The sequence below is a fragment of the Leucoraja erinacea genome, chromosome 26 (assembly GCF_028641065.1).
Source record: "Leucoraja erinacea ecotype New England chromosome 26, Leri_hhj_1, whole genome shotgun sequence".
In the NCBI taxonomy this organism is placed as follows: domain Eukaryota; kingdom Metazoa; phylum Chordata; class Chondrichthyes; order Rajiformes; family Rajidae; genus Leucoraja; species Leucoraja erinaceus.
Genome location: NC_073402.1, coordinates 8,490,505 through 8,634,683, shown reverse-complemented (window position 1 = coordinate 8,634,683; position 144,179 = coordinate 8,490,505). Strand labels below are relative to the sequence as shown.

General features: G+C 43.2%; 4 protein-coding genes across 8 annotated transcripts in view; all 4 read right to left on the bottom strand.

The window, feature by feature from the left end:
* LOC129709630 (protein tyrosine phosphatase type IVA 2) overlaps positions 1-44,650 on the bottom strand; it is a 62,569-nt gene extending 17,919 nt beyond the window's left edge. Inside the window, exons 1-2 of one of the 2 annotated variants that reach the window (XM_055656101.1) lie at positions 44,497-44,611; positions 24,411-24,471 (exon numbers count right to left, since the gene is read on the bottom strand). The gene's annotated coding sequence lies outside the window, so the exon portion shown is untranslated. Of the gene's footprint in view, positions 1-24,410; positions 24,472-44,496 lie in introns of both variants that reach the window. The other variant, XM_055656100.1, reaches the window with a different exon arrangement.
* Positions 44,651-78,219: 33,569 nt separating this feature from the next.
* On the bottom strand, positions 78,220-81,226 carry LOC129709629 (U7 snRNA-associated Sm-like protein LSm10). Of its 4 annotated transcripts, none has more exons than XM_055656098.1 (2): positions 81,111-81,226; positions 78,220-79,292 (listed from the first exon to the last, which is right to left on the bottom strand). In XM_055656098.1, exon 2 carries the CDS (start codon positions 79,205-79,207, stop codon positions 78,842-78,844), a length of 366 nt encoding a protein of 121 aa, XP_055512073.1. In that variant the 5' UTR covers positions 79,208-79,292; positions 81,111-81,226; the 3' UTR covers positions 78,220-78,841. The 4 variants fall into 4 exon arrangements, with proteins under 4 accessions (XP_055512073.1, XP_055512071.1, XP_055512074.1 ...); XM_055656096.1 differs by having other exon boundaries at positions 81,107-81,215; XM_055656099.1 differs by having other exon boundaries at positions 78,220-79,230; positions 81,107-81,183.
* Positions 81,227-85,732: 4,506 nt separating this feature from the next.
* Positions 85,733-117,831, bottom strand: oscp1b (organic solute carrier partner 1b). Its single transcript, XM_055656093.1, is given in 11 exon segments — positions 85,733-86,886; positions 87,558-87,621; positions 88,741-88,880; positions 90,465-90,534; positions 92,053-92,181; positions 94,459-94,562; positions 97,887-97,910; positions 97,912-97,968; positions 100,173-100,340; positions 100,921-101,075; positions 117,635-117,831. Coding segments are annotated over 11 exon segments (1,143 nt in total). The 5' UTR covers positions 117,747-117,831; the 3' UTR covers positions 85,733-86,766.
* A 6,736-nt stretch (positions 117,832-124,567) lies between these two features.
* Positions 124,568-134,097, bottom strand: LOC129709628 (cornifelin homolog). The gene is made up of 4 exons (XM_055656094.1): positions 132,684-134,097; positions 130,857-130,977; positions 127,013-127,149; positions 124,568-124,671 (listed from the first exon to the last, which is right to left on the bottom strand). Exons 2-4 carry the CDS (start codon positions 130,960-130,962, stop codon positions 124,579-124,581), a joined length of 336 nt encoding a protein of 111 aa, XP_055512069.1. The 5' UTR covers positions 130,963-130,977; positions 132,684-134,097; the 3' UTR covers positions 124,568-124,578.
* Between the last annotated feature and the right edge of the window lie 10,082 nt (positions 134,098-144,179).

The window sequence follows — 144,179 nt, the reverse complement described above, 5'->3', positions numbered from 1 at the left end:
GTCCCTAACTGAAATTTTTATTTCCTCAATCATCTGAAAGTAATCACACTTTGTTTACAGTCTAGACCTCAATGCTGCTATCCTATTTTAATTATTTATTTGCAGCGGCCAAATTCAACACAAAGTTAACTGTTCAGAAAATTAAAATCTTATCTATATATTCCCAAATAGTTGTGGGGTTTCAAATAAAGATAAAAATTATACATGCTACAATGTCGATTTTCACGTATCATTCTAATATGAACACAGAAAGCCTGTCTGCAGGTACTTAAAAATCATAGCAGGAAACACATTTTTAAATTTCAAAATAATTGAAACAAAAATTTCACACTAGTACGACTTCCCCACCCACTCCAGCACCCGAAAATTCCTCCCAATGGGTCTTGTTCCCCCCACAAAGTTAAAATAGCAACATTATTTCTCAGCTACCCTCCAATCCAATCAGTAGACAAAATCTCTGTTAAGAGAAATAGACACAGTAAACAGAAAGAACCTACGCTCTCATACTTTCAAACACCTCAAATATATTGCTCCCTTGTTATCCTTTCATCTAATGAAAATAGCCTTGAAAGTCTATTGCCATTGCTACAATTTTGGAAATTATAGAAAATATTGGAACTACTTGAGTGTTGTCATAAGAGGTCAGATTCCAGATTCAGGGAAAGTTTCTGCCCAGCTGTTATCAGGCAAATGAACCATCCTAGGCCGATTAGAGGAGCGGTCCTGGAACTACCTCATTGGAGATCCTTGGACTATCTTTAATCGGTTATTTCTGGACTTTATCTTGCACTAAATGATATTCCCTTTATCCTGCATATGTACACTGTGGACGGTTTGACTGTAATCATGCATAGTCTTTCCGTTGACTGGATAGTACGTAACAAAGGGGCTTTTTACGGTATCAATAAACTAAATAAACGTGACAAACTAACTAAAAATTCTTAGATAATTGGTTAGGATATTTGCATTTATTAGTTGAGAAGCCTACTCAGAGGTCAAGTTAAACTAATTAAATTATATTAAACATGAATATAGCATGAGTAGGGCTCAGAAATAGATGACGTTATGGGTGCCAGAGAACTTTCCAAAAACTAAGTATTGGAGATGATGACAAGAATTTGAAATGAAAATAGAAAATCCTGGAAGTATTTAAGGTAGACAAAAATGCTGGAGAAACTCAGCGGGTGAGGCAGCATCTATGGAGTAAATCCTGGAATTATATTAATGTAGTATATTATATTTATATTTATGGAGTAAATCCTGGAAGTACTTGGATGGTCGAGCAGCATCTGTGGGGATTGAGGAAAAAAATATATCATTGGTGACCTCTTATCACACCAGTCAAGTAATTCCATAATTTTCTATAATACAGTGGCTGATGGGCAATTGACAAGATTTTCCACTTGATTCATCTCATCTTAATGCTTCACTGGAGTAGGAGATGTTAACGAAGTAACCGGAAGAACAAATGTCAAATAAACAGCCTACAAAGAAAAGCACACTAACATTTCTCACAGGTCAGTATTTGAGTATTAAAATATTGCTAATAAACATTTGAATGGCAGTGCTGTTGATTTTTAAAAGCTGTCAAAATATATATTAGCTGTTCTACTCATAATGCCACAAAATAGCAACAACTAAGGTGAAGTGTTTTAGCAATGAGAGATTGGAAAGGCTGGTTATTTTCTTTGGAGCAGAGGAGGTGCGGCGGGGGGGGGGGGGGGGGGGGTTCTTGTACAAAAGTATGAGGAAAAAAAAACATAGAGAAGATGAATTGCAAGAACTTCTTCTCCATAACAGAAGTGTGAAAAACTAGAGGACTTGGCTTTAGGGTGAAGAGGGAAAGATTTAGAAGGGATCTGGAGATTTGTCATTTCACATATAGTTGTAATTTGGAACAGATGAGCATTTGAATCGCAAGAGATAGAAGGTTTGAGGCCAAATGCTAGTAAATGGGATTAGTGTAAATATGCAATGGACATTTACTGGACCGAAGGGGATGTTTCACGTTATACAACTTGAACTCCAAACTTCCTAACAACTTTAATTAGCTAGAATTTGCTCTCAGGTGATTTTACAAATTCTTGGTGCATCAAACAAATTTGATATTCTTAAACATGATATTTTTCCAATCAAACGAATAAAGCCTCCATTATTTCTCAAAGAATCATTATGTTATGAACCAAAAAACTAACACTTGAGCTTGAAAGCAAAATGAAATCACTGCTCTGGCAATATAATATTGGAAACTTTTTATTAAAATGTACACGCTGTACTTTGCAAGCTTTGTTGGAGGCAGTTGTGAAATGCCAGACTAACAACTTGCTGTATGTTGGTGCCGAACACAGCACTGCAGGTCTTCATTGGGCTGTTTCTCATGATTCCTACTCACTAACCTCCTACGCTGTAAAGAATCCGACTCCGCATGCATTGAAAATGCAGAAATATAAAGACAAACAACAGATTTTAAGAATCATATCCACAACAGTTCACAACAAAACGATTAATGTAGGGGGACAATGTCCTTTACACTGTCACAGATGTAGTAAAATGCAAAACAGTTACTTGAACATTCGCATTTTAGCATCTGGACAATACTATTTTCCCAGCAGTGAATATTACAGACATTATTTGGCAAAATATATACTATTCAGGAAATTAATACAGGGTGGCACGGAGGCACAGCTGTAAAGCTACTACCTTACAGCGCCAGAAATCTGGGTTCGATCCTGCCTACGGGCGCTGTTTGTACCTGTTCTGACTGTGAGACCTGCATGGGTTTTCTCCAAGATCTTCGGTTTCCTCGCACACTGCATAGACGTACAGGTTTGTAGGTTAAATTGGCTTGGTACAATTGTAATATTAAAGTTAACGTGCGGGGATCGCTGATCGTCGAGGACTCAGTGGGCCGAAGGATCTGTTTCCGCACTGTATCTCTAAACTAAGCTAAGATATTAGGGAAAGTGTTTCATGGTAGCAACATGTAATAAGATCCTGCTATGCTGATAAAACCTTGCATACAGTAAATCATCAACGATCTTTAAAACGGTTGTGTTCTAACAAACTCCCATATTATACATGTTGATGGAGTAGCTGGGGAGTGGTGGTGGGACCCTTCTACAAAACAACGAGCTGCTCAACATTTGGACCTAGTGACACCCGCTGATTGTCCTTTTAGCTGGGTTTGCCGTTTTGGAAATACCAAAGTAACCTACACAAATTACTGCAGTATATTTTATGAATATTATATAGCAGCTATGCTGCTCTGGAGGCAGAAGGAATGAAACGCTTAGATATGGACGTGCTTCTATTCAGATGGGTTATTTTTCATGTATGTGTTAAATATTGGTGGAGCTACACTCAAGACGCAAATGTAAGGCAAACCATCACACTGCTGAATAGAAGGTGGTCAGAAGGCACGTTATTTGCTGTGGAATACCCATAATTTGACCTATGCTTGTCAATAATGTAGTAGGCGACTGTTCAGTTTAAGTCACTAGTCCTTAAGACGTTGCTGGTTGGAAACGCAATAATGCTGTTGAACTTCTTGGATAGGTGTCAAAGTTCTATAGCTGGCGATGGTTATTGCCTAGCACTTGCACGGCACAAGTGGCAATCGCCAGTTCACACCTCAATGTGTTTTAAGTCCAGGTGAATACAGGAATGAGCTTCTCCATTGGCTGTGGAATTACAAATCAAACTATACACCAGCAACAAACAGCAAACAGTTCCACTTCATGACAGATCTATGGCCGTTTGACAGTTGCGTCTATAACTCAGATCAACTCTGTGAGTGCCATGACCCCAACCATAGGGCTATTTTTATGATATCCATTACTGTATTGACCACTTTCACCGGGATTCCCTGAAGACATAAACAGTGCCTGAAAAAGCAGTCACCTTCAGCTCACCTCTGGAATTGTGCTCTGAGGTTTGCATAGACCAAGTGACATGGTGCTGAGTAGTGAGTGTCAAGTCACTACGTTATTGATTTTAAAAAAACTGATGATTGGTTCAATTGGGTGATAGTTAACAAGGCTGAATTTGTCCTGCTTTTGTGGACAGGTGGATTTTACACGGGGGTGGTATTTCTGTGGCTGGTTCTTAAGTACAAGTCTTCAGTTCTGCATCTGGGATATTTTCTGGTCTCGTTGTCATAAGAGTCAGAATCACACCGCACGGAAACAGGCCCTTCGGCCCAACTCATCAATGTTGACTAAGATACGCTGACCAAAATCTTGCCCTTCATCTTAAACATATGTGCTCTTCCTTTCGATGACCCCACACTGGGTAAAAAGACTCTACATTCACCCTATCTCTTTCGCTCATGATTTTATACACCTCGACAAGATCACCCACCGTGCACTTCCGGGAATAAGTTCTCGCCCAATAGCCCAGCTCCTCAAGCCCTGGGGACATCTCCTAGATCTATTCTGCACCTTTTGCAGTTTAATGACATCCTTCCTATAGCAGGGTGACCAAAAGTGATCACCATACCCCATGCAGCCTCACCAATCAGAACATCCCCAACTTCTATACTCAATACCCTGACCGATGGAGGCCAATGTACCAAAGCCTTCTTGACCACCCTACACTCATGTGACACCACTTTCACAGAACAATGTACCTGTACACCTGGATCCTTTTGCTCTACAACATTCCCCAGGGCCTCACCATTCATTATGAAAGTACTGTCCTGGTTTGAATTCCCATAATTCAACACCTCACACATCTGCATTAAATTCCATTCGCCACTCCTCAGCCCACTTGTCCAGCTGACCAAGATTTTTGATAACCATCTTCACTATCTGTGATAGCACCCACTTTAGTGTCATCAGCAAACTTACTAATCGAGACTTGTACATTCTCATCAAACTGTTGATGTAAACCACGAACGGCAATGGGCCTAGCACTGATCCTTTAGGTGCACCACTCATCACAGAGCTCCAGTCTGAGAAACACCCTATAGTACATAACAGGAGAAAAAAAAAGTTCAGTGTGTGTATATACACACACATACCCAATAAACAAACAAATATAGTGCAAAAATAATAATAATCTGTTGCAGTTCAGAGCTATTTGTTGTCGGGTTTAATAGCCTGATGGCTGAAGAAGTTATTCGTGAACCTGGATGTTACAGACTTCAGGCTCCTGTACCTTCTTCCCAATGGCAATGGTGAAATGAGGGTGTGGCCAGGATGGTGTGGGTCTCTCTAATGATGTTGTCTGTCTTTTTGAGGCAGCGACTTCGATAAATCCCTTCGATGGTGGGGAGGTAAGAGCCGGTGATAGACTGGGCAGTGGTCACAACTTTTTGTAGTCTTTTCCGCTCCTGGATATTCAAGTTGCCGAACCAGGCCATGATGCAACCAGTCAGTATGCTCTCTACTGTACACCTGTAGAAGTTCAAGAGAATCCTCTTTGACTTACCGAATCTCCGTAATCTTCTCAGGAAGTAGAGGTGCTGATGTGCTTTTTTTATATAATTGCATCAGTGTGCTGGGTCCAGGAAAGATCTTCAGAAATATGCACGCCCAGGAATTTGAAGTTTTTGACTCTCTCCACCATCGTCCCGTTGATATAAACAGGATTGTGGGTCCTCATCCTTCCTCTTAAAGTCCACAATCAGTTCCTTGGTTTTACTGATGTTGAGAGCCAGGTTATTGTGCTGGCACCATTTGGTCAATCGGTCGATCTCACTTCTATACTCTGACTCATCTCCCTCTGTAACTCGTCCAACAACAATGGTGTCGTCAGCAAACGTGATGAAGGAGATCGCACTAGGTCCGGCCGCACAGTCATGAGTGTAGAGTGAGTAGAGCAGGTGGCTGAGCACGCAGCCTTCAGGTGCTCCCCTACTGATTTTTAATGAGGGTGAAGTATTTCTGCCAATTCAAACAGGCGGTGGTCTGTGGATGAGGAAATCGAGGATCCAGATGCAGAGGGATGCACGGAGACCCAGTTCCGTGAGATTGGTAACCAGCTTGGAGGGGATATTGATCGTCGAGCTGTTGTCTATAAACAGCAGCCTGACGTAAGTGTTTTTATTGTCCAGGTGGTCCAATGCAGAGTGGAGAGCCAGTGAGATCGCATCCTCCGTTGCCCTGTCGTGGCGGTAGGCGAACTGTAGTGGGTCGAGGTTCTTGCTGAGGTAGGAGTTGATATGCACCATAACCAACCTCTCAAAGCACTTCATCACCACCGATGTTAGTGCCACTGGTCAATAGTCGTTGAGGCACTTAACAGTCCCAAATTCCCTAGGTTTTAAGTTGTTCTCCACAGCAAAAACAGAGATATACTCATGGAGGACCTTGCTCATCTTCTGTGACCGGTATCGAAGGGGCCCTATTCTCTCTTTTAGTTATCCTTTCCCTTAATGTATATAAAATCTCTTTAGATTGTCCTTTATATTATCTGCATGAGCCACTTTTGTCCCACTTTTCCCTTTCTGATTGTCTTTGTCATATCCAGCTAATTATTCATCAAACTGGCTGAAAATTGACCTCCATTGGTGGGGAACACAGTGATACATTATCTACTGAGCACTTCTAGCTGAAGAGCATTCCAATGTTACAGCCTTATCTTTTGTACACACTTGCAGAATTTCAGCGTAGTTATGGATGGGGATGTTCTAAGAATCTCCATCCTCTTAGAAGTTTGGTAGTTAATTGATTAATCAAGTGGCACAGTAATCTTGTTGCCTCAGCTACACTTCACCCAGTTCACTTACAACATATGAAGCTATCTACATGGAGTTTGGATGTTCCGCGTGGGTTTCTGAGGTGGCTCTGGTTTCCTATCCAAAGACACGTTAGTCAGTTGCTTTATTGGCCATTGTAAATTACCCCGAGGTGGATGGATGGTAGGAGAACCAGGGTGGAGTGAATGGGTATATTGAAGAGAAAAGGTTACAGGGAACCCTCTGGGATAACAAGATTGATGGGATTGTTCTGAGACACAACACAGGCTTGATAGGCTAAATGGCCTCCGCTATGAGATATAATAAAAGTTAAGCAACACAATGATGGAGGATAAAGCATCGGAAAGCTCAAATTGTGATCAGGTAATTGAAGTGGGGTTCAAAATCTGCAATATACACGTGTACACAAATGTGGAAGCACAAATTTATTAACGGAGAATTGATTAACGAATGGTCGCCAATCCATTCCAGGAAGTATTCACGTTTTATACATAAAATGATGTGGGCGACAGCTTGCAGACACTGAAGGGGTACTGGACCTTCATGAAGTTTCTGTATCAACATTTCCTGCCGATCGTGACATCCCGTGCATGAGCAACTTGTGACCAGGCCACATGTCAATGTAAACTGAAGCCAACGTTGCAACACTCGCACATTTTGAACTAGCACATCAGTTACACTGATATTTGTTTCTAAGGTCATAAATGTGTTCCAATACCTCATAAATCAATGATAACTTCACCAGAAAACATGACCAGAAAGGTCAGGAGTAAAAAGAGGATTTTGACCTTTCCCCAACCATTTAGTACAGGCAGACAAACAGCTTTTAAGCAAACAGATGCAACATAAAAGATTCTCCTTTTAAACAGCAAAGGCAACACCCTCTGGATATCTCAACCTTCTGCGAAGGAAGGACATTTGAAAGTTACGATTCCAAGGCAACTGCTGCTGGAAGATTATCAACTCTAATAAAGACACCCAGTTCGAGAAATAATTCAGGCTGGCACAGTCCAAAGTCAGGACCCTGCCCTGGGACTCTGTTTGTGGAGCAGCAGCAGCAGTATCTCTAAGAGGGAAGGTTCCTATCACACAGGATGGGTCTGGAACCTCTCAAAAAGTTTGCTTGCAGAACTATGTAAAGGAAAAGAAAGTGACATGATCATATAATAGAAATTGAAGAAGAAAATGGAGTGACATGGCTTGCGTTGTTATTTTTGGTACATGTACTGCATTATGGTCTCAAAATAATCCCAGTTCTGTGAATAAAATATTCAAAGAAAAATTAAGGCATTTTCTAAAATGATTTCTGAAACTAGGGTTTTCAAAATTCAGGGGAAGAAATAATTTTTAGACCATGTTCTAAATCAGCTGAGCCTTCGCATCACAAGTTGCAGGGCAAAGCCCCAGCATTGATCTGAAAGGTTAAGCCTATTTATCGCTAAGTAGGTGATGTCTGACGTGAATATTTCCAGGACTGGTTTTATTTCAGATTGGCAGCTGCTCAAGTGCTTTGTTTTTGAACAGGTTACTTACTACATCCTGTTCAGTGGTAATGCTTCCACCCAGTAATTTCATTAAAGATTTATGCAATATAAATATAGCAATTGATCCAGGTACATCAAGGCAAATAGAGTCTCTTTAATCACTCTTTCAGATTTTATATCAACTGCTTCAAACTCTAGAAAATACACATTTCTGCACATTTCCTCAATACAACCGTAACCTCCTGCACCATTTTTGTACATTACCATTGCACCCCAACCCTTTCATGGCCTGAACTATGTGTAATTCCCAAACTGCACTCACTGGGGAAAGCAAAATGTTTGCTCAATTGTCTAATCTCTATAGACTCGGAAATTGTGTGCTGGGTCCCACCAACATGCTTGCAGAGCACCGGGAGACCACCGAGATTGGCTGACCCAACATAGCTCTGGGTGAGCTGCTGAGGATTTTCTTAAGCCTCTCTGGCAGAGGTCCTGGGGTTGCACGTGGGGTGGGGTGGAGTGGGTGTGAAGGAAACAGAGGCAGGAGTTGCTTCAACCAAAGAGTTATTCTTATGACGTGTTCAATGAAAGCAATGTGTGTCAACAACCATCCACAGCAACGAGGAAACAAATACTGTGCATGTGCCCAAGATTTTGTTAGCATCCCACTGGGTATTTGAGAGATTCAATCTGTTTTTAACCCGCATAGGTAGAGTTAGAAGAGGACCCGTGACAACAATATACTCCCTTGGGCACAAAATCACTACTGCAGTGGAAATGGCAATCTGTCATTTTAATCAACAAAGAGAATCAAGACATTTTATCAATGCTGTGATGGCCCAGCTCTTCCAACTTTTCCCCTGTTCCGTCATTACTACCATCATTTCATTAGATGCTATGAAGTAGAGGGTGAAGAAGGGTCCTGAGCTGAACACCACCTATCTATGTTCTCCAAGGATGCTGCCCCACCCCACTGAGTTAAACCAGCATTTTATGTGACTTTCCATGAACATTTTCTATTACCATCACAAACATAAAAATGGCAAGCAATCGTAAACCCCAGGAGGCTTTATTTAAAACAAAATACCGCAATTTTCATTTTGGGGGTTGGGACAGGGGGAAGGTTTCTGTTTTTTTTTAATTGCCATTTTCATTGTGGGGGGAGGGATAGGAGGGAGGTGAGGAGTGGGGAAGCAGGGGGGTAGAGGGGGGTAGGGAGGGAGAGGGGTGAAAATGGGGGAGGAGGGGGGGGGGACAGAGGGAGAGGAGAGCAATGGGGAAGATGAGGAGGGAGAGTGTGGGGGGTGGGATGGGGGGGGGGGAAAGGTGAGGAGTGGGGTAGCAGGGGGATAGACAGGGGTAGGGAGGGGAGAGAGGTTATGGAGGGAGTGACGGAGGGTATGGGAAAGGAGAGGGAGAGGTGAGGGAGTGGGGGAGGGGAGGAGGAGAGGGGAAAGAAGAGGGAGGGTGAAGAGGAGTGGGAGGGAGAGCTGGGGGATGAGGGGGAATGGAGGAGGATAGAGGTAGGAAGAGGGATGGCAAGGCGCAGTTGGGGGAGGGTTGCCGTGACTCGCGTCACAATGGGGATCTCTGGCTTGACGACGCGAACCCGTCAGCCGCGCCTGCGCAGTTGGGGGCTATGGGTGAGCGGTGGAATATTGCGTTGGGGAAATGGGACCCAACGGGTCCCACTTAGTCTAGTAAAGGGTTAAGAAAAACTAGGGATGCTAAAATTCAAGTGACTCTCAGTTAATTACTTGGGATCAAAAGGTATTTTTATTGTCATGCATACCAATCAAGGTACAGTGATACTCGATTTACCATACAGCCATACTAAAAAAAAGTAACAAGAAACAAAACTACTTAAAAGTTACCATAAACATCCACCACAGCAAACTCCCCACATTCTTCTGTGATGGAAGGCAATACAGACTAATCTTCTTCACTGGTGCTTATTATCAGGTCATCAGCTTCTTCCTGAGATTCATTCCTACTGTTTTATATCCAAACATGGAAACAAATTGAAGAGCATTTCAAATGACCTTTTTGCTGCTTTGGATCACTGTTGCACCGTATGCATCTATATTCCTTCAATGTCTCCAAAGTAGGACAAGATGTTCCACAGAAGGCTAGATAATATTCAGCCCTGTTCAAAATTTGCTTTATTCCACAATAGACCAAAATACAGAACATCAAATATAAGCCACTTGTAAAAATTATGTTAACTTCTCCCTGAAAAACTTTACAAAATTACTTGTTTCAAAACTATGACTGATCTGGACACATTACAGTTGTTCTTGTCCTGATTTTTCTGAAATCTCTGCCTTGATAGATTTGATGACTGTTTTGATATCTTTCTGAAAACACACATTGCCTTTAATTAATCGACACACGAACAAGAACATGAGCCCCTCACGACTGCTTCGCCATCCAATTAAATCATGGCTGATATACCCTTTTCAACTTCTATTTTGTGGCACTTCAACATGGACCCCAATTCAAAGATCTTACAATCTATCCTTTGCAACCTAGAGAATTCCAGAGATTTACCATCCTAGAGTCATACAGCATGGTCACAGGCCCTTCGTCCCAATTTGTCCTTGCCAATCAAGATAGCATATCTACACTAATTCCACTGGCCTGCATTTGTACTTGTCTAAATGGCTTTTAAATGCTGTTATAGTACCTCCTCTGGCATCTTGTTCCATAGACCCACCAGCCTTGAAGCAAGTTGCCCCTCGGATTCTTATTAAATCTTTAACCTCTCACCTTCAACCTATGTCCTCTGGTTCTTGATTCCCCTACTAGGTAAAATACACTGTGCTTCTACCCTATCTATTCCCTTCATGATCTTAAACACATCTATAAAATTAAACTGCATCCTCCTGCACTCCAAGGAATAAAGTTCTTGCCTGCCTAACCTCTGCCTATAGCTCAGGCACTCAGATGCTAGCAACATCTTTGAAAATCTTCTCTGCACTCTTTCCAGTTTAATAACTTCTTTCCTACAGCAGGGTGACCAAAACTGAACACAATACTCCAAATGTGGCCTCACCAATGTCTTGTACAACTGTAACATAACATACCAACTTCTATACCCAATACCCTGATGAAGGCCAATGTATTAAAAGTCTGCCAGGCCACGCTATCTACCTGTGATGTCACTTTCATGGAACTATGTACTTGCTCTCATAGATCCCTCCGTTCTACTACAATCCGCAGAGCCTTGCCATTCACCGTGGAAAGTGAAAGTAATTTCCAAAATGGAACACCTTACACTTTTCCACTCCCCACTTGCCGAACTGATCAAGTTCCATCTATAATTTTTGATAACCAACTTTGCTGTCTATGATAGTATCCACTTTAGTGTAATCTGCAAACTTACTAATCATGCCTTGCACATTCTCGTCCATATCATTGATATAAAAAACAAACAGCATTGGGTCCAGCACCCTTTGCTACCTTCTTCTGGACTGCCTCCAAAGCATGCAAATTAGATAAGGGAACCAAATTCCACATGTGCTCTCACCAACACACTGTACAATTGTAAAATTATTTCCTTAATTTAAACTCTTGCAATAAAGGCCAATTCCCCTTCTCAATTACTTTCTGCACCTGCACATGAACTTGGTGTTCATGCACAAGAACATGTAGTTCTCTACATGCCCAAAACATCTGAGTCTCTCTCCATTTGAACAATTCTGCCCTTTGATCCCTCCTACTGAAGAGGATTACCTTATTTTCCCACGTTAAACTCATTTTGTCAAGTTTTTGCCCCCTTGCACAACTTATTCATATCCAGCAACAAGGAACTGTAGATGCTGGCTTACAAAAGTGACTCAGTGGGTCAGGCAGCATCTTTGGAGATCTAAGCCGCAAATTATTTTTAATATGCAAAAAAATCTTGGGTTGAATTGTGAGTCCATTGATAAACAATGATCATATTTATGCTCATAACACATAGACAGCAGAGTGTCAAAATAAATGCATATTTTTCACACTGGAACAATGTTACTAGCAAAAGGATCAGTTACTGGTTGACACGGAACACAAATGTAGTAACGTTATGTAAAACCTGTATAATACTGGCCTGGCCAGAACGGAATTTACATGTTCCCATTGATGTGATGTTCCAAAAGGATGTAGGAAAGATTTACTGGACTAGTTCCAGAGATGTGGGATTACAGGTACCAGGTTAGACGGCACAATCTGATGTTGTTTGCCTTGGAGAAAGCACTGAAAGTACAATATACAAGTACAAGTTTATGACTAAGAAAAAAAAGTGGAAACACTTTTCATTGGCCGATTTAAAAACTAAAAGCACATATTTATATGCAGATGTGAGGCAATTTTTTTTTTTAAAGTGTGTACAGCAGATAGGATACTATTAGGATACTGGAACTTGCTATTACAACAGTGGGAACAATCACAGGGCTTTCAAGAGGAGACTGAATAAACAATTCAGGAAAATTAATTTGCAGGTTTGGTGCATAGGAACAGTGGAATTCAACTGCTGGAGTTTTCTACAAGACTCAATGGGCTGAATGGCCTAATTCTGTGACATTATAAATCTATATTATTTTAATTATCAGTCCATGACTGAGTATTGTCCAGATCCTACTGCATGCAGGCATAGAGAGCCTGAATGCATGGTCTTTAACAGCAAACGTCTAAAGCTTCTTTCCCAATATTAAATTTTATATATTAATAAAACGTGTATTCTCGAATCTACAGTGGGTAATTTACAACTAGCTCACCTGGACTATCGCTCTTCCACAGAAACATTCACGTTACACAGTGGCGAGACAACCTACTTAAAAGTCTGCTGCTGCTGCTACTGTAAAACTGTGTTTTACTGGGACTAGTTTGTTAATTACTGGTGAATGTACAATGGACTAACTAACCCACAGACGCCAGTCATGCAGAACAATTCAATGGGACAAAAATAGCAAAATTACAGGCTAAATTGAGGTCATCGCCAACACAAATATAGCCTGGACTGATGTAGACAAAAATTAAGCGCATCTAAAGAATTGTCTGGGCACTCACTGCGGACTGATGGAATCTGCCAGCAGCAATATTTCAGCCAGTTTATTACAATAATAGTAATTTGCTGTGACTGCACTGAATGTTAATTCTAAATGAGAATTAAGTTAAAATAAAATGGATTCCCGAAAATATAGAATGGTGAAAAGGGTGCCACAGTATGAAAAGGCAGAACTACTCTAAATTCAGAAATAATTGCTGAATTTAAAGGAGTAAACTTGGCACCTCATGTTAATTGGATTTACCCCTTTTCTAATGTATTAAAGAGCAATGAACATCAAGGCATTGTTTCTGCGCATCCCTCTGCAATTGGATCCTCAACTTCCTCATCCACAGACCATAGCTTGTTCGAATTGGCAGAAATACTTCACCCTCATTAACAATCAGCACGGGAGCACCTCAAGGCTGTGTGCTCAGCTCCCTGCTCGACTCACTCTATACTCATGATTGTGTAGCCGGACATAGTGCGAACTGCATTATCAAGTTTGCCGACGACACCACCATTGTGGGACAAATTACAGATGGTGATGAGTCAGAGTATAGAAGTGAGATCGACCGATTGACCAAATGGTGCCAGCACACCAACCTGGCTCTCAATATCAGTAAAACCAAAGAACTGATTGTGGACTTTAAGAGGAAGGATGAGGACCCACAATCCTGTTTATATCAATCGGACGATGATGGAGAGTCAAAAACATCAAATTCCTGTGTGCATATTTCCAAAGATCTTTCTTGGACCCAGCACACTGATGCAATTATAACAAAAGCATATCAGCGCCTCTACTTCCTGAGAAGATTACGGAGATTCTCCGTAGAGGATTCTCCTGAACTTCTACAGGTGTACAGTAGAGAGCATATTGACTGGTTGCATCATGGCCTGGTTCAGCAACTTGAACGTCCAGAAGCGGAAAAGACTACAAAAAGTTGTGACCACTGCCCAGTCCATCACCGGCTCTGACCTCCCAACCATCGAAGAGATTTATTGGAGTCGCTACATTGAAAAGGCAGCCAACATCATCAGAGACCCACAGCACCCTGACCTCACACTCATTTTATCACTGCCATCGGGAAGAAAGTATAGGAGCCTGAAAATTGTAATGTCCAGGTTCAGGAACAGCTTCTTCCCAACCGCCATCAGGCTATTTAACACTACAACCCCATATAAGCTCTGACCTACAATAGACTATTATTATTATTGCACTATTTGGTTTGTTTTTTTGAGTATGTGTGGATATATATATTGTGAGTATGTGTGTATATATATACACACACACACACACACACAAACACTGAACTTTTCTTTTCTCTCCCTCTCTCTCGTTTATCATATACTGTGTTTACATATTCTGTTGTGCTGCAGCAAGTAAGAATTTCATTGTTCTATCTGGGACACATGACAATAAAACACTCTTGACATTTCACATGAAAGCTGCATTAATTCTTTTATCAACACTTTTAAAAATGATTACATTGGCCTGACAGAGGTCAGAGCCGGTGATGGACAGGGCAGTGGTCATAACGTTTTGCAGTCTTTTAGGCTCCTGGACGTTCAAATTGCTGCACCAGGCCATGATGTAACTAAGTCAATATGTTCTCCATTGTACACCTGTTGAAGTTCAGGGGAATCCTCTTTGACATATCGAATCTCCAAAATCCTCTCAGGAAGTAGATGCGCCCATGTCGGTACTGAAGTCATAATCAGGTTACTTTTATTCTTCTTCTTTATACAGGTAGTACCAATAATGGAATTTGTTCCTCAGAAGGCTGTAGATGATTGGCCAATTGAAATTTTCAAGACACGAATTGTACATTCAAGAGTCAAGAGTGTTTAATTGTCATAAACATTGATAACTGAACAATGAAATTCTTGCTTGCAGCAGGGCAAGACCTGTAAACACAATGCACATAAATACATTATAAGCAAAAATTAAATATGGATATCAGGGAATTGTGCCGGTGAGAGGTAAATCAAATTGAGCAACTGAAAACTGGTTCCAGAGGACATATTACCCACTCTAGTGCCAAACTCTAAATTATTAAGGGCAAGGTAGGTAGATGAACATAGGTAGAATATAAATATAGAATACTATATTTATATAAACTCAGAGTTGAACATAATTGTTTTACTCCACTTATGCCAAATGTGAGTGTACAAACCACCCCAATTGTTTCCATTCTACCCATATCCTGAAGTAGGAATTACTATCTATCTTTCTGGCATACTTGCAAAAACGAATGTAGAAAGACACAAGCACAGATGGGAGTAGAGAAAACAGTTCATGGCAGAATTAATTGAAAACTATTGGTTGTACCTGTAGCATGGGGTCTGATCCTGGACTAGAAACAGTAACCGTGAGTTTAAATCCCTCTAGGATACATTATAAAGTATGTTAAATCTGATAACTTGTGGACTGGCATAAACAAATGACCATGTTAGCTGCAATGATGTGGTAAAAGTTCCTTTACTCATGTTTGAAAGGAGAAACTCATCCACCTCTGATCCATGCAACCTCGTGCACCGGGCCAAATTTTGCCTTACTAATGTCACCCACAATCGCAAGAAAAATAGCAGAGAGAAGAGAATGAAAAGCTCTTTTTGTCAAATATAACTCAATGGAAAAATGCAGTACAATGACACTCAAAGTTATGAGAAGCATAACGCAACATTAGCTAGCTGGATATGTAGTTTAAGTAAGGCAGACAACAATTGCACCAACTGCCACCTGATCACCAAAGAGAACTTAAATTACGAATGATAGACACAAAATGATGGAGCAACTCAGCGGGACAGGCAGCATCTTTGGAGAGAAGGAATGGGTGACGTTTCGGGTTGAGTCTGAAGAAAGGTCTCGAGCCGAAACGTTGCTCATTCCTTTTCTATAGAGATGCTGCCTGTCCCGCTAAGTTGTAATAGCAACGCATTTGAAAAGCAGTAACAGGATCAGTCCAAGTCAGCATGGATTTACAAAGGGGAAATCATGCTCGACAAATCTGGAATTTTTTGAGGATGTAACAAGTAAAATGGACAAGGGAGAGCCAGTGGATGTCGTGTACCTGCACTTTCAGAAAACCTTAGATAAGGTCCCACACAAATTTAGTGGGCAAAATTAGAGCTAGTGGGCAAAATTAGAGCACAAGGTATTGGGGGTAGGTTATTGACATGGATAGAAAATTAGTTGGCAGACAGGAAACAAAGAGCAGGGATTAAAGGGCCCCTTTCAGAATGGCAGGCAGTGACTATAGGGGTGCCGCAAGGCTCAGTGCTGGGACCGCAGCTATTTACAATATACAATAACGATTTAGATGAAGGAATTAAAAGTAACATTAGCAAATTTGCAGATGACAAAGCTGGGTGGAAGTGTGAACTGTGAAGAGGATGCTATGAGGATGCAGGGTGATTGGGACAAGTTGGGTGAGTGGGCAGATGCATGGCAGATATAGTTTAATGAGAGGTTATCCACTTTGGTGGCAAGAACGGGAAGGCAGATTATTATCTGAATGGCATCAGATTAGGAAAAGGGGAAGTACAACAAGACCTGGGTGTCCGAGTACATCAGTCACTGAAAGTAAGCATGCAGGTACAACAGGCAGTGAAGAAAGCTTATGGCATGTTGGCCTTCATAAAAAGAGTAGTCGAGTATAGGAGCAATGGGGTCCTTCTGCAGTTGTACAGGGCCCTGGTGAGATCACACCTGCAGTATTGTGTGCAGTTTTGGACTGCTAATTTGAGGAAGGATATTCTTGCTATTGAGGGAGTGCAGCGTAGGTTCACAAGGTTAATTTCTAGGATGGCGGGACTGTCATATGATGAAAGAATGGAGCGACTGGGCATGTATTCACTGGAATTTAGTAGGATGAGAGGGGATCTTATAGAAACATATAAAATTATTAAGGCAGGAAACGCGGTCCCGATTTGGGGAAGTCCAGAACCAGGGGCCACAGTTTAAGAATAAGGAATTGGCCATTGAGAATTGAGACGAGGAAAATCTTTTTCACACAGAGAGTTGTGCATTTGTGCAATTCTCTGCCTCAGAAGGCAGTGGAGGCCGATTCACTGGATGCATTCAAAAGAGAGTTAGATAGAGCTCTTAGGGCTAGCCGGATCAAGGGGTATGGGGAGAAGGCAGGGAGGGACTGGGGGTACTGATTGTGGATGATCAGCACATTGAATGGCGGTGCTGGCTTGAAGGGCCGAATGGCCTACTCCTGCATGTATTGTCTATGTATCTAGTTACATTCGAAATTGTTGTATGTCTAAATTTGATCCAAACATTTTGATGAAGGCAACTGCCACATTTGCTAACAGCAGCATCCCTTTTAATAGTGCGAGTCATGTTCACTCAGCTCTGCAGGTGGCTGTGCTGCTGATGACAAGTGAATGCTAGACTTGGAGCAGCTGGCACAGCAGCAGGCATGAAAAAAAGGTTCGTCAAAAAACACAACCACAACTGTTAAAAAGCTTGTGCTTTTGGCAAACTGCTGTTTGTGTTTTACTCCCATTTCTGCAATACAAACTTAGATCCAAGTTTATCGTCTAATCCAAAAGTCAATTACTAAGTGCCAACAGACTAACGAGTTTTAATAAACTGAAATTAAAAAAGAAAATGCTGGAAGCACTCGGCAATCAAAGACAGGATCAAGAAGCACAACAATCCTCTCGTTCTGAAACAGAGCATACCCAGAGATGCTGTCTGACTTGCTGAGTTGCATTGCTAAATGCATTTCAGCAATGTGTCTCCAGCAATGTGTCTGATCCTGAGATGCTGCCTGACTTGCTGAACATTCTCAGCGTTCTATTTTTATGGCAGATTTTTAACATTCACAGTATTTTGTTTATGACAGAAAAATGCAGTCGAAACAGAATGCACTTTGTCCATTCACCAAACACAAGGTGCTTTCTGTCACACTTTTCAAACCCATCAAGTATTTTGGGTTTTTTGAATTTTAATAAAAGTATTTGTACACCTCTTATGGATTGTACCATTTGAAGCAAACACTGGGAATTACTTGCAAGCAGACATCCACTCTAACAAGTCACAGATTGTAAAAAAAAAACAAAATAAAGATTGAAGAATGGTCCCCAGTCCTAAATTGTTAAATATTAAAGTCTAGTCATAAAATCAGCTAGTTCCTAAAATCATAATTAGTTCCTCAGCTAAATGTGAGGAACTAATTATGTATTGTAGCAGAATGTACATTTGGGCCATCATTCTTTATAAAGTTTGCTTCTATTATCACTTCATCACAAATTAGATGTTTTTCCACAGTAAGGCAGAAGAAGGTCTCACTAAATAAAGTCTACACAAGTGTAATTTTCAAACATATACATAATGGTTCAACTACATGCTATAACTTTACCATTGAAAAGATGCGATGAACAGAATGAGGGACACAACCTCCTGCAATGCGGGGCCAGCAGAAAGTTGATGTTCAAAGGGATCCAAGTGTCCTTGCACCAATTTCACTGAATGCTAATGTGCAGGTGGAGCAACAATTAGGAATGCATATGGTATGTTGGCCTTAATTACAAGAGGATTTCAATATTGAACTAAAGATGTAATACTGCAATGATACAGGGTCCTGATAAGATTGCAGCTAGAGGGGTGTGTAAAGTTCTGGCCTATGAATGAATATTCTATTGGGGAGTCCAGTGAGGATTTCTTGGACTGGGGTTTCTGTGGAGGCAGGTTTGACCTTCAATGAAAGATTAAGACTAAGCATGAATTCTGGAGTACAGTGTATTTAGAAACATGAGGGGCAACCTCATTGAGATCAACAAAATTCTTACAGGAATCAACAGAGTGACTACTTCCTCTTGCTGAGAAATCTGGAATTACAGTCCCGGGATAAGTGATTGGGAATTTAGGATTGAGATGAAGAGAACTATCTTCAGTCAAAGAGTGGCGAATCTTTGACATAATCTACCTAATAGCTGAACCACTGCAGTTTATATCACTGCAGTTTGTTCAAAACATATTAAGGACATTGTGGAATATGGGAAAAAGTCAGGAAAACTAATTCCTAGGTCACAAATTAATGCAGGCATGATTTTGAATAACAATGGAGCCAACTTGAAAAGCCAGATGTTCTACATCTGCTGTCAAATCTAAAGTCACAAATGAGACAATTTGAAGTAAATTAGGAGAGGTAAAGAGGGTCAATTTAACGAGGCAGGCATAATTTGGAAAAGTCTTAAAAAAAAGGGTATAAAGTGATAGCATACATGGAAAGAATATGCATCAGATTCCAATTGCTCACAGCTGCAAAATAAAAAAGGGTGGAGAATGAATACTGAAAAGAAAATTAGGAATGTAAAGCATTGGCAGTTAAACCAAAATCAATTGTAAAGCCCAATGTGTTATAAATAAGTAAATGTGAATGATGAAGGGAAAGAGGAAGATTTATTAGACATCAAAAAGTAAACTTTGAGGCAATAGACATGTTTACATTGAAATTAATACTTTTCCACTGTCTTCACAGAATAGTGGGCATCAATTGAGAAAAAAGGCGCAACACTGAATATCAAAAGCACAAATATTGAATATTAATCTTATTCGGTAATCTTGCAAAATGCAAAAAAACTGCCAGCTTTGGATAAAATGTATCCCAGGATTTTCTGGGAAACAAGGGAGGAACAAGAGAAGACTCTAATCATCATCCACTACAGATGATGGTTGTGCTGGCAAACTGCAATTGTTTAAAAGGATAGTGCTAAGGAATTACATGCACATTAGCCGAACAACAGTGGAAAGTTGTTGGACACAATCTTGAGCAACAAGTTTAATTTATATGAAAGGCTATTCAGGGAAGGATCGTGAGTATAGAACATTCAGTGCAGTCAAAATGTGTAGGAAAGAGCTGCAGACGTTGTTTTAAATCGAAGATAGATACAAAATGGTGGAGTAACTCAGCGGGACAGGCAGCATCTCTGGAGAGAAGGAATGGGTGACTTTTCAACTGGTCGAGACCCTTCTTCAGACTGAAGAAGGATCTCAACCCGAAACGTCATCCATTCCTTCTCTCCTGAGATGCTGCCTGTCCTGCTGAGTTACTCCACCATTTTGTGCCTATCTTCAATGTGGATTTTAGTTAGGTTTTTGACTAAATCCAACCAGGTCTAATGATCATGAAAGTTAAAGTTGGATTCACAGAATCCTAGAAATGTACGGTATAGAAACAAGCCCTTACAGCCCACCTGGACCACGCCAACCATGATTCCTAGCTATGTTAATGCCATTTACCAGTGTTAGACTCACATCCTGCTGGTCCTTTCCCTATCCAGTACCTGTTCAAATGTCTTTTAAACATAAGCCTCCATTGATAGCCCATTTGAGATATTCAACATCCTGTGTACCTTTAATCTCATTTAAATGTCTCCCTTATTTTAAACACGTGACAAGGAAAAGGGTTCTGACTTGACCATCTGCCTGCATTTGGAATCTTGGAATCTTTATTGTCATTCAGACCTTTCGGTCTGAACGAAATTTCATTGCCTTGCAGTCATACATATAATAAAATAACAAAACACACAATATCTCTCTAAACATTTCCTATCCATGTAGCTTTAAATGTTCTAATTGTACCTACCCCTACCACTTCCTCTGGCGGCTTGCTTTATATACCTACCACCTTCTGTGTGAATAACTTGCCCTTCAGTTCCCCGTTAAATCTTTCTCCTCTCACTTTAAACCTATGCCTTCAAGTTTTAGACTTCCCAACCATGGGAGAAAAAAGACTGTGACAATCTATTTTGTCTATGCCCCTCTTGGTTTTATGAATCACTTTAGTAACTACCAGGGCTTTTTAGCTCTAGGAAAAATATTCCCAGCCTATCCAGTCTCTCCTTGTAACTTAAGCCCAACATTCCCAGCAACATCCTTGTGAATCTTTTCTGCACCATCACCAGTTTAATCACATCCTTGCTATCCTATAACAACCAGAACTGCACATAATATTCCAGATGTGGTCTCACCAACGTCTTGTACAGCTGTAACATGAAGTCCTAACTCTTCTGGTTAATGCAAATACTCTTGTACTTAATATTGCCATACCTATAGGTGTGTTGCTATGGATCATCTCCTTATTTTTCTTATGGAACTCCCATGGTGTGCAAGATGCGGAAGGAAGCTTGCTAAATCTCCTCTGTGGAATTTCATGAATGATGGCTATTCAAGGAGGAATGAGAGTTTGGATTGTCCGATTTAATTCCCCTAAGGGTCTGTGCCCTTTCTGCTAACCGACACAATTGAAATTGTTAAAGAGATATTATTTTTGGAAATTGGAAACTTGTTGTTGCTCACATGCGGTCATGTTAGAACTACATAAAATAATGACACTGTAGCTAGAGTACTGTGCATAGATCAGGTCACCACCCAGGAAAGATATGATATGACTAGAGTGTTTAAAGGAGATTAACAAGGATATTGCCAGAACTGGAAGCATTTAGATAACTGGAGACAGGTTAGGTTGGGATTGTAATACTGTGGAACAAATAAGATTGAAGTGAGATTTAACCAGTATTTAAAATAATGAGCAACCTTGGCAGGGTGAAGAGAGTGAGACTATTTCCCACAGCAGAGGCTTCAATACTCAGGGGACAGAAAGTCAAGTAGTAGTATTACGTGCTGGCTTTGACACAGAGCAAATGACTTCCTTTCGATGGTGCAACTTTATGTTCTCCAAGAAAATTATAGTAAAGAAATCATATTTTAAGCAAATCATGAAAACTTAGATAAAAGTTTTTGCTCTTAACTTTAAGGACTGTTTTTTGGCTCCTAACTCAAAGCAGTCGTCCAAGCGACTGGACACACGATACAGCACATGCTTCTGTGAGTCATTTCCCATTATGCTAACCAGGCTACTGAAGTAGATCCATGATATAATTTCCTAACAGTATCACATCCATTCTTTTCCAAGGTCACAGCTTGTAAAATTGCATTTCCAGCAGGAAACTTCACACAGTACATTTAATTTCAACAATTAAATATTCATCAAAGAGATGCAGCTGTACAAGTCCATAAGGTCATCAATTTGGGGATAAATTAATCCCGGTAAGTGTGTACTTTGTCCTTCAATTTGACTTTCAACTAGAGAATTTTCAAGAAACCAATAAGCAGCTGCCAAATGACTCAGTCGTAGTTTCCAACTCTCAGCTATTCCGAGTATTTGGAAAGAGACCAGGTTCAATCCCTGTATGCTGTGACCTACTGCTCCAGCTGACTTCGCCAAAATTCAGGCCGCAGAGAGTCAGATTCCCTGAATTAGGGACGCCCAGGTCTGCTACATCTGTCACTGCTATCCCTTACATTTACCACTGCTAGAGTACCCGGTGCGACAGGCAGCTGAGACTGGGATCAGGTTTGGTCGTGAAACAGTGACTGCAAAGAGGCAAAGACAAAGAAAATAGAATACACACTCTGGGAGCTTCTGATATATCCATTTCTGTCGTGAATATCACCAGTCTGATATTTTTTGTTATTCATGTAGCTGATACCACAGATTTGGAAGCTTGCTCGAAGGGTTGTTGCAATTTATTGCCAGAGTGACCTTTCGCAGAAGGGATGATAATTTAAAGATGCATCAGGCACTAATCAAATTGTTGGCCATCTATAGATATCCATATACCAGCCAATGTTATGTGTCTGGACCGATCTTTACACCTGAATTGGTTATCTATTAAAGATAATCATTTCAAATGTAACGATGAGTCCTGTTGGATAAGCTAACTGGATCATAGAGCAGATTCTGTTCTTTCTTAATTTAGACCAAGAGATCCCCTCGTTGAAACAGCATTTTATGGGATTTAACGGTAGATGTAGAGTTTATGATACATTTGGTAGGGGTGCTTAGAACCAGGAGACATTTTTAGTTTAATTTAGTTTAGAGATACAGCGTGGAAACATGCCCTTCGGCCCACCGAGTCTGCACTGACCAGTGATCTCCGCACATTAACACAACCCTACACACACACACTAGGGACAATATACATCAAGCCAATTAACCTACAAACCTGTACATCTTGGGAATGCAAGAGGAAACCAAAGATCTTGGAGAAAACCCATGTAGGTCACGGGGAGAACGTACAAACTCCGTTCAGACGAGTATCAGTAATCAGCGGGTGAGGCAGCATCTATGGAACGAAGGAATATGTGACGTTTCGCGTCGAGACCCTTCTTCAGACATGCTTTTTCAAATGGAAGTAAATCCTATTTCTAAGAATCTTCTCCAATAATTTCCCTGCCATTCTTGCATGGATGACGGGCAGAAATTTTCCAGATTTGATCCCTATTGCCCTCCTTATACAAAGGAACAACATTAATAATTCTATATCACTAGGAGACTTTCAAAGGATAACTTAATGTGATGCAGAAGTAACAAAAGGGTACAGTTCAACTTGCAAAAATAAACTCAATTTGTAAAACAGAACTTAGCAACACTAAATGTGAGCACCATTAAGATATTGGCAGGAAATTCTTTAAAAAATTGGCATTAAAGTATAAAAAAGATATATATTTTTGTCTCAATGTAGAAGATGCAATGCATAAAGACTGGTTCAAAAAACAATTCATAATATTGGGTAGTGTCAACATAGAGTTATGTAGTGAAAATTATGTTTAACATAATTTGTTTATAGAAACAGGGAACTCCAGCTGCTAGTTTACAAAAAAAAAGCAACAAAATGCTGGAGTAACTTAGCAGGTCAGGCAGCATCTCTAGAGAACATGGATAGACGACGTTTCAGGTAGGGAACTTTCTGCAGAAGGATTATGGTGGTGGAATGAAAGCTGGAAGAGAGAAAAGGGCAGGACAAAGACTGGTGAGCAAGGGGGGATTTTGATAGGCAGCTGGTTGGTCAAAGGCCAGAGGTGAAAAGACAGAGGGTGCGAGACAAAGGATTGAAGAGTTGTGAATTGTGAAGTTAGAGAATGGAAGGAGAGGGGAGAAAAGGGTGTTAGTCCAGGTGGGAGGTAGGGGAGCGAAAAGAACAAGCGCAGACCCGGTGACTGTTTTGCTGGACACGGTCCACCAAGGCCTTTGGGGCTCCTCCATTGGCAGAGTTTGGCCATAAGCAAACTGGTGACAGAGGGTTTGGGACCTGTTTGCCCATTCTCACACCAGGACTGGAGGAGGCACAAATGCAACTCTCGGCCCAATGCAGCCCCAGAAAAAGTCTCACTGACCTGATGACTCCGAGTTAAGGATGACAGATGGCACCAGCTGGGCGAGATTAAAAAAATCAGTCTGTGGGAGAGAAAACCGTAGTCAAGGCTTTACCTTGAGTATTTGAATCTTTCACAAAAAATACAATTGACAGGAGGCCTTAATAATAAAGAATGAGAAGTGATACATTTGTAGTGCAACATTGTCTGTTTCTGTGTGCAACAGTATTGTGCCAGTTTTAATGTGCTGCTGTGCAGAATCATTACAATTCATTGCACCTTCGGGTGTTCAGCCTCCTAGCTACATTCGTAGCTACACACTTGAGCCAGTTCTCAAAAGGCATTCAGCTGCAGAGTGGTGTTGCAACTTAATGAATAGAAACTGCAATGATGAGAAGTGGATGGGAGAAGTCTCTCTGGGGTCAGGGGGATCTGCACAAGGTGAGGAATATTGGCAGCACAAGGCATGTTCCTTGTGCAAGGGACCACAGAGTTACAACTGTGTGTTCCTGCTTGCAGGTTGACAGGGAGAACTGACCCGCTAAGGGCCTGTCCCACTTACGAGATGTGACATGTCGTGGGGTGAAGACTGTTTGGTGGTGAGTAGTCTCCCAGAGAGTCGTACCTTTTCCTGGTCGCCGCTAGATTTTCAACATGTTGAAAAATTTCCGCAACCTGCTGCAACTATGACGGGTGCCGGAAAGTCGCTGTAAAAATCGTGTAATGTGGGACAGGTCCTTAAAAGAGTAATATTGCACAGGACTAACCGAAGAATGGCTGCAAGAGAAAAAGGACACAAAGTGCTGGAGTAACAACGGGTCAGGCAGCATCTCTGGAGAACATAGAAAGGTGACGTTTTGGGTCTGGGCCCTTCTTCAGTCTTATCAAGGGTCTTGACCCAAAACGTTACCCGTCTACATTCTACGGAGATGCTGCCTGACTTGTTGAGTTATTCCAGTGTTTTGTGCACTTTCTAGTAAACCAGCATCTGCAGTTCTTTGTTTCTACACTAAGAAGGCCTACACTTTGAAGAATGCCATGCAGACTAATCCACAAGTCTTCTCTCTGAATTTGTAGAGCAGAGGGGTTTAGGAGTACAAGTACACAGTATCCTGAAAGTGGTATTACAGGTAATGGAGTAAGAGTAATGGAGCAGGCTTTTGGTACACTGGCATTCATCAGTTAAGGGACCGGGTACAGAAGTTGGGAAATTTATATTATAGTTGGTGAGGCCATTCTTGGAGCATTTTGTTCAGTTTTGATCATCCTGCAACAGGAAAGATGTCATTAAGGGGAGAGAGAAAAGATGGAGAGAGAGAGAGAAAAGATGATTTTTGAGGTACTGTCAGGATTTGTGGGCCTACATAATAGAAAGAGGTGGAGCAGGCTAGAGTTGTATTCCTCTGAGTTTAGGGAACTGAGGGCATAGGTGTTTGTTAGATGTTTAAAGAGCATGAAGGACATGGACGGGTGAATCCAGAGTGTCTTTTTACCAGGGTAGGGAAATAAGGAACTGTAGGGCATAGGTTTAAGGTGAGAGGGAAAGAAACCAAGGGTCAGCCTTTTCACTAGAGTGTGGTGGGTATATAAATGATATGCCAGAAGAAGTATTTGAGGCAGGTATACTAACAAGATTTAAAAGGCAGGTATATGGGTAGCAAAGATTAAGAGGGATATGGGCCAGGCGCAGGTAAATGGGAGTAGCTTTGATGGGGCATCTTGGTTTGTATGGATGAGCTGGGCCTAGTGTCATGTTTTTGTGCTACAAGTCATAGGAGCAGAATTAGGTCACTTGGTCCATCGAGTCTACTTCCCCATTCAATCATGGCTTATCGATCTTTCCCTCTCAACCCCATAACCTTTTGACGCTTACTAATCAAGTAACTGTCAATCTCCGCCTTTAAAATTCCCAATGACTTGACCTGCACAGCCATCAGTAACAATTAATTCCACATATTCACCACCTTCTGACTAAAGAAATTCCTCTTCATCACCTTTCTAAAGATATGTCCTTTTATTCTGAGGCTATGGCCTCTGGTCCTAGCCTCTCCCACTAGTGGAAACATAGACTCTCTCCAGATATATTCAGAAGTAGACTTCTTTTCAATGAGGTCACCCCTCATCCTTCAAAACCCCAGCGTGTGCCGGCCCAGTGCTGGCAAACGCTCTTCATATGTTAACCCAATCATCCCCCGGATCATTTTCAGTAACCTCTTCTGGACCCTCTGGAACATCAGCATATCCTGCCACAGATATGGGGCCCAAAACAGCTCACAATACTCCAAATACAGTCTGACCTGTGCCTTATAAAGCTTCAGCATTACACCCTTATTTGTATATTTTAGACCTCTCAAAATAAGTACCAACATTGCATTTGCCTTTCTCACTACCGATTCAACGTGCAAATTAACTTTTTGGGAATCCTGCACCAGCACGCCCAAGACACTCAATGACTAATTCAAATGAAACATAACTACTTAGCATTGGAAATTCTAAATAGATCATTTGCAGCAGGTAACATTCTTTTTCATACAAAATTTTGGGCAGTGCAATATTGTTACTTTTAATTTTGAGAAATGTTACACTAATAAAGGTGGTGGAAACAAAATTCTTGCTGAAGAGTCAGGAGTCAAATTACAGTACAGGTGCTACAACTTTGGCAGCAGCGATTCTCTACTCCAGATTTTCAACCGCACAGCACCAATTTATTTGGGAGTAGTTCAAACTTTTTAGATTTATCTTGAGCGAATTAAAATTCTCTTTGCTATAAGTTATACCCTCGCCCTTGCTAGATCTCACTTATTGGCAAAGTTAGCAACAAGTACACTGGAAAAAAAACTGGACAATTATGGAATTGAACGTTTGGAGAAGCAATTAAGAAACATAAAGAAAAACGGATGTTTGCAATTGATGCTGAGAACTAGCTTGGTGTCCATAATCTGAATGGCTGAATGATCACAATGACCCAGTTCTCCTTGATGTGTCTACTTTAATTCACCCTGCCAAGTAAACGGTCTACCCAAACGGCTTCTATATGCTACAGTCAGCACAACTATATGGAATTCTTTACAGACACACAACAAACAGACATCACTATTTCATACTTGTTGTTTATAGATTATACTTACAATCATTCAAATTTTGCTTTGCACCGAAGACCACATTATTTCAGAGAATTCAGAAATAGACTTCTGAAAATAGTTTTGCAATTTGCTAAAAAATAAACTACCAACTTGCAACTACCAATGTTCAAGGTGGAAACTAGAAGTTGTCACTTGCGACTATCACATGCAGCCTCGCCTCACACACCTATAACTATGTCCAAACAATTAAATTAAGTGCGAGTAAAACAAGTTTAAAGGGAGCACAGGAAACAGGGTCCCATTGAGTGAGAAGGACTCTGACAAGCCAGATGCCCAGCCATTGGCATGTCTGAATAGTCTTGAGCTTCTATTTTCAATATTCCTGAGGGAATAGATATGTATTTTTTATCTGCACTCCCTTTCCACATGTTGGGTGCCAATTTCCACATTCCAGTTGAATTTATACAGTTGACTGAAAAACGTAATAATACTGTACAATATCAAAGTAAAACAATTAAAACTATTGTGGGATAATAATAGGAATAACATACAGCCAACAACTCTGGCACCAGAGTTCTGAGCATGCTAGCTAATCAGAGTTTTAATGTTTATCCATTGCCTTAATCATCCGGTGTTCACTATTCTTTGTTGCCGTGGAAGACTGCAACCTTCACGTGGTCCGCCCTGTTTCAACTAATGCAATCAACCCGGCGTGCACGTTCAAATGAGATCAAATAGAACAAGTTGTCCAACAACTTTAGGCTGTGCACGCCATATGCAAGAAGACGACTATTCCTTGTACACTTTGAATATAACAATGTGATAAACATCATGAGTGGTGAGTAACTATACAATACAGCCAAAATTGTGGGTATTATTACTGGTGAGATAAAGTCCCCAAAATCCATGGTAAATATGGAATAATGCTGAATTTAAATCAGAGAACAAAATAAAAGCCTGGCTAAATTTTGAAACTCAACTCTAAAAGATCTAATTACTATTTTTATCTAGAATTTTACTTATGATCTGCTCAGATATCTATTCTAATTTCTCTCAGCAGATAAGCCGGCAGAGAAATTTACCAAAAATTCAATTTATTAATCTTTCAAAGTAGTGCAAGGTTCAACTGGAACAACTACAAGAATTATACCAAAGTAATTTTCTAAGTTATATAAATAGCAGCAAGAATGCCAACTTTTTAAATAAACTATCGGGACATTGAATTCTTTTTGTGCATACATGCGTCTAATATTTGACACATGGTCACAATTACAGTAAACCAAATTATAATTGGAAAGTATGCAAAAAACTGCAAGTAAAAGGAAGTCAAACTTCCTTCAATAAGTGTCACAAGTCTCTGTGTTTGCACATGTTACTGGAATATTACCAGTTCGAATAAAACCGTTTTAACATTATAATTGAATATTTAACCCCACGCAGAAAACGAGCAGCCCAAACATCGTGCACTTCAAATACCCAAAGATCTCAGGACGTTATTTTTAGCACCAAGGAAGCAAGAATTCCCTTCAAATTTAAAGGATAAAGTAGATTATTGACCAAGAAGAGGTTTTCAATAAAAATGGAAAGCACACTTTAATTCTAGGTTCATCTCAGTTTGTTTATACTTTATAGGAGTTCTTCTGAAAAAAATAGGTGCATAGACTTTATCTGCTTCTATCAAAACCTCCCTTCCAAATAAATGAGGGGCTTTAATACAATACAACAAAGAAAATCCTTCTGAGAAATGACAACCATCCACTGCAGGAGTCTGAAACGATTTAATATGAATCAAATAGAATTCATTTTCACTAAAGCAGACATTTTTATTTGAGTGGGATCCTAAAATGTTGAACAATTATTATTTTCAGCTGCTGTTCTGTCAGACACGAGGATTTGAAAATATCCAGAGTGAAAAATTAATTATAAATATCTTCTCCAAATTTCTAGTCACCAACCAACATCCACAGAGCATTTCAATCACAAAACAACTACATTCTTGAAGAATTAGCAATCAGTCATTATCATTTTTTTTTTTTACTTACGTTTCAAAATGTTCTTTACTTTAGAGATGCATCAAGGAAGCATGCCCTTTAGCCCATTGTTTCCACGCTGACCATTTTGTCTCACTTTCCCATCCACTCCCTACACATGAGGCAACTTAGAGGTCAATTAACGTACAAGCCAGCATGTCTTTTGGGATCAAGCCTCTTCTTTCAGGTAACTGAGCCAGCACTACCTGGCTTTGCCAGAAAACACACATTCCTGTCACCAAGTGTGCGAAAATTATTGGATAACTTGTAACTTGGCTATCTTATTGGGCCAATCCAGCATAGCAAGACGCCATACCAGTATGCCCAGGACTCCATTCTCCACATATATCAAAATAAATTCCCACAACTGGATCTCTAAACTCCTAGTGTTGGGTCTTGTATAAAAAAAGTCACTTCAACAAAGAATCTCACAGATAATGATGCTTTAAAAAGAAGCCACACAAGACTTATGGATCATACGTGAATACTTATTTCCCCACCCTCCCATTGTAGTTGACAGCAAAATATTGACAGCAAAATATTATGCGAAATCCAGTGTAGGCGAGGTCAATGAAAATAATTCAGAAATCACCCCATATACACAGAAAATTAATTTTCACAGGGATTTTTCAATCTGTTTTTTGTGAGACGTGAACATCGTTACAGAGGCCAGCATTTACTTTCAGTCGCTAATTTTCCCATTAATTGAGTGGCTTGCCGGGTTATTTCCGAAAGCATTAATGAGTGGTCAAACCAATTGGCAGCCTGGGGTTACAGATGTGGCAGAACAGCGGAAAGCAGCAAATACTGCAGACGATGCTGATGTTGCTTTATGGCTCGAGCAACTTGGGTTCAATTTAAATTCATCACAAAATCAATAGATCAGGTCCTTGGATATGTCCAGAAATCTATTCACTATGGTTTTTCTCTAATTTTAATACCTATAATTTTTTTTTCTTGACAAACTCCTTCAAATTTTTTGGCTTCTCCACAACTTCCAGGAATTTGTGCCATCTCCCCCGTACCGCATGTCGCACAAACAGTCAACTTAAGTGTTCACACTATTGATTATTAAACACAGAACAAACTCAAGATAGAGAACTAACCACAATAGACACTCCGCCCTACATACCGTTTGCATATTCATAGCTACTGACTCAACAGTCTACACACAATCATGAAATAAGGGTGTTTGAAATAGATTTAATTAGGTAGTTTTATTATAGCTCAGTTCTTACACCATTGTTGTTTGTTTTGAATAGAGTAAAAATTGAAAGCACGCAAGATTACTCAAAATCCAAATTAACAATCCCAGTTGTTATCAGGCAACTGAGAGCGGTCCCAAGCTACAACCAACCTCATTGGTGACCAACAGACTATCCATAATCGGACTTTACTGGACTTTATCTTGCACAAAATGTTATCCTGTATGTGTACACTGTGGACGGCTCAATTGTAATCATGCATAGTCTTCCCGCTGACTGGATGGTACTGTACCTCGGTACACGCGACAATAAACTAAATTAAACTAAATTAGATAATTTTGTGTATTTTTATTGGAAAGATAAGTTTCACTAGCATGTTATACTATTGATGTTTATTTCTAACCTGAAACTCGAGTACACATTCAAATACTTGGTACAAACGGAGATTTATACCTTGGATAATAGGCATATGTATTCATGTGTATTTTATAACATGATTCTGAATGATTTTATTATGCCAGATCACGTTGCAGCTTTAGCAATTTTTGCAATGGTCTTCAGTAAAGACGACTAACAAGCAAACTTGATAGTTTCAAATTTGGTATTTTGTAGTCACTGGAGAAATGGAATTATATTTTATCATGAAAACAGACATGCTAATCCAACATTTATAGATTGTCTTTCTGTCTAAATTGAGCTTCCAGTTGCAGGTCATTACAACACCCCCACTCATTGCCACACTGACTCGTCTGCCCTTGGCCTTCTCCACTGCCATGGTGAAGCCAAATACAAATCACACTGCATATTTTGCTTGGGCAGCCAATAACCCAATAGTATGAACAACTATTTTTCTATTCTTCACCCATACCCTCGATGTTCCTTTTCCATTTTCACCTAGGTTCTTTGTTCTTTTCCACATCTTTCCTCCCACCACACCCAAATCACCCAGACTCATTCCCTTCCCTCACTTGGTTCCATTTCTCTATCAACCACAATATTTATATCGCTCTATAAACAATCAGAAGAGATCTATCTGCAACAAATCTACACAGATTGAATTATTTTACAAACTTGGAGAGATACTTATTTTACAGACTGACAGGTTTTCCCAAGTATGCACATATTTACAATGGATTCAGGTCAATTTGAGCAGCCTATTTATTAGAGTATTTGAAGGACAATAAACAATTATGTTATTTACATGCAATATTTTCATTATTGGCATGCAAAGTTAGTATACTCCTGAGAAAAAAAAATTAAATCTTGAATTAGCTATTCTCAAGGAAAAACCTATGAATTCAGTTTACTTACGGACCTAAATTAGGAAGTTGGCCACTGCCCTTCAAGCCAAGAATCAAGAGTGTTAATTATCATATGTACCCACAACAGAACAATGAAATTCTTACTTGCAGCAGCATAGCAGGCCAGTAAACACAATGCACATAGATAACATACACCACACATTAAATAAATAACCCCAATATTAGCACACAAATAACCCCAAAGTCCTCACTGAAACCAAAGATAGTCCATAGTTGAGGTTAGTGTTGTGTGATGCTCAAGAGTGTAATGGTTATGGGGAAGCGGCTATTCCTGAAACCGGTGGCCATGCTTTTCAGACTGTCTTTGGTTGCAGCAAGGACTTCAGAGGGAGGGGGGGGGGGGGGGTTTTATGCACCAGCATTCTGGTTATTTATTGCATTTGTGTTGTATATTATCTGTGTACTGTATTTACAGGTTTATGGTCGAAATATGTTCCTTCTTCCCAATGTCAGCATTAAAATGAGAGCATGGCCAAGAAGATGTGGGTCTTTGTACATTACCCTGCCATTTGATCCGATCATGGCTGATCTGCCCCAGGCCTCACCTCCTCTCCCTGTGACAGATCTCCACAGTGCTCAGGACGCGATCTTTCAAATATTTACTTACTTCGTTCTTTAAATGATCCAGCACCCTCCAGCAGGGAATTCTGGAGATTCACCTCTTTGAATCAAAATGTAAAAAGTAGAGAGATGACAAATTTCCTAACTTTTTCCTAGTATTCTTAGATTACATGAAAAATTATATTTGAAGTATTCACATTAAATATTAGAATAGTGGGTTGTGCATTAGTATTCCATCAAAAGCTAATCAAATGTATCAAATCTTGACTCCTCCACCCAGCTCCAACACTTACAAGTCATAAAGGCATATACTTTGGTACTAAGTATAACTAGTCTAAACTAATCAAACCATACAGGACAGGAGGTACACAGGCCAAAAATAAAATCATTATTTTGCTCATAGATGTTTTCCTTTCAATTATATTGGTAATTAGCAAAACTGGATATGCAAAAGCTCTAAAAACTTCCATTTGTAATAGTCAAGAGTGAAGTTTGAAATGGCTTCCTCAATATGCAAAAGAAAATACTGAATCAAACTACAAAAGAGTATACACATTTCACAAACAACAGAATCTGGATAGTTACTATCGCATGTAAGGATCCCAAGTATATTGGAACAGTTAAAAAGATGGAGGTTTCCAAAGTAAACTACTAAGCTTTTCCCAACCGTAACTGTGCTAACTGTAGCTGTAGATCACAAATTTAAAATCAGTCCACACCTGTTGTGACATACCAGTCAATCAGTAGTTACTGGAAATGATGCATCAATCGTCAAGATTATTAGATAGGCGCCAAAATATATTTGGTTTCAAAAGGCTCTGTTTGAGAACTTAGTGTTCTAATTGAACAAAACCTGGTCAGAAATGTCATTGCGAAAGAAGAGCAGCACCCTCGACTATATGCTTATTACATTCTTGTCAGTATTCTGTTGGAAACTAGATGATCCTTTTCATCGAGTAGTTTATTCTCTGTCCCACACTGGCTAACTTCACAGGTAGGAAACATCTTCTTGAGAAAATCTTTTGTATATCTGCTCAGAGTGTAAAGCCTTTATGTCAGTATCACTGTGCCACGTTGGATGTCAGCAGGGTGAACCATTAAAGATTATTGCCAGCACAGCAGCAGACAGCATGTGGTCTGATTAACATCAGCAGTTTGCTTTCTGCTTTTATTGTGACGTTCTGTCAAGAATTAAATCATTTTCAATACCCATTGCCTATAAAACATGAAAACAACTTTCTAGCCTCATTAGAAAATGGACAATTACAAGTCCCCAGATGTACTTTGCTGAGGGAAAAAAAAATGTAGACTATTTTACAGACATGAACTCTGCTTTAAATTGTTAAATTTACACGCTGAAAAATAAATTACGGGTTTCAATGAAAAGTTATAACAAAAATACATTTTATTAGAAAAATCATTGTTTAAGGTGATAAACAAGGATTTTCATTGTATTTTTTAAGCCACCAATATCTTACTCAACATATAATTATATCAAAACTTTAAAAATCATTTAATCCACAGGAAATTAGAAATTATTGCTCTAATTCGAAGTGTACAGCTTGGATAACAACCAAATGAAGGAGTTCTGGACCAAACTCGCCATCAGTCTCATCAGTGTTACGTTTTGACCGCAACCTTACAACCTGGTACAACAAACAAGCATCATACTTTCCCAATCAAGGGCCACCACCTCCTTCAGGATATCATTCAAAGGGACTCAAAGAAGAGACCAATAACACCGGCCCATGTCGAGAAAGGTACATTTCTACACCCAAAATATGACAACAGTGAGCCACTTAATGCAGGACTAAGATTATTCCTTTGGGCAGGTACTGGAAAAAGGCTGGATGACACTGAAAAATAATTTAGTGTCAATGAGTCAGTCACAGAACATGGAAACGGGCCCTTTGGACAAGTCTGTGCAGACCTATCTACACTAATCCTCATTTTCCTCTTGCATCCTTATCAACCCCTCCTCCCTATACTTGAACCAATTTACAGCAGCCAATAAATCTACCAAACATCCATGGCATGTGGGTGGAAACTGGGGCACTTGGAGGATGATGTCCAAATTCCACCAAGAGAGCACCCAAGGTCAGATTGAACATATTGCTGGAGCTGTGTTACTCACGGTAGACACAAAATGCTAGAGTAAATGCTGGAGCAAAGGAATGGGTGATGTTTTGGGTCGAGATGCTTCTTCAAACTGATTCTTCAGTCTGAAAAAGGATCGCGACCCGAAACCTTCTCTCTAGAGATGCTGTCTGTCCCGCTGAATTACTCCAGCATTGTGTCTACCTTCGATTTAAATCAGCATTGCAGTTTTTCCCACACACACTGTGTTATCCACCATGTATCTGTGCCATTCTTATGTGCTGTTCCTTTCACAACTTATGCATAATTTATACATACACAGGGATTTTTGGCCCTGGTTGATCAAAATGTCTGGTGCATACATAATGCAAAACTCTGCGTAACTATGCCAACAGCTTACAATCCCTCCCGAGGGGTTCAATTTTTGCAGACATCTATAAGTTGATTTTTTACATCAGAAAATACACAATCATATGATATTTTAACTGCACCTCCACCGTATTGTAACGAATGGTACCAAAAACACAAGACTGATGTGAGGGAATCATTTCTAGATATGGAGAGTGGGAAGAGACCAATTTCGTAAGAACAAACATATTTAGGCACAATGGACTTCTGAATTGAATATCATAGGAAATTGTTTGTATATAAGGGAGATCACATCGATGTTGGTAACACAGGACAGCTTGTATAGATTTACTTGGGCATGGTGATCACAAGTAAATTTTGCGGGTAAGATGCTGAAACCTATTCTCAAGGAAGTGGTAACAGGACTGTAAATTTTAAGTAGTTCACTAGCTTCTAAAGACTTCTAAAGTCTGAAGAAGGGTCTCGATCTGAAACGTTGCCTTTTTCCTTTGCTCCATGATGCTGCCTCACCCGCTGAGTATCTCCAACATTTTTGTCTAGCTTTTAATCAAAATTCCTTTATAACCAATTTAACCCATGTAATACAAATAGTATTCCCTAATTCATCGATCACTTTATATCCAATTTGTGGTATGGAAACATGATTTATAGCAGAACTCCATACTTGTGATTGATGGAGTGCAGTGTTCGATCACTAGATGGTGGGTTTTGCTAACAAGATCTTAAGCAAACAGCACCACTGAGATGGTGCTGAATCAATGTAAGGGTAAGAAAGAGTGGTCAAAAAAAGGCACAAGGTACTGGAGCAAATCAGCAGATCAGGCAGCACCCCTGGAAAACATGGATTGGTGACGTTTTGGGTCAGGACCCTTCTTCAGACATTATAGAGATAGAGCGGTGCCTGGTTGAGTGATGCTGCAACAATGAGTGGTCTCGCTCAACGTCAACAAGGCCAAAGAAATAATCGTTGACTTCAGAAAGGAGAAGTCGGGAGAATTAGCAACATTTTTGTAGAAAGCATTCTTAACCCGCACGATAGTAAATCTTTGAATTCTTTATCCATGAGGGCAGAGAGACCTTGGTCATTGAGCATGTTCAAGAATTATTAGACTTTTGATATTAAGGGAATCAAAAGATATGGAGTTACGGCAGGGAAAGATCAGTCACAACTTCCTTAAAGGGTGAGCAGGCATGACAAATCTATTCCCAACTTTTGCTTCTATTTCTAGGGAACTATCCTTGGATTCCATATCTTCACAACAACTTTAGATTTTGTATGTAATCACCAGGTCTCAAAAATGGAAACTAACCTCTTTTTAACAACCTGCATTAAAATATACTTTAATTCAAATAGATATTCCTGGATCCCATACACATCAGTCATGGAGCAGATCAACTCCAGCCTCCTAGATATCCCTCGTCTACTGCTATCTCTCTGGACCTACACTCACCCCCATTATCTGGCCAATAGGGACAACTACGGCTGAATCCTATTAATTGACTATGGCTTCAATATTATAATTCCAACTAGACAGATCTCCAAACCCCTGGATCTGGCACTCTCAGCAATCCCCTCTCCAACTGAATCTTATTCCATGATTATTCTCAACACTAGCTGTGACCTCAGCCCTTTACTACAGTCCCTATACACTCTCATATGTGCAGCAAAATTCTGCTCAAATTCCATTTGCAAGTTTGTAGATGACAAATCAGTTGTCGGCCAGTCCCCGGACAACGAAGAGACAAACTACAGGACAGAGATAAAGAACCTAGTAACATGGCATTGAGACAACCTCTCCACCAATGTTGGCAAAATGACAGAGTTAGTCACTGACTCCAGAAATTGGGTGGAGTATATGCTCTATAATCAATGGTGCTGAAGTGGAAATGGTCAAGACATTCAAATTCCTAGGTGTAAATATCACCAACATCTTGGTCCAATCATATTGACGCTATGGCCAAGAAAACACACCAGCTTCTTCAGAAAACTAAGGAATTTTGCCTTGTCTCATATGACTCTTACCAATTTCTAAAAATGCACCACAGAAAGCAGGCTATCAGGATATATCATAGCTTGATTTAATCTACCCAAGACCACAAGAATTTACAGTTGTGGACATAGTTCACCATGCAAACCAGCCTCTCGCACATTGAATCTATGTACATTTCAAATTGCTCGGAACAGCAGTCCACAAAATCACACTCCGGTCATGCTCTCTTTTCCTCTCTCTCGTTGGGCACAAAATACAAAAGCATGAAGAACACATATTACCAGATTCACAAAAAGCATCTTCCCTGCTGTTATCGACTCTTTCATAAGTGAACAATGTGTTCCTGCTCCCAATCTAACTCATTGCTGCCCTTGCATTTTTTTGTTAGATGCACTGACAAAACTAACACTAACTTACTCTCCAGTATAACACAATATTCTGTACTCCATTTTCTTTCTCGTTTTACATTACCTGGTGTACACATGTATGGTATGATTTGCCTATACACCACGCAAAACAAAGTTTTTCCCTGAATCTCAGCACACATGAATAATGCGAGTTGATCGTCATCATACGGGACAGTGATGCAGTTTTTTAAAGCAGTGAAGTGACCTTGAAGTTTCCAAAGCTAAGCTTTGCTGTTTGGGAATTTCCAAACATATGTCATGTGTTAGATATTTAAACATTTTAGCCAAAGACTTTAGCTTGGGTATCCAAAGCTTCTGACAGGGGCACTGTGCTGCTCTTATACAAGTGAACATAAGATGCTCGTCCAGCAGATCTACTTCAGAAGATAGGCACAAAAAGCTGAAGTATCTCAATGAGTCAGGCAGCATCTCTGGAGAAAAGGAATAGGTGACATTTCGGGTCGAGAAGGGCCCCCGACCGGAAACGTCACCTATTCCTTTTCTCCAGAGATGCTGCCTGATCCTCTGAGTTACTCCAGCTTTTTATATCTATCTTAGGTTTAAAGCGGCATGTGCAGTTCCTTCTAGACAAAGATGCACTTCAGTTCTCTTACTTTTTATCTTTAGCCGTTTTAAAATGAATAGCTTGCCCTCTGACTTTTGTTCAATGACTCGGAAACTTCCAAAGTACTGCGAGTTGAACACTTGCCTGAACATCTCTGGTGGATTAAATGGTCAGCCTCTAGAGAAGGAGACTGTGAGAAAAGAAGGCAGATGGAAAGTTCCAATAGTATGTAGTCAACAACACCGATGTGACATCTTCAAAACCCACGTTGTTCTGTTACAAATCGCCATTCACTGTGGGCACACATTTTTAAATGGTGGAAAAGTGTCACTAAATGACATGGATTATCTTGCTGGGACTGTACAGTTCCAGTGGCAATATTCTCCCAGGAAAAAATTAAACTTAAGTGACTACTTTTTTGTTATTATATTCCAAATTCATCACATATTCCATTCAGTTCTGTCTCGGTTCACACTAGCTGTGTAGATCAATTGTACTTAAGTTTGGAACCACAAAATCCTTTATTGCTGTAAAATTTGAAAAACAAATTATGATTTGAAATTTCATCTGACCAGGTTACTGAAATCTAAACAATAAAATGTCCACATGAAGAGTGAAAGCTCTTTGGTTGGATAGTTCTACCCAACAGACAGAATGGATAAAAATGGAGAAGGAGGATTGCCATCCTTGTAATATAGGAACGATCCTCATCTCCCCAATATAAGAAGAACCCGGAAGATCTGGATGAGGGAATTGAAGGCAATATCTCCAAGTTTGCGGATGACACTAAGCTGGGGGGCAGTGTTAGGTGTGAGGAGGATGCTAGGAGACTGCAAGGTGACTTGGATAGGCTGGGTGAGTGGGCAAATGTTTGGCAGAAGCAGTTTAATGTGGGTAAATGTGAGGTTATCCATTTTGGTGGCAAAAACGGGGGAAACCCAGATTTATTATCTAACCGTCTCTTATGCAGATAAGACCTGGGTGTCATGGTACACCAATTGAAGGTAGGCATGCAGTGCAGCGGCAGTTAAGAAGCGAATCGCATGTTGGCTATCATAGCAAGAGATTTGAGTATAGGAAAGGGAGGTTCTACTGCAGTACAATTAGGGTCTTGGTGAACACCACACCTGGAGTATTGCGTCTTTTGATCTCCAAATCTGAGGAAAAAACATTATTGCCATAGAGGAGTGCAAAGAGTAACACCAGACTGATTCCTGGAATGTCAGGACTGTCTTATGAAGAAAGACTGGATAGACTTGGTTTATACTCTCTAGAGTTTAGGAGATTGAGATATCATATTTATATAATAAAATTCTAAATATAGGGTTACCAGGCTAGAGTAGGAACTTATTGTTCCCGAGTTGGGGAAGTCCAGGACAAGGGGTCAATTAAGGATAAGGGGGAAATCCTTTAAAACCGAGATGAGGAAAACTTTTTTCACACAGAGAGTGGTGAATCTCTGGAACTCTCTGCCACAGAGGGTAGTTGAGGCCAGTTCATTGGCTATATTTAAGAGGGAGTTAGATGTGGCCCTTGTGGCCAAGGGGATCAGAGGGTATGGAGAGAGGGAAGGTACGGGATACTGAGTTGGATGATAAGCCATGATCATATTAAATGGCGGTCAGGCTCGAAGGGCCCAAAAGGCCTACTCCTGCACCTCCTTAGTTTCTATGTTTCTAAAACTTTATAGATATGGTACAATAAGATATTTTTGAATAAAATTATCTTTACAATTAAGAAATCTATCACTGTTAATGCCAATAGCGAATAACCCTTTATTTAAACCATCTCTTATCGATAAGACATATAACCATTGGGAAAGTCTCGGAATTAGAAGGATCGGGGATATGTACGAAATGGGAAACACACTATCATTCCAACAACTACAATTAAAAATTAAATTGAAAAACAACCAATATTTTAAATATCTTCAGATTTGCAATTTCGTGAAAAAAACACATATACAAGGATATCAAAAGTACTTTTTTATTGGAAGAAGCAATGAATATTGAAGCGCTTCAAAAAAATTTGCATATTATATAATAGGATTCTAAATATAGATCTACCATCGACAGAGGTACTTATAGAAGAGTGGGAACGGGAACTAATGATAAAAATTACGAAGGTTAAATGAGAAAAATACCTGATATATATTCACAAATGTTCAATTAATGTAAGACATAATCTAATTCAATTTAAAATTGTACATAGATTATATTATTCAAAAACAAGATTGAACAAATTTTATCCAAATATATCCGCAACTTGTGATAAATGTCTAGCCCAAAAGGCAACTATAACACACTCCTTAGTTTCCTGCATAAAACTTTACTCGTTTTCTCGTTTTCTTTCTTCACACACTATATATTTCACATCTTTCTATCCTTTACTATCTAACTTATTTTTCTTATTCTAATCTTTTTTCAATGTAACAAAAAAAAAAGAAGTTGTACATAACATGTATTATGAAAATATATATTAGGCACTTTGGTGCCATATTGACTGTATTTACTTCTAATAAAATAAAATATTTTAAAAAGAGTGAAGCAGAAAAAATCTTCTTTTCAAGGAGCCACCATGTCCATGAGAAAAGTAAGCTACTGCATGATGGATCTTAATAATTAAATGTGAGCCTGCTATTATGGATTAATTTTGTATAATTCATACCGTCTTACAACTACTTTTCAAATAACTCTTGAATTTGTAACAGATCTGAAAATATACTTCACACTTGACATTAATCTATAAATCTGTAATGCCCCACTGAGATCCAAGTGTTAGGAACACATAAGTACGTCAGAAGAAGGGTCACGACCCAAAACGTCACCCATTACTTCTCTCCCGAGATGCTGCCTGTCCCGCTGAGTTACTCCAGTTGCTGCCTGTCCCGCTGAGTTACTCCAGTTACTGAGTTACTACTTTGAATCTACCTTCGATTTAAACCAGCATCTACAGTTCTTTCCTACGCATAAATGTGAAATATGTACAACACTGATCAAATTGGTGAATTGAATGTAATAAAAGCAGTTTATTGTGCTGAATGTATCCTATATTTTAGAAAAGTAAATAAAATATTGTAGCTTATTCTGTATTTATCTTGAGTAGCCATATTATAACAGTTTCCTCCCTATCCAGATTTGGGAAAAGATTTTTTAAAGAATCAAAGACTTTGAACGTCAATAATATTTGAGTGGCTGATTATCTGTCCCAAGAGCACATTTACTTACTATTCTTGGGAGACAACAAAATGAAATTGTTTGATAAACTTACAATATCAACAAACATCAGTTTTCTTATAACTATACTATTCCATATTAACATTCTGCTGGTTGATCAAAATTGGCATAGAATGAAAAATATTAATGTTAGCAATGTAATCTTGGAATACAGATTATGCCTCCACCACACTTCCAAAAGCATTTGGTTGTCTGCATATGAAAACAAAAAATTACTGCAGGTGGTAGAAACCAGAAATAAGAGCAAAAATTGTGGAAACACTAAGGTCAGACAATATCTGTGAATATAGAAAAAAAGTTAAGATTTAAGGTTGAAGACCCTTCATCGGAACGGACAAAAATCTTTAACGTTATATATAAGCTATTTCTACCCGTTTCTCTATTCACAGATGCTGCCCGAGTTGCTGAATGCTTCCAAAATGTTCTGTTTTTATTATTTGTTGTCTGCATAGTAACTGGGGAGTTCCAAGGATGTGAAAGTTATAAATGTGTACTTTTTACTTAAACTATTCTTTATGGTCATGCTCCATAAAGTACTATTTTACAGTCACCCAAAACTGATCATTATGTTTTTTACTTTTAATCTCAGGAGACACCATTCCTTGTAGTTCCTGAAGGAACCTCCGTTGAGCAGTAATTTCTGTTTTTAATTCTCAGCAATTCTTATTCCCACCCCTGCCATCTTTGTCTCTAAAGAAGTTCATTTCGAGCACAACACTTCTCGAAGAAGCTACCTAATATCTCGTGGGCATGTCTCATTTCAAATTCCAGACAATAATTGCTACCAGGATAAAAGATTATAACCCTAATATCTGGCAAGAATTGGTATTACATTCCACTTGTCAGAAACAGTCGGTTGCAGTTTTGAGTTCCTGATCTATACCATGAAATACATTCAACCAGTGAATTGCAGTTTGCAGAATGACCAAAGACATACATTTAAAGTACTGAAAGCATGAAGTGTGAATTTATATGACACTTGGTTTTATAGACATTTACGTTTCACAAGAACATTTCTCCAGAGATGCTGCCTGTCCCGCTGAGTTTCTCAAGCTTTTTGTGTACATCTTCGGTTTAAACCAGCATCTGCAGTTCCTTCTTACACACAGTAATCACAAGCACCTTTAAACGTATTAAATTTCAGTAGCCAAACCATATTGAAGTATCAATTTAAGCCACTTTCATAGCTAAAAATACTTTAATCTGCATACTGCCAAAACAGCAGTTTCAGAGCAAAGTTCAGGAAATAACACCAAGCACTATATCTTTGAAATATTTAAGAATGAATAGCAGATGCTGGAAAATCGAAGGTGGACAAAAATGCTGGAGAAACCCAGCGTGTGATGCAGCATCTATGGAGCCAAGGAAATAGGCAACGATTCGGATCGAGACCCTTCTTCAGACTGGAGAAGGGTCTTGACCCGAAACGTTGCCTATTTCCTTCGCTCCATAGATGCTGCCTCACGCGCTGAGTTTCTCCAGCATTTTTGTATAACTTTGAAATAAGTAGCTAACTAAATTTTGTAAAATTTAAAAATATCATGGTACCTTAAAAACTCATTTTAATGAGAAAGATCATTCAAACTACACTTCCACATCTTAACTATCCCTCTATTCTTGTTATTCTGCCCTTTCTCTTAAATGCTGCCAGTACAAGAGTTCACCTAGACACAGTAAATGATAGGCCATTATATTCTCCCTACTTCAAATATTGTGGAAATACTCTTCGTGTTAGTAATATATTTATTTGGCATTTATGACACAGGAACTCACCAACGACACACATGCCCTCCCAGGATCAGGGAATAACAGTGATCTGATGACTAACCACGTCTTTCCATCACTCTTAATCACATTGTTTTAATTCCACACATGCTATAAAAACAATGATTAAGTTGTAACTGGAACAGTGTATCTCCTTCAAGCCACAATACTGTATCAGGTTTATGAAGATCCTAAAGGGAGCAAGGAAAAGATTGTATGGAATATCGCCTAGGTTGTGGATTACAGCTACAAAGTTGGACTGGTAAAGGAGTGGTTTTTGGACCAGAAATTATGATAAGAGGTGTAAAGGGTCAGATTTAGTTAGGGCAAACAGTGAGAAGCTCTTCCCATATTGGGTTGGTTCAAAGACTGCTGAAGCACAGTATTAAGTAACAGGTATGAGGGGGTATGTTATGATAGAAAGCAGAGTGGAAAGTTTGGGACAAAGGTGAAGGGGAACTTATCTTGTGTAAAGAAAGGTTATATGTAAATCTGACTATAAGAGCGGTAGTATCAAAGACTATCGGGGCTTTAAATGTGGAATAAGATATGCAATTCAGGAAAATGTGTACATATGCAGAGGGAAATAAACGTGACTGAATTACCCTTCAAACAGTTGGCAGTTACAATTCAACCATTCTATACATTTACCATTTTAATGAAACAGATAGACAGGAAAGCCAGAGTCAATGTGTGCATCCGCCTTGTTTTGCCTTCTGACCCACCATACTTCATTTCTCTCCCACAAAGCTTTATCCAGACATGTGCTTAAGGATTGTTGAATTGTCTAACCTTGTGGTAGTTGTCTAATAATCAGTTTGTCCAAAAATGGCTTAGACAGGCTGGAAAAGTTCCGTACTAAATAGTTTTCGGGAAGAGACCCGAAGTGGTCAGTTCCGCCCAACATGCTATTATATATTTCCAGCCTTCTACTCCATGCTCCTAATCAAGTCAAAGTGCTGAACTTTGCTCTATCACAGCTCCATCCCACGCCACACACAAAATTCAAACACCCACAAGATTCAACCAAACAGTAGCCCGCATCCTTTTCCTCCTCCACGGCCAAGCCGCAGCCTGCATTAACTCCATTAGTAACCCGGAAACAATGCAGGAGTCACTCCCCGATCTGTCCTGGCATTTCACTCCCATCTCCAACCTGTTCTGATGTGGCCGGTGCCTGCTCTGCTCGGCCCTACCCCACCACCGCCCGACACTGTTCTAAGCCGCCGTCTTCTTCCTCTCCCTCCTGCATTGATCCAGGCCCGGGACCAGCTCGATCCCCAGGACCCGTCTCCCCGGCCGGCCGGCTAGCGATCAGCCGGCGCCCAACAGCCCCAGCCCCGCCGCTCGCTTCAGAGGCTTCGGGCCGGCGCCCATACACGGCACAGCCAGGCCTGCCCGCTCCCGAAGAGAAATGGCGGTGCCGCTTTCACTCCAATCCTGTTCAATCACTGCAATGTCGGCTCGGCATACTTACAGCGACCAGCCCGTTCATTGAAAACTACTAAAAGGCGTGTGGTTCCGAGCAGCGATTCCAACACACACCGCCTCGTACGTAGCGTCACACGGTCTCAGGGCGACTGGCGGGTCCAAATCTCCGAGAGTCCACGACTTGATCCGAGGATTGCCGAGCGTTGCCGAGTGACGCCGGGCCTTTCCGTGTGATCCCGAGCGTTGCCGAACGGCACCGAACAACACAGAGCGTTTCCGAACGATGCCGAACGAAGCCTTGCGTTGCCAAGCGTCTTGGATTCTATGGGGCAATGCTTCCCATCTCGAGTGCTGCCAAACCATCACTCTCTTATTTTACACAGTGGTGAATCTGTGGAACTCTCTGCCACAGAAGGTAGTTGAGGCCAGTTCATTGGCTATATTTAAGAGGGAGTTAGATGTGGCCCTTGTGGCTAAAGGGATCAGGGGGTATGGCGAGAAGGCAGGTATGGGATACTGAGTTGGATGATCAGCCATGATCATATTGAATGGCGGTGCAGTCTCGAAGGGACGAATGGCCTACTCCTGCACTTAATTTCTATGTTTCTAACGAACAACGAACTTGCCATATTAATTCACATCCCAAGCACCGCGGGGACCTAGCACCGGCCTCCGCCGTCGTCCAGTGCATCAGCCGCAGGGAAATGGCGCCAGTCACTGGCTGCAGGGAGAGACAGGCTCGATCACCCCTCATGTTCATTGAACGTGGACTTCTGGCCCACTGCCATGTTTCAACATAGAAAAATATGTGCAGGAGTAGGCCATTCGGCCCTTCGAGCCAGCACCGCCATTCAATATGATCATGGCTGACCATCCAAAATAAGTACCCCGTTCCTGCTTTCTCCCCACCTCCCCTAATTAGCCCTAAGAGCTAAATTTAACTCTTCTCTTGAAAATATCCAGTGAATTGGCCTCCACTGACTTCTGCGGCAGAGAATTCCACGGATTCACAACACTCTGGGTGAAAAAAAAATGTCCTCACCTCAATACCTGCATCTAGCCTGTCCAATCCTTTAAGATTCTTATATGTTTCTATAAGATCCCCTCATTCTTCTAAATTCCAGTGAATATAGGCCCAGTCGACCCATTCTTTCATCATTTGTCAAATCCGCCATCCCGGGAATTAACCTGCTGAACCTACGTTGCACTCCCTCAATAGTAATAATGTCCTCCCTCAAATTAGGAGACCAAAATTGCACACAATACTCCAGGTGCAGGCCCTGTACAACTGCAGTAGGGCCTTCTTGCTCCAAAACCCAACATGCCAATGGCTTTCTTCACTACCTGCTTTACCTGCCTGACATCTTTCAGTGACTGATGTACAAGCACACCCAGGTCTCATTGCACCTCCCCTTTTCCTAATCTGACACCATTCAGATAATAATCTGCCTTTCTGTTCTTGCCACCAGAGTGGATTCTATCCACATTATACTGCATCAGCCATGCACCTGCCCTCTCACCCAACCTATCCAAGTTGCCCTGTAGCCTCATAGCATCCTCATCACAGCCCACACTGCCATCTAGCTTTATGTCATCCGCAAACTTGGAGATGTCACATTTAATACTCTCGTCTAAATCGTTAATATATATTGTAAATAATGAGTCCTAGCACCGAGCCTTGCGGCACCCCACTAGTCACTTCCAGCCAATCTGAAAAGGACCCGATAATTCTCACTTTTTGCTTCCTGTCTGCCAACCAGTTCTCTATCTATGTCAATACCAAAGAAAGATCAAAGGTGATAAGAGCTCAAAGAAAATGTATATATCATTGTTAGCTAGGAGAAGGTGACAACAAACTATGCAGAGATAACATTTAATCGGGGACAGTCAAACTGGTCGGCAAACTAGGAAAGGAAAGGGAAAGCAAGGTTTCTCAAAGTTAGAGAAGTCAATATTTATACCACTGGGGTGTAAACTGCCCAAGCAAAAAAATCGTTCCATCCCATATCTAGGAGAGAAAGGTCAGTGTGGGGAGGGGGAGTTAAAATATTTCGCAATCTGAAACGTCACCCATGCCTTCTACCCAGAGATGCTGCCTGTCCCGTTTAGTTACCCCAGCATTTTGTGTCTATCTTCGGTGTAAACCAGTTCTTTCGAATACAACAGCCAAAAAAAAGCTGGGGGGCTCAACAGGTCAGGCAACATCTCTGGAGTACATGGGTAGGCAATATTTCAGGTTGGGACATTCTGCAGACTGATTGTAGTAGAGGGGAGAAAGCTGGAAAATCTCAGCTACTACAATATCTGAATAAGGGTCCCAACCTGAAATGTCATCTGTCCATTCCCTCCAGAGATGCCCACTTGAGCCGCTGAGTTTCTGCCACACTCTATTTTTTGCTCAAGATTCGAGAGTCGAGAGTGTTTTATTGTCATATGTCCCAGATAGAACAATGAAATTCTTACTTGCAGCAGCACAACAGAATATGTCAACATAGTAGACTGTCAATAATATAACAAATGAGGAAAAAAGGTTCAGTGTGTGCACATACACACACACATGCATAGGTACTCTTAAAAACAAACAATAATAGTGCAATAATAATAATAATAGTCTATGTAGTTCAGAGCTAATTTGAGGTTGTAGTGTTTAATAGCCTAATGGCTGTAGGGAAGATGCTATTCCTGAACCTGAACGTTATCGTTTTCAAATTCCTGTACCTTCTTCCGATGGCAGGGGTGTAATTAATGTATGGCCAGGGTGGTATGGGTCTCTGATGATGCTGGGTGCCTTTTTAAGGCAGTGATTACGGTAAATATCTTCTCTGGTGGGGAGCTCAGAACCCGTGATGGACTGGGCAGTGTTCACAACTTTTTGCAGTCTTGCAGTCTTCTTCACTCCTGCGCATTCAAGTTGCCGAACCTGGCCGTGATGCATCCAGTCAATATGCTCTCTACTGTACATCTTACGAGGTTCAAGAGAATCCTCCCTGACATACCGAATCTCCATAATCTTCCTAGGAAGTTGATGTGCTTTCTTTATAATTGCATCAGTGTGCTGGCTTCAGGAAAAATCTTCAGAAGTATGCATGCCCAGGAATTTGAAGCTTTTGACTCTCTCCACCAACGTCCCATCGATATAGACAGGTTTATGGGTCCTCTTCCTTCGTCTTCCAAAGTCCATAATCAGTTCCTAGGTCTTACTGACATTGAGAGCCAGGTTGTTGTGCTGGCACCATTTGGTCAGTCGATCTATCTCACTTCCGCACTCTGACTCATCACCAGATTCTCTGATACTCTGATTCCAACTTGGCAGTTCCTCATGTCTCCAATTTGTTGGAGGAAGTCAACGGGTCGAGCAGCATCTGTGATGGAAAAGCAACTGTTGAGAATTTGGGTGGAAGCTCTGCAACAGGATAGAATGCAGCATCTACACTTTCACGTGTCTCCATTATGCTTGCTCCAAGCATGCCTGCTATTGGGACACCATTCCCTTCTCCCAGTGCTTGAAATTTAAATTGGCTCCTAACTTTTACTCTCCATCCCATTCCCACGTGGATCTTTCTGTGTCCTGCCACAATATGAGCCCAACATATACTTCCACAATTTAGTGTAAACGGTATAGGCAGATGTTTTTTTAGCTGGCTACCAGGCTCCTGCACATCATTAGGAATGTACCCATGGTGCAACATGAATACCTGTTTCCATTCTGTCAGTGCAAATGCTGACGTTATGGGTTGAAGTTTCATGCCATAGATATGTGCAGTAATATTGGCTGTCACATCTATGGACAACAGTATGTAGGATGGTTGAACTGTGGAACACGTTATCTGAGTAGGTCGTGGAGGCAGGGTTCTACAGGGTGCTGGTAAATGAGCTTAGTATAGATAAGCACTTGAAGATTGGCATGGATATGGTGGGCGGCAAGTTCTGCCTTTGCTAAATGAGCTATGAAATGCTGCCTGACCTGCTATGTTCAGCACTTTCTGCTAAATGTTATACTTACAGTATCTGCAGAATTTTTAATATTCATTTTTTAACTTCCTATCTGTGTCACTTTTAGATTTTATTTCATACTGTAAACTTGGATGATTGCAATTAGCTTTCTTTGACACTTTGTGCTCAGACCACACTGGCTATCTTTGATTTTTCTTTTTTATCACAAAAGCTCAATTCTTGAGACTATACCAACAACTAACATTAGGCCAACTGATCTGTAATTACAATTTAATTTTCTCTACTTTCAACTAGGTGTCACATTGAAAACCATCCACTATTCTGATATATATATATATATAGACAACAGCGTTGTCTAATTGGAGGTGAACAAGCATTCCACGGTAACTTTAATGTTTGGTTTCATCCTGAACAAGGATGCTTGTCATAGTACGTTATTCTTTGCCACCTGCTCTGGCAGTTAGCCCAGGTCTTAATTCAGGTTGTTCTAAAAATCCAGGTGAGAAAAAAATACATTCTTTGTTCTTGTTTTTAAGTCCCACAGAACAGCACCTGTTTGTAAGGACATTTGCAAAGGACCTGACTCATTTATTCACCCTTTGGGCTTCTGTGATAGCACCTCTGTTTTTTTTTTCCAGTCCTTTGATATGAGGTTTCTAGTCTGCAAACAACCTCATCTATCTAATATCATAATCAAAGGCCCAATATGTTTTGATCACCCCCCTGAAGATTTTCTTCAGCATTCACTTTTGAATAATAACCAAAGAGTCAAATGTCACTTGCTGCATTTCACTCCTTATAGTGTGAGGTCAGTGTGAGTTAATTTGTGAAGCGCAAGGAATTACCTTTTTATCTAAAAAATGAAATGTGGTATATTAAGGGGTGAGTATTACCCTTTCAACAAAACAGTGAAGTAACAATAAATAAATCACATTTAAAAACAATTAACATAGTGGGGAAATTAAGATGGAAACAAAGATGGCGCAGCAGTAGAGTCGCTGCCTTACAGCGCTTGCAGCACCTCAGACCAGGGTTCAACCCCAGGTGCTGTCTGTATGGAGTTTGTACATTCTCCCCATGACCGCGTGGGTTTTCTCAGAAATCTTTGGTTTCCTCCCACACTCCAAAGACATGTTGGTAAATTGGCTTGGTAAATGTAAAAATTGTCCCTAGTGTGTTGAGGATAATGTTACTATGTTGGGATAGCTGGTCGGCGTGAACTTGGTGGGCCGAAGGGCCTGCTTCTGCGCAGTATCTCTAAACTAAACTAAAATGCTGGAGTAACTCAGCAGGACAGGCAACATCTCTGGAGAATTGGAATGCATGACGTTTCAGGTCGAGACCTTTCTTCAGACTGGAATGATGAGCTATTTTAATATTTTTCTACGGAAGGTGCAATGAGCAAAAAATCATTTAAGATTGGCTGATTCCCAATTGAATTAATTTTTTTAATTGCCATGCGTCGTAGCCCAGCTGTTGATCTTTGTTTGAGTTGCCATGTTGATTAAAGTCTGCTTTGAAGCCAGAAGGTAAATTAGTATGTGGAGCGCATTATCCTGATAAACTCAGCGGGACAGGCACCATCTCTGGAGAGAAGGAATGGGTGACGTTTCGTGTCGAGACGTCTGAAGAAGGGTCTTTGGTGATCCCCCAACCATTCCCCATATTAATTTCTTGCCTCCAGGGGCAGTCCAATCTTTGCTATTTCATTTATTTTTATATACTTGCAGGAGGTTTGAAAATCCTCTCTAAATTATTTCTTGCCAGGTTACTTTAAATCTTCTAATTTATCATGACTTGTTTTTTGGTTATATATTGTTCCTCCCCAATCTAGCATGTTGATTTTAGTTCTTATAATATCGTGTGGTTAGCCATTGATAACACACTTTTCCTCTGGAGGTTTTATTTCTCAGTGAAATTTACATTTGCTGATAATTGTGTTTCTTTAAGGGATTGTTGTTTATTTTATGGTAAAGCTTTTAATTTATTTTGCCAATCTGATTTAGCCAATTTAGCTACATTCTATAGAAACAAGGAACTGCAAATGCTGGTTTACAAAAAAGTACACAAAGTGCTGGAGTAACTCCGAGGGTCAGGCAGCATCACTGGAGAACGTGGAAATGTAACGTTTCAGAATGTCCCATCCCAAAATGTCACCTATCCATGTTCTTAAGAAATTCTGCCTGACCCGCTGAATTACTCCAGCACTTTGTGTTCATTTTTAACCACATTCTACTTTTAATTAAGTTCAAGACTCTGGGTTCCAACTGAACTGAGTCCTTTTGAAACTAAATTTAAAATGTTATTGTGATATGCCCTTTAAAATGATACTATTCACATAATATTTATTTTTCTTGACTTTACTTCCAAACTCTATTAATTCATGCATGGCTGCAGTATTTTTTTTATCTGCCATTTTCCATCAGGTTGTTTTAGCTTTCATAGAGTGTTTACCACATTACCAACATTGTTTCATTTGTAACCTGCACATAAACAACACAAACTCAGCAAACCAAGACTACAAGTTTGAAAATGATGTGTGAATAACCCTGAAAAAATAGATTTTGTGCATAAACTTGCATCGTTTAGCACTTTTTATGTTTAAGTTCATAGCAAGATTGGCAATTTTAAATAGCCTGATTAAAATTTCAGGTTTATAATATTTGCTTTTCTTTATCAGTTTTAACCACGCGGCAGTCTCAATAATGTGGGAAATGTTAGAATATGGGTCAAATAGAGCTTAATGATTATTCACCATGGTAATATCTGCCAAATGTGGTTGATAGGTAAAACAGCTTCACACGCTCCATTCCTGTGGTTGCAGTTGTAAATAAACTATTTGTATTGTGGAAACTTACAAGAAGCCTCAGGGTTGCAGCTAGAAGTGTTTGCGCATGTATTAGATACTCAGTGCTCTGTCGTGCTTCCTGCACGAGGACATTAAATCTACCACATTGCTCACATGCCTACACTCACCCGATTGCAAGATCACATTGCATAAAATTTTGCATTAATACTACATTTTCCTGTAAATAGCCAATTGTTTTGATTTGTGAAATAAAAACTACCCTGGTTGAGGAACTCAGTGGGTCAGGCAGCATCACTGGAAGGAAATGGGCCAGTATGGAGAGGTCCTGACCCAAAATATTGTCTGTCTATTTACTTAAAAAAGTTTTCACTGTACCTTGTGACAATTGTGAAGTAACAGCAAAACTTCAATGTTCCTACATGGTCGTCTGCAACCCAATGGTCTGAACATTAAATTGCTATCTCCATCCACCTACTACCCACACATTTCACCACCAGATCCCATCCGCCCTTCATCTCTGCTTTGTTGTTCCCATTATCACCTTGCTTACGTATCAAATTCTAGCCTTTGTGTAGCCTGTAGCTTTTATGTTCCCGCTTATCACCCTCAAACCTTTGTATTAACCATCACCCTCCCCTACCTGGCTACATCTGCCTATTTTTTATTTGTCTGCCTTCAACAAAATCACCCATCTGTCTCTGTATATTTAGACCCATCTGCCTATTATCCTTCATGCCTCTTTGATGCACCCATCACCAACTAGCCCCTATATCACCCCCCCCCCCCATCTCTATACCAACCATCTTCTATCTTCATCTGACATCCATCAGTCTGAAGAAGGGTCTCGACCCGGAACGTCAACCATTCCTCTCCAGAGATGCTGCTCTCGCATTTTGTGTATATCTTCCATTTCACTCTCATCCCTGATGCAGGGTCTCGACTCCCCCCCCCTCCATCCCACAGATGCTGCTCGACCCACTGAGTTCTTCTCATAGTTTGTCTTTTGCTCCAGATTCCAGCACCTGCAGTCTCTTGTCTCACAATTTCTGAGTATCTTGTCCCTTATTCATGAACGGAACACTTGGGTTTTTAAACCATAAGCTTATTCTGTCGCCATTAAAGATTTCTATAAATGAACACCAAGGTCCTTTTCAAACTTTTCAAACTTGAGTTTGAAACTTATAATTCTTCTTTATTTTTTCTGTTCTTAATTTTAGTTCAGTTGGGAATGTTTTCTATTTTTAGCATTGTTGAACAGCATGTGTGAAGTGTATTTGTTAAAAACTCAGCCAAACCATGGGCCTTTTTTAAGCTCTTTCAAAGAATGGAAATGTTTAAGCATGTAGCTTGTAGAATCAATGCACACATTTTACATTTGTCTACAATATAATGAAGGTGTTGCTGCAGAGAAGGAGTTACCGTACCTACTTGCATAATTTCCACCATGCTTATTACTCCATTCTTCCCATGTTTTTGCTGCTAGTTTGCCATTTACTTTAGGGTATTTGTGAAAAGTAATTAATGTCGCTGCACTTGCAGTGCATTGCAAAACATTTTCAAAATCAGCCAACTATTTACTGGAAAGTTGGTATTTGTATGGATGGTTCTCACTGCAAAACTGCTCACCAAGGGGTCCATCCACTTAATTCAGCGAGGCCCTGATTGCCCAAAAAAGTAAACAGTCATGCTGCTCTTCCTCATGCTTTCTTTTCATTTTAAATTCTGTTGGTGATATCTGTACTGTTCCAGAGATAGACAAGAGGAAGACAGTTCTCTCTCTTTTCCCCTCCTTCTCTGTCTCTTGCCCTCAACCTCTCTCCATGTCTCTCTGATATCTCCTCTCTCTGTCTCTCTTCCTCTCTTTGTTAGTCTCTCTCTTTCCCTCTTTCACTTTGACTTGCATCCTTACTGTCTCCCTCTCCTCTTGTTGCTTGCTTTCTTTCTTGCACATTGTTTCACATCTTCTCTGTTGTCTATCCCTTTCCAAATCCTTTACTCTCTCCCCCTCTCTTTCTTGCTCTCTCTCACCTCTTCCCTGACTCCTTTAACAGGGAAGGGAGATCTTAATTATATAGGCAAATGGCAGACAGCATCTGGAGTACCGTGTACAGTATTGGAATATTTTAAGAAACAAACTTTCACACAGGAGAGTATAAATGTGTTGGAAGCAGTTCAGAAAAGGTTTACTGGAATGCTCAAAGCATAAAGTGCTGGAGTAACCCAATGGGTCAGGCAGCATCTGTAGAGGGTGGATAGGGGAACTGCAAGAGATGCTGATTTACAAAAAATGATACAAAATGCTTGAGTAATTCAGCCCCCCCCCAGACAGCATTTCCTGACAGAACCAATGTTCTCCAGAGATGGCCTCATCCCAGGCTTTACTCCATCACTTTGTTCCTCCCAGGTCATTGATCATTGTTACTGTGAGGGGGGTGGTGTCTCAGGTCTGGTGTATGGCACCATCTACCATTTTGAAGGTCAGGTTGGAGTTAACAATGATGTCACTTATAGGGCTGGGACATGCTGACTTGGGAACAAATCTCTGGAGATTTAGGGCATGGGTGATGTTTTGGGTTGGACCCTTTCTTAAGAACTCTTCTTTTATCAGGGAGCTGCCTGTACTCCGAGGCTGTAACTTGTTTGCTGGATGATAGCAAATTGCAAAAGTAGTTTGGTGCCTAATGCTCACATATATTGACTTTGAACACTTCATCCCAGAGGATCTTCATCCATTTCCATCCAGAAAAATTCTATCTCATTCCAAGGGCAAATGCATTTAATGTTTTCAAGTAGACCCAGGGCTGATCTGGCATCATGCAGGGGCCATCCTCAAGCAGGGGAGAAATCTACTATTTCCTACTGGAAATCTACCCAGTCTACCTCTTGCCTGGGCCACATGTCTCAGGTCTGGTGGTGTACTACCATTTTGCCATGTCACTTATTGACATGCTGACTTGGGAACAAAGCTGATTTAGGGCATCACGATAATGTTAAATGTGCAAAGACTGTCCTTGCTGTTTCCACTCTACTTGGCCTGTCTCATTTCCCTGTGTATCCAGTGAAGACGGATGACAGGCTGGGATTTTTCTTTGGATTAGGAGGCTTTGGGGAGATTTTCCTGTCGTTATCAAGGACCTATTTTTCTTAACACAGCTTCATGTTGAGGAATGGCTGAAGTATCTTTGAGAATGAAATCAAATACGGATTGGGTGACCAGTCTGCAACACTTGCATGCAGCGTAAGAGAATCATTGTGAAGTTTGGAACTTTAATTCATCAACGCATTCCCTGTGGGCTCCAACACTATTCCAAACAAAGCTAAACATAAACCTGAGGTCAGTACCTCATATTCTGTCCAGGCACATGCCCAAGCCTCGGGAAAACATTGAATACAATAATTTCAGAGAACTAGATTTTCCTATTTGCGCCTGATCTGGCCAGTCCTGATACAAGGGCAAAATCTAAAATAATTGCCGATGCTGGAAATCTGAAAGAAGAACAGAACATGGCGGAAACATTCAGCCGTTCAGGCAGCATCTGTGGAAAAAGAAATAAGAGTTGACTTTTTCCTTGTCAACTCAGGTGAATGATCCTTCATCAAGACAGGTAAGGAGACAAAATGGTAGCACAGTGGTGCAGCGGTAGGGTTCGATACGACTACGGGTGCTTGTCTGTACGGAGTTTGTACATTCTCCCTGTGACCCGCGTGGGTTTTCTAGGAGATCTTCTGTTTCCTCCTACTCCAAAGATGTACAGGTTTGTGGATTAATTGGCTTGGTATAAATGTCAATTGTCCCTAGTGTGTGTGGGGTAGCGTTAATGTGCGGGGATCCCTACTCGGCGTGTACTCGGTGGGCCAAAGGGTCTGTTTCTGCGCTGTATCTCTAAACTAAAAGAAGCTCATGAAGCTGTAGGGAGAGTGAGGGAGGGGGGTGTCCCCTATAGGGTAAGACTGGGGTGACCATGGAGGCAAGCTGTAAACAAAATGGTCTTGTCAGTAAGTGAGCACAATATACTAGGAGTTGTGATCAGGAAAACATGCCTGCCAGGTGAGGCTGCAAACATTCTCCACTCCCAGCAGAGAAATAAAGAACAAAAAAGGGAGAAAAGCAATAAAGAAGTGGAGCCAGTATCACTGAAGGATGGTTGTTACAAACAGAAATTGAGTTAGCTGCAGTTTTCAATATTACAATAAGTCTGTGTGAAAGTTTGTTTCTTAATAAAGCAGATAGCAACAAACGTTGAAGGTAGACCATGGCAATCTTTAATTGATTCGTCAGATGGGAGTGGTAATCTACATTCAGCACAAACATTGCTCAGTGCTTCTCGTGCTCCCACTCACAGAACAAAGGCGAGTTAGCACAATTATACATTTTTCTTATCAGTAAAACACTCCTACCAAGTCTGAATATGGCATGACTGAAATATTCTGTTACCTTTCACAATATAGGAAAGCTGGGTCCAAATCGAGCTCCTCCAATGACAAGTTATTACTTATCTCTGGAGCGTCAGCTACTTTTTTCAATCTTGGCTTCTTTAGGGCCTTGAAGAAGCACATGTTATTACTACAGGCTGCCATTGAAAAGACAACCTGTCCTCCATATAATTTACAATGTAATTCAGACTTGGCACTGAGCCATTGTTTTGTTCTACTAGACCATGCTTTTGTAGAAGAACGACTCCATTTTAGATTTGACTACCTGTATTAGATTTGACTATTAGCTCTTTCACCTGAAGGCTGTGACCTGCCCAGATGGGAGATATTGTGCTGCTCCTTGAGTTTGCGTTGGGCCTGAACGTACGATTACCCAGCTAATACACTCATTTTGTTTTTCTCTCTTACAGAGACTGTTTAACCTGGTGTGTTTCCAGCAATCTCTTCTATTTCAAGTTCTCAGCATCTTCTTGTAATGCACAATTCCAGCATTATTTTGTAGAAACATGGAAAAATGTGACTTTCAGCCCTTTGAGTCTACTAACCATTCAATGTGATCTTGGATGACCATCTGTACCCGCCTTCCATTCTCTCTGTATCTTTTGACCCCCTTTAGCATTAAGAAGTATGTCTACCTGCTTCTTGAATATATTTACGGCCGATCTTCACTGTGGTGGAAAATTCCACAGGTTCGTCACCTAGTGGATAAAGAAATGTAACCTCATCTCCTTCATGGTATTCCAATATCTCTCTAGCCGTCAGAAACATCCTAATGGATCTGGTTTATCTACTCCAGTGGGAACTATGAGATCCCCTCACTTTCCAACAAACTCCAATAAATTCAGGCCCAATAAACCCAGACACAAAATGCTGGAGTAACTCAGCGGGACAGGCAGCACCGCTGGAGAGAAGGCATGGGCGACGTTTTGGGTCGAGACCGTTCTTTAGACTGATGTCTGTATTGCTGTCCCGGGAATCAGTCCATTAAACCTTCCTCACGATCACTCCATGGCAAGAACATGCTTCCTCAGATAAGGAGACCAAAACCGCACACACAAAGCCGAATAATGTTTAGATCATAGAGTCCTGCAGCACGGAACAGGCTCTTTACCCCAACTCATCCATGCCGACCAAGATGCCCCATCTAAGCTAGTCCCATTTGTTCGTGTTTAGTCCATATCCCTCTAAAACTTTCCTATCAATGAACCTGTCCCAGTGTCTTATAAATGTGGTTATAGAATCTGCCTCAACTACCTCCTCTTGCAGTTCATTTCATATACCCACATCCATTAGTGTGAAAATGCTGCCCCTTGGGTTCCTATTAAATCTTTTCCCTATATCCTCTGGTTTTTGATTCCTCCTACTCTGGGTAAAAGACTGTGCATTCACTATATTTGTTCCCCTCATGATTTTATACACCTCTCTAAGATCACCTCGGGTATGTTTCAGGTCAGTACGCTTCTTCATACTGAAACATCACCTATCCATTCCTTCCACAGATGCCGCCTGACCCGTTGAGTTACTCCCGCACTTTGTACTTTGCTCAAGATTGTAGTAGTTCTTTTTGGCTCTAATCAATGAATGTCAGTTTCGATAAAGAAATCTATCTTGTCCACAGTCACCTTTGAAAAGAACATTTTCTTCTATAATGTTCAATGTGTTGAAATGCCATCATAATTGTAATGTATGATTATTTGACTGCAGACGTGATTGATATGCAGTAAACAAGTCTGTAGTCAATTGTCGACACAATCAGTGGGTCTAGAGAAAAGGAATGGATGACATTTTAGGTCGAGACCCTTCTTCGGACTGAGAGTCAGTTAAGAGGGAAGCTAGAGATATGAAAGGGAAAGGTGTGAAAACGACAGGTCAAAGCATACGATGATCAAGGGAATGTAGAATGGTTCATTGTTGGCAAATATGAGATGCTGTTCATCCAATTTGTGTTTGGCCTCACTCTGACAGTAGAGGAGGTCCAGGACAGAAATGTCTGTTTGGGAATAGGAGGGGGAGTTAAAGTGTTGAGCAACCGGGAGATCGCATAGGCAGACTGAGGCAGACTGAGCGAAGGTGTTGGCAAAACAATCGTTGCGTGTATGCTTGGAACTTTTCTTGACACAGGTGATGGAGTATTTTACAGACTGTAGCATAGATGCCATTGTATACACTCTGCCTGGTGAAATGGAGGAAAATTTGTACTCGGAGCCAATTGTTTTCTGCAGCTGAACTGAAATTAATATTTTTGAAAGTAATTACAAGGCTCAGTAGTGTATAGATCAGTGTTAGGCACTTTATGCTTCTTTTAATTAGAGAATGGAAGATTGGAGTTTGGATTTTCATAATTGCTCCCTTCCCAATAAGCCAAATTAAAAAAAAATGAATTCAGGAGTTTTTTTAATTCTTAGTACAAACATTATACCTTAGTGTCATTGTGGTATAATATCAAACACTATTTCTCAACAAAAGGTATAATATGAAAAATTTGAAATAAAAATCTCAAAAAGTTACTTGAAATGTATGGATAACATTATTTCCTCTTCTAATCTTTCACATTTCATTTGTTCATTGTGCTTTTAACATACATTCACCACCTTCTTTCAACAGCTTGAGCACTTCTGCAGACAAATATCTAGTGAAACTTTCTATAAAATTGTCAGTTTCTTAAACTAATTCAATCCAGTCCAGTCCCAGATCTATATTTTGCACTCTCCATCTTCTCCTTTGCTCTATTGTACTTGAATTTGACTTGATTGTATTCATGTATAGTATTATCTGATCTGATCGGGTAGCATACAAAACAAAACTTTTCACTGTACCTTGGTACACATGACAATAACCAACGTGAACATACACCCAACACAATTAATCCTCAATATTTCTGTAAAATGAATTACAGTGCTTTAAGAAAGCATTGGGTCAGGTTGGGGGGAACACAGTGCTTTAAAAAAATGCCTCGGTCCTTGTTCATGGTAACTAGGGAAATAAAAATTAAATTAACACAAAACACATTCATAATAACTGCTGCTTGAAATGGGTTAACTCTACGTGAAACATAGAAATATAGAAAATAGGTGCAGGAGAAGGCCATTTGGCCCTTCGAGCCTGCTAGATTCAAACGCACCTGGTTACTGTCCTGTATTGTCCTGTCCAACTTACATTTTCTTTTGTTCCTCCCAATCCTGAGGTTAAAATTTATTTAATTTCTAACTCTTCCATTCTGATGAATTATTAACTATGTCTCTTTCTCCCCAGAAGCAGCTTGACCTGCTGAATAATTTCAATGTTTCCTGTTTTCATTTCAGATTCCCAGCAACTTTAGCAATGTTACCTTTTTACACTTAAAATTATTTATGCACAGTATACTTGTGTGAGCAATCCTGCTCAAGCAACTGGCCGCATTGGTAAGCCCCAGAGACAGTGACGATGAGCAAAACACAAAGTGGTGATGTATCTCAGTGGATCGCCTATCCATTGCCTCCACAGAGGCTGCCTGACCCATTGAGCTCCTCCACCACTTTGTGTGTTGCTCAAGATTCCAGCATCAACAATTCCAGTGACCATGAACGGTATATGAACTATTGGATTTGAACTAATGTTATCGAGATTACGTTTACTGTCAATGTTAGGGCGTTGCACATTGGCTGTGGAACAAGGCACCAGAGTTTCACCTACTTGCATGTTATAATAACTCTCAGCCCTAAATAATTATGAGAAGGGCAACTTTTTTCAAGTTGGATCAGGTATTAATATTGTTAGGTTACCCAATGATATATTGTTACCCAGAGAAGTTTTTATTCAAATTATATAGCAACCAGTAAAAATTATAACGTTTCTAATTAATATTGAGAGCATTTGCTTTCATCACTGTCTCCATACCATGTTATTGTCGGTAATGTGTTAGTACCTAGATCAAGTAATTACATCAAATTCCACATTATTACCCTGTCTGGAGGTTTAGTCTGTGCATGTATTTGAACGAGTCAATAACCTGGTGTGGTCCAAACGACACTGTGATCTCTGCTGTTTGGGTTAGTGTGCACCTGGTCTGAACGGAACAGATCTTATAGATCTTATAGATACAGACTTTCTTCCTTGTGTTAACAATCACTCAGAGGGACAGGCAGCATCTCTGGGAAGAAGGAATGGGTGATGTTTCGGATCGAGACCCTTCTATAGTCTGAGAGCCAGGGGAAGGGGAGACATAGAGATATGGTAGGGTAAGGTATGAAAACAACACATCAAAGGGGACAATGCTCAAGGAAGATGTAGAATGGTTCATTGTTAGCTGAGGGGAAGGGGACGACGAGGCAAACAATCAGTAAAATGTAATCAAGAGGACAGTGAAACTAGTCGGAGTCGTAGAGCTGGAGAGCAGGAGGGATCACAGAGGGGGAGCAGCGAGAGAGGGTGTTGCAGAATTAAGCTTTGAAAGCAAGAAATAAGCCTAGAAGCTTGTTAGGAATATTAGATGCAGTAGAAATATTGTTAACTCTGAACTTTCGGCTCGGTAATGACTAGGTTAGGCTTGCAACACTGAGGTGCTGGTTTCAATGCAGAGAATAACTTGAGAGGTAGCAGGAGAAGCACTGCCTATATGTACTCCTAGCCTGTGAGTGCTGAGGACGATATCTGCCCATCTCAGCCACACAGCCAAAGTGTACCCAGTCATCTCCTGGTGGGTGTCGCATTTGCCACTGCTTCTTATCCTGAACACATCCAACAATGTTTTGATAATGTATTAACTCTCAGAATCCATCACTCTGTTTACTTGTATACGACACAAAGTGCTGGAGTAACTCAACGGGTCAGGCAGCATCTGTGGAAAGAAATGGAGAATGGACGTTTCGGATCGGGATCCTTCTTCAGTTTCTGCTATTCTACTCTTGGTGACTTCAGCTGCCTTTAGCTGCCCAACTACTAAGCTCCAGAATTCACTCCTTAACCTTCCTGTCTCTCTCTCTTTAACGATCTTTAAAACCTACTACCACTTTGACCAAGTTTTCGGTCACCGTTCTTAATACCTCTTTATGTTGTTTAATAATGTTGCTTTGCAGTTCACCACAATAGTATCAAGCTGTAAGATGCAGTCAGAGATAGAACGCACTATTCACTGCCAGAGAACATTATAATTACACAGACAGCCTGAAGATATATTGCTTCTGCAATAATACAAAGTGTGTCAAGGAAGAAATATCAATCAAGCTATATCACTATTTTCACAATGTTATATAAGAAGAATTCTTATCTATAAATACATTAGCCTGAAATGTGCGACTGGGCCCAACTCTGGTCGCTGAGGCACACAGTTATAGTTTAAGCCCTATTGTAAAGTCCTTAATGCCAAAAAACAGAAAGGATGGGATTGTGTCAGAGGCCAAAATCCAAGAAGCCTGGAATAGAAACCTAAATAACATTGAGCCTGTCAATTCTCATTGTAACCCGGCTGGACACAATGCAGGTGACTAATCTGCATGCAGAACATGGTTTGCTAGTTTAGATATTATGATGAAACTTTCTTCCTTGCTTTAACAATCACTTTATTTTCTTGTAACCTTTGGGCTTCTGAGAATTAAGGAAACCTAACTGGTGGAAACAACCAGTAAGGTCAGGAGCAAAAGTAATGAGCATGGGCAGTGGGTGAGGGTAGTGATTAGGGGCAGTGTGCACGGGTAGGGAGCACAGGTAGTGAGTGCAAGGAGTGAGCAAAGACATTGAGTGCAGGTAGTGAACAAGGGCAGAGCACGGGTAGGGAGTGCAGCAGTGAGTAGTGGGTAGTGGGCATGGGTAGAGGGCATGGGTAGTGGGAATGGGTAGTGAGTGCATGTAGTGGGAATGGGTAGAGGGCATGGGCAGTGAGTGCAGGTAGGGCGCACAGGTAGTGAGTACGGGTAGGGGGCATGGGAATAAAGCACGGGCAGGGAGGTATTGATTTGAGGGTGATTCTGCCCAATAAACTACTAGTGTGTTGAGGAAGGAGTGACACGTTTACAGGAGTGACACGTTTTCAAATTCTACTTCATTAGTTGGCTAAATGTTTTTACGTACTCTTGAGTTTTTTTTCAACAATGGCAATGAGATCTTTTACAACCATCTAAGAGGGTGCATCTCATGCAATAGACAGCAGTGCAGTGCTCCCTCAATGTTGTGTCCAAGTCTTAGTCCTGAGACTTAAATGCACAACGTTCTGATTCAAGTCTACACTTGGCTACAGCTGATAATCTCAGAACTCCGTCATCAAGTTCGCTGATGACACCACTGTTGTGGGACGTATCACTGACAGGGACGAGTCAGAATACAGAAGTGAATTCGACCAACTGACCAAATGGTGCCAGCACAATAACCTGGCCCTCAACACCAGCAAAACTAAGGACCTGATTGTGGACTTTGGAAGGGGTAGGATGGAGACCCACAGTCCCATTTATATCAACGGGTCGATAGTGGAGAGAGTCAAGAGCTTCAAATTCCTGGGCGTGCATATTTCTGAAGATCTCTCCTGGTCCGAGAACACTGATGCAATTATTAAGAAAGCACATCAGCGCCTCTACTTCCTGAGAAGATTACAGAGAGTCGGTATGTCAAGGAGAACTCTCTCTAACTTCTACAGGTGCACAGTAGAGAGCATACTGACCGGTTGCATCGTGGTTTGGTTCAGCAACTTGAGCGCACAAAAAGTAGTAAACACTGCCCAGTCCATCATCGGCTCTGACCTCCCTACCATCGAGGGGATCCCGGCCACAAACTCATCTCCACACACTCATCTCCCCACTACCTTCAGGTAGAAGGTACAGGAGCCTGAAGACTGGAACGACCAGGTTCAGGAATAGCTACTTCCCCACAGCCATCAGGCTATTAAACTCAAACAAAACTCTGAACAATTAACAAATCTGTTTATTTGCACTTTATCTGCTGATTTATTGATGTGTATATATTTATATAATGCTGTATGAACACACTGATATGATTTGTTCTGTATTTATGCCTACTATATTCCGTTGTGCTGATGCAAAGCAAGAATTTCATTGTCCTATCTGGGACATATGACAATAAACTTTCTTGACTCTTGATGTAGACAAAAATGCTGGAGAAACTCAGCGGGTGAGGCAGCATCCATGGAGCGAAGGAATAGGTGACGTTTCGGGTCGAGACCCTTTCTTCAGACTAAACTCAGATCATTTGAAATATGATTATATTTCCATCAGTTTAATGCTAACTACACATGAATTTCAATTCCCATTGCACTTCCCTGTTCTGGTTCTGGTGTGTGTTGTGTTGTTCATGTCATTTTCAACGTTTATTACTTTGTCTGCCACCTTGTGGTTAAATGCACAAGTACACAGAGGTGGTGAGATTCATTTCTCAAGTCGAATTTAGTGTCTCGACCCGAAACGTCACCCATTCATTCTCTCCATTGTGTTCTGTTGCTGAGGTAGGATTAGCTTTGTACAGGGTACACAAAAATGCTGGAGAAACTCAGCGGGTGCAGCAGCATCTATGGAGCGAAGGAAATAGGCAAGATTTCGTGCCGAAACCCTTCTTCAGACCAAGGGCTGGGGAAGGGAGGAGACAGCAAGGGCTAACAAAATAGGGAGAATTCAATGTTCATGCCCGCAGGAAGACTCCCCAAGCGGAATTGAGGTGCTGTTCAGAATTTCCGGTGGGCTCTGGGGAGGGGACAGCAAGGAGGTCGGATGGGGACAAAATAGGGGAGAATTCAATGTTCGGATGTTCGCCGATCGCCCAGCCTGCAGGTCTCCCCGAGCGTAGATCATGACATGAGAGCAGCGGTGCTGTTCCTCCAGGTGATTCTGTCGCACCTGGCTCTGGCCATGGAATGGAGTCGAAGGGGGTGGGGACAGGGGGGGGTAGACAAGTGGTCGGATGGGTAAACGGAAGGGGGATTTGAGGGAGTGCTGAGCCAGGCCTTGGGGGAGATAGATGTGGCGAGTTGGTCACGTATGGCGAAACTGCGGAGGATTACCGTAGTGACGGGTGGGGTGAAAGGCGAAACGATCGCCCAGCCTCCGCTTGGTCTCACCGATGTAGATCAGCTGACATCTAGAGCAGCGGATGCAATAGATGAGGTTCTAGGAGATGCAGGGGAACCTGTTCGAACCTGGAATGACATTTAAGATGCTTAACGGTCCTTGAATGGAGTCGAGGGTAGGTGGGGGATAAGTAGGGACAAGTGTCCTGCAGGAAGCTTGGTGGGAAGATGTGGAGTCCAGATGGCCATGGGAGTCAGTAGGTTTATAGTGGATGTCGGTCAGAAGTCTATCACCTGCGATGGAGATAGTGAGGTCAAGGAATGAGTGCCGGATGGAAGTTAGTGGTGAAGTGGATGAAGTCAGTGAGTTGTGTGTGGGTGCAGGAGGTGGCCCCAAAGCAGTCGTCGATGTAGCGGAGGTAGAGGTCGGGGATGGGGCCCTGGTACGTACTGAACAAGGATTGTTCGACGTACCCGACAAAGAGGCAGGTGTAGCTGGGGCCCATGCGTGTGCCCTTAGCTACGCCTTGTATTTGGAGGAAATGGGAGGAGTCAAACGTGAAGTTATTGAGGGTGAGGACCAGCTCCGCTAGGCGGAGGAGAGTATTCTTAAATAATTCTTATAATAATTCTTAAATAATTAGCTTTGCACAGGTCGGTTCAAGATCCTGATGGTTGTAGAAAAGTAGCTGTTCCTGAACCTGGTGGTGTGGGACCTCAGGTTTTTGTATCTCCTGCCCGACGGTAGCAGCGTGAAGAGGGAATAGTCCAGATGGTGGGGATTCTTGATGTAGTACCTCATGTAGATGCATTAAATGGTGGGGAGGGCTGTGCCCAGTCCATCATGGATACAGCCCTCTCCACCATCTTAGGCAGCCCCTCCCGTCCTTGCTTCCAGTCTGGTTCTGATGTGAATGATAAAGCCAATGTTGGACTCTTCCATGCAGAGGCTGGAGTTCATGTTTAGTTTTTTTTTTGTTTAGAGATACGGCGCGGAAACAGGCCCTTCGGCCCACGCCGACCAGCGATCCCCGCACATTAACACAATCCTACACACCGAGGGACAATTTTTACATTTACCAAGCCAATTAACCAACAAACCTGTTTGTCTTTGGGGTATGGGAGGAAACTGAAGATCTCGGAGAAACAAACTCCGTACAGACAGCACCCATAGTCAGGATTGAACCCGGGTCTCTGGCGCTACATTTGCTGTAAGGCAGCAACTCTACTGCTGCGCCACCATGAGTAGTTTTGTGGATGATGTACTCCTTCACGCAGGAATAATGAAAGCAGTGTGCTGATTTTATAGGATTACGACAAAAATTATGCCAGAAGTTCAGTCTGACCGAGGAAGTCCAAAGATGTGAAAATTTATCAATTTTATTGGAAAATTTGAAACTATGGCTGTCCTTCAGGAATTATCTGCAACATTAAAAGCAGGGAGACATTCTGCCAAAAAATAAGAAAAATTTGAATATTTGCCTGCTAGCATCTGGTTTCATTTCCCTTCCCACCTATGTTCTAGACACCTCAGACACTCTCCGCCGCCTCTGCGCATTCCACTCTCTAGGCCCTCACCCCCTCATCTTCACCATGGATGTCCAGTCACTCTACACCATCCCCCACCAGGATGGCCTCAAAGCCCTCCGGTTCTTCCTCGACCAGAGGAGCAACCTATACCCGGCCACTGATACCCTCCTCCGCCTAGTGGAGTTGGTCCTCACCCTCAACAACTTTACATTTGACTCCTCCCATTTCCTCCAAACACAAGGCGTAGCTATGGGCACACGCATGGGCCCCAGCTAGGCCTGCCTCTTTGTCGGGTACGTTGAACAATCCTTGTTCAATACGTACCGGGGCCCCATCCCCGACCTCTACCACCATTACATTGACGACTGTTTTGGGGCCACCTCCTGCACCCACACACAACTGACTGACTTCATCCACTTCACCACCAACTTCCATCCGGCACTCCAATACACCTGGACCATTTCCGACACTTCCCTACCATTCCTTGACCTCACCATCTCCATCGCAGGGGACAGACTTCTGACCGACATACACTACAAACCAACTGACTCACATGGCTATCTGGACTACACGTCTTCCCACCCTGCCCCCTGTAAAGACTCCATCCCCTACTCCCAATTCCTCCGCCTACGCCGCATCTGCTCCCAGGATGAGACGTTCCACACCAGGGCATCGGAAATGTCCTCGTTCTTCAGGGAACGGGGATTCCCCTCCGCCACCATAGATGAGGCTCGCACCAGGGTCTCATCCATACCCCGCAACACTGCTCTCTCTCCCCATCCCCGCACTCACAACAAGGGCAGAGTCCCCCTAGTCCTCACCTTTCACCCCACCAGCCGGCAAATACAACAAATAATCCTCCGCCATTTCCGCCACCTCCAACGTGACCCCACCACTCGCCACATCTTCCCATCTCCCCCCATGTCTGCCTTCCGCAAAGACCGCTCCCTCCGCAACTCCCTTGTCAATTCTTCCCTTCCCTCCCGTACCACCCCCACCCCGGGCACTTTCCGTTGCAACCGCAAGAAATGCAACACCTGTCCCTTCACCTCCCCCCTCGACTCCATTTAAGGACCCAAGCAGTCGTTCCAGGTGCGACAAAAGTTCACCTGTATCTCTTCCAACCTCATCTACTGCATCCGCTGCTCTGGATGTCAGCTGATTTACATCGGGGAGACTAAGCGGAGGTTGGGCGATCGTTTCGCCGAACACCTCCGCTCAGTCCACAATTTTTTTTTTTTTAATTTCAAAATAGACTTTATTCATTGATAAATATATACAATTCCTGAACCATTCAAACAAACAAAATTCATCCGACATTTTCGGAGACTATACAAGTTTTTTCAGTACAATTTTTTACATTTTTCAAATTTCACCAAACAGTCCCCCACCCGTGCCACTCTGTGGCCCCTGTCCAAGTAATAAATATATACAGTGTTTACAGTGCGAAAATCCCATTTGACATTTTCACTTCCACAAATAATGTCCCCCACCCGTGCCACTCATGTGGCCCCCTGGCGTGGGATACCTTCCCTTAATTTAATTTGAGGGGCGTCTCCACCATACCGTGCCCCCCATGTCCAGCAGCGGAAGGACCCTAGACTGTGGCCCTCCCCCACCGAGCCTTGGCGTTGGCTGCACCAAGCTTCAGCGAGTCCCTTAGCACGTACTCCTGCAGTCTGCAGTGGGCCAGTCGGCAACATTCCCTGACGGACATCTCGCTCTGCTGGGTGGTGAGCAACGCTCGGGCAGACCAAAGAGCGTCTTTGACCGAGTTGATGACCCTCCAGCAGCACTCGATGTCAGTCTCTGAATGTGTCCCTGGGAACAGTCCGTAAATCACAGAGTCCTCTGTGACGGAGCTGTTCGGGATAAATCGTTCCAGGGACCCTTGCATACCTCTCCAGACTCTTTTTGCAAACCCACACTCTGCAAAGAGGTGGGCAACCGTCTCCTCTCCACCGCAACCGTCCCGGGGGCAGCGTGAGCTGGTGGTGAGGTTCCGACGGTGCAGGAAGGATCTAACTGAGAGGGCTCCCCTCACCGCCAGCCAAGCCAGGTCTTGGTGCTTGTTGGTGAGTTCTGGCGATGAGGCATTTTGCCAGACAAGCTGGGCAGTCTGCTCTGGGAACCACGCCACCGGATCCATCGAGTCCTTTCCCTGCAGTGCCTGCAGGACATTCCGTGCTGACCACTGCCCGATGGACTTGTGGTCAAAGGTGTTGGTCCGGAAGAAGCTTTCCACAGACGACAGATGGGGCGGCAATGTCCAGCTGACTGGCACATTGCGTGGCATCTGCGCCAGGCCCATCCTTCGCAACACCGGGGACAGGTAGAACCTCAGCAGGTAGTGACACTTAGTGCCCACGTGCCTTGGCTCTACACTCCGCCTGATGCAGCCACACACAAAGGTGGCCATCAGGGTGAGGGCGACGTTGGGCACGCTTTTACCCCCGTTGTCTGCCGACTTGTACATTGTGACCCGTCGCACCCGGTCCATCCTCGACCCCCAGATGAACTGGAAGACGGCCCGGGTGATCCCCGTGGCGTAGGAGGGAGGGACAGGCCACACTTGTGCCAAGTACAGCAACCCCGAGAGCACCTCACACCTGATGACCAAATTTTTTCCGGTTATGGAGAGGGAGCGTTGCCTCCACAGCTCCAGCTTCCTCCCCACCTTGGCTATCCGCTCCAGCCAATTCTTGTTACTCGCCTCAGCCCCCCCGAACCAGATCCCCAGCACCTTCAAGAAGTCAGGCTTGATGGTGAAGGGGATGGAAGATCGGTCGGGCCAGTTGCCAAAGAGCATGGCCTCGCTCTTCCTGCGGTTCACCCTGGCTCCCGTGGCCGACTCAAACTGGTCGCAGATGCTGATCAATCTGCGAACCGACCTTGGATCCGAGCAGAAGACGGCGACATCGTCCCCCTCCCATTCCCAATCAGACCTCTCTGTCCTGGGTCTACTCCATTGCCAGAGTGAGCAAACCCCGGAAATTGGAGGACCAGCACCTCATATTCCGCCTGGGTTGCTTGCGTCCGGATGGCATGAACGTTGAATTCTCCCAGTTTTGCTAGCCCTTGCTGTCTCCTCCCCTTCCTTAACCCTCGAGCTGTCTCCTCCCATCCCCCCGCCCTCGGGCTCCGCCTCCTCCCTTTTTCCTTCCTTCTCCCCCCCAGCCCCCATCAGTCTGAAGAAGGGTTTCGGCCCAAAATGTCGCCTATTTCCTTCGCTCCATAGATGCTGCTGCACCCGCTGAGTTTCTCCAGCACTTTTGTCTACCTATATTTCAATGTAGTGATTGATATGCTCACCACCTCCAGCTTTCACATACTTCGGTTAGACATTTGTACTGTTGATAATTGGAAGATCCATTATCATCATTATTATTATTATCCATTATCAGACTTGACATCCATAACTTGAAAATGACTTGTTAAATTATGTTTTTGGTTGGAATATCTTGAAAAATGAGATGTTATTAATTGTAACTGAGAGAATGACAGCATCGTATCCAGTTGTGGAGTGACCTGGAACGCACCAGATTATTGAAGGGGGTCTCAGATGGATTTCTGTATCCTATTCATTTTTCCGTCAAAGACAGTGAGATTTGCTGAGGTTCATTTTCTGTCAAACTCACTCATCAAGCTGTCTGTCACATCATGGGTCGGTCAATGGGTGGGGGTGCAAATAATAGACAAGTTCAACATACTGAAGAAGGGTTTCGGCCCGAAACGTTGCCTATTTCCTTCGCTCCATGGATGCTGCTGCACCCGCTGAGTTTTTCCAGCACTTTTGTCTATCTTCGATTTTCCAGCATCTGTAGTTCCTTCTTAAATAGTTCAACTTACTTCCTTTTTAGGGTAAGTTTGTTCAACACCAGCAAGCAGTGAACACCAGTAAGGACCAGCTGATGGCCAGATGTGGAACACTAAGATTGGTGGCAGCACTCCTGCAATGGTGATCAGGCGAGGAGTGTTCTAATAAAGCCATGCACTATTGAAGCTCAAAATCTGTTAAATAAATAGGAACTATTGGAGATATAAATCAGGTTAGACAACACTTGTGGTGGATGAAGCCGAGTTAATGCTGGGGGCAGAGGACATTTCATCAGAATTGTATGGGATTAGTAATGCAATCACAGAGACGATATGGGGGAAGGTCGGGAAAACGGGAAAATGTGTGACATGTTAAGAGGCAGAGAGATTAAAGGAGAAAATGAGTGATGTTGCAAGAAACAGGCAAGGAAAAGTGACATCAAGTACATATAAGTGAGAATTACAGAATCAATACCAGTCTGGAAAACGAGGTTTAACTAAAACATTGAATGTATAATATTGTGCAATATCTAATAGGAATGTGAAAAGTTATTCCTCGAGTTATTATAAGCATGGGCCAGTGTAGAAGGCTGAGGACATAAAGCTTTTTGTGAGGGTGGGATGGAGAATTAAAAAGATCAGGTACTTAGAAATTTAATTTGGACTTCCTGATTTACATGACCAGCAAATACATTATTTGAAATTGAAAGTATAAACAATCCGGTTTAGTCTGTTGGGAGTAAAAGGGCAGGTGTTGTATCTCTTGTGCTTGCATGGAAAGCTCTCAAGGAGGACGGATGGGAATGATTGAGGAGTGATTTTTGCACATTATTCTTTATCAGCCAGGATTAAGTACAGTATAGAAGTTGGGAGGTCATGTTGCAGTTGTATTAGAAGTTGGTGAGGACACATTTAGAGTATTGTGTTCAGTTCTGGGCACCACGTTATAGGAAAGATGTTGTCAAAATAGAAAGGGTACAGAGAAGAATTACGAGGATGTTGCCAGGACTAGAGGGTCTGAGTTATACGCAGAGGTTAAGTAGGCTGGGTGTCTATTCCTTGGAGCGCAGGAGGATGAGGGGTGATCTTATAGAGGTGTATAAGATCACGAGAGGAATAGATTGATTAGATGCACAGTGTGCCAGCCCAGAGTAGGTGAATCAAGGACCAGAGGACATAGGTTCAAGGTGAAGGGGAAAAGGTTTAATAGGAAACTGAGGGGTAACTTTTTCACACAAAGGATGGTGGATATATGGAACAAGCTGCCAAAGGAAGTAGTGGAGGCAGGTACTATCCCAACATTTAAGAAGCAGTTAGACAGGTACATGGATAGGGCAATTTGAGATATGGATCAAATGCTGGCAGGTGGGACTAGTGTAGCTGCGACATGTTGACCGGTGTGGGCAAGTTGGGCCGAAGGGCCTGTTTCCACGCTGTATCACTCTATGAGTGCATCAGGAAGCTGCTGAGGGATGCCTTTGGAAGATGCATTGGTGGGATTATTCTGAAGAGACAGATTTGGTAAAGGATTGATACTGAATACAATGGGTGGAATGTGAAGACACAGGGAGTGCTAGATTTCGGGGAAGGCGATGAACATAATTGTGGGCCCTGTTGATCACAGCAAAGGGAAATCCATAGTTCAGGAAAATGGAGGGGATATTGGAAGCACCAGTACGTAAGGCGATCACGTCAGAGCAGATTAAATAGATTGAAAGATAGTAGGCCCCCCTCGGTCATGACTGACCATGGGTGATGCATCCTAGTTTGCAGGTGATGTGTGGTCAGGTGCAAGCCTGGGCGATGTCATATGGAAGACAGGCTGTTGCCCATGCAGCACGTACCCCCCTCTCCACGTCGCTGATCGATCCAAAGGAACAGCAGGGCCGTTACAGTTTGGCACCAGCGCCGTCGCAGGAGCTGCCAGAGCGAGGTTGTAGACAACGACGAACTGCCTTAGGGGCTCCGATTCCAGATTTTCTTGAGGTTTACTCCAGGAGCCTTTTCCATGACTGGATATGGCCACAAGGCAGTAGAGGTTTTAAATCAGAGTTTTCCCTTTCCTAGATGGACTGCCTTCCCAGGCTGACGATCCCCATCTGCCCGAGACTCATGGGGGTGGGAGCGTCTACCTTCCCGTGCATGTCTATAGCACCTGCCCACTGCCCATATTAAAAGATGCAACATGGAAACTGAATCTACATGACCATCAATCACCTGTTCACACTAGTTCTAGGTTATCCCATTTTTCCATCCACATCCTACACGTTATGGGCTATTTACAGAGGGCGATTAACCCACAAACATTTAGATTTGGTCACGTGACCTCTGCTCCCATCTGCAGTGTTTCCTACACTGTTGTTGTTGCCTGCAGCATCCATGACAATCCTCATGCCTTATCTCTCGAATCAGAAAGTGGGCAATTTACAAATGTCAGTCAACTTTATTCCAACAGCCAATATTTAGATAAAATATTAAAAGGAAATTAAAATAAGTTTTAATGCAGATGTTATTTTTCTCAGCAGGTTCCAGAAAGTTAATGTAGATGGTTTATGCATGCAACCAATAATATAGCTACCTCAATACCACTAACCACGGCTTAGTTACCAATTATAATAACACCTTCTTCTCCTTCTGCGCAGTACAGTAACAGACTGGAGACAGTGATTGCTGATGTGTGTTTAACCCTGTGTTCTCATTAAAGACTAGTGTAAAGTACAAGTGTGTTTGATCACTCATTTACATAGTGTCAGTCGGAAAAGACTCGCGTCTCCTGTTTCCCGGGTTTTATTTCTTTTTCTGAGTTTTATTTCTTTCTCTGAGTTTTGCTTCACCGACCATGGCATCCTCGTGCCGAAAGCCCGCGCCCCTCATCTTCGATTCTGACATCGCAGAGCGCTGGGCTACCTTCGAGTTGGATTTCAGCCACTACATCAACATCGCACATCGGAACGAGCCCGATGCAGTCAAAGCCTCTCTACTTCTCAACCTTGCCGGCCCCGATGCCATGAGGAGAGCAAGAACCTTCACCTACGACCTGCCGGTCTTGGGTCCCAATGATCAGGTACAGATACCTCTAGAGACTGCTGACGACCCGGTATGCCTGCTGCGCAAGTTCAGGGAGATTTGCGACCTGCCCTCGAACCGTATTTTAGAGAGGGCGCGTTTTTTCACCAGAAAGCAGCTGCCGGAGGAACCTGTTGAATGTTTCACAGCTGACTTGCGATACCTAGCCCAAATGTGCCGTTTCGGTGCAATGACAAACCAGCTTACCAGGGACATTTTAGTTACGGGGATACTCGATCAGAGGTTAAGATCGGAGCTCCTCAGGAAACAAGATCTGACTCTGAGCGAAGCCATGCACGCCTGCAGAATGGCTGAGGTCGTTGACCTGCAGGTCGGTCTGCGGGGCTCGGACACGAAATAGATCAATCTGACCGGGTTTAACAAACCGCGTCCTTGGATGGATAACACAAAATTTGTGCCACGGGCCAGCTACGGTTCTGGCGGGGTGCCCCCCAGTAAGTGCCCCAATTGCAAATACAGACATCAAAAGCAGTCACCGTGCCCAGCTTACGACAAATCCTGCAACTTTTGTAAGATGTTAAATCATTTCTCTGCAGCTTGCCGCTCCCGTGGGAAAGTCCCACAGGCTTCTAGACCTAACTTAAACATGCTGATGCAAATTGATAACCAGTATGGTTCCCAGTCCTCGCTAGACATGGCCCACGATTCTGATCCAATTAATTCTCAAGGGGAAGCGAGTGTGTTCTCACTCCTCCACGCACCTGGCCGATTACCCGATCCGACTGTCCTGGTTACTGCCAACAATTGCAGTTTCCATGCTAAGCTCGACCAAGGTCAACGTAATGTCAACAAGCCTGTTCAGGAAGATTAGAAACAATGAGCTCCTAACTGCAGACCGGTCCACTCTGCATGCTTACGGGGGCGAGGTGCTGAGACCGATGGGAAAGGCCACCTTCAATTGCGTGCTGAAGAAAACATCGCGGGCCCTTACGTTCTATGTCTTGAACTCTGACTGTGTGACTCTGTTGGGCAACCAGGCATGCCAGGACCTGGGACTGGTGTCGTTCGACCGAACGGTCCACAAAGTGCTGATTTCGCTGGATCCACTATCGGAATACCCTGACCTGTTTAACGATGAGCTGGGCAAGCTGCCCATCACCTACAGAATTGCCATTGACCCGAAGGTGGCGGCCGTGGTCCGCGCACCGCATAGAGTGTCCCACGCCATGAAAGACAAAGTTGAGTCGATGTTGAACGACATGGTCGCCATGGGAGTGTTGGAGGCAGTCAGCGAGCCCACCGAGTGGGTCTCCACCATGGTTGCCACCCTGAAAAAGGACAGAAACGAGATACGGGTGTACATTAACCCGAAGGATTTAAACCTCGCAATCAGGTGCCTCCACTACCCCATGAGGACCGTGGAGGACGTTGCAGCCCAAGTCGGACAGGCCACTGTCTTCTCAGTCCTCGACACGAAGAGTTCCTTTTGGCAAATACCACTGGACAAGGGCTCCTCCGACGTGACGACTGACGACGTGCTCGACACCGTTTGGCAGATTTAGTTTCTGCGGATGCCATTCGGCATCAATTCCGCGAGCGAGGTGTTCCAGAGGGCGATGGAACAGTTGTTCTCCGGCCTGCCGTGCGCCATCATCGTGGATGACATCCTGGTTTATGGAAAGGACGTTGCTGAGCATGACATGAACCTCCGCCGCGTCCTGGATCGGGCTCGGCAAATCAACCTGAAACTGAACTCTAAAAAGTGCAGGTTCCGGGTCTCGGAAGTCACGTACGTCGGGCATGTTTTCACTTCGGAAGGACTAAAACCCGACCCATTGAAGGCTGCCGCAATCACTGAGACGCTGGTCCCCATCGACGTGCTCGGTCTGCAACGGTTCCTGGGTATGGTGAACTACCTAGGGAAGTTTATACCCAATCTCAGCGAGCTGAGCTCGTCCCTGCGGCAACTGACCAGAAAGGACACCGCTTGGTCCTGGTTCCCGCAACACCAGCAGGCGTTCGACTGTCTGAAGTCCAAGTTGATCAGCACCCTGACACTAAGGTTTTTCGACCTAAGGCGCCCGATTACCGTCACCTGCGGCGCCTCCAGGTTCGGGCTTGGAGCGGCCTGCCTACAGTCCTCTGATGATGGATCGTTGTATCCTGTCTCGTACGCCTCCCGCACCATGACCGACACCGAACAACGGTATGCCCAGATCGAGAAAGAGCTGCTCGCGGTTGTGTTCGCCTGCTCTAAATTTAAGGACTTGCTTTATGGCAGCCGTTTTACGGTCGTGACCATTTTAAACAAGCCGATCCATGTCGCTCCTGCCAGGCTGCAGCGGATGATGTTGCAGCTACAGCGCTTTGACTTTAAACTGGTCTACAAGAAGGGCACGGAGATGCACGTTGCTGACACTCTCTCTCGCGCCCCACGGGCTTCCTGCGATCGCCACCCCTACGAACAAGAGGATCTACTTGTGCTCGGCGTTAACTTTGTCCCCACAAAGCAGCTCCAGTGCCTGGCCGAGCACACTGCGGCGGATCCCGCTCTGCAGCGACTTTCTTCCGTGATCAAACGTGGCTGGCCAAGCAAGCGCGCCAGTGCACCGGCTGAGGCTCAACCTTTCTTCCTGGCCCGCGACGAGCTGGTGATCCAGTATGGCATCATAGTTATGGGCCATGAGGTCATGGTCCCTTCCTCCCTGTACGACCAGTACTTTAACATGGCCCACAGTGGGCACCCTGGGGCTGACGCAACGATTGCCCACGCTCAGTGCTAATTCTACTGGCCTGGCATGGCCAAGTACATCCGAGACCGCATCTCGTCCTGCTCTACCTGCAACAACCTTGCGCCCCACCAGCAACGTTAGCCACTTTTACAGCAACCGGCGCCTGCCATGGCCTGGACTTCGCTGGCCGCTGACATCTTCGAATGGCGTGGCAAGCATTATCTCGTCCTGGCCGACTCATACTCGAGCTGGTTCGAGGTGGACCTTCTTACTTCCCTCACCTCCGATATGGTTATCCACAAGCTGCAAAGACATTTCTCCACTTTCGGCTCCCCGGTCCGTTTGCAGACCGACAACGGCAGGCAGTTCACAAGCAACGAGTTCAAGGCATTCGCCAGCAAATGGAACTTCCACTATTTCACCAGTAGCCCGGAGTACTCACAGAGCAACGGTCTTGCGGAGCGGGCGGTCCGAAGTGCAAAACTTTTAATGGAGCAATCGCGCCTGACAAACTCCGATTTTTACCTAGACCTCCTGAACCTCAGAAATATCTTTTAGAAATGTTTGAATGCTGCACTGACTGGCTGACATTTTAAATTTCGTTGTACATGGTTCATGTTACAATGACAATAAAGAAACTATTCTATTCTATCTCCAGAGACCCGACCATGGGTTCACCTGCTCAGCGCCTGATGTCCACCGATCCCGATTGCTCAACACAAGCTGCTGCCTCAAATGTTGGAGCCTGCCTCCGTCCAGAAGCGCATACAGGAAAGACATGACGTCCAACGGCGATCCCACGACAGGTCGTGCAAACCTCTTAAGCCTATGCTGCCAGGTCAGGTCATTCGGCTGCAGACTGCCAGCAGCTTTTCCCGTCTCGCAACAGTGGCTGGCGTGGTCGAGTCTCCCCGCTCCTACCTGGTTGACTTTGAAGGAACTGTTTATCGCAGGAGCCGTCAGCATCTGCTTGCCGTGAACGAGCCGAGACTACCGCCCGAGGGTCCATAGGCTCCGCCGCTGCTGTTCTAGCCACCGACAGCCGTCCCGGTTGCTGACCCCTGCATGCCTGAGACCCCTCGCGTGCCGCGATCTCCTCCGCATGGGTCGCCCTGTGCCGGCCGCGTTTCAACCCCTCCTGCATGTCGATCCCCCCTACCGTTCTCGGTCTCCCCTGCGGCCTCGCCGTCTCCAGCTCCTGCTGATTCCTCTGTTCTTTCCGGTGAAGGGGGGGAAGCATGGTCCGTACGCGCTCGGGTCGGGTTGTTAAGCCGCCTGTTCGTTACGGCGATTTTGTTTAACTCTGTTGCCATGGTTCCGTGCCATGCTTGGTTTTCTAAGGGGAAGGATGTAGATGGTTTATGCATGCAACCAATAATATAGCTACCTCAATACCACTAACCACGCCTTAGTTACCAATTATAATAATGCCTTCTTCTCCTTCTGCGCAGTACAGTAACAGACTGGAGACAGTGACTGCAGATGTGTGTTTAACCCTGTGTTCTCATTGAAGACTAGTGTAAAGTACAAGTGTGTTTGATCACTCATTTACAGTTAATAAAGGTAAAAAATGCTGGAAATTCTCAGCAGGTCAGGCAGCATCTACAGAAAGAGAAAGAGTTGAAGTTTCAAGTGTCAACATGAGTGGGAGAGGGAAGGCATAGTCATTTTCACTAGCAAAGAAAATGGGGGAGGGAGGGGTGGACTAAACCTCATAGGGTGAGGCCAATGAGTTAATGTGGCAGATGGAAGATGAGGTGCGGTTACTCAAGCTTTCACTGTAACTGTGCAGGAGTTTGCAGGCAGAAAGCTAGTGGAAGGAGGAATTCATGTGGCAGGCAAAAGAAGCTCTGGGTCACACAGACAGATTACCTACTATGCATTTGGTGTGTCCAGTGCAGAGAATGCCACATGTTAACACTGAATGCAATAGATTGGATTTAGAAGAGTGCACTTGTTTTTTTGGATAAAAATGATGACCATGTCAGGAGAGGCTAGACGCTCAAGTACTGTGACAGAGAGAGGGCCATTCAGCCCGTTATGTGCTAATTCCCAACAGATCTGTCCCACTCCTGATTTCCCTCTAACTTATTCTCTCAGAGGGCTGCTTCACCCAGGTTTAGGTCCCTGGTGGGATGGGATGGGATGAAAAGACAGAAGCTTTGGTTCTATGGTTGTGCGAAAAAGTGGCAGAAACAGGGTGTGTTTGGTGGTACCGGAGAGTGGACCAGAGAGGCATATAGAAAGTGAACCCTTTGAAATGCTGAAAAGAAGAAAATTTGTGGAATTTTGTGGATCTGGTGGTATTTCCTTTGCAATTAGCTCTCTTTCTCGCTCTACAGATGCTGCCTAAATAGCGGATTTTCTAGCATTTTTTGTTTTTATTTCAGATTTTCAGCAACTGCAGATTTTTTGTTTGATTACCAGAAGGCTCATAATTAATTTAAACATTCTCCAGAATAATCCCATGTTAGGTATGCCAGTTGACTATATACAGACACTGACATATCAGGGGATTTATTTACAACTGAACCGACAAGAGGATATATGAATGTTCTGTTTATATGACAAAGTGTATAAGTGATGAGAACTTTCATAATAAATGGATGATTTTAAGAGGGAGAGTTAACTATCTATGAAGAGATTTGCAAAAAGAAAACTGCCATTCCATCACCAGTGAAACATCTGACTTAATTTGCTTATTTTCCTTCTAAACTTCTAGCTACATCAGTGAGCACTCCACGCTGTTCATAACTAGCTTATGATATTAACACTGTGTAAAAAAAAACATAATTTGCTTTGAATTTCATTCATAAAGAAAATGTAAATTACAAAATCAAATCAGAAAAACTGAAAAATTTGGAAAATCTGGAAAATCTCACCGGGCAGAATCTGACAAAGAACAGTTTTGATCATTCAGTTTAATTGTCATTTTATCAGCACAAGTATGAGTTTTGATCAACTACCATTATGCTTTGCCAGTGCTGACCAGTCCTGAAAATTCCAGTCATTGTATGCACTGGCAGCTTCAGCCTAATGTCCCTCAATTGTTTTCCCTTATTTCTGAACACAATCATACTGACTCTTGAATTACAATACATTGAACAGGACAGCACACAAACAGGCCCTTCAGCCCATCACGTGTGTGAATGATTTCCAAGCGTAAGCTCTGTCAGCAGTATATGGACAGTTATTTAAGTTTTGGATTTACTTGGTCAGACTGCCATTTGCCACTATTTGTTGTCAGTGGCGAAAAATTTGCAAACAATGCCATGGTTCCCAGCAAACTGTACATGTCCTTGTTCTGTTGAACACAGGCCGGAGAGAGAACAGAGAGAGCACCTGATCCTTGTGCTTGCCATTGGCATATAATATTGTCAGTATGTGATTGATATGTACAAGGAATCCTGCTCAGGCGAGCAACTGCAAGAGACAGAAATTGCTTGCAATGACAGCACTGACAACGTCAAGTGTGCCATAAGATTACCTCTTCCATGTTTCCATTATTTATTGGGAATCAATACAGATATACATTGTCAATTCAAAATAAAGGACATGCATTTTAATTTCATCACAGAGATACCACCAAAACATTTTAAGTAGAATGAATTATTTTGGATTTATTGTCAAATGCAGCAGGGACTCTCCACTAGTCAATCTCCCACAGTGAAGTTGCTACAGACGGGAGTCATTCGGGATACCAGTTCTTCCAGTAATGTGCACATGAACCATAAAACCACATTGGATTTGCCAGTCAGAATGTATAATGCAGAGTGTACAATGCAATACACTTTCGGCATTGCTTGGGATCGCAGACTCACGGATTGTGCGATGAGATTTTACCCAATTATTTTTAAATCCATGGATGAAGGTACTGCCAACTGATTAGTTTGGAGGTGTGGTTGTCCTCATCAATGTTACTGCACCCCGTTGTCTTGATTCCACTCCCACCCGAATCCCATACATCATTTTGTCTTGCTTTTCCACCCTGGCTCCCTTCTACAACAGCCCTCTCTCTAATTCCGTACATAAGCCAGCCCTAATCCCCTCCTTCCCCGGTGAAGCTCCTACCACATATGTCTGCTTGGCTGGGCTCAGCACATTATTATCTTTTGGATGGAAATTCTTTTCTTCCTCGATCTTTCGCCCCAAAATTCCGCACTCGGTGAATTTTCTGCAGTTGACTGTGGATGGTATCGATGATGCTGATCTCATCTGGAATGTGAACGTAACGTACGTTTCTGCCAGTGACGAAGAAGTCATCCAGTTGCAAGGCCTTGCCTGCCCTGTCAGTGTACAGCACTTCTGAAAGACGGACATTCATGAAGGCGTCGACATTAATAATCCGTCCTCTGACGGAGCTCTCGTCTCTCAGCTCCACAGTGGTGACATGGCCATGTATACCCTGGAGAAGGATGATGAGGCTGTTCTCAGAAATTGTTCGCTCTTTAATGGAGTGGCTCACCGACATGATGGCTCAGGTTCTGCAATTAACTTAAAGAAATTGAAAGATCAAGTCCAACTACCAAACCTCTGTGACAGAACAGCATCAGAGTCTGAAAGAAAAAACACAAGAAACACAAACGTAGCTGGATTGTAATGGTCCACCAAATAGAGACAAGGGGCTGTTTTGTTTCTCCGTTTCAATCAGGGCACTGCCTCCCGATAGGGATTTACAGATAGGCAGCACTAAATCCACAAATTTGCACGCAAGTCTGAGGAGCCAACATACCAATAACCAGTGGAAAGCAAAAAAAAACTGCAGATACTGGAACTCAGAAAAAAATGCTGGATATATTAGGTCAGGCACCATCCGTAAAAAAGAACCAAAAATGTTTTAAGTCAGAAACTCTTCTTCAGAATAATATCTTTGTAGTCTCACAATCCTCATTAAAGTTAATGGACTTGAAAATCTGGTCTGCTGTCTGATCTGCAGTTCTTCTCCCCCCAATAATTTCTGTTTTTGTTTCAGATTTCCAGCATCTGCATTTTTTTTCATTTTTAATTTGTGTTCTCATCAAAGCCTTGAAGTTTTTTTATTCACGGAACAGGACGTAATCAGGAATTATGATGGCAGAGCCTGACTGCTAGGTATAACTCTGCAAGTACAACAATAACACGTTCTTCCTTGCCTAGAATGTTATCGTGACCATCTACAGACCATTTGTGAGGATGGCTTTACATGCTTGATTAGTCTAGGAAGTGATCAAATCCAGTATCAAGGACAATGCAAGGTGGTAGATCTGTTTTTTTTATTTTGATACTTTTTATTACAATTTTAATACTTTGCCATTTCAGAGGACATTAAGAGCCAACTAGTCATAGTTTGGAGACAGGTCCATAGTCCATGCTGGCCATCAATTACCTGCCTCCATTAATTCTATTTTCCTGCACTTCCTACCTATACCTTAGCATTTCAAATGCTCATATGAATACTTCTGAAATGTTCGAAGAGTATCTGTCTCCACTATCTGCTCTGGCAGTGGGTTTCACAGTCTAACCATCCCCGGGTGAAACATAATCTTCCTCAGAACCCCTCTGAATCAGTTTGGAATATTGTGCAAACAAGGAACTGCTGGTTTACAAAGGAAAGTTGCAAAATCTCAGAACTCAGTAGGTCAGGCACCATCTCTGGAGAACATGCATAGGTGATATGGATCAGTACCTTTCTTCAGACTGATCATTGTATATAGTTCTGGTCTCCCCATTACAGGAAGAACGTGGGGGCTATTGAGAAGGTGTAGAAGAGGTTTGAAGGTATTAGTTTTAAGTAGAGAGTGGACAAATATGGATTGTTTTCTCTGGAACATCAGAATTTGTGGGAAGACCTGATTAAAGTCTATAAAGTTAAGAGAGGCATAGATCGGGTAGACAGTCAGATTATTTTTCTGAGGATAGAAAGACTGGAGGGCAGAGCTATAAGGTGAGCGGGACAAAGTTTAAAGGAGATGTGCGAAGCAAGTTTTTTTTAGAGGGTGGTGGGTGGCTGGAACGTGCTGGCAGGGGTGGTGGAGGCAGGCATGATAGTGACGTCCAAGAGGATATTTCGACAGGCATGTGGATATGCAGGGAATCGATCATGTGCAGGCAGAGGAGTGCAGTTTAACTGGGCATCACGGACATTATGGGCCGAAGCGCCTGTTCCTGTGCTGTACTGTGTCCGGTTGCCTCCACCCCAGGGGGGCGCGGCGTAGCGCCGGCATCCAGGGACCCGAGCCCCAGGTCTCGGCCTCAAGCTTGGCAGCGCCGACCCCGGGAACAGAACCGGCCGCGCCCTACAATTAACTCCCACCACACTGAGCAAAGGATCGGCTGAGCAGCCCACGCCGCTGCCTGGACGCCATAGGTTCACTTACTGTGAAACACTTACTTACAGCAGCGCCGGGCAGGTGGGCCGCCGACAGCAGGCCGCGTCTCCTTGGTTACAGCAGCGCCCCCGGGCGGCAGAGAGCGGCCCTGCACCCGGACGCGGCTCGGCTCAAGATTATAGAGCGGACTTGGCCAAAGATCTTATAGCGAACTTGGCTGGGCTGGGCTGGGCTCGGCAGCCTTGAGTCAAGGTGCTTAAGAAGGAACTGCAGATGCTGGAAAATCGAAGGTACACAAAAAGGCTGGAGAAACTCAGAGGGTGCAGCAGCATCTATGGAGCGAAGGAAATAGGCAACGTTTCAGGCCAAAACCATTTTCAGCCCAAAACGTTGCCTAGTTCATTTCCTTCGCTTCATAGATGCTGCTGCACCCTCTGAGTTTCTCCAGCCTTTTTGTGTACCTTGGGACAAGGTGCTGCAGGTTCACCCGGATACAGGTACAGAGAGGGACGCTGGTTAAAGCCCGAGTGTTATCAAGAACTGTGTTGGAAGGAGCTGCAGACATTGGTTAACACCTTAAGATAGATAGAAAATGCTTGAGTAACTCAGCGGGACAGGCGAAGGAATAGGTGACGTTTCGGGTCGAGATCCTTCTTCAGACTGAGAGTCAGTGGAGGGTGAACTTAGGGAGAGGGGAGATACGGAGATAAGGTTACTAAACCGGTTGCTAAACACTTTAACGACCCCTCCCATTCACACACTGACCTTTCTGTCCTGGGCCTCCTCCATTGCCAGAGTGAGGCCCAGCGCAAATTGGAGGAACAGAACCTCATATTTCGCTTGGGCAGCTTACATCACAGCGGTATGAACATTGACTTCTCTAACTTCAAGTAACCCTTGCTTTCCCTGTCTCTCCACCTCTCCTGTACCCAGTTCTCCGACCAGTCCGACTGTCCCTGATTACATTTTTTCTCGATTTGCTTTGTTGCTACCTTCCCCTAGCTAACAATGATCTATAGGGAGGTTTCACGGCAGTCGGACCATGACCCATACTGTTACTATGCTACTCCAAATGGAGTACACACGATGAACCGCAGGTAGGCACTTACCATTGTTTCCAGCGTAGCGGGCCCGTTAAAACCCGCCGAAAATGTCAATTTTTGTGCTGTAAATAATTATGGAAATCGGGATAAGCGTGTGAGACATTTAGCCTACTTCAGAATTCCAAAAGTGAGGAGAAATGACGGTAGATAGAAGTGAGAGCTGAAGGGACAACAACAGACAGAGTGCTTAGCGAACATTGGCTGTTTGCTCACTGCATTTCATCAACTAAGGCATTATTTGTGTTTTTTCTTGATTCCTTTGGCATCTAAAAAGTTTCAAAAGTGATAAATCTGGCTGTAAATTTTTTAAAGCGTCCATGGTTCTCAAGTGGGCTTTTACATACAAAATGAAAACGCATCTGAAGAAAAATTTACAGCCAGATTTATCACTTCTGAGACTTTTTAGATACCAAAGGAATCAAGAAAAAACACAAATAATGCCTTATTGTTGATGAAATGCAGTGAGCAAACGCGATAATTCCCAATATTTTCAATTCCGATATCTGCACGGCCAATGTTTACCAAGCACTTTCGCTTCTATTTACCTACATTTCGCTTCACTTTTGGAATTATAAAGTTGGGGACATGTCTATCACACGTACCCCGAATTTCTTTCAACGCAAAAATTCAACATTTTGGCGTTTTTTTAACAGATAGGAAAGTACGCGTTTCTTGCATTAATAATATATCGGAAGTTACGGATGTCCTCCAGATGGATTGAGCGGCTCCGTGCGTCAAGCCCTATGACCCAGTGACTTTACGTGCAACCCCCCTATTCTACATTTTTCTTTAACTTCACCCGCTTTGGTCTCTTCCTTCTCACATCACATTTCCTTATCTGTGTATGTCCCCTTCCCGACTCTCAGTCTGAAGAAGGTTGTCTACCCAAAACGTCACTTCTGTTGTCATATATTGTCTCCCAGACCCGCTGAATTCCGCCAGTACTTTGTGTTCTGCTCAGTATTCCAGTATCTACACTTCCTTGCGTCACCAGTAACTCGCAGGTTCTCCCTGTTTAAATCGTGGGATTAGATGCAACTCACATCCCACTGTCACCTCTCCAGTTCTGTTTGGGACTCCACATCCGTATATAATGTGCCATTTCGGTAACTTCAGGGGACTGTTTGACTTTTAAAGCGTTTATATTTACTCTTATGAACACTATTTATTTTGTGGCCAATTTGGATCATAAACATGGCTGGATCATGAATGCTTCAGTTTCTTTAACACATACTTGTTTTTTATTGGTTCTTAATCAAGGATTAACATCTTTTATGACCATCTCTTGTATCTTTCAAGCAAACTATATTCCTCAGCATTCACGTTCCGTTAATATTCAAGAATTTCTGGAGGTCAAAGTGAAATGTTTCTGATTTCTTGGATAATTTGTAAACACCTTGTAAACATAATTGTTTAGAGCTCAGTAGTAGCAGACATAAGATAAAGGGAAATCTGGAAAGTAGAGAGGAGACTATGGTTTGGCCAGGTTTGGAGAGGTTTTCTGTTATTTGACTGGAACTCTGGGACCCGTGATGGCTCAGAAGGATCAGAGCTGGGGAGCTTGGTGGTTTATGACATATATAAACGATTTGGTTGAAAATGATTGGTAATTTTGCAGTTGACACAAGAATTAGCAGTTATGTATCGTGAGGAAGGTTGTTAAAAAATTCAGTGCAATGTAGGCCAGTAGAAAATATGGGCAGAGAAATGGCAGATTAAGTTTAATCTGGAGAAATATAAGGTGTTAACATTAAATGCAACAGGAAACTACACGTGACTAGCAGGACACCCGAGGAACATTGATGTAGAGAGATCGAGGGATCTTGAGGTACAAATCCAGAGCTCCCTAAAAATGGCAACACAAGTGGATAGGGTAGTAAAGGCATATGTCAAACACATCTTCAATTGGTCAGGGTGTTCAGTATAAAAACTGAAAAATCATATTGCATTTGTATAAAACTTTACAGTATCATACGCAATTCAGGCTACCACATTACAGGAGAGATGTAGAGGCTTTGGAGAGGAAGCAAAAGAGGTTCATCAGAATGTTGCCTAGATTAGAGAGTATGAGCTACAAGGAGAGGTGGGACAAACTTGGATTGCTTTTTCTGCAACTTCAGAGGCTGAGGGGCAACTAAATAGATGTAAATAAAATGCATGAGAGGCATAGATGAAGCAGAAAGACAATGTATTTTTCCCCAGGGTGGAAATATCAAAGACTTGAGGGTGTAGTTTCAGGGTGAGTACTGGAGATTAATGAGGCAAGGTTTTATTTCACTTAGAGTGGTAGGTCCAGGAATACGTTGCCGAGGAAGTGGTGAAGGCAGATATGATAGCAGCTTAAGAAGCTTTTAGGCAAACACATGCAGGGATGGAGGGAAATTGATCATAGGTGGGCAGAGGGGAGTTTAAATTGACATCCTGTTTGGCATAGATATCATGGACAAAAAGGCCACTACTTTTCATTAGCCATTTCCCAGCTAATTTGAAATGCTGACACAAAGGCTGAAAGATATGTAGAAACCGCTAAAGGAAGCAAGCTATGGTAAGATACAAGCACCTTGGGTTGCCAGGTCCACAATGATCAGTCCATATCTGCATGAGAAAGGCACGGACAACATTCAATCATTGGGTAATGTGACAAAACAATATACACTCCATAAATGTGCCAAGGAACGAGCATCCGCAACAGAGCGCAAACACCCACCCTTGACATCAAACTTTATCACTGTCAGTAACCTGAGGTAGAGGATCATCCATGTCCAGGAACTCAACAGGATCAGCCCCATGTATCTATTGGCTACAAAAACAGATCAGGGATTGGGTATTCTACTGAAAGGGATTTGTAACTGGTAGTGCTGTTGCATCACAGTGTCAGTGAGCAGGGTTCGATCATGACCTCGAGTGCAGTATGTGTGGACTTTGCACATTCTCTCTGTAACCGCGTGGGTTTCCACCAGATGATCTGCATTCCCTCCACATTCCAAAGACGTGTGAGTTTATGGGGAAATTGGCCTCTGTAAATTGCCCATAGTATGTAGGGGTGGGGTGAGAAAATGGGATAACATCACACGTGTGACCCGAAACGTCACCCATTCCTTCTCTCCAGAGATGCTGCCTGTCCATCTGAGTTACTCCAGCATTTTGTGTCCACCTCTGATTTTAACCAGCATCTGCAGTTCTTTACTACACAAATGTTCTTAATTTGTTAGATTACCATCTTGCTTCAAGTTACACTATCATTGGACATTACATAACCCTAGCAAATGCAGGCAATACTCAGCTATTCAAGCAGCATTAGTGGAAAGAAACAATGTTTTAGTTCAACGATCTTGCACCTGCTGCCTGACAGGCTGAGTATTTACAGCATCTTCTGCTTTTATTTCAGATTTCCAGCATTGCTTTTGCAACCCTTTATCTATCATGGACCTTGCCTTTTCACTATTTCCTTCCCCCCTCCTCCTTTCTTTGTATTTTAAAACCAGTTTTATTTCCAACATACATTATGCTAAATTGTCATTGCTGTTTTAATAGTAGACCAGGATTATTCAGAAAACATCATATAATAATAAAACTATCACTCAGTTCAAATGTAATTTTTTAATAAAGTTCTTACTATTTAAAGCAATATTAATAAAAACATTTAATGGTAGATATTAATAGCTGGGCTCAGGGACCAGAAATCCTCTGCCTCTTAACATTTAGAATAGAACCAAAAGCAAAATACAATGTGCTGGAGGAACATAGTAAGTCAGACAGCCTCTGTGGAGGGAATAGATTGGTGACATTTTAGGTGGGGAACCTTCTTCAGACTCTATTCACAGATGCAGCTTAACCCAGTGCCAAGTTACTCCAGCACTTTGTGTTTTGCTTAAGTATCCAGCATTCACAGTTCCTTGTGTCTCCAGAATAGAATCAAAGTTTGTCATGTACAAATCTGAGCTGCTTGAGAAAACTGCTGGGATTTTCACAGAACTACTTGGACATTTTCATGGTATGACCCAGTGATCAATCTGCCACACACAAAGACTCTGTCAGAAGCAACAATCTCAGTGTAATACATTCTATTGCATGAAATACTTTGCCCCCAGTACCACATACACACACACATACACTGCACACTGACGCCAGCTTGATCGTGTTGTAACCTGCACTGAGTGGGTTCAACGGCACAGCACACAAACCAACCATTCACATCACCTTTTACCCTAGTCTAGCCACTCTCCCACAATGGATGGTTAAGGACCAGTAATGACCAAGAGCAACTTGAATTTCACTGATGTGGACTCTGGAAAGAAATAAACACAGTTGTCACTCCAGAAATTCATTTCTCTCCGACTTGCCACTTCATTTACTGAACCTACCATTTGTCTTAACATCCTCATGCCAGGTTCTGAGGGTGAAAAGCAGTGGCGATTACAATTACAGTTAGACTCATTTAACAGTGAACCTGTCCAAAGGTGCACAAAACCATACAGAACAGGAGTTCAGCTCTTGGTACAGAAAGTAGTTGAGCTGTAAATAACAAATGTTCAGAGTTTTGAAAGCCGTTCGATGTTGTGCTGAAGGAAAGTCGCAGGTAAGAGCCTGCATTGTCTCAGCTGCTGACGGGCAGGAGGTCACAGGTTGTCCATCATGGCCAGGAGGTCATCGCCTTTACTGCAGTCGTGCCTGGGCTGCTGCTCCTGCACACAAAACTCCCCCATAATCCGCACCAACTCTTCTTGCTGCTGCTGGTCCTGGAGAGGAGGAGAGCACACAGTCTGATCAGCGGGCTGCCGGTTGGCGAGAGGGAATCAATTACGGCTGAATGTGTGAATGCGGTGCACACTGCGTGGTATAGTTGGAGTGGAGCTTGTGGCTTTCTTTCTGAATCGCCAACAGGGAAAATGTAAAACCACCTCCACTGTTAGGATAGAGCACACTATAGCTGGAATCCTCGCTCATAATTGTCATGTAGTGAGTTCTGCTGAAGACCATGCATCTCCAACACAGGGCAAGGCAGAATATGTTTGAATGAATGTTAGAAATTGCAGGAGGAGTAATCTCCTTCAGCCTGTTCCACAGATCAGAGTTGTTCTGATCTTTAAACCTCGCTCCACTTTTCTGCTCAATATTCATAATTCTAGTTTCCATGGCTGTCCATGAGTTAATTTAATCTCAACGCTGACTATGCCCAACGTCTCGGCATCCATAGTCCTCTGGAAGTATATTTCAAATAAAGTAATCTTCCCCCAACCCCGAATGAACAAATAGGATCATGTGCTCATTTACATGAGCTACTATCGAGGCATTGTAGTTCATGGGCATACACGATTTAACATCTTAGGAGTGAGGAAGTCGGAAGGATAATCTCAGATCCATGCATTAAACAGTAACATTGCTGCAAATAACCAGGTCATTCGCTCACCTTGATGGCTTGTATGTTGACAACCCCCTCAGAGAGCTCTGGAGGCCTTATGGTTGCTGCTTGGCTGTAACACAAAAACAGGTCAAGACAAAAGGCTGTGGTTTCTTTAGAGCTTAAGAAAGTGAACAGGTGTGTTGTATTTCTGCAATGCTCCTCTTTTAGAAAGCCACTCGTACAAGATATTATCATAGAATCATGGGATTTAATGCACGGCACCCATGTCTGTGCCAACCAAAAGAAGGCACTACATAAATAAGACGCACTTCCTGGAGCTCAGTTTACAAGCTTGTAGCAAATTATACCACTCATCCTTCCAACAGTGCATTCAAAACCCCAGTATTTTTCAGGTGAAAATTGTTTTTTCAAGAAGTTAAGATACAGCTACATACAGTAGGACTTTGGTTATGCTGCATTTACAGTATTGTGCAAAGTTGTGGTCATCCCATTACGGGAAGGATGTGAAAGTTTTGGGGAGGATGCAGAAAAGATTTACCAAATGCCTGAATTAGAGAGGTTTAGCTATGGATAAACTTGGATTGTTTCTCTGGAACATACAGAGGTTGAGAAGTTTATAAAATTATGAGAAGCAGTGACAGTCAGAACCTTGTTCCCCCCAAGGAGGAAACGTCAAAGACTTTAGGGTTTAAAGGAGATGTGCGGAGCAGGTTTTTTTACAGAGGGTGGTAGGTGGTGGAATCAGATGATAGTAGTGTTTAAGAGGCTTTTAGATAAGCACTTAGATATGCAGGAAGTGGAGAGATAATGATCATGTCTGGGCAGATAACATTAGTTTCTCTTGGCTTTATGTTAGGCATAGACATTGTGAAGGGTTTATTTCTCTGCTGTACGTTTCTATGATCAATGGTCAATTTGCTTATAATTTTGCTGTTGAATAGCAAATTGCTATGCTGATTATCAACCTTGCTACTAAAGAGAATAGTTTATTTTTATTCTGAATTTTTTTTGTATAAACCTCGGTTAATTCTTTTGCTCAAAGAACCCCAGCCCTGCCAGACTCTTCCCATTGCAAAATGTTCTTGTTGTGGATGTGGGGAAGACATGGGTGTGTTTATGGGTGGATGCATGTTGTCAAGAGTGAATGTTTGAACAAGTGGGTGCCTCTGTAGTTATGAATCCTGCTCATTTGAAAGAAACAATGTGAACGTTGGCATGGTCAACTTACTCTTCCTCCTCATCTGTGCCAAACAGATTTAGGCGAAATCCTGACTCGTTGCCTGCTGATTTCTTGACATCAAGACCTCCCATTAGGCGCGCAAGAAGATTTAGCTCCTCCTTTGCCAATGGATTAGGTGCAGCATTCTCCTAGAGTGAAGGCCAGGAGCCAATCAAGTCCACAGAAATATCCAAAAAGTAAAATAACAGATACAGATTAGCACTGCCCAGGGCTAATACATAAAATGCTGCAAATACTTAGTGACAGGCAGTATCTGGGGAGAGAAGAAATGTGAACCGTTCAGGTCAGTAGCTTTCCATAATTTGGAAAAGTTGGGAATGAAATAAAACTTAAAGTTGTACAGTGAGTGGGGAACTGGATGGTTGAATACGCCTGTCTACGTCGTATCTGTGCCTAAGATGAGGCGAGAGCAAGCGTAGGCTCGGCAATATTTTCGCTGGACACCTCCACCCAGTCTGCCTAAACCTGAATATTGACTTCTCTAACTTCAAGTAACCCTTGCATTCCCTCTCTCTCCATCCGCCTTCCCCCCCTTCCCAGTTCTCCAACCAGTCCCCGATTACATTTTATCTGTGTTGCTTTGTTGTTACCTTCTCCCAGCTAACAATGATGTATTCTACATTTGATCTCCATCCCCTTTGTCTAATTTTCACACCTTACACTTCCTTATCTCTGTATCTCCCTCTCCCCGACTCAGTCTGAAGAAGGGTCTAGACCCGAGACGTCACGTATTCTACTCTCCAGAGATGTTGTCTATCACTCTGAGTAACTCCAGCATTTTGTGTCTGTCTTTGGTTTAAAGCAGCATCTGCAGTTCCTTCTTACAATTATGGTAGTCATTGTTGCCAGCCACTTTCCACATGATGTTAGGGGTAAGACTGTCAATGTAGTTCAAGAATATGAGACTGTTGTGATTGTTGCAACTGCTCCTTCTCTTCTCCTCCTTCACTTGCCTCTGTCCTTATCCCTTCTGTTCCCCTCCCTCCTTCCTCCCACACCGCAATGCAGCCACAATTAAATAAGAGTCATGAAAAGCATTTTAATTCCCCTTCTTGTTCCCATAACAATCTTTCTACCCTCCGCAACTACACTACCAGAGTGTGGCGAGAGGCAAACTGGAAGAACACACCCTCATATTCCGCTTGTGTAGCCAACAACCCAACAGCACAAAAGGTAACTTCTCCAATTTCATGTAACCCATCTTTTCATCTGACTGCTTTTTACCCTTCCCTCCACCCACTGTGCACACTTTTCTCCCTCTGCTCCCGTCAACCAGTTCTATTCCCCTCTTCCTTCCACCTATTTCCCAACCCTCCTCAGTTCAAGGCCTCAATTTCCTTTTATTCCCTCTTCACCATTACAACCCCCCTCAGGTTCCCTTCCTTCCACTATTCACCCTCCAGTTTATTTTATCAAGATTCCAGCATCTACAATCTCACTCATCCCCATATTAATTGGCTGCAGATAACATGCAGGAAATACACTAACAGATTCAAATAAGGTTGAGGTAAAAAGTATTAAATACAAATCTGGAATTGAATGGAAGGTCAGCCAGCATCGGAAAAACAACAATATTTTTTATTCTATATAATTTGTAAACAAGGCATGCAAAAATAAAAATTAATAAAAACAATTGGGAAGAACAGGTAGAATCAAAGAGAAGCTAGCTGAAGAGGCAAATGCCAGGCTTGAGCGGCTATAACGGCACTTACCTTTGCACGGACAGATGAACTCTTCATTGTTCCCATCATGTGGGTTTCCACCTGCCGGGAAACACTGTACCTGTGGCCATTTAGACAAGGTACAAACAGTCATAGACAGGCACTTCATGGAACATCAACAGTAACAAAAGGAGGTTTTAATAAACAATATATTCAGAAGCAATGGTTGTATGGTGTGTGGCCACCACCCAACTCCTTGAGACAACCATTGGACAAATAATCCTGGACCAACTGACTGTGAATTGTAGGTAATACATTGCTATTTCTACCTGCGTTATTTTCTTGTGTACAAGAATCAGATACAAATAGCATGAAATACCAGTATAATTATATTACAAAATACTGTAGGTCTTACAAAATAGTTTCATGAACAGACAACACAGAGGCATCAATTATCAACCCAGTTATTCCCTTAATCGTTGCTATCCACAGAGACAATTGTTTCTAATTTGTTTTGGATTTTAAGAATGTCCACAAAAATTTGCATCTGGTAGATCATGGCGCAGGGCATTTCTATGAATATCTCTACTTTCCTAATCCAGACGAGACCAAGCAGAGTTGTGTAGAAAGGAACTGCAGATGCTGGTTTACACTGAAGATAGACACAAAATGTTGGAGTCATTCAGCAGGACCAGCAGCATCTCTGGAGAGGGTCGACATCCTTCTTCGACGATGACTTTCTTAGATAATCTATACTATTTTCTCCACTGAAACTGTCAATTCATGTCTCGATACATATTCTAATTCTGCAAAAAAATTTAACACACATCTTTTAAGAACTCAGCTAGTGGCCCCTCTGTGCCTGTGTGCAAGTCATAAGGATCTTTGCATTTCACCCCCATGCACATTTTCAAAGCAAAGTTAGCCAGGGTCCTTTGTACTAATCTTCCCCTGAAATATGCATTTGGGAGATGTAGCATGAGTCACCTATCCCTTGTGTAACCCAAGCATAAGCCTGGTTCCCTCTAACCACCCTATCTGAACTGTCTTTCTATAATTCTCCTGTTGCAAGGGGTTCCAGCTCCAACCCTTGCAGCAAATTCATCCTTCTTCTCCTGGGCTATGACTCAATGAAAAACCCTTTCCATGCAGAGGATAAAACAGCACACATCTCAGAATCCTGCACTTTCATGGGACTTGCACTCATTGATACAGATCAGAATGTCCTGGGTTGTTTGTTTCATAGATGTCTCCATACTGCGCATCATGTTCACACCAGAACATTTGCTTGACTCGAGGCTGGGTATCACATCTAATCTCCTCCTCATTCAATATGCAGAGGAATAGATTATCGGTTAGTATTTATGCTGTATTTTAATTTTAATTAACAGAAGCATGGGGCAATTTAAATGGTGACAGAAACTAACTGTTTAGCATTAACAATTAGGAACATCCACTATGACTTGGAGACGTATGTCCCAGGGTCTTCTGGTCTGTGGAGCTTAGTGTCAAATTGTCATTGCTCACCAAAAAACTAAAAATGATCAATGGATCGTTTTCAGGGAGATGGCGATAGTTGGCTCAGCTTATACATTCCTGCGTTTGTGCCCAACAGATCCTAATGACATGGCATACTTACATGTTGGTGCCGAGCTTAATGACACGGTCACCAAAGAGGTTTAAGGATCCTTCTGCCAATGCACTTGTATAATTGCCAACGGTTTGGAACTTTCTCTGCTTCACCTCTTCTCCATTATAGTTAAACATTCTAGGACAAAATGACACAAACCAAAAGTCAATGTTGTCACATCGTAAAAATATTGCAATTAATTTCGTGCTCAACGTTAGAATTCCTAATGGTCTCTATTATTAGTCAGTGATGAATGTATATATTCTAATTGGATTATGTAGGAGTGGTTTAATATTAAGTTTGAGTATACTTACAACCTGAATTTATGAAATACAAAATGTACATCTAATGCAAGTCACACGATTTTTACAACACAAAACTTCCAAGAAGCTAAACTTTTTGAAACATTGCTGTGATAAAAATCTGCAAATGCTCAATCTCCACAAATCTGCAAATGCTCAAACTCCATGAGGTGTAAAACACTGAAAATAATCAACTCTTTTTGTCTTGCAATCATGCAAGGTTCCTATTCTCTTTTCTCATCATTGTTGCTGATCTGTCTGACAACTGCGATGACATCGGAAAACTTGAAATCGAGTTGACATTGTACTTGACTTCACAGTCATGTGTGTGCAGGGAGTCGAGCAGAGGACTGAGCACACAGCAGGAGGAGGAGCACCAGCGGAGCACCAGTGTAAAGGATATGGGTGGCCAAATAACCAATATTTATGAAATTCCACAAAGAAGATTTGTGAACATGCTTGCATATCTTGCAAATGAAAAGCAAAATGAACAAGTTCCCTGAGAAAAGTGAGACAAATCATGCCACAAATCTATGAACATGACAGTATTGAGCACAAGAATATTGTATTACATTGTTCAAGAGTTGGGATGTTATATACATTGTAGGATGTGGTATATTGTATACATTCCTGGTTGCCATACTATAGGAAGGATGCGAGTAAGTTGGAACGGGTGAGTAAAGATTGAGAACTACATTGCTGGGTCTGGATGGCTTGAATTACAAGTAGAGACTGGATAGCAGGGGCTGTTTTCTTAGTGAAGGACGCAGTTACTTTACAATAGTTTATAAACCCATGAAGGCATGGATAAGGTGAATAGTTGCAGTGTTTTTCACAGGGGAGGGGTTGCGAAAGCTAGGAGGCATAGGTTTATGGAGAGCAGGGAGAGATGGTGGGTATATAGAACGAGAAGTGTAGAGGTAGGTATACTTACAACATTTAAAATACATTTGGACAGGCACATGGATTTGAAAGTTTAGAGCAATATGATCTAACTGCGGGAAAATGCGATTAGCTCAGATTGACACCTTGATCGGCGCAGACAAGTTAGGTTGAAGATAAACACAAAAGCTGGAGTAATTAATCTCTGGAGAGAAGGAATAGGTGACGTTTCGGGTCGAGACCCTTCTTCAGGCTTAGGCAGAGTTACGTTGAAGGGTCTATTTTCATGCTGAATGACTCCGTGGCAGGAGACGTCTCATCCAGGAAACTATTAAGGTTTGACGTCAGTCTAGTACAAGCATTTAGCAAAATAATAGACACAAGAAACTGCAGCTTCTGGAATCTTGAACAAAACAAAGTGCAGGACACTTCTTCAGATATCAGTCTGACGAAGGTTTTGAACCGAAATGTCGTCCGTCCATTCCCTTCATTGATGCTGCCTGACCTGCAGAGTTACACCAGCAAAATAGGTTTTGGCAAAATAATGGAATTGATCACCAGCTAAAGGTTTATGGATAATCCAGTTAATTTCCTTTACTACTCATCAGTGCCTTTTCTATTTATTACTGATCTAAAAGAGGGAGAGAAGACATCAATAACCCTGGAGCAGTCTTCTCACCAGATGCCCCGACTCTGAAATAAGTTCTTCAATTACTATTCATGGGTACCCAACTTTCAAATTTTTGTTTACAATAATTCAATCTGCTTCTGCTGGAATGTCCACGGGTCATTTAGAACTTCAGTGTACTGTGGAAAGTGTTGTAATGTTGGTGGGATCACCGCCTTACAGAGACGATGAGTTGAATCATTTTAGCAACAATTTCAATTAAATGAGTTAATTGAGCTTTATTGTGTTAATGTGTTTATGTGGATGGAATTCCTGCTTTGTGATTACTGCATGTTTCACAGAACTTTCATTAGACATAACGATTTAGCGTGGGGAAAAATGCCAAAAAACAAACTGAGCAATTGCTTGGTTACATTTTAGAAGATCGCACAGAGCCAACACAATTATATTTAGAAAATAGCAAGGAATAAGAGGACATAATTTTTGAAGCAAATAACTTTCTTTCTGCTGCAATGGAGCAAGGCAAGATGGTGGCCACGTGGTCAGGAAATCATCATGAGAAATCCTAAGGTACAGACACGTGTGAATAAACCAATGTGTTACCTTATCAGCCCTGGGACGTGTGTTCCACAAGGTACAGGCCCAGTAACTGGCAGCACAAATCGGCCATTAGAATTCTGAACCTTATCCTTCAGAAATATGGAGACCTAATGAGATAAATTAAACACATTAAATAATAAATAATACCATGTGCTACCATTATACATTTCCTTTCATGATTCATGTTGCCGATGAGCATTCATGATTACGTAGCAACCACCATCCTCGGGTACCCAATCCCTATTTAATGGTAAAAGGAAAATCAGCATATTAAAAGATTTCATTTTAAGAAAACGAAAATGAAAAATATTGATTTATTTGGGATCTAAATTGTAGTTTCTAGTTTCATTGCAATTCTTCACAAGGGAGTTGAATGAGTTTGCGAGTTGAGAATGATTATGATTCATAATATTTTTTAGTTACTCCCAGTCGCTCAGAACTTGTTCAATTGATCCAAGGGGTTGAAGTTTGAGATGGTACACAAAAAAGCTGGAGAAACTCAGCGGGTGCAGCAGCATCTATGGAGCGAAGGAAATAGGCAACGTTTCGGGCCGAAACCCTTCTTCAGACTTCAGTTTGAGATGGTTGGCCCAAGAGGAACGTTTCTGAAAAGTTCCCTTAATTAGTTGTGTCATCCCTTTTCTATTCGTTTTTTTCCCCAAATTGAATACAAAAGCAAACATCACAAATTTTGCACCTTTGGCCAAAATTAAAATAAAATCACTTTATCTTTACAAATATTGCTCTTACAATTGTAGGAACTACAAAATGAGAAATAATGGGATTTATATGAGTGACTTTTTAGATAGTGCCTAGTAGAATCGATAAAAGAGAATCAATGGTACTTTATTGTTAAATGTACCTAGGTACAGTGAAAGTCAATGAAGGAATACGTTTATTAGCCAAGTATTTACATACAAGGAATTTGCCTTGGTGCTCTGCCCGCAAGTGATAACATGACATACAATGACAGTTAGGAATGACACATAAACCATTAAACATTAATAATAAAACATTATCGATTAAACATGTGAATTAAATAAAATACCAGAGGAAAAGGAGGCAACAGATTTTTGGTTACTGAGTAGAGCTACTACTTGTGGAAAAAAGCTGTTTTTATGTCTGACGGAGGCAGCTTTGACAGTTCGGAGTCGTCTTCCAGAGGGAAGTGATTCAAAGAGTTTGTGGCCAGGGTGAGAGGGGTCAGAGATGATCTTACCCGCTCGCTTCCTGGCCTTTGCAGTGTACAGTTTGTCAATGGAGGGAAGGTTGCAGCCAATAACCTTCTCAGCTGATCGGACGATTCGCTGAAGCCTCCAGGTGTCGTGCTTGGTGGCCGAGCCAAACCAGACCATGATGGAGAGGGTGATGACAGACTCTACGATGGCCGTATAGAATTGGACCATCATTGCCTGTGGCACATTGTGCTTTCTCAGCTGCCGTAGGAAGTACATCCTCTGTTGTGCCCTTTTGACTGTGGAGTCGATGGTAGCCCCCCTCTTAAGGTCCCTGGAGATGATGGTTCCCAGGAACCATCCTTAGATGTGACTGTGGTGTTGTTGATGGTGAGTGGGGTGAGGGGAGGGGGAGCTCTTCTGAAGTCTTCAATCAATTCCACTGTCTTGAAAGCGTTGAGCTCTAGGTTGTTGCAATGGCACCAGGTTGCAAGCTGTGTCACTTCCTGTCTAGGCAGATTCCACCCCATTAGTACAATCAGGGTAGTGTCGTCCGCAAACTTGAGAAGCTTGACAGAGGAATGCATGCAATTCAGTAAAATCTTACTATACAGAAGCACACTCATACCCAAGCACAAGAGTGTAAACGAGAATATACTGAGATAGTACCCAAGAGTCGTCATGTTTCCGCCACCAACTTGTATCTTTCAAGTTTCTCGAAAATATAGTCTTAACCTGGCGGATAAGATGTAGAAACAAAGAACTGCCGATGCTGGTTTATACCAAAGATAGACACAAAGTGCTGGAGTAACTCAGCGGGTCAGGCAGCATCTCTGGAGTTGTTTTGGGTCAGGACCCTTCTTCATACTGAAAGTAGAGGGTGTGGGGGGGGCAGGTGATTTCTATGCTGAAAATCATGAGATTCTTACACACAACTAGGGCACAAGGGATCAGAGGTAACAGACTGTTTAAGAAAGAACTGCAGATGCTGGAAAAATCGAAGGTAGACAAAAATGCTGTAGAAACTCAGCGGATGAGGCAGCATCTATGGAGCAAAGGAATAAGTGATGTTTCAGGTCGAGACTCTTCTTCAGACTGGGGTAATAGACTGATATGGTTTGAGGATTGGCTTAAAAACAGAAGAGAGAAAAGGAATGTGTAATTTTCAGGCTGTGTAACTGACTAGTTGGATCTGGCAAGGAGTCAGTAATCTTATCAATGATTTAGATGCAGGGTCCAGTATAAAATATCCAAGTTTACTGATGAAACTAGGTGATAGTCTGAGTTGTGAGCAGTGAAGACTTTAAAGGGATCGAGACAGTCTAGAAAATAAGATTGGGTTATTGAATATAATGTGGAAAGGTATGAAGTCATAATTTGGGGAAATAAGAGGAAATCAGGATACTTTTGAAACGGTAAGCGAGAGACAAGTGTTGGTGTCCAGAGGGACCTGTGTGTACTCCGAAACAAACTGCTATACAATTAAGATGCAGGTATAGAAAATAATTAGAAAACAAACGATATTGCAAGAAGTCTGAAGAAGGATTTCGGCCCGAAACGTCGCCTATTTTCTTCGCTCCATAGATGCTGTTGCACCCGCTGAGTTTCTCCAGCAATTTTTTGTGTACCTTCGATCTTCCAGCATCTGCAGTTCCTTCTTGAACAAGATATTGCAAGAGATCGTGCTACAATTATAAAAAGGTCCTGATTTGACTGCATTGGACAATTGTGTGAAGGTCTGGTCTTCTTATTTAAGGAAAGACTTACTTGTGATAGCGGATTGCATTAGAGCTTCACCAGACTGATTCTTGGTATTGCGCAGATAGGGGTGGGCTGGACACTGGTCTGTCACAGACGTAGAGATGGGCCAATACTATCCCAAGTTTAGAACAATGAGAGAACTTATCAGATTGCTTAAGGGCTTGCCTGGTTATATGTAGGGGTGTCGTTTCCCTTGGCTGGTATATTTAGAAACAAATGTCAAAGCAGAAGATTGGTCACAGAAATGTTGTCACCTTGAAGACAGAGAATCATTTTTGGGTCTCAAACTATGAGGCTATGTAATTAAGTGTATTCAAGGCAGTTTCATAGATTTTTAGGTATGAGACAATTAAGATATACAAGGTTCATATAGGACAGTGATATTGAGGAAAAAAGTCGGCCATGATCCTACCAAATGAAGAGAATATGGGAGGGACTAAACAAGCTACTCCTCATCTATTGCTCATGTCATCATGGAACTGGAAGACTACTTACCCTGATATGCAAGTCCTGAAAGAAAAATGAGCAGGGTTTGCCTGATGAGTTGAAACTCCCCAACAGGTAGGCAGCTGTACAACTGTCAATTAAAGAAAGGCAGAAATATATTAATTAAATGCCAAACTAGCAAATTCCAAGATGCAATGAGAGTGTAATTCTTATGCATCCAGAGCATTATCTCAACACAGCATCGTGTTATGTTTGTGCATGACCTTTTTTTATAGGTCATACTCTATCTCGTGAAACCACTGAGCATGTCATATGCCTACTTCACCAACCTATCTGTATTGCCACTTTCAGGGAATTATGGATTTGAACCCCAAAGTCCCTTTGTTCATCAACATTCCACAGAACCCTACCATTTCCTATATATATGTTGTTCCCTGATTTGACTTCCTAAAATGCATCACCTTGCACTTGTTGGGATTTGGAATCCCATCAGCCAATGCTCCACTCAACATTCCATCCAATCTACACCCTTATACAACATACCTCTCTATCGACAACACCACCAATTTCCAAAGATAGACACAAAATGCAAGAGTAACTGCATCACAGGAGAAGATGGATAAAGGGGCTGTCCCACTGTGGCAACCTAATCCGCGAGTTTTGATGAGTTTGCCCTCGACTCATACTCGCAGCATGGTCGACACGAGGTCCTAGGAGGTCTTTGTAACTCTCCTTCATGCTCGAGAGTAGTCCCGGCGTATTTTTCAACATGCTGAAAAATGCCTGCCAGTAAAAAAAGGTCGCCATGGCAAAAAATATATATATATATATATGTTTTTACCTTGTAGGTTTAGTCGAGGTAGGTCATAGTAGGTCGGCATGTTATTCGTAGGTAATCGAGGTTAGTTGAAGGTAGTCATAGATAGTCTTCAACATAGTTGAAGGGAGGTCGAAGGAGATCGAAGGAGGTCGTCTTCATTCTCCACTATTCGGTGTTCAATTTTCCCAAAGTTAGTCTTCAACATAGTCGAAGGAGGTCAAAGGAGGTCTTCAACATAGTCGAAGGAGGTCAAAGGAGGTCTTCTACATAGTCGAAGGAGGTCTTTAACATGATACTTACTCAAACTCTTCTAAACTCACCAATTAGGTCGCCACAGTGGGACAGGCCCTTAAGTAACATTTCAGGTCAGGACCCTTCGTCAGACAACATTCTTACTCATCCATTTTCTACAGAGATGCTGCCTGACCCACTGAGTTACTTTAGCATTTTGTGTCTATGTTTGGTACAAACCAGCATCTGCAATTCCTTTTTATTACCACCAATTTCCTTTTATTGCAAGTAGCACGTCAACTGGCAATTTAGAAAAAAATTACACTTTCACTTTTCATCTGTACAATTCAGAATACAACTTATGAAAGGTTATCAGTCCAAAACCTTCACTATGTTCTTCACTCCATAGATTTTGCCAAACATGCTGTTAATTTCAGAATCATTTTGCCTTTTTATTTTAGATTTCTAGTTTTATTCAGAGGGACCTAGTGTTCTCCATTATACAGTATAATGTTGCTTACGTCTCCATTACAAACATTAGAGGAGCTAGATAACAGGTTAAGAGCAACAGATCCAAATTAGAAATGTTTAAGATGCTGGAAAAATCAACGTAGGCAAAGATGCTGGGGAAACTCAACAGGTGAGTCAGCATCTATGGAGAGAAGAAATAGGTGACGTTTCGGGTCGAGACCCTTCTTCAGACTGAAATGTAAATTCAAATTAGTGATGTAAACATTTATTCTAACTTTCAGTGTCATACACTCTTCTGATCTGAAAATGCAAAAATAACACCGTGTTGTTGTTTTACATGCTCAACTGAACCTTAAATCCACTCTCTCCTGCCATTCTCTCCCACCATCACTGAGAAACTAGTGGACTTTGTCATCATTTTGCTAACACATCCCTTCAGCTGCCCCTCCCACAAGCTCTTGCCATTCAAGCCACATTTCATCCAATGTTCCTTCTGCACTTGTATTAGATTCTAATTTCCCCTGCATATCCCTCTCATATCTGGAACCTAATCACATTGAATAATGGCCAATAATTCTCTACATACCAAGGTAGGTGACATTGTAGTCTTCTTTTTCTCATGTACCCTCCTACTGAATTATTCCTCAAATCAACTACTATCTCCTAGATAATATTGACTGTTTACTGAAAGATGTCACCAGACCACCGCTGTATAAGCTTCTTGTTCATGTTCAAGAAGAAATTGATTTGTGGTTGAATATTTGCTTTGTGTTGGTAAAAATCACAGCATTAAGTGTAAAAACAACACCCACCTCGAGCAGTTGTCGGAATGTCTCATCTACTTGGTTTAAAATGCTTGGAGAATCACGTACAAAGTCCTTGACTGCATCCATATGATTGAACGTGACCAAGATGAGGTCTTTTGGCCGTGGGCAGAGGAGCACTTGGTATTTGAATGCCATCGTCATCAAGTCATAGAGCTGGGGCATATGGAAAAAGATAAAAATACCCAATGCACACAGGGAAAAATATAATTTTCTTTCACCCACCAATAATGATCTTTGTTTCTTTCTGCCCCTTCCTCACCCCAGTCTGCCCCTGAGTTGTTACCATGTGTTCTATTTGACCCGAAGCCTATGATCCCAACCCTACATCAACTGAGGTGGGGAAGTAAGTTGCTGGCTCACAATGTGAACCAACTAATCAGTCCACAGGAGCTCGCAAACAGTAAGAGTCCCATTTATTGTTCGTGCATAATTTTAAGAAACTACATTTAGCTACAGATGGTTGCTGCCCACATCTATTAACCCAAGATATGTGAAAGGGTGAAGTTGGGCCATTGAGTTGGGAGTGTGACTGGCCAAATAAGAAACATTAACATCAGAGCATAGGCCACAGTCGTGGACTGTCAATTTTAAGGGTCTAGCTCAGACCAGTAGCAGATGTAAAAAGCATTTTCTATTTTTTGATTAAAACCAGAATCTAATTTTATGTTTTTGTTAGTAGTTAAATTACTTGCATATTGATAAAACAGTCAATTCATTAGAAGGATTTATTCACCTTGTCCATGCTAGCCTGGTTTAGCCTCATAATGGAGGCATGAGCCAATCGATCAAACACAGTTCTGAGGGCTTTCTTAGAATACAGCTCCTGAGGTTTGAACAGTTCTTCCATGAATTTTTTATTAAACATTGTACTGACAATGTCGTTCATTACTGGAAAAAAGCAGAAAAAAAATTACAATCATAAGCATCTTCTTCGCCAGCCTAGCAGGTAAATAGCATATCATGGGCAGAACTGAACAGTTGAGCAGGAAAAATGTGATTACGCTGGAGTACATAAAATTTATGGAGGATGAAAAATCTAAGGTATGCGGAAGGATTGAATCAAAAAAGGATGTTTTCTTTGGAATAGAACCCAAGCAGTGAATTAATTCAAGTGCATAAAATGATGAGGTGCCTGGATAGAGTAAGCAGGAATGATCTATTCCTATTAGTTAGAGCTGAAAAATGAACTCAGATTTATTGTACCAGAAAGCAGACAAGGATAGGAGTCGGAAACTCAGTACCTTTAGGGTTGGATGAACAACTATACTCAACATCTCCCGGATTTATCTCCACAATTTTTATATTTGTAATCTCCTTTCTTTCATGATCTCCTTTCCTTTCTATTAGCTTACAGTTTCTCTTATCTCTTTCTTTCACTATTTCTTTTCTTTAAAAAAAAAACTTAAAAAATTGAAGCTATGTAAGAACTCTGTAACCAGTTTGTCGTTTATTATCACTTGTACATATGCTTTCAATAAAAAAATAATAAAAAAAACTCAGTACCTCCAGAGACAGAAACCCTTGGCACATTTAACAACTCTTGGACATGTGCTGGAATTGCCCTGAACCGCAGGGTTACAGTCCTAGTGACAGAGATGGAATTTGGCTGAACATCTCTTTTTCAACCAGCACAGACATGATGGGCAAGTGGCCTCTAAAGCTATAGATTTTCATAGATTTCTAAGCAAACATGTGGCCTTCACTCTGTCTATGGATTCACTACCAAGTCTAGGGTGGTGCAGAGACATCCTGAGTTGAGATAGGAAGGGAAACATGGAAGTAGTTTTTTTTAATTTATAGCATTTAAAGTGGATATAAAATCTATAAAAACAATGATTTTTTTTAATTGGAATTTTTTTGATCAGAGAAAGTTACAAACTGTTCAAAAACACTTGGCAGCAGAGACTGTGAAGCCATGCTTTCGGATGGTTAGACCCATAGGACTGCCAGTAGCAAGTATAGCCAGGGGAGTGGGGCAGCTAGGGTGGAAACAGCATGTCAGGGATGGGCAGTGACTTCTATTCTTTCCATGAGGCAATCTGTGGACGATACAAATGGTATTCACCTTCTAACCCCCATGTTTAACTCGCCTGTCTTTTTGCAAATCTCACATATCTCTTAACCATTTTACTTTATACAGGTGCACAACCTTTTATCCGAAGATCCAAATAACGAAAAGCTCCGAATAGCGGACATTTTTTTCGGTCCTTGAAGACGTTCACCGAGGGCGGCCCGCAGGTTGAACTGGCACTGGTTGAAGTGCACATTGTCAGATTTTAATTACCTTTAGGCCATTTTTATAAATTTTGGTTTCACCATGTAGAAATTACAGCCTGGAGTCGATACCCAAAACACCCGACTCGTTGATTTCTTGTGTATCTGACTCCCACCCCTTGGTATAATAATTCTAAATCTGCTGTGATGACATTACACAAGATGGCATTTCATTAGATGTACAGTAAATACCAGCGGAAGAACTGACATACTTTACATACCTTTGTTAACTCACTTTAGTTGTCTCTATTCATTGTTGTTAATTAAAATAATTTGAGGAAACTTGTTTTGGGGATTAAGGGGATGCAGCCCACCCTGTTAGTTTAGGTTAGACGTTGTTTACTATACTTTTATCTAAATGAGCCTATTCTTTTCCTTCATTACCCAACACCTTACTAACCTTTTAACCTAGAATATTGTTTCAAGCATCCCACTGAAAGTAGAAATTATGGTTTGTATTGACGAAAAATTACCAAATTCTTTGACGCTTTGCCAAGACTAGTGATTACTGCTGTTGAGAACTAATTCATCATCACTTACGATTTCTTTTGCAGTAAATCATGAAAATTCATAATCTGTATTCATTTGATGGCATTTGTTTACGTTTTGTTTCTCGTCATTCTGCCGCCAGATGGCAGCACAGATGTGATTTCTCATTCTCGGGTGGAAATAAAGTGTACGGTATGTTTAAAAAGCAGGATTTTTTCCGATTTACGTGGTGTCTGAAATTTATGTTGGGGTTGGAGCTGGAGTCGGGACTCCAGCAGCACCAAAATTGCATTGACTCCGACTCGACGACGATGACTCCACAGCCCTGATTTTTTTCAAGGCACCATAATGTTTGGGGCACAGCAATGTCATGTAAATGAGAGGAGTCATGTTTAGTATTTTGTTGCATATCCTTTGCATGCAATGACTGCTTGAAGTCTGCGATTCATTGACATCACCAGTGCTGGATATCTTCTCTCGTGATGCTCTGCCAGGCCTGTATTGCAACCATCTTTAGCTTATGCTTGTTTTGGGGGCTAGTGCCCTTCAGTTTTCTCTTTAGCATATAAAAAAAAGGCATGCTGAATTGGGTTCAGATCGGGTGATTGACTTGGCCACTCAAGAATTTACAATTTTTTAGCTTTGAAAAACTCCTTTGTTGCTTTAACAGTATGTTTGGGATCATTGTCTTGCTGTAGAATGAACCGCCGGCCAATGAGTTTTGAAGCATTTGATTCAACTTGAGCAGATATGATGTGTCTATACACTTCAGAATTCATTATGCTACTACCATCAGCAGTTGTTTCATCAATGAAGATAAGTGAACCAGTACCTCAGCAACCATACATGCCCAAGCCATAACACCGTGTTTCACAAATGAGGTGGTATGCTTTGGATCTTCGGCAGTTCCCTTTCTCCTCCATACTTTGCTCTTACCATCACTCGGATACAAGTTAATCTTCGTCTCATCTGTCCACAAGACTTTTTTCCAGAATTGTGGTTGCTCTTTTAAGTACTTCTCGGCAAACTGTAAACTGGCCATCCTCTTTATGCGGCCAACCAGTGGTTTGCGTCTTGCAGTGTAGCCTCTGTATTTCTGTTCATGAAGTCTTCTGTGGACAGTGGTCATTGACAAATCCACACCTGACTCCTGAAGAGTGTTTCTGATCTGTCGGATAGGTGTTTGGGTTTTTTTCTTTATTTTTGAGAGAATTTTTCTATCATCAGCTGTGGAGGTCTTCCTTGGCCTGCCAGTCCCATTGCGATTAGTAAGCTCACCAGTGCTCTCTTTCTTCTTAATGATGTTCCAAACAGTTGGTTTTGGTAAGCCTAAGGTTTAGCTGATGTCTCTAACAGTTTTATTCTTGTTTCTCAGTCTCATAATGGCTTCTTTGACATTCATTCGCACAACTTTGGTCCTCATGTTGATAAACAGCAATAAAAGTTTCCAAAGGTGATGGAAGACTAGCTGCTGAGAGCTCTCTTATACTTGCATTAAGGAGGCAATTAAACATATCTGAGCAATTACAAACGGCTGTGAAGCCATGTGTCCCAAACATTATGGTGCCCTGAAATGGGGGGACTATATATAAGCACAGCTGTAATGTCTACATGGTGAAAACAAAATTTATAAAAATACCCTTTGATAAAATTTGACATTGTGCACTTTAACCACCTGTTTTTTTTCTATTACAAATCTCAAATTGTGGAAATAAATAAATTATGGGTCTTTGTCCCAAATATTATGACAAGGTGTAAAATTAACTTGTTACATAGTATGTTGTTTGATAAAACTGATCAAAATGCAAAACAAACTCATCTTCTACACTACCCACATATTAGTATGTGTGAATTAAAACCCAATCATACGAACTATTACAAAACTGCCCAAATTGAGAGCTTTAACTGTTCTGTATGATGGTTTCATGTTAGGTTTTTGGTTCACTCATCCCGTTCCACCCAGGTACTTTTCCCTGCAATGGTCGGTGGGGATGCTGCAAGTCGGCTGCCCTGCCAGCAACGTGTTCGTTATTTAGACTTTTTATTTTTTAGTGTGTCCAAATATTTGCTTTAATGTCTCTCGGTATGTCTTGTGTAGGGGAGGGAAGAGGGGGACCACTTTTGGTCGCCTCCTCAACGGTGAGGCGACTTTTTCCATGTTGCCTCCCTCGCGGCCTAACAGCATGGATTGGAGCGGCCTTTCCCGGAGTCGGGCCCCAAGAGCTTCAGCAGCGGGCGCAGCGTGGACTTTTCCATCACGGAGCGGGCGAACCCTTTGCGGGGGTCACCAGAGAGGAGTGCTCCGATCGCTGGCCTGGTGACTTTGACATCATGGGGCGGTGGACTTACCATCCGGAGTCTGGGATCCCTTGCCGGGGGTCGCCGGAGAAGAGCTCCGACCGTCGGCCTGCGGCCTATAACATCCTGAAGCCGCGGTCTCCAGTAAGAAAGTGCCAATTAGGGCACCAGGCCGTGGAGTGTGTTCAACCGTCCTAATGTCAAAGTGTGGATCATCCCGATGAGAGGGCCTGTACATTGGGCCGTCCGTAGCGGTGACTACGGAGGGTTCATGGCCCCGACCACGGGTGAACCAAGGAGAAGGATTGGCTGAACTTTGTGCCTTCCACCACAGTGAAGAATGCTGTGGTGGATGTTTGCGTTAAATCTTATTGTGCATTGTGTGTTCTTTTTAAGTGTATCGCTGCTGGCAAATTAATTTCACTACACCTTTGGGTGCATGTGACGAATAAAATTGACTTTAAAAAAAAATGTAAGACATGTAACACCCTGCCCCTATACTTCCTCCCTCACCTCCATCCACCGACTCCAGTAGTCTTCCAAGTGAGACATAGATCCACAAGCGTTTACTCTAACCTCATCTACTGCATCCGGTATTCCCAATGTGGCCTCCTGTACATCACCAAGACCAAGTGTAGACTCGGCAACAGTCTCATCGAACACTTGTGCTCAATCCACCAAGGCCTACTGGATCCTCCGGTTGCAAAGCACTTTAACTCTTTGTCCTATTCCCATTTTAACCTATATCACCTGGGCCTACTCCAATGCCAGAGTGAGGCTACACACAAACAGGAGAAGCAACTCATCATATTCCACTTGGATATCTTACAACCCAATGGCATGAACATGGTCTTCTCCAAATTTCTCATGGTCTTCTCCAATTTTCTGTAACTATAAAACCCTCTCCTTTCTTCTCCTCTAAAACCTCTCCCCTTTTCCCGATCCCCACTCCTGTGTCCCACCTGGACTCGCACCCATTTCTCCCCTACATTCCTTCTTCTAGCATCACAATTCACAACTCTTCAATCCTTTTGTCTCACACATTGTCTTTTCATCTCTGGCCTATGTCCACCATCCGCCTATCAACATCCTCCCTCATCTGTATCAACCTATTACCTGCCAGGCTTTGTTATGTCCCTCCTCTCTTCCAGCTTTCTTTCCCCTCACTACATTCAGGCTGAGGAAGGGTCCCGATCAGAAACGTCATCTATCTATGTTCTTCAGAAATGCTGCCTGACCTGCTGAGTTACACAATTTGTGTCTTTTTTAGTTTCATGTTAAGTTTTGTATGTCAGGATCTAAAACCTCCAGAAGGTATTGAAAATACATCACTCTTTGTAGGTGAATACAAAAGTGATCAAGCTGGTTTTCTAAGTAACTGTTGGTGTAGATTTTGCATTGAGAATAAGAAGTTAAAATCTTTCAACATTATTATAAAGTACCCACATGCACAAATCCAACAGTGATCAACTTATCCAGCTCTCTCTTTATTTATGTTATAAAAGTGTATTGCCAATGAAATCCATTCAAAGACAATGATTGTGGTTCTTACAAACTATTTACCTATTTGTGACCAGCAAGACAAAAGAGTTGGTGACCCAAGAAGATTCTCATACAGAGCTGCTGTAGAGATGGTCGACAGCTTCAATTCCTAGGCATCCTTATCGAGGCAACCTCCAGCTGCCTTCATACTGATGGAGTGATTAAGAAAGCGCATCAATATATTTACTTTCTCAGGCATCCGAGAAGACTCAGCATGTCCATGCGAATTCTCTTGAATATCTACAGATTATGCAATAGACAGTATTCTGACAGGCTGCATTTCAGCCTGGTATGTCAACTACTCAGCTCTTGATTGCCTGAACCTGCAGAGAGTTGTGAACAGTCCAGTCCATCACAGGCTCATCATTTTCTTCAATCCAGTTCATATTTATGGCAGTTGCATCAGAGAGGCGGGAAGTATTGCCAAGCATTTGGCCATCCCCTTTTCTCTCTTCTACCTTCTGGGAGAAGATACAGGAAACTGAAAGCACCTGAAGTCCAGACTTAAAAACAGCTCCTTCACTGCTATCGGACTCCTGAACCAATCATCTTTGCAGTGCTGTATTTGAGACGGTACTTATCAGTACAATGTACCGGCACCTCTCAAAAGTTAACTGTCATTATTTTGTTTTCCAGCCGTGTAACACATATGTTTATTAAAGATCCATACTGGCACCTTTTAATCTACAAAAAAGGACTTCCTTTCTCACACACCATTCCTAGAGATACTGTCATGTACTCTTACTCTCAACTCTACCTCATTTAGTTATTTCACTATTGTAATTTAAGTTTATTTTACGGTACTTCAGACTGTTCTACAAGATTATACCATTCTGCTGGTTTGCACTCATCATTATATTTATTGTTGAATTTATGATTACTGTATGTATACTGTTCGCTCTGTGAGCTCCATGTGAATAAGAAATTTCAATGCACTCAGTGCGTGTCACAATAAACTAATCTGAATTGGATGGAAGTAGGTCATAATGACCTCTTTGACAATGAAAATGCAATTTTACAAGAGGGGATATTCCATTAATGTAGAGATATTTGAATACAAATGAAAACAAAATGTTTACACCTCATAGGGCCAGCAGTCTGCATTGGAGGAGTGGGTTTGATTAGCATTCTTCACATTAATTCTTCACTGCTACTGACCAGATTCCTGAAAATCATGTTTAATAAATGCACAGGCTCTCATATTTTTACATCTTCTCCCAAACTGGCTCCTACAAGGAGACTCCAATCTATTTGCTCAGTTTCTCAAGCTTTGCTGTCCCTGTTCACATGACGAGATTCTATACAGCAAATGCTTCCAAAATGTTTTCCTTAAACGTGGTTTTCACTGCCCCGAGAAAAAACAAATGCAGATTGAATGATGGATTGCAGAACACTTCCATTCAGTTACGATGGTGGCCCATAACTTCTCTATTCTCATCTCTTGCAGATTGGAAGATGTCACTTAAATTCTCCAAGACATTTCAACTTCAACCTTTCCACCTTCAACCTCTTCATACTGACCAATTACTGTAAAAATCATGTTTAATAAACCTAAGAAATGCCATCTAATTTTCGGAATATGAAAGATAAAAATGTGAATTTAACAATTTCCAATCAACTAGCTTTTGCAGTTTTATCAGAACTAGCCAGTTCTGATGAGAGATTAACAGATAATACATTTGCCTGATCAATCATTCTTTTATTTCAGAAGCAACAAAATGACTAAAGGTCCCAACCTGAAATGTTGCATGTTCATTCCCCCCACAGATGCTGCATGATCCATTGAGAAGAGAGTGGGGAGAGATGGTTGGAGGTGAAACTGGGTGATGGTGAAAAAAAATGTTTGGAACAAAAGTTGTTCTTTTTCTCCTGGATCTCTGGTGAGAGTGCTTCCTCTTTCTCATAGTATTCAGTCTCCCTGTGTCTTGAAATGTTTAGTTTCACTATAGAGCCACGCACTGTAGGCCTGCGTCCTTATTCATAACACCAGACAATATAGTGCTATTTGGGTCATGCTAAATTTGTGCCTGTCTTACGAGTCCCCTTTCCAGATGACCCTGAGGTGTTATTCCATCACCATGGGTCCCACTGTAAAACTGCACCCATGTCTTGACTGATGATGGAAGAGCAGATGGGCCTGGACTTCCATTTGCAGAAACTTCCTGGTGTGATTAATGGCTTAGTTCTATTTTATTAAAACCAAATTGAGGAGGGGGTGGGAATAGGAAAATAACAACTGTCTGCCTTCTCCAATTGGTTGAAGAAAAGGCAAACATCCAGGGCTGAAGGGTTTATTCTGCACATCTACGAGCCTATGTAGAGTATGTAGAACTACAGCTATAGAGAACAAAGTTACAATACCTCGTTTCCTGTCTCCCTCTTGCCAGTCATCTACAAGATGTATGAAAAGAACAGTAAATGACAATATTTTTGAAATGCACAATCATTTTATAAACTATAGTTGCCTGATGACAATATATTATTGTACGAAGCAAGGTTCATTTAGATTTTCAATATGAATAAGTTGGTGATGACTTTGGCCTAGACAGTAGCACCCAGATCCTACATAACAAACTGCTTTCTATTTCACATTATTAAAAAACTGTTGACACCCCCTCACACTTGAGCTCACTGAACCTGCAGGCGGCTTGTTGGTGTAAGATACTGCGGTATCTCTCTGTGGTTAGCAACGGAGTCCTATGCTAGAGTACTGGGGTGACAACACAGTATGTGTTGTAAAATTGCATTGAGGAATTCATCAAAAATGCATGACGATTTAAAAGTTATGTCAAGCTACAATGCAAAAAAGCCCCAGCAGAAATCTAATGATCTATTTTATCCTTCCAGGATGCATCTGGAGAGAATCAACTGAACCATGTAATAATACAGATAAGCATAATGTTTAAATCCTATACCATCTCTCAAACGCCTAGCCTTTATTGAGTCCATAAACTTAATCTTATTTAGAGATTTTTTTCATATGTTTGTGCCGTGTTATGAAACCCCCCAATCACCGTGAAGTTTTGTATACTAAACATATCCAAATCCTGCAGCTAGCTTAACCCTCTGGGTGGCCCAATAAACATACTTGATTTGATTTTCAAATGTCTTCTTAAATCTTTCACTTTCATTATACCTTAACTTTGTACCTAAATGCCTCTAACATCTTGCCCTCATTTGATTCTTACACTCATGCTTTAGAAAAGTTATAAATATGGTTTAAATAGTTTGGTACAGGTGCACAACCTTTTATCCGAAAGCCTCGGGACCAGACACTTGTCGGATTTCGGACATTTTCGGATTTCCGAATCGAAGAATTTTAGCATAGATTAGGTAGGTAGCGCGGGCGGCTTGAAAAGTCTGGAGCGACTGCCTCCTCCCCGGAGACCGGGGAATCATTGTAAATCATTGCATAAATGTTAGTCAGTTAGTTTGGAGGGATTTTATGTGGTGGTGGTGGTGGTGGGTGGGTGAACTGGGAAACTTTAATTCTTAGTCCCCTATCTGGTCGGCGACTCCCAACATCGCGGAGCTGGGGGCTCCGTCCGGCCGCGGGCAGCGCCGGTTGTAGCTCCGACCCCGGCAACTCGACCCCTGGCTGCGCGGCACTCCAAATCCAGCGCCGCCCGCAGCCCCCAGCTCCGCGAACGTTGGGAGAAGGCGGCCTCAGCGCCCTGGAGCTTACCGCACAGCGACCCGGTAAGGCATTGCCCGCTTCCCGCACAGCGACCCGGTAAGGCATTGCCCGCTTCCCGCTGGTATCCCAGCGCTGTGACGCCGCCGACTCCCAACATTTGTGGAGCCTCGCAGCCAGGGGTAGAGTTGCCGGGGTCAGAGCTACAACCGGCGCCACCCGCAGCCCCAGCTGGGAGTTGGCCACAGCGCTGCGGAGCTTACTGCACGGCGACCTGGGAAGGCATTGACCGCTCCCCACCTCTCCGACCAGGTAGGGGACTAAGAATTAAAGTTTACCCCTTCAACCCCCCCCCCCCCCCCCCCCTTCACATAAAAGTCCTCCAAACTAACTGACTAACATTTATGCAATGATTTACAGATGTTTAAGTGTCTCCTCGGTCTCCGGGGAGGAGGCAGCCGCTACAGTAGTACAGACCTGGGTTGACCGTGGGTCGTTTCGGGTCAAGTTTGGCGCCAAACGCAAGCTTTGGTGCGCAGATGACATCCTGGAAAAAATGGCCGGTTTTCGGAGTTTTTCGGTTTCCAGAACACCGGATAAAAGGTTGTGCACCTGTACAAGAACTGAGATTACAGCCACGTGCAAAGATTGAACAGAATGGGTCCTTTACTTTTGGAGGCCAAAAAATGATTATGTTGGACTATTAAGAGTAGATGTGGGGGAAATGTCACTACCTTAATGTGATGTTAATCCCTTTCTGTTTTAGATGGAGCAATGAGATCAATATTCTTATTATAATCTAAACAAAAGCAAGACTATAGATCTAAAACATGATGCAGACATTTGATAGATCCGATAGAATTTGGAGAAAATGGATGTATGAATCTCAAGTATGAATCCTTGATGGTGTACCTGATGGTGTACCTGGCTGCATACTTAAAACCTGCCCGACCAACTGGCTAAAGTTTTCGTAGACATCTTCAACCTCTCAATGGTATAGTCCAAGGTCCCCACCTGCTTTGAAAGGACATCTATAATACCAGTGCCCATAAAGAACAAGGAGGTGCCTTAATTACCATCAACCGATGGCACTTAAATCCATTATGATGAAATGCTGTGAGATTCTTTACAGAGCATATCAACTTCTGCCAGAGTGAAGGGCAGAGACCCACCACAAAATTCCTTTGCCACAACAGATAATAGCAGCTGCGATCTCGTTGGCTCTCTAGTCTGGTCTATTTGGACATTAGGAACACGCTGTTGTTTGTCAACTACAGTTTGGCATTCAACAGCATAATCCCCTCTGAACAAATCAGTGATCCGGTCGTTGCTCGTCCAAATGCCATTGAATCCTCGACTTCCTCATTGGCAGACCTCAATCAGTACAAATTGACAACAGCACTTGCTCCTCGATAACCATAATCACAAGGGCACCTTAAGGCTGGGTGCTCAGTCCCCTGCTCTACCCTCTCTATCCACACAAAATGTGCAGCCAGACACAGCTCCAACACCATCTTTAAATTTGCCAACAATAATAGCATCGTTGAATGAATAACGGGTAATAATGAGTCAGAGTGCAGGAGGCAGTTTGTAAATCTGATTGAATGATACCAGAACACCAATAAAGGGAAGCAATGTTATCAAGACCAAGGCAATGATGTTTGACTTCAGGAACGGAAAGCCGAGGATCCACAAACCTGTCTTTCCAACAGTGGAGAAAGTCAACAGTTTCTGGGCGTGCATATCTCTGAAGATCTGTCCTGGGCTGATCACATTAATACAATCACAAAGAAAGCTCATCAACATCTGTACTTCCTCAGACATTTCGGAGATTGAACCACACTGCACACCCTGACCACAACCCTACCTCGGCAATGATCTATTATGGACTTTGTTTCACAATCACAATAATACTTTATTAGCCAAGTATGTTTTGCAACATACAAGGAATTTCATTTGCCAAGTCAGTCATACAAATAAAAAGCACAGACACACAAAACACATTTTAACATAAACATCCAGCACAGTGACCTCCACATTCCTCACTGTGATGGAAGGCGAAAAAATGTTCAATCTCTTCCCTTTGCAATCCTGTGGTAGGGGGCTTCGACCGACTGCGAGCTCTTGATGGTAAATCCGCAGGCCGCGGTTGGAGCGATCCCAGGCAAGGAATCGCCTCCGATAATAAGTCCGCGCCCTGCGTTAGGGTCCAGGGAGTCCTCCAGCTCCATCGATGGTAGGCCGCAGAGCGACCGGAGACGCGACCCCGAAACATCGCGTCTCCGGCAAGGTAAGAAACGGGAAAAAAAAATTCCCCCGACCCCCCACCCCACATAAAACAAACAGAGAACAATTACACAGACTTATAAAATGCACAAATTTTTTTTTTTAAGACGAAAAAACAAAGAGACTGTTGGCGGAGCTGCCAATCGTTTGACGCCCCTGGTGGTCAACACTCTATACTTTAATTTGCACTTTTAATGTCTGGTTACCGTGAACTACTCATAGGTACACAAAAATGATGGCGAAACTCAGCGGGTGCAACAGCATCTATGGAGCACAGCATCTATGGAGCGAAGGAAATAGGCCACGTTTCGGCCCGAAACGTGGCCTATTTCCTTCGCTCCATAGATGCTGCTGCACCCGCTGAGTTTCTCCAGCATTTTTGTGTACCTTCGATTTTCCAGCATCTGCAGTTCCTTCTTAAACACATGAACTACTGATAATTTATTGTATTATTGATTATTGAATTTATTTTTTGTGTTATAGTGTTAATGTGCCCGTAAAGTTGCAGCAAGTAGGAATTTTGTTATTCCATTCCCGATGTATATGACAATTAAACACTCTTGAGTTAGCCAGCCAGCCAGCCAGGCTGTTGAGACAGAACTTTGCAAATCCGTCACCTAAATGACACAAGGTTTTGTCTGCAGAGTTAAATCACAGATCAGCCTTATTGATAATTGGATGACAGAATAGACTCAAAGGAAGAACTAACCTACAACTGAATTTGCATTTCTGGAACTGGACGATGTTTCAAGTGAACAATATTTAGAAGCCCCATTTGGCAAGTCTGCAAGTTGGAGCTCGGAGTGCACCCTTGATCACTGCTGCCAGACCTGTTGAGCTTTGCTTATAACACTCAACCTAATGTCAACTGAATTACTCCCACCTGCCAAGACACACCCCTAATAACCAATACCTCAAAAATATTATGTCGTGCAACCTCATCGGAAAAGAGAATCTATACTTGTAGTTAAACAAAAATGCTGGAGAAACTCAGCGGGTGAGGCAGCATCTATGGAGCGAAGGAAATAAGCAACGTTTCGGGTCGAGATCCTTCTTCAGACTGATGTGGGGCGGGAAGAAGAAAGGAAGAGGCGGAGATAGTGGGCTGTGGGAGAGCTGGGAAGGGGAGGGGAAAGAAGGAGAAAGCAGGAACTACCTAAAATTGGAGAAGTCAATGTTCATACCGCTGGGGTGTAATCTACCCAAGCGAAATATGAGGTGCTGCTCCTCCAATTTACGGTGGGCCTCACTCTGGCCATGGAGGAGGCCCAGGACAGAAAGGTCGGATTCGGAATGGGAGGGGGAGTTGAAGTGCTGAGCCACCGGGAGATCAGGTTGGTTATTGCGAACCGAGCGGATGTTGGACGCTTGATCTCACCGATGTAGAGCAGCTGACACCTAGAGCAGCGGATGCAATAGATGAGGTTGGTGGAGGTGCAGGTGAACCACTGCCACACCTGGAAAGACTGCAGGTGAACCTATACTTGCACATTTGTTTCATTATGCTTTATAAAAAATCCTGGAGACAACACCAAATAATTGACAGTCCTTTATTCCAATCTAGTTCAATCAGTTCAATTAATCAGTTCAAAGTTCAGCACAGAAACAGGTCCTTTGGCTCACCAAGTCCATGCTCACTGTTAAACACATATTTACTCCAATCTCAAAATTTGTCTCAACTATTTTGCATTATTCCACATTTCTGTGACCGTACTCTTTAAGGTGCACACCATTTAACTACAAGGGGTTCCTTCATTAACTATGACAAGATAGTGCAATGGTATGCTTCACAGCTCCCCAAGCCTGTACAGCATACCAGCACCTCGAAAAAGTTAAAAACTTGATTTTCCCATTTTAATATTACAAAAAGAAAACTAAAGTTAAAAAAATAAAATGTATTAATTAAAGTAGGCAGTCACGCCCTTAAACAGCTTAAGCAGCTTATGGGACGCCGATCTACCATCAGCAAGAAACGATAAGCGTACTGAAACTTTTTTGTCTACAAAGAAAGCATTGATCACGCTGAACTGCTCCCATGCGTAACTCTTCTGTTGTGGCATTTCCCTAAAACCATCAATTTCCTGATCTTACAAAAATATATCCATCTTCTTTTTAAGTAATTCCAATTTTCTAGTCTTCACAACCCTCTGGGGTAAAAACATCCAGAGATTTATCAGCCTTTGCAAGAATTTCCTACACACTTCAGTTTTAAATGACCACTCCCTTATCTTGCAACTATGTCCTCTTGTTTGAGATTTTCCCACTGGTAGAAACAGTTTATTATCTGTATTGAGTTGCGTTTATAGGCCTGTTAAGCTGCAACAATTAAAAAATGTATTATTCCATTGTCAGTACACATGGCAATTAAACACTATTAACTCTTGAACATCTTAACATCTATCATGTCATGACTCCGCAGGATTTCATGTTTAAATAAGACGCTCATGCTTCTGTTACAAATAATACAGATCCAACTTTGGTAATCGGTCCCAATAGGACAGCCCTCTTATCCCAGGAAATAACCTAGCATCTTCACTTTTTGCAACCCTTACACACTTTCCAAAAGTCAATTTGAGTCCCAACACTGCTCCTCGCCCAGGTCAAAGGTCTGTGCATGTCCATGACAAAGGTCTCCAGTGCCCCAATGAAACAAGACTCGTGACAAGAACCAGAAATTTGACTAGGTAAGGAGACAGAATACAGTGGAGCCTCATCCTATCTCCAAGATATTTATACACATATACTTCCAATTGGGTCAGTGCTGGCCTAGATTGCAGCCATTTTCCTTAAACATGTCACAAGCTTCAAGAAACAGAAAAAGAAAAAAAAATCTATTTAAAATAATGATAGCTTCCAACTCCAGTCTGAAAACATACATTTAGTTCATTTCCCACCTTTGTGGATAATTCTGAAGCCACAAGGGACAGAGATGGCAATGGATAGATAATGACAATAATACAATACAAGCTAAAGGTTACATTCAAACGTGAACTAATCACTGTTTTGCCTGTTTGAGTGATGCAAGGTGTAAACGTTTGACACCTCAGATGTTGTAATCTTGAGCAAAAGACAGAGTGGTGAAGGAAAGCAAAGGATTAGACAAGATCTGCAAGGGAATGGACAAGTGATGTTTCAGGTTGGGACGCTTCTTCAGACTGAGGAAGGGTCACTCTCAAGGAATATGCAAACTAATCAGGAAAGTAGGGTTATCGCCAAAGATCAGAGCGAATGATGGTCAAATTGTCATGCAGTCAGCCTCTGCTTATATTTTTTTTATCTTCATACGCTCTGATGAGTTGCTGCTAACACACAGCCAATGGGAAAGCAGCATAAAGTCCCCTGCAGTTCACATGGGAGTTCTCTTCACCACAAATTACTGATTAATTTACATCTTGATAGTGGTGATTATCTTAATCACAACATTATTGTGGCAGCAAACATTGGGCAAATATTAGCAAACTTGAGACCTGGTGTTGTAGGGGAGAGAATAGTGAGGGCTAATAACTAGTAAATAGGGTTTACTATCTGCCAGACCCGAGACATTGGGGCTTGGGGAGATGCATAAGTTTACAGTTTACCCACCAGAGCTCTTTACGGTATGAATGGCAAGAGGGAAAAATAATTGGGCTCATATTTCAAAACGTTTCCTGACAGGGCTGAATAGGGTGATTTCACGAAAGGTCACTGGAGCGTAGATCCGCACCCACGTGACCGAAAATCTGAAGTGGAGGACATGCTATACATCCGGTACATGTTAGTGAATGGGAAAACACGCACTTTCACACCCGTTAAAAACATCGAAAACGGCCAGTTTTTGAGCTGCAATTTACTGTGCCAGTCGGGGTGACCGTGAGGCACAGCTACCTAAATTTACAGTCCAAAAAAAAGATAGAAACTAAGGTAAAATCAAGAGGGAGCTGAAGGTGCAAATCAAGCGGAAATGACCAGCGGACATTTGCCGTGGAGATTTAAAGATCCAAAATATCGGGAATTATCGCGTTTGCTCGCTGCATTTCATCAATAAAGATAAAAAAGTCAATAATGCCTTACTTTTGATGAAATGCAGCGAGCAAACGCGATAATTCCCGATATTTTGGATCTTTAAATCTCCACGGCAAATGTCCGATAAGCATTTCCGCTGGATTTGCACCTTCAGCTCCCTCTTGAATTTACCTTAGTTTCTATCTTTTTTTTGGACTGTAAATTTAGGTAGCTGTGCCTCACGGTCACCCCGACTGGCACAGTAAATTGCAGCTCAAAAACTGGCCGTTTTCGATGTTTTTAACGGGTGTGAAAGTGTGTGTTTTCCCATTCACTAACAGGTACCGGATGTATAGCATGTCCTCCACTTCAGATTTTCGGTCACGTGGGTGCGGATCTACGCTCCAGTGACCTTTCGTGAAATCACCCTATATGAAATGCTGGTCGTTGATTGAATGTTATTGCCCTGAATTATAGAAACGAAGGACAGTGGAATGTGGTTGGGGATGTGTGTTTGATTCTGGGGCTGGGAACGAACCCCAGGGAAGCCTTCGTGGATGGGAGAGTGAACCACAGGTCCGGGGTGAATTTGCTGAGATTGGTGGGACCGAGAGGGTGGAACCCCGGGGTTGTCAGGAGTGGGGCAAGGGGCCCTATGGTGCTCCGCACCCGGGGGGGACCCTGGATTACCCGGGGGAGTGAACCCGAGGGGGGGGGGGGGGTACCCGGGGGGGTGGTGCCCGGGGGGGGGTGGGGGGGGGGGGTCCGGTGGAGGGTGGGTCCGGTGGGGGTGGGGCCCGGGGAGGGGGGGAGTGGAACAGCAGGGGGTCCGGTGGAGGGTGGGGGGGGGCCCGGGGAGGGGAGTGAGAACAGCAGGGGGTCCGGTGGAGGGTGGGCCCAGCTGACTGACGCGGGGGATGGCGCCAGGATCGCAGCTCCGCACCTTTCTTGGCCTTGTCGCCCGGGATGCTCTGAGCCCGGAGCCTCTGGTCCAGGATGTAGAGCATCTCCCCGCCCAGGTTGATGAAGAGCAGCGGCAGCGTCCGGAGCGACATGTCGGGTCGGGGTCGGGGTCGGGGCCGGCCAGTCGGCCCACACGGAGCAGGAGCAGGAGCAGATCCGGATCCCGCTGCTGTTGCTGTTGCCTTGACGCGCCCGTTGCCAGGTCGATGACACAGGCAGGCTGGCAGCCACCCACCAATCAGCAGCTCCGGCACTGCCGGGTCCCGTGAAAGGGACTCAGTCAGGGAGCTGGATTCCTGAATTATATTGCGCCGACTATTAATGGTAAACGAACAAAACGGTTGCCAAACACTAACTCCCCCTCCATTCCCACACTGACCTCTCTATCCTGAGCCTCCTCCACTGTCAAGAGTGAGGCCCAACGCAAATTCAGTTTTAGTTATTGTCACATGTACAGTGAAAAGCTTCTGTTACATTTGGAGGAATAATAGCACCTCGTATTCCGCTTGGGCAGCACACAACCCAACGCTATGAATATTTACTTCTCCAACACAGAAAAAATGGTGCAGAAGTAGACCATTCGGCCCTTCGATATTCAATATGATCATGGCTGATCATGTCAAGTAACCCTTGCTTTCCCTCTCTCCTGTCCTTTCCCCATCCCAGTTCTCCGACTAGTTTCACGGTCCTGATTAATTTTACTGTTTGTATGCCTCCTTGTCACATGTAAGAAGGAACTGCAGATGCTGGTTTAAACCAAAGATAGACACAAAAAGCTGGAGTAACAGTGGGACAGGCAGCATTTCTGGAGAGAAGGAATGGGTGATGTTTCAGGTCGAGATCCCTCTTCGCACTGGTTAGGGATAAGGGAAACGAGAGGTGCAGATGGTGATGTGAAGAGATAAAGAATAATGAATGAAAGATATGCAAAAAAAGTTACAATGATAAAGGAAATAGGCCATTTTAGCTGTTTGCAGGGCAAAAACGAAAAGCTTGTGTGAAGGGTGGGGGAGGGATAAAATTAGAGGGGACCTTCCCCTCAGCCAACAATGAACCATTCTACATTTCCTTGAGCATCGTCTGCTTTGATCTGTAATTTTCACACCTAACATTCTTTGTACCCTTCCATATGTTGTTTCCCACTCCACTCACTCAGTCTGAAGAAGGGTCTCGACCTGAAATGTCACCCGTTCCTCCCCTCCAGAGATGCTGCCTGTCCCGCTGCTACTCCAGCATTTTGTGTCTATCAATGGTAATGTTTACTTTGCCAATAATGTTTGGCATGTGGCATTTATTACCTATTACTAATTACCCCTGAGGAGGTTGGGGTGAGATGTCTTCTTGACCCACTGCAGACTTTCTGAGGAAGATATTCTTATCGTGGCAATGGTGGTAGAATTGCAAGATTTAGTGCCAATGAAGATAAAGGACCAGCAATTACTTCATTGCAGGCACAAGGAACTGCAGATGCTGGAATCTTGCCTAAAACACGAAGTGCTGGAAGAATTCACCAGGCAGCACCCATGGAGGGCATGGACAGGCGATGTTTTGTGTTGGAACCCTTCATAGGACATGTTCTCATGTACCTGTTGCCCTTGCTTTTGATCACGGTTTGAAGAGGCCAGGGTTCTTCTGGGAGCTACCTTTGGACGAGCGGAGGTGTATATGTATGGCATATTTTGCAGACAGCACGTCATAGCCACAGTGCACCAGTAATGGAGGGAATGGATGTTTAACCTGACAGATGGTCAGCAGACAAGCTTGCTGAGTTGTCCTCACTGTAATCGTGCTTCATGAGAGTTATTGTAGCTGCCTTTGTTCACTCAAAAGTATAGTATTTCATTACTTTCTTAATTTGTGTCTTGCAGATACTGGAATAGTTTTTTTAGGGGGGGGGTCTGAAGGTGGGTTACTTGTTGCAGGTACCTATGACTTGCTTTCATGTTTAGCTTAGTTTAGTTTAGAGATACAGTGCGTAAACTGGCCCATCGACCCACTGAGACCATGCAGACCAGCGATCCCCGCACATGAGCGACAAGAAAACTCATGCAGATCATGGGGAGAACTGCCATGGTGATATTTATTCCTAGGAACTTGAAGCTTTCGATCATATTTACTTTGGCGCCATTAATGTATGTGCACTGCTTCATTTCCTGAAGTCAATCACAATCTTTGAGGTGTTGCTCCTCAACACCTCAAAGACGAAGGAGGTAATAATAGACTTCAGGAAAAACAAAACGGACATGGTACCACTGACCATCAGAGGGGACTGTGTAGAGAGGGTGGCGGATTTCCGCTTCCTGGGAATCCACATTGAGGAGGACCTGACGTGGAGCGTGAACACCACTGCGCTGCTGAAAAAGGTCCAGCAGAGACTGCACTTCCTGCGGGTGCTCAGGAAGAACAACATCACTCAGAGGCTGCTGCTGTCCTTTTATCGGTGCTCCATTGAGAGCATACTAACATACTGTGTATGCGTGTGGTACACCAGCTGCACAGTGGCTCAGAGGAAAGCGCTCCAGAGGGCCATTGACAACGCCCAGAGGATTGTCGGCTGCCCTCTCCTTACCTTGGAGGACCTACACAGTTCCCGCTGCACCAAAAAAACCCAGAATATAATAAAGGACATCTCCCACCCCGGACACTCCCTGTTTGAACTGTTGCCGTCAGGCAGACGGTACAGATCCACAAGGACAAGGACAAATAGACTACAAAACAGTTTTTACCCCACTGCTATAAAAGCACTAAATGTGGCCGCCAAGGAACGCAGGGGCGATACAGACTAAGGGACTGTGGTAACGGTGAAATCGACAGAAGGATGGAGGGTTGGGTGTGTATGCGTGCTTTGTCTGTGTTTTTTATTTATTTGCTTATCTTTATTATTTTACCGTGGATGTTTCGTTAGCTTTAGAAATGTTTGAATGCTGCACTGACTGGCTGACATTTTAAATTTCGTTGTACATGGCCCATGTTACAATGACAATAAAGAAACTATTCTATTCTAATCTCCTTTGCTTGCTGACATCGGGGGAGAGGTTGTTGTCTTGGCACCAGGTTACGTGGTTCTCCATCTCCTTTCTGTACTCCGTCTCGTTATTTGGTATCCGGCCCACAATGGTATAGTCTGCAAACTTGTAAATTGAGTTGGGTTGGAATTTGGCTCTTCAGCACTAATACTGGAACTCGTCTTCAGACTGATTGTAGGGGGGGGGGGGGGGGGGGGGGGGGGGCAGAGCTGGAAGAGAGGAGGGACAAAGGGAGGGACCAAGCCTGGTAGGTAATATAGGTGAGAGGGGTTTTATGATAGGCAGATGGTTAGACAAAAAAAGATTGAGTTGTGAATTATGAAGCTGGAGGAAGGAACATTGGTGGAAGTGGAGGGAGAGGAGAGAAATAGAAGCAAGTCCAGGTGGGGCACAGGGGAGAGAGTGGTGAAAGAAAGGGCGGGTGGGCGAAGATGGGGGGGGGAAGGTTTAAGTTACCTTAAATGTTCAATTAGGTGCATACCATTAGGTTGTAAGCTGTTCAAGCAGAATACGAGGTGCTGTTCCTTGAATTTGTGTGTGGCTTCACTCTGGCAATGGAGGAGGGCCAGGACAGTACGGGAATGGGAAGAGGAGTTAAAATGCTTGGGAACCAGGAGATCCAGTAGGCCTTGGTGGACCAGGTGCAAATGTTCAGCAAAATGGTTGCTCAGGACTTGCCAATGTACAAGAGGCCACATCGGGAACCCCAGATGCAGCAATGGAAGTTAGAAGAGGTATCCGTGAATTTCTGTCTCACCTGGAAGGACTGATGGGGTCCCTGGATGGAGGTGAGAGAAGAGGTATAGGTTACATCTCCTGCAGTTGCTGGGGGAAAGTACCTGGGTAGTGAGTGGTTTGGGTAGGAGGGGATGTTGACCAAGGAGTTGTGGAGGGAGCAGTCTCGGCAGAAGGTGGATAGGGGTGAGGATGGCAAGATGTGAATGTTGGTGGGATGAAGGGTGAGGACTAGAGGAACTCTACCCTTGTGCCGTCTGAAGGGACGGGGAGCGAGAGCAGAGCTATGGGACACAGAGGAGAGCTGTGGGTGAAGGATCCATCTATGACAGCAGGGGGAAAACCACATTTTTAAAGAAAGAGGATGTCCTAGAAGGGAAAGCCTCATCTTGAGAGCAGATGCAGCAGCGACAGAAAAATTGGGAGTTGGGGAGAACGTGTTTGCAAGAGGTAGGGTGGGAGTAAGTGTAGCCCAGATAACCGTGGCAGCAGGTTTGTAATTGACGTCAGTTGATAGTCTGTCCCCTGTGATAGAGACAGAGAGAACAAGAAACGGCAGAAAGGTGTCAGAGATAGTCCAAGTGAATTTGAGGGCCGGGTGGAAGTTAGTCGTAAAGTTAAATAAATCGTTGAGTTCTGCATGGAGGCAGCCCCGATACAGTTGTCCATGTAGTGGAAGTGTTGAGGGATGGTACTTGTATACGTTCGGAGCAAGGATTGATCAATATAACCAACAAAAAGACAGGCATAGCTAGGGATGATGTGAGTGCCCAAGGGTTAAAAAAACTGAGAGGATTCAAAAGAGAAATAGTTGAGGGTGATATAACTGACCAGTTTGCTGGTTCATTTCAAAGTCTACTTAATCATTATGGCTCTGGAGTTAAGTGTAGGTTAGACTGGGTAAGGATGTAGGTTTTTCTCCTCTGAACAGTGCCAATGTTCCAGATATATTTTAATGACATTCCAATTAATTTGTCATTCCTGCTGTTCTTAAAACGATTTGAATGGGCGTTTGAAATTGCAAATTATGAATCTGGATTGTAATGCTGTAGCTAGCCTACATGGTGGGACTTTATACAATTCTCTGATCTGTTGGTCCAGACCCCCAGATGGCTAATCTGGTACTAGATTCACCACCACCAAATCGAAGGCTACAAACATCACTCTTGTTTGTGTTGAGATTCCTTTCAATGTATTTATAGTTTGGTATTATCTTCTAATTAAGATTTTTATAGAGTGGGATGTTAATAAAAATGTTAATAAAAAAGTGTATAGAGAAGTTGACTGGAACACTAGGTGGGTAAATAAACTCACCCCCGTGGTGCAGAAAGCCTGAACCCCAATAAATGTCCTACCCCAGTACAACAACATAGATATTTCCCACCACATAGGCTACTGCATGAAAATTCTGACTCATAGATAGTAGGATATGGGCCAAATGCAAGCAGGTGGGACTAGTGTATATGGGATGTGTTGGCCGGTGTAGGCAAGTTAGGTTGAAGAGCCTGTTTCCACACTGTAAGACTCTATATGTAAGCAAACATTAGATCCATTTTATTTTGCTTTTGCCCTCCGAGTATCCTGAATAGCATCTATGCATTGCATATGCAAAAAATGTTTAAAGCAAATAGGGGTACTGGGACTTTTCAAGTTTCATGCTTAAGATACAAATGCATCACAGGAAGGGAGGATGGCGTATTTTTCAGAGATTACGTTTGATGAAGCAAGGAAGTATTTCCTCCGTATATCTATCTGTAGGAAGAAAAACAGAAACAAAAATCACCAACAAACAGAAATACAATTTTCTTAATTTTTATCCTTTGTCTTTCAAAAGAACATATTCCTCTAAAAGTCTCTTTCTCATGTATGATTTTCTGGAGTATTGAATGGAGCACTGTGGAAGGTCTCTGCTCAACCATAGCTGCTTGCATGTACACCCCAGCAAGGATGACCAGATCGGCAGGGGATCCCCATTCATGGACCTTCACTACGCTTGTACATGTGAGAGCGTCCTACCTGCAATCTCAGCCCAGTCTGGAGCTAACAGACCTATGCATTGACTGTAGACAGAGCCTGAGATCTTGCAGGTTGGATGACACCATTTAGGGAGAGTTGAGAGCTTATGATGCAATGACTGGACCTTGTTCGATAAGAAAAGCAGACTTTGCAGCTTGCATCCCCCTCTGGTGACCGATTCCAGTGACTTGAGGTATTCCTGGCAGCTGGCGTTCTCAGAAATGTAAGTAATAACTGAAAAACTAAATAAAATTATGTAACCTCTGAAATTCGTTCTTATGGAATGGATTAGCAGCTGAGTTGGCGCCACCAATATAGAAGTATTTAAAATATACCTTTTATTTAAATTGTCTTTTTTGTGTGTCTATTTTTGTAAACCAGCATCTGCAGTTGCTTGTGTCTCAAAAAACATTTTTTTATGGAGCCAGGAGGAGCTGAAGGGTTATATCACATTGGTGGCATCAAGCACCTGTTCTTTTGAGTTATTATATGAAAGATACAGCATAGAAACAGGCCCTTTGGCCCACTGAGTCCACGCCGACCATCCATTCCATTCACACTAGTTCTACCTGTAGGAAGGAATTGAAGATGCTGGTTTACACTGAAGATAGACGGAAAAATTTGGCGTAACTCAGCAGGTCAGGCAGCATCTCTGGATAGAAGGAATGGGTGATGTTTCAGGTCAAGATCCTTCTTCAGACCTGGGTGACATTTCAGGTCGAAGAAGGGTCATGATCCAAAATATCACCCATTCCTTCTATCCAGAGATGCAGCCTCTCTCGCTGAGATTCTCCAGCATTTTGTGTCTATCTTCACACTAGTAGTTCTATGTTAATTTTCGCACCCACTCCATACTCACTAGGGGAAATTTTACAAAGTCAAATGAACCTACAAAGCCATATGTCTTTGACATGTGAGAGGAAACCAGAGCACCAAAAGAAAACTCATGCGGTTACGGGAAGAATTTGCAAACTCCACACAGACAGCACCAGAGATCAGAATCGAACCCAGGTCTCTGGTGCTGTGTGACAGCGGCTTTACCAGCTGCACCACTGTGCTGTCCTTCTGAATGGAGATTTAATTTAAAACAAGTAGATAAGAAAATAGGATGTACTTTAAATCGCACGCACCTTTTAAGGCCTTCGTGTTATCTCTGGCGTATACGCATCTCTCGAGCCATTCGACAATATTCACACACCGGACAACATGAAATGAGCATAGCATCTTCACAGATCGATCCCTGTACAATGGAGAATGTAAGAGTTTCAGTTAAATCTTGAATTCCAAACACTGCAATGTCACGGTCACAAAGCAAAGAGAATCCTAACTGGACAGGTAAAGCAGTCAAGTTCACACTATGTGGTCTTCTGGTCAATTTATGTGTCTGACTACTGAGATAAAAGAAGGATTTGTGCAAAGTAAATTCTTAATCTCCAATGAGGTTCATTGCAGCTGATGAGTATCAGCATATAAGTATGTGCAGCTTATTCAAAGGCCCATCAAAGATTGTCTCATACCTTTCTACACACCTTTCAGGAAGATAATTTTAATTCTTAAGTGAGAAAGTGCCCTAATGAGTTACTGGGAATCGGGGTGGTAACTTTCTAAATTTTATTATTCTAATTCTAACCTTACTTTCTTTAGGAAAATGCTTCAGCAGAGTGTAGGCAAGGTCTAACCCCCATCTTATATTCTGCTTGTAGCTTTCAACACAATGAATATTGAATTTTCCAACTTCAGGTAACCCATGCTTCCTCCCCCCCTCCCTCCCCCCCTCTCTCCCCCCCCCCCCCCCCCCCCCCTCACATGGCACTCACATGGCTCCCAGATATGCCTGCCTGCCAGATTATCAACTGATGTATACTACAAACCTACCGACTCCCATAGTTCTCTGGACTACACTTGCTCCCACCCAGCCTCTTGCCCCATTCTCAATGTCACCGTCTCAGCCACATCTGCTCTCAAGATGAGGCTTTCCATTTAAGGACATCAAAGCTATTCTCTTTCTTTAGTAAATGTGGATTCCTCCCTTTTGTCATGGATGGATCCCTCACCCCTGTCTCCTCTGTGTCCCTTAACTCTGATCCCCTCTGCCCCAGACACAATGATAGAGTTCCTCTGGTCCTTACCTTTCACCCAAACAACCTCTGCATCCAACACATCATCCTCCGACATTTCCGCCACCTCCAACGTGATCCCACCACCCGTCACATTTTCCCAGCTCCACCCCTTTCTGCCTTCCACAGAAACCACTCCCACCACAACTCCTTGATTCACTCATCCCTTCCAACCCCCTCCCCAAGTACTTTTCCCTACAACTGCAGATGCAACATCTGTCCCCATACCTCCTCCATAGCCTCTATCCAGGGACCCCGACAATCCTTCCAGGTGAGACACAGAGATACATGGGCACCTCTTCCAGCCTCATTGACGGCATCTGGTGTTCCTGATGTGGCCTCCTCGACTGCAACCTCTTTGCTCCGATAACTGTTTCTGCAACCAGTCCTGCTACTTTTAATGAACGTTGCAATATAGCCGCAATATCTCTGTTGTTGCTGAATGACCTTTCTGTCCTGGGTCTCCTCCATTGCTAGATGCAAACTGGAGGAACAGCACCACATATTCCATTGGGGTAGTTTACAACTTAGCGGTATGAACACTGAATTCCCCAACTTCAGGTAACCTTTACAAAACACACCCCTTCCCCTTTTGGACCCATAAACCCATAAAGTGTGACAGCCAAAGTTGGTCAAGGAAGCCGAGTTTAAAAGAAAGGGTGTTGGAGAGGTTTAAAGATAAGACATTTAAATTTGAATTATTCGGGGATCTGGCCATCAGGTGATGGATAATTAATTAATCTGGCCATCAGGTGATGGATAATTAAGATCGTATACATACAAATTTGACTATGTTTATGAAAAGTAGAGCATTAAGGATCATCTAGCTAATTTTTGCAATAGTCAAGTTTGGAAATAAAAAATACCTGACTCTTGCCTACTCAAGACAAAATCTACAATTATTACACTACAATTGTGCGATGTACTTATGTGTGACTGGGATTATGTATAATCTGAATTTCACTGTATCTAGATACGTGACAATAAAGTACTATTGATTATTGACATGTAGGGCTTATTAGGGACAGTCATCACGGCCTTATCTTACAGTGGATAACATAATAAACAAAAGAAAATTCAATAAACAAAAAGCTCAGTATTAGTGCAAAACATAACAAAAGCCCAAAGTCCCTAGTGTGACTAATTAGGAGTAGTAGAAGCAATAGAATATTCCCCAAAATCACTCATTGAAGCAGAAGTTGCTGAAATAGAAGACTTCATCTTGCGTATGGCGTGCACAGCCTAAAGTTGTAGGTAAACTTGTTCTATTTGATCTATTTGTTTGTGCACATCGGGTTGATTGCATTAGTCGAAACAGGGTGGATCACGTTAAGGTTGCAATCTCCCACCCCATAGGAGACTTATTGGTGGCAAACCAATATATAACTAAATATCCTAAGTAATGGATAATCCTTGTGTGGGATAAAAAGCGATGGTAATGGCGACAACTGATCATTCACCTACCTGGATACCGTATGAAAGCCGCATGTGTGTTCTCAATGCCACCATGCCTCCAGGCAGCATGGCCACACAGCAGTTCTCTCCATATCTGTCGGCCAAGTAACATCCCAAAAACATTGGGCAGAAAAAACCCAACGTGCCTATGAAATAAACATTACGTTTAGTGTACTTTATTGCATCCCAACACATCAGCTGTCGTGGTGTAATGTGTTGTTGGTATTTGCTAATCCAGATGAGCCCTAGATCAGATCCCATTTGAGGGCTTGAGGATTTGAAATCAGTTGGAGAAGTGTGGAAATGCAACGAAAAATGACCACAAAGCTGTCAGAACCTATTCACTCACAACGTTAGGCAAAGGTACTTTAGGAAAGTACAGCACGTGTGATCTCATACTCTCTCTGTGATCCCAGACTCAGCCAGTGTGGGGACATGGGGCCAAACCTGAAGTTTTGTTCGGAAGTGATCCAGACTTTAGTCTGAAGAATGGTCCCATACAAAGACGTGCAGGTTTGGAGGTTAATTGACCTGGTAAATGTAAAAGTCGTCCCGAGTGGATGTAGGATATTGTTATTATCTGGATAGACTTGGTTTATACTCTCTAGAATTTAGGAGATTGCGAGGGGATCTTATAGAAACTTACAAAATTCTTAAGGGGTTGGACAGGCTGGATGCAGGAAGATTGCTCCCGATGTTGGGGAAGTCCAGGGCAAGGGTCACAGCTTAAGAATAAGGGGGAAATTCTTTAAAACCGAGATGAGAAGAACTTTTTTCACACAGAGAGTGGTGAATCTCTGGAACTCTCTGCCACAGAGGGTAGTCGAGGCCAGTTCATTGGCTATATTTAAGAGGGAGTTAGATGTGGCCCTTGTGGCTAAGGGGATCAGGGGGTATAGAGAGAAGGCAGGTACGGGATACTCAGTTGGATGATCAGCCATGATCATCTTGAATGGCGGTGCAGGCTCGACGGGCCGAATGGCCTACTCCTACACCTAATTTCTATGTTTCTGTTTCTATTATGCGTGGATTACAGGTTGGTACAGACCCGGTGGGCTGAAGGGCCTGTTTCTGCACTGTATCTCTAAACTAAACCAAACCCGAAACATCTAATGTGCTTTTCCCTCCACGGATGCTGCCTGGCCCACTCAGCTCCTCTAGCAGTTTCTTCCTTAATCATCCCAATGCTACCATGTATCAAAAGTCTTCTCTTATTTGAGTCTGCAGGAGGTCAGACAGCATCAGCACAGAGCAAGGGTTTCAACCTGAAACTTGTCCATTTCTCTCCACAGAGGTTGCATGACCCACTGAGTTCCTCCAATACTTTTTCAAAAATTATTTAGCAAACTACTCAATTGTATCAGAATCAATTGACCATTGTGACAGTGCCCCTCTTGGATGCCGCTCTGATCCCTATTACGTGCTGACTGGCCAGGAGAGGCCAATCCCCAGTATCGATGGTAATAGCTGGGTCCAATTAGATGACATTAGATGAGGGCCCATCTGACCCTCGTAATATCACGCGAGTTCACCTTACTGCAGCGTCACACACACTAACTATCCCGCACTCACGCTAATTACCCCCCTTGATATAATATTAATATTATTAATTTGCTCCTTGGGGGGAGAGGGGGGGGGGAAGAGGAGAGGGGGGGGGAAGAGGAGAGGGGGGGAAGAGGAGAGGGGGGGGGGAGAGGAGAGGGGGGGAGGAGGGGGGAGGAGAGGGGGGGGGAAGAGGAGAGGGGGGGGGAAGAGGAGAGGGGGGGAAGGAGGAGAGGGGGGGGGGGGAGAGGAGAGGGGGGGGAGAGAGGAGGGGGGGGGGGGAGGGGAATGGGGGAAGAGAAGGGGGGGAGGAGAGGGGGGGGGGGGGGAGGGGGGGAGGGAGGGAGAGGGGGGGGGAGAGAGGGAGGGGGGGGGGGGGAGGAGAGGGGGGGGGGGGGGGGGGGGGGGGGAGGGAGGGGGGGGAGAGGAGGGGGGGGGGAGGGGAGGGGGGGGGGGGGGGGGGGGGGGGGGGGGGGGGGGGAGGGGGGGGGGGAGGGGGGGGGGGGGAGGGGGGGGGGGGGGGGGGGGGGGGGGGGGGGGGGGGGGGGGGGGGGGGGGGGGGGGGGGGGGAGAGGGGGGGGGGGAGAGGGGGAGGGGAGGGGGGGGGAGGAGGGGGGGGATGGGAGGAGGGGGGGGGGAGGAGGGAGGGGGGGGAAGGGGAGGGGGAGAGGGGGGGGGGGGGGGGGGGGAGGGGAGAGGAGAGGGGGGGAGGAGGCGAGGGGGGGAGAGAAGAGGGGGGGGGAGAGGGAGAGGGGGGGGGAGGGGGGGGGGGAGAGGAGAGGGGGGGAAGGGAGAAAGGGGGGGGGGAGGGGGGGGGGAGGGAGGGGGGGGGGGGGGGAGGGAGGGGAGGGAGGGAGGGGGGGGGGGGGGGGGGGGGGGGAGGGGGGAGGGGGGGGTGGGAGGGGAGGGGGGGGAGGGGAGGGGGGGGGGGAGGGGGGGGGGGGGGGGGGGGGGGGGGGGGGGGGGGGGGGGGAGGGGGAGGGGGGGAGGGGGGGGGAGGGGGGGGGGGAGAGGGGGGGGGGGGGGAGAGGAGGGGGGAGAGGAGGGGGGGAGGAGAGGGGGAGGAGAGGAGGGGGGGGGGAGAGGAGGGGGGGGGGGGGAGAGGAGAGGGGGGGGGAGGAGAGGGGGGAGGGAGGGGGGGGGGGGGAGAGGAGGAGGGGGGGGAGGAGGAGGGGGGGGGGAGAGGAGGGGGGGGGAGAGGAGAGGGGGGGGGAAGGGGGGAGAGGAGGTGGGGGAAGAGGGGGGGAGAAGAGGAGGAAGGGGGGAGAGGGAGGGGGGGAAGAGGGGGGGGAGGAGGGGGGGGAGGAGGAGGATGGGGGGAAGAGGAGGGGGAGGAGAGGAGAGGGGGGGGGAGGGGAGGGGGGAGGGGGGGGGGGAGGGGGGGAGGGGAGGAGAGGGGGGGGAGAGGGAGGGGGGGGGGAGGAGGGGGGAGGGAGAGGTGAGGAGAGGGGGGACTACGGGGAGAGAGGGTGCCTTTTTATTTCAACCTAAACAACCATTTGCAGGCAGTGCTTTTTTACTTTAACCATATTTTCATTTTCAAACCACATTAAGGGTACTTACTCATTGTTGTGTGAACATGTGTTCAGTGTTATTCACAGCTCAGAGAAACGTGACCCTCTGCCTTCCAGCTTGTAGACTAATTGGGGCACACCATTTCCTGGTTTTATAGTCCCTCCCCCCTGCAGCAGCAGGAGCAGCAGAGAGAATGGGGAATTTTGTAAATTCATTAATATCTCTGTCATATTTCATCGACGGGAAAAATCCTCGGCACACATGCGGCGGAGGGGGGCTCTGAGCGAGGTGGCCAAACACGACGGCCGTAGGTGGCGGCGTTCTCTTGGAAATAGCAGCACAGATCGACAAAACCGGTCAAGAACAGAGTTTTAGTAATATATAGATAGATAGATTTGGGTGGGGTGGGGGTGGGGGTGGACATAATAAGGACTAACATCTAGGACAGAGGTCGGCAACTTGCGGCCCATGGGCCAGATCCGGTCCGCAGGCGTATTTTTTTCCAATTAGTTTTCGCGACCTGGGAACTGCAGCCAGCCCGGGGCACACAGACCTGGGGCAAGTGAGCCGACCTGGGAACTGCAGCTTGCCCCGGGCTGCTAGATTCTAGGAGCTGGCGCCTCCAACTGGAATCGACCTGGTATGCTGGCTGACTTCGGAGGCTGTAGTGGCCGTTTTGCTGCTCCATGTTTCACAAAAATGGGGGGGGGGGGGGGGGGGGGGGGTGGGTCCCCCACCTCTAAAAACATGGAGATATCCGCCCAATCGCAAATAAATAAATGATTGATGAACTTACAGACGGTCATATCGTCACACACACCGCACTGTCCGCTGCTCCATTGGCCATTCCTGTTCCCCACAGCTACGGGCTGATGAACAACCACTGTCGTCGTGCTTGCCATTAATAGGACCGATGCCTTTCAGAAGAGACAGAAAGACTGGGCCTTATGAGTGATTGCATAAGTAACAAAACTACAACCAAATCTCATTAAGAAAACCAAAATTTGCTACTGAATAGAATATCACAGAATTGACTTTTTGTGTGTTATTATCTTGGCTTGGTCTAAGCCTCAAAAGAATTATAAACGCCGACTAAACCCGTGTGAGGATTATTTCATACTGTAAAAATCAATGTAACTTCCTTGGGCTTGGCAGAAATATTCATTCTGATCTCTTGGTTCTGCTAGGTCTCTTGACTCTGTTCTTTACACTTCACTGTTTGGCAAAGATCCAAGCAAGACCCATTATGGTGCACAAGTTCAAGTAGCTCATCAACCACGGCAGCCCGGGCTCACGTTGAAGTGTGTCAGCAGAGGTTTTCGTCTCAATCAGTGGGGAGGAGAGGGGCGAGGAGGGCGCCTGCTTTTATCTCTTCCAGAGGCAGAAAGGGACAATGTTGCTTTCGAACTGGGAATATTTATGGCGAGAGTGGGCTGGTGAGAATGATTGCAAACTAACAGCCTCGACTCAAATGGAATCTTGCCTGAACCGCAGTAACAGTTGGATAGGTATTGTTCCGTCTTTGGTAACCACATCTGGCTTCTTCGATATTTATTCCGATCAGAAGTCGCATGTCTATTTTTTCGTCAGCAATGCTGCCCTTCTCATGTCAACATTTTTACAAGGCTTAAAAATTGAGTGGATTTCACTCGGACCAAAAAGGCTAAAGTCAACTCCGTCTTTTTTCCAGCCGGATTCAGTTGCATCCTTTAACCAAAGCAAGTGCAAAGCGCGTCACCTCGCAGCAGATTTGCCCACAAACCCAACATTGTCCTACATTCAGCAACGGCACTTTTAAACGGCGATGAGGCATTGGGTAGATCTACATGTATAAGAAATAAAATATTTGATCTGGTTTTATTGATTTTTGGGTTGAGTTTCCAAGAGTCCCATTTTCTAACAATATCCCTCAATTCACTTGGTATCCAAAAGTCTATTGCTCTCATTCTTGAATATGTCCGCTAACTAAACAAACGGAGTTCCAACGATACATTACTTTCCACAAGAGGTACACAAAATTGCTGGAGAAACTCAGCGGGTGCAGCAGCATCTATGGAGCGAAGGAAATAGGCAACGTTTCGGGCCGAAGCCCTTCTTCAGACATAGCCTGATGGCTGTGAGGAAGTAGCTATTCCTGAACCTGGATGTTGCAGATTTCAGGCTCGCGCCATAGATGCTGCTGCACCCGCTGAGTTTCTCCAGCATTTTTGTCTACCTTCGATTTTCCAGCATCTGCAGTTCCTTCTTAAACATTACTTTCCACAGCTCAGTCCTGAACTGTTGATTCCACAGCCAGAGGTTATGGGGAAGGGAAGTGGTAAATGCTGGCACGGGCAACACATTGTGGATAATTAACGCATTTATTTTAACCAATGTAGGATTCTTGGGACGGTTGTCCGTATACTTCATGGTCATCAGGTAGATACCAAGAACTGCAGATGCTGGTTTACACAAATATTCACAGTGTGCTGGAGTAACTCAGCGAGTCAGGCAGCATCTCCGAAGGACATGAATACGTGACGTTCCGGGACGGGACCCTTTGCAGACCACTTGGGTAAACATCTTTTTTTATATACACACTTATAATAATCACAATAGCACTGATTAAAAAAAAACTACTTACACCCAACTTTCACAAATGATGAACTTTTTGAAGATCGAAAGTAGCGCTTCCTTAATTATTAACGGCACACTCCGCACGGTGTTCGCGTACAAACTGTGACCACTAATTATACTCTTGGCTGAAGCGGCAAACTTTAGTCACACCCACAATACACGCGATCAACCAGTGCTAGCTCATTGTCTGCTAAACTTTCTGCACCGTAATTTTTAATTGTCACCCTTGCTACGCCTCCAAACACTTGAGACACTTTCACACTCCTCCCTTGAGCTATACATACACCTGCATTTGACAGACAATGGACAATAGGTGCAGGAGTAGGCCATTCGGCTCTTCGAGCCAGCACCGCCATTCAATGTGATGATGGCTGATCATCCCCAATCAGTACCCCGTTCCTGCTTTCTCCCCATATCCCCTGACAGCTATCTTTAAGCGCCTTATCTAACTCTCTCTTGAATGTATCCAGAGAACCGGCCTCCACCACCCTCTGAGGCAGACAATTCCACAGACTCACAACTCTCTTTGTGAAAAAATGTTTCCTCATCTCCGTTCTAAATGGCTTACCCCTTATTCTTAAACAGTGGCCCCTGGTTCTGGACTCCCCCAACATCGGGAACATGTTTCCTGCCTCTAGTGTGTCCAAACCCTTAATAATCTTATATGTTTCAATAAGATACCCTCTCATCCTTTTACATTCCAAAGTAATCAAGCCCAGCTGCTCCATTCTCTCAGCATATGACAATCCCGCCATCCCGGGAATGAACCTAAGCTGCACTCCCTCAATAGCAAGAATGCCCTTCCTCAAATTTGGAGACCAAAACTGCACACAATACTCCAAGTGTGGTCTCACTGTGGCCCTGTACAACTGCAGAAGGACCTCTTTGTTCCTATACTCAACTCCTCTTGTTATGAAAGCCATCTGCAAATTTGCCAGTGTTACTGAATCCTTTCATCTAAATCATTGATGTAACCATATAACATATAACCATATAACAATTACAGCACGGAAACAGGCCATCTCGGCCCTACAAGTCCGTGCCGAACAACTTTTTTTCCCCTTAGTCCCACCTGCCTGCACTCATACCATAACCCTCCATTCCCTTCTCATCCATATGCCTATCCAATTTAATTTTAAATGATACCAATGAACCTGCCTCCACCACTTCCACTGGAAGCTCATTCCACACCGCTACCACTCTCTGAGTAAAGAAGTTCCCCCTCATATTACCCCTAAACTTCTGTCCCTTAATTCTGAAGTCATGTCCTCTTGTTTGAATCTTCCCTATTCTCAAAGGGAAAAGCTTGTCCACATCAACTCTGTCTATCCCTCTCATCATTTTAAAGACCTATATCAAGTCCCCCCTTAACCTTCTGCGCTCCAGAGAATAAAGACCTAACTTATTCAACCTATCTCTGTAACTTAGTTTTTTGAAACCCAGGCAACATTCTAGTAAATCTCCTCTGTACTCTCTCTATTTTGTTGACATCCTTCCTATAATTGGGCGACCAAAATTGTACACCATACTCCAGATTTGGTCTCACCAATGCCTTGTACAATTTTAACATTACATCCCAGCTTCTATACTCAATGCTCTGATTTATATCGGGTAGCATACCAAAAGCTTTCTTTACCACCCTATCTATATGAGATTCCACCTTCAAGGAACTATGATACCCAGATCCCTCTGTTCAACTGTATTCTTTAATTCCTTACCATTTACCATGTACGTCCTATTTTGATTTGTCCTGCCAAGGTGTAGCACCTCACATTTATCAGCATTAAACTCCATCTGCCATCTTTCAGCCCATTTTTCCAAATGGCCTAAATCACTCTGTAGACTTTGGAAATCCTCTTCATTATCCACAACACCCCCTATCTTGGTATCATCTGCATACTTACTAATCCAATTTACCACACCTTCATCCAGATCATTGATGTACACGACAAACAACAAAGGACCCACACAGATCCCTGAGGCACCCCACTAGTCACCTGCCTCCAACCCGATAAACAGCCATCCACCATTACCCTCTGGCTTCTCCCATTCAGCCACTGTTGAATCCATCTTGCTATTCCTGCATTTATACCTAACAGTTGAACATTCTTAACCAACCTTCCATGAGGAACCTTGTCAAAGGCCTTACTAAAGTCCATATAGAGAACATCCACTGCTTTACCCTCGTCAATTTCCCTAGTAACCTCTTCAAAAAATTCAAGAAGATTAGTCAAACATGACCTTCCAGGCACAAATCCATGTTGACTGTTCCTAATCAGACCCTGTTTATCCAGATGCTTATATATATTATCTCTAAGTATCTTTTCCATTAATTTGCCCACCACTGAAGTCAAACTAACAGGTCTATAATTGCTAGGTTTACTCTTAGAACCCTTTTTAAACAATGGAACAACATGCGCAGTACGCCAATCCTCGGGGACTATTCCCGTTTCTAATGACATTTGAAATATTTCTGTCATAGCCCCGGCTATTTCTACACTAACTTCCCTCATTGTCCTAGGGAATATCCTGTCAGGACCTGGAGACTTATCCACTTTTATATTTTTCAAAAGTGTCAGTACTTCTTTTACTTTGAACCTCATAGTATCCATAGCTACTCTACTAGTTTCCCTTACCTCACATAATTCAATATCCTTCTCCTTGGTGAATACCAAAGAAAAAAAATTGTTCAATATCTTCCCCATCTCTTTTGGCTCTGCAGATAGCTGTCCACTCTGTCTCTCCAATGGACCAATTTTATCCCTCATTATCCTTTTGCTATTAATATAGTTGTAGAAACCATTTGGATTTACTTTCACCTTACTTGCCAAAGCAACCTCATATCTTCTTTTAGCTTTTCTAATTTCTTTCTTAAGATTCTTTTTACATTCCTTATACTCCTCAAGCACCTCATTTACTTCATGCTACCTATAATTATTGTAGATATCCCTCTTTTTCCGAACAAGATGTCCAATTTCCCTTGAAAACCAGGGCTCTTTCCAATTTTTACTGTTTCCTTTCAACCGAACAGGAACATAAAGATTCTGTACTCTTAAAATTTCCCCTTTAAATTTCCTCCATTTCTCTTCTACATCTTTCCCATAAAACAAAATGTCCCAGTTCACTCCTTTTAAATCATCTCGCATCTCATCAAAGTTAGCCTTTCTCCAATCAAAAAATCTCAACCCTAGGTCCAGTTCTGACCCTCTCCATAATTATATTGAAACTAACGGTATTGTGATCACTGGACCCGAAGTACTCCCCAACGCATACCTCCGCCACCTGTCCCGTCTCATTTCCTAACAGGAGGTCCAGCACTGCCCCTCCTCTAGTAGGTACCGCTATGTATTGCTGCAAAAAAAAACTATCCTGCACACATTTTACAAACTCCAACCCATCCAGCCCATTTACAGAATGTGTTTCCCAGTCTATGTGTGGAAAGTTGAAATCTCCCACAATCACTACCTTGTGCTTACTACTAATATCTGCTATCTCCTTACATATTTGCTCTTCCAATTCTCGTTCCCCGTTTGGCGGTCTATAATACACCCCTATAAGTGTTGCTACGCCTTTCCCACTTCTCAGTTCCACCCAAATAGCCTCCCTAGATGAGCCCTCCAATCTATCCTGCCAAAGCACTGCTGTAATATCTTCCCTGACTAGCAATGCAACACCTCCACCTCTTGCCCCTCCAATTCTATCACACCTGAAGCAACGAAATCCTGGAATATTTAGTTTCCAATCACAGCCCTCCTGCAATCATGTTTAACTGATCGCCACAACATCAAACTTCCAGGTGTCTATCCAGACTGTAAGCTCATCCACCTTTCTTACAATGCTCCTAGCATTAAAATATGCACATCTAAGAAACTCCCCGTCTCTTATTCTCTGTTTATTTCCTTTTTGTCTTTCTCCTCTTGTGTCCGAGTGCTTCCCTTTTCTGCTTCCTGCCTCCCACTCTGTCTACTAGCTTTCGCTATTTGAGTCCCTCGCCCCAACCATTCTACTTTAAAGTCTCCCCAGTAGCCTTTGCAAATTTCCCCGCTAGGATATTGGTCCCCCTCGGTTTCAAGTGCAACCCATCCTTTCTGTACAGGTCCCACCTTCCCCAAAAGAAGTCCCAATGATCCAGAAACTTGAATCCATGCCCTCTGCACCAGTCTTTCAGCCACGCATTTATCCTCCACCTCGCTCCATTCCTACTCTCACTGTCGCGTGGCACAGGCAGTAATCCTGAGATTGTTACCTTTTTGGTCCTTTTTCTTAACTCTCCTCCCAACTCCCTAAATCCTCCCTTCAGGACCTCTTCCCTTTTTTTACATATGTCATTGGTACCTATATGTACCATGACCTCAGGCTCCTCCCCCTCTGATTTAAGGATATCTTGGATGCGTTGAGACACGTCCGAGACCTTGGCACCAGGGAGGCAGACCACCATCCTGGTCTCCCGACTGCGTCCACAGAATCGCCTATCCGACCCCCTAACAATAGAGCCCCCAATTACTATTGCCCTCTTTTTTTCCCTACCTTTTGGAGCAACAGGGCCGGTCTCTGTGCTGGAGGCCCGTCCGCTGTCGCTATCCCCGGGTAGGCTGTCACCCCCATCCGTACTCAAACAGGAATACTTATTTGTGAGGTGTACCGACATTGGAGTACTCACTCGTTCCTGCCTCTTCCCCTTGTCCTTCCTTAGCGTGATCCACATGTCTCTCTCCCGTGGTTTTGGAGTGACCACTTCCCTATAACTCCCCTCTATGACCTCCTCACTCTCCCTGATCAGACAGAGGTCATCGAGCTGCTGCTCCAGGATCCTAATACGGTCCTTTAGGAGCCCCATCTCGCTGCACCTGGTGCAGATGTGGACGTCTGGAGGGCCATCCAACACCATGACCTCCCACATCTGACATCCAGATCAGTACACTGCTCTGACTGTCATTCTCCCGCCTTACCCTGGATCCGATACAAGTACAATACAATAGAAACTGCTGGGAGAAATCAGCAGGTATCTGACTCACAACAGCTGCTCCCTCTTGACCTTTAAACTGCACCTTTATTATATAAACAAGAAGCACTGTACCTTTAGCCCACTGTACTTTTACTAAAGCACTGCACCTTTAACCAGAAAGCACAAATGCTAACCTGATGCTATTGTATATTGTAAATAGTATATAATGTATATTGTAAATAGCGGCGGTCCCATCACTGAGCCTTGTGGTACCCCACTAGTCACTGCCTGCCATTCTTAAAGGGGCCCGTTAATCCCTACTCTTTGTTTCCTGTCTGCCAACCAATTTTCTATCCATGTCAGCACTCTACCCCCAATACCATGTGCCCTAATTTTGCCCACTAATCTCCTATGTGGGACCTTATCAAATGCTTTGTGAAAGTCCAGGTACACTGCATCCACTGGCTCTCCTTTGTCCATTTTCCTAGTTACATCCTCAAAAAATTCCAGAAGATTAGTCAAGCATGATTTCCCCTTTGTAAATCCATACTGACTTGGACCGATCCTGTTACTGCTATCCAAATGTGCAGCTATTTAATCTTTTATAATTGACTCCAGCATCTTCCCGAACACCGATGTCAGGCTAACTGGTCTATAATTCCCCATTTTCTCTCTCCCGCCTTTCTTAAAACCCTCCAATCCCCAGGAATTGATCCTGAATCTATAGAACATTGGAAAATGATCACCAATGTCTCTATGATTTCTAGAGCCACTTACTTACCTACCCTGGGATGCAGACCATCAGCCCCTGGGGATTTACCAGCCTTCAGTCTACCTAACACTTTAGGGGATTAAGGGAACACTAATCTGCTCCCCTAATCTATCACTTGATATAAATACCTGTGATCATCACCAATTGGGGCCGACTACTCAGTTCTGAGTTCTTTCGGTTCCTGTTTTATATCTTTCGGTTCCATTCACGTCTGGATTTGGGTTTTCTTCAGTACTTCTCGATGAGCCTGCAATCAAGTCCTTTCCATTTTGGGCCCTTCTGACAGATTAGTCGGCCAGCATGGACTCGGCAGGTAATTCTGATCAGCCCGACCGGAGGCGTGGCCCTCCCAGTTCCGAACCTGAGGATATACTGGCTCGGATGTGCAGGGCTGTTCAGCTTCAAGGCTCCACTCTTGGCGCCCATGAGGCTCGAATAGACCAACTCGTAGCGATCATCCACTTCATGTCCAACTCACTCAATGTCAGATCCACAAAGGTGTTCATCTCTGACCACTCCTTATCTCACTGCCCGGGAGACTAGAATATATGGAAATTGAACACCAAGCTGCTGAGTCTATAAAACCATTGTGGAGTGAAAGTGGGATTACTCAGGTTGGAGAACCATGAAGCTGGTCTTTGAAGCAATTGGTTTCAGTTTGAGATTAGTTTATTGTCACCCGTACCAAGGTATGAGAAAAGCTTTTGTTGTGTGCTAACTAGTCAACGGAAAGACAATGCATGATTACAATCAAGTTATTCACAGTGTATAGATATAAGTAATAATGTGAATAACATTAGTGCAATAATGCTTAGTGCAATATGAAACCAGTAAAGTGCAATCATAGTCTAATTTAAGGAGAACATCAGGAGGTCTGCATCCTCATTGGGGTTCAGAAAGTGAGACCAAGTCAGAAGGAACTGAGTCAACTACAGACAAGCTTGCAAAATCTCCTCCCTCTGCAGTTGATGAGAGTGGATATGAGAGTGGAACTCCATGAGCAAGCTTCTTTCTTTGCCTTGGGACCCTCCAAGATCATCTTCCGGCCCAGAGTCTGCTCCATGGAGCAAGATGCTCAATCATGTTATTTCTTCCAATGTGTTCCCTTCCAATGAAGGGAGCTCTGTGATCCACAACCTTAAGGAAGAGGATGGTTTAGCAACAGCCTCACACATGGACTGATTGTGGATCTGTAAATGGTCTGTGTCAGAAAGGCCATAGACAGCACAGCGTCCTGGATGTTCCTGTCCTCTATCATGCAGGTCATAGACGATAACAGGTGGGAGAGTCTGGACCAGCCACTGACCCAGGAGGAGCTGACTGGCTTTATCTGCTTTCTTGTGCTGACTAAAACTCCAGAAAATGATGGCTTACTAGCCAAGTTGTACTTAGCCCAAACTATATTTGGTTGGAATTCTCTGCAGCACATGGTGTACAGTCATAATAAACTTTATGTCACGGGCAGTCACGGTGGCACAACAGTAAAGTTGCTGCCTTACAGCAAAATGCAGCACCAGAGACCCGGGTTCGATCCCGATTACGGGTGCTGTCAGTATGGAGTTTGAACGTTCTCCCCGTGACCTGCGTGGGTTTTCTCCGAGATCTTCGGTTTCCTCCCACACTCCAAAGACGTACAGGTTTGTAGGTTAATTGGCTTGGTTAATTGGCTTGATAAAAATGTAAAATTGTCCAAGTTGGCGATATGCAGAGTACTGCCCTGCCGACTACAAAATTCAGAAGGTTCAGAAGGTTATATAATCCACAGATTTAAGTCATCAAATCCCATTAAGAAAGAGAGCTCTGGAAACAAGTCCCAAAGTAATCCAGTGAATGGAACAGCATCCTGAACAGGCGAGGTAGTTTGCCCTGCAGCATTGCTCAGATGCAACGTGGCTGGGGTTGAGCAGATCAGACATTGGTACCTGGTGATGCTACTGTGTACCGAATGGGTGAAAGACACAGGCAAAGGCCGCACAATTCATGCCCACCATGAACTGGGGACCTAGTGATGTTGTGAAGCCATTTGGAAAAATGTAAATCAACTTCCAACAATTTCCCGATGTGCATGGAAAAGAGCGAAGGAAATATTTTTGGCAGCTGGAAATTACGTGGGTTATAAGAGAATAAAAACACTGACGAGATCTTAAAAATTGATTACAGGTCTTCAGTCGAAGCACTGGGCTCATAGATGTCAGTTCCAAAGCCCAAGGCAGGAGTCAAGTGCGTCTATTGGCAACCTCAACACAAGGCTTAGAGACACAACCAGTGAGAGCAAACTGAAGGGAATAGATGAATGATTAAGGAGCATTATTTGGGGATTAACTTACACCCCTGATGTGCAGACGGCGAACTCCCTACAGCAGAGGCTATAAAGTCAGCTAGGAATCTTTACTATTCAGTAAGTCAGTCTCTAGACCAGACTTGTAAAGGATGTGGAGCTGGATAATAGAAATTAAAAATGAAAGCCAATCTGAAAGCTGTGAAAGAAAACAAAATTCCCAGCATCATATCTAGCTCAAGATGATTGAGCAACCATAGGTACAAGAGGATGTAGAGGCTTATAATTGAAAGAGGAACTTCTGTGACCTGGAACAACCCAAGCCACAGGTATGCACAGAGGAAATTAACAGCATGTTCTCTACCACAGAAATGGAAGAAGCTGCTCAGTATGGTCTGAGAATATTTGAGAGTCCATGGTTGCCCTGAGATGGAGGAGATATGTGAAATATTTAATAATTGAAAACACCAAGCTAATCAGAAAATACAAGAAGTGAAGGGCAGCTCAGTGGTAGTGCTGTTGCTTCACAGTGCCTGGGACCCGGGTTCGATTCTGACCTTGTGTGCAGTCTGTGTGGATTTGCATGTTTTCCCTGTGCCCACTTGAGTTTCCTCCGGATGCTCCGGTTTCCTCCCACATCCAAAAGTCGTGTGGGTGTGTAGGTTGATTGACATCTAGAAATTGCCCCAAATCCATAGGGAGTGGATGCGAATGTGGGATTACAGAACGAGTACGAGCGGGTGTTCGATGGTCAGCATGGACTCGGTGGACCGAAGGGCCTGTTTACACGTCGTGTCTTTCAATCAATCAATCAATTTGCCTCCTGCCACCTCAAAGCTACTGTCTACTAGATACAAGCTGGAGGGAAAATGACAGGATACGCTTATATGAGATGATGCTCTTTACTCATTATTGAGTGTTGTCCTGTTCTCACCCTGTATTGATCTGGGCGTAGAGGAGAAAAAGATCTGGGGCCTCAACTGCATCAACAGAAAGTATTTTCATTTGAGTGAAAGTTAGATGGGTCCATCGCTCCATTATTAAGCACCCCTCTTTCCATCTCAGTTTTGCCAATCTTATCTCTTCTTTCCAACATTCAAAATGAAAGAAAGGATGATTAAAGAAAGTTGTGGATGTAGCAGAAAGATATGAGATGTTCAAGATACACTTGGTTATTATCACCTTAGAAATTCTTTCAGGATTGGGGATCCTGTGGGCTTTGAGATTGTGAATATGTTTAATGGGTGAACCACAGACTTTTCCGTGGATGAGTTAGGAAAAGCCTGACAGGACAGGGGGGCAGATAGTTTGTGAGATGGTGCAGTCAACTCGCCATATATGCAAGGCTCATGCCCACTCCAGGATGTACAGGCTTGTGGTTCACATTGTAGATTGATTGATTGAAAGATACAACAAGGAAATATTGGTCTGCCAATTTCACACCAGCCATCGTCACCCGTTCATACTACAGGTAGTTCTATCTTATCCCTCTTTCTCATCTACTCCCTACACTATTCCCTAGGGGCAGTGGGGTAGGGTGGGTTTTGAGCGCCCGGGGCAGTTTAAAATATTGTGCCTCATCATTAGCGGCTAGCCATGGCCCTTGAGCTGTTATAAATCCAAGTTTTGTATATATTTTCTCAACCTAAGAAAAAGATGGCGGCCCTGCCTTAGCAGCTGCGGCTCGCCTGCAGTCTGTCTGTTTTTATTTTCTTTTTTTGTGTTGTTCTTTTGTACTGTTTAGTTGATTTTTGGTTTATTATGTTGTGTATGTGGGGGGGGGGGGGGGGGGGGGGGGGGGGCGGGGGGAACACGTTTTTGGTCTCTTCCTTCGGGGGATGCGACTTCTTTTGTCGTATCCCCCGTCTCCGCCTGCGCCGAGGCCTAATGGCGGAGCTGGCGGCCTCGGAGCTGGGACAGCGGCGGTGGCCGCCCGGCATCAGAGCTGGGACGGCAGTGGCAGCGGCTGGGACGGCAGAGATGGGACGGCGGCAGAAGCAGCGAGAGCGGCGGCCTGGCTTCGGAGCTGGGGCGGCGGCAGCAGCGGCCTGGCCTCGGAGCTGGGACAGCGGCGACCAGAACTCGGAGCTGGGGCACGTTCCGGTGACCGCGGGCCCAGTGGACGACAGCGGCGGCTGTGACAGCGGCAGCGGCCTCGGCGCAGAGGGAGAATAAGAAGGGATGAGACAAAGACTTAAGGCTTTTGCCTTCCACCACAGTGAGGAGGTGCCTGATGAACTCACTGTGGTGGATGTTAATTTGTGTTTATTGTGTGTTTTGTCATTTTTACTATATGTAGGACTGCAAGGCAACAAAATTTCATTCAGACCACAAGGTCTGAATAACAATAGTAAGATTAAACGAGAACTTACCAGTTTGAAGTTTGATCTTGATTTTATGAGGAGTTACGATGAGCGATTACGTGAAGAAGGGCCGTCCGTCTGCGTGCGCGTCAATCTTCAAAGCAGCGGTGTTAAATCACAGATAAAAAGAAGACCTGAGAATAGTAAGATTGTGAAGAAACTAGAACTTCCATATGACCTTGATAATATGAGGGTGGGAGCGGTGGGCACGTAATCGCTCATCGTAACTCCTCATAAAATCAAGATCAAACTTCAAACTGGTAAGTTCTCGTTTAATCTTACTATTTTACTTCGGAGTCACATGAGTGACTACGTGAAGATTTCAAAGCTCTGTGATTTTACGCCGGTTACGAATCCAGGCGTCACACACTGAATGGATTGACCATGGATGCGTGTAATCATTAAAGCATTCAGACATTACATAGTTAAGTAAAGAAACTGATGCTTTAAATGAAAGAAAAGTTTTTAAAAAAAGTTACCCCTCCCAACCTTGGGGGGGAAACTAAGGGACAGAACTTAAAATGGTACGTGCAAACACCCCCAGTCCGGTTATGGGTTTGTTATAAAACCGGTGGACCGTTATTTCATTTGTCCATCCTGCAGCCACTAGGATGTCGTCAAGGTGCACGTCCATAGCTCTTGCTGCCGACGTAGATGCAGCCCTGGTGGAGTGAGATTTAACCATATAAATGTTTACTCCTGCTACCGCCATTACCTCTTTTGACCATCTGGAGATGGTTTGAGTTAACACCTTTTGGTGTGGTTTTTTTATGGCTTATGAGGAACCGATTGTTCTGAGCCTCTGAGGTTCTCCGTAACTCTCAGATAGTGGTGTTAGTATGTTACCACCCACACAACCGTTGGTCCTCTGGATATGCCAAGAACTGGATCTCCATCCCTGGCATTCCTGACCTTCAGGGTTAGTTATAGGCAGTTCCCACTGTCAAAGTAGGGTTTGTACCCACGCTCACATCCCTTGTGTCAGTGTCCCTTGGCCTTGGAGGTCTTAAATTGTAAATTCCCTTCATGAATTTTGTTGTAAAGGGGTGCGCTCCTATCGAACTGTGCCCTGCTTCAGGCATCAGATTGGAGGAGAGTGCGCTCTGGCACAATAGATGCACTATAACTTAGTTTATAGTTATAGT

What these genes read in the sequence shown, in the direction of transcription:
- LOC129709629 (XM_055656098.1), bottom strand. Translation starts at nt 79,207, where the DNA reads ATGTCGGTGAGCCACTCCATTAAAGAGCGAACAATTTCTGAGAACAGC.
- LOC129709628 (XM_055656094.1), bottom strand. Translation starts at nt 130,962, where the DNA reads ATGGCAAGCACGACGACAGTGGTTGTTCATCAGCCCGTAGCTGTGGGG. An exon ending in GTGTGACGATATGACCGTCT is followed by an intron (nt 127,150 to 130,856) that starts GTAAGTTCATCA and finishes TTTATTTCATAG; the next exon opens with GCACGTTGGGTTTTTTCTGC. An exon ending in GGCTTTCATACGGTATCCAG is followed by an intron (nt 124,672 to 127,012) that starts GTAGGTGAATGA and finishes TCCATTGTACAG; the next exon opens with GGATCGATCTGTGAAGATGC.